Genomic DNA, 144,179 nt, shown 5'->3' on the forward strand with positions numbered 1-144,179 from the left:
TGCAGGGGGTGTGTCTGAGAGCAGAGCTCTTGGAATAAACACACCCCTGCAATGTAGAACAGCAGAAGCTGTTAAGAAATGACCGAGATCGCTCATAGGTGTCCTCATAACCCCACCAATGGACCCCCATGTGTACAACAGTAACAGGACATATAAATTAAAAGAAGAAACCCTTTCATTTCTTTTAAAAATCCGAGTAAAGCTAACCATAGGTGCGCGGGTGTGCCCATCACTTAGCTACAGTTAATGTAGCTGAAATAGCAAAAGGAGGATAAAAAGCAAGATATGTGCAAATGAAGCAGTACAGCAATATTGTAGTGGGCAGAGCGTTCGCCTCACGAGCGGTCAATCCCGGTTCGAGTCGCACTGCAGTACATTCTATTTCCATGTCAAATCACTGTTATGATTAATATATTTAGTTGTATAACCTAATAAGTAACATATATGTGTGAACTGGAGTATTAAGCTGTGTAATGAATGATAACCCACTATTACTGTCTAAAATATAGCAGTAGTAAAGATAAATAAGCATGAGTAAGCAGGTGCAAGTCTGTTTGCACAACGGTAAGCAGTGCTTACACAGAGTAAGCAATAGTGAGGCTAACCATGTGTAAGCGGATGTCACCAGAAGTTAGCAGTGCTTACCATCTCGCAAACCCGCTGGCAACCGTGTAAAAGTGCTTCAACCACTCCGTGTCCAATGGGCCTTGTTCTGGCCAGCAACAAATTAAACAGTCCCTGCAAGGCTCAAACCCAAGAGCCTGCACACCATAGCCAATGTGATTTACCACTAAGCCACCGCCGATATACATAACCCTGACGTTTCCACAAACATAGCATCCAGCAATACCAGTCAACATTACAGGACATGTAGCTAAATATGTAGATCTATGTGTGAGTGTATATATATATATATATATATATATATATATATATAAATAAACTAAACAGATATATACCTCTCCCACTCTGTATTATATATATATATATATATATATATATATATATATATATATATATATATATATATATATATATATATATATATACATATATATATATATACATATATATAAATATCCATATATAGATATATACATATGCAGACATCCATAAATCTATATGTTGTTTTATATATATATATATATATATACATATATATATATATATATATATATATATATATATATATATATATGTATATATATACAGCAATATATATATATATATGTATGCATACATATACATATATATATATATATATATATATATATATATATATATAACACACACACACACACACACACACGATATATATCCATGATATGATACAGCACATAAGAATGACATATATGACCACAGGCACCGCCAATGGGGTTGAGAGGTCCCGATCAACATATGTGTTACACGTACCAATATCCCCCCACAGCCAAACGGGTGGAACATACAAACAAAGTAAACAAACCACTGCTTCCCAAACCACAGGCAGGATACTACCAGTGGGAGAAATATTGTGGACCCGCTAAGTCTAATCTAGAAACAAAGACAGGAACATCCCTTGTGGGACAACCCAAAAATTATAGCATCTTCGGATTCCCATCATTACACCAATTCGTCAAGGCAGGGCACATATGTTCTCAGACTACAAGGTTGGGAAAGCCTGATGATCCATGGGGTGAGAGAATGTACATGATGGGTCCTGAGAAGTGGAGAGTGGGCAGTGTGTAGTGGTGTGGTTAGACCCGACCTGCACCCAGAGAAAGGATGATTGCTGTGGAGGCGGGGCAGGGGGGGACCGATGGGTATGAAATTATGGGTCGAGGCAGCCAGTGTTGGAAGGAGCGGTTCTAATCAGACCACTTTATGGATGTAGGCAGTAGTGTGAATTGGGCAGAGTATTCGCCTAACGAGCAGGCATTCCCAGTTCGAGTCCCACTGTAGCACAGTCAATTTTACATGGCAAAGCACGTTATAACCACTTTTGTTGTTGCGAAACCCACTAAATAACATAATTATGAACTAGAGTACTGCAGGAAATGCACATGTGAAGTGTCAGTGTCATAATGAATAAGGCACTACTAAGCAGGTTTAAGCACAAATAAGCAGTACTAAGCATATGTAAGCACTAGTAAGCGTGTTTAAGTGCGTCTGCATGGGGGTAAGCACTGCCTACACAGATTAAGCAATATGGAAGCTAACAGAGTAGAAGAAACTGTGACCAGAAGTATTAGTGCTTACCTCCATGCAAACATTCACACACCCGCTTACGACTGCTTTAAACTGCCTTAATCACTCAGTTTCCAAAGGCCCGTGTTTTGCCAAGCAACAAAATAAATAGCCTCTGCAAGGCACGAACCAAGGACCCTGCACACCATATACAAAGTGATTTACCACTAAGCCATGGCAAATATACATAACCTTAACGTTTTCACAAACATAGCATCCAGCAATACCATTCAGCATTACAGGACATGTAGCTATACATGTAGATGTGTGTGTGTGTGTGTGTGTGTGTGTGTGTGTGTGTGTGTGTGTGTGTGTGTGTGTGTGTGTGTGTGTGTGTGTGTGTGTGTGTGTATATATATATATATATATATATATATATAAAACTAAATAGATATATACCTCTCCCACTCTGTATTACATATGTGTGTGTATATATATATATATATATATATATATATATATATATATATATATATATATATATATATATATATATAGGGTCTATATTAGATCAGCGAACGCTTAAAAAAGCGAATGCTGATTGATGAACTTATGTAAGCGAAAGTTTAAAATATCGAAGCAACAGAAACCCAAATTTTTTCCTAGGGAAAGAATTCGGTTGTCCGTTTCTGTTGCTTCGGTATTTTCAGTGCTGTGGCGGAAAATTACGGGTCAGGTTCAGGTAAGTGTGCGATTGCGAGGATGTGAGTGTTAGGGCGGGTTAGGTGAGTTAGGGTTAGGGTGCGGGTTAGGTATGTGTGCGATTGTGTGGACGTGAGGGTTAGGGCGGGTTAGGAGAGTTAGGCTTAGGGAACGGGTGAGGTGAGTGTGCGATAGTGACGGACCTTAGGGTTAGGGTTTGAGTTAAGGTAAGTGGATAGTTAGTGGTGTGCGTATAGTTTAGTGTAGGGTTAGGTGTCAGATTTTAGGTGTATGTGTGTGGATTGCTGTTTGTTTGGTGTGCTTGTGTTGTGTGTATGTGTTTTGGATCAGCGATTTTTTTTCCCTAGGAAAAAAAAAATCGCTGTTCTGACAGTTCGAGATTGTAAGCTTTCGCTTACATAAGTTCGATCAATCAGCATTTGCTTTTTTAAGCATTCACTGATCTAATATAGACCCTATATATATATATATATATATATATATATATATATATATATACACACACACACACACACACACACACACACACACACACACACACACACATATATATATATATATATATATATATATATATATATATATAAATATACACATATAGATATATACACATGCAGACATCCATGCATCTATATCTCAGATATATATACAGCAATATATATATATATATATATATATATATATATATATATATATATATATATATATATATACACACACACACACACACACACACACACACACACACACATACATATATATATATATATATATATATATTTGTGTGTGTATATACACAGATATGTATCTATGATATGATACAGCACATAAGAATGACATATATGACCACAGGCACCACCAGTGGGGGTGAGGGGGCTCAATCAACATACATGTTACATGTACCGATATCCCCCCTCCAGTCAAACAGGTGAAACATACAAACAAACACACAAAAAAGTAAACACACTACTTCCCAAACCACAGGCAAGATACAGCCAGTGGGGGAAACATTGTGGACCTGCTAAGTCTAATCTAGAAACAAAGACAAGAACATCCCTTGCGGGACAACCCAAAAATTCTAGGGTATTTGGATTTCCGTCTTTACAAAGATTCGTCAAGGCAGGACACGTATGTTCTCAGACTACAAGGTTGGAAAAGCCTGATGATCCATGGGTCGAGACAATGTACATGATGGGTCCTGAGAGGTGGAGAGTGGGCAGTGTGTAGTGGTGTGGTTAGAACCGACCTGCACCCAGAGAAAAAATGATTGCTGCGGAGGAGGAGCAGGGGGGGAACGATGGGTATGAAATTCTGGGTTGAGGCGTGCAGGTGTTGGATGGAGCGGTTCTATGGATGTAAGCAATAGTGTGAATTGGGCAGAGCAGTCGCCTAACAAGCAGGCATTCCCGGTTTGAGTCCCACTGCAGTACAGTCTATTTTAGATGGCAAAGCCCGTTATAACCAATTTTGTTGTTGCAAAACCCACTAGATAACACCAAATAACACATGGTTGCAGCTCCCCTCCTGTAGGCATGTAATCCAGTCTAACTGGCATCACAACTTATTATTGTTGTCCTCACCCCCACCCAGGGGCTTGAGTGTCCAAATCTACCTCAAAATTCAGTTAATATGCACAGCCGTTGCTGTAGAAGAAATGGCCAGCTATGGACTTTCCCTTCAGCCTTCCTGCACATCCCTGGCTATTTCCCCTACTGTCTTTCCCTCTTTGTGCCCCTTTTATCACCACTTACCTATCAACCCCTTTTTTCTTTTCTTTTAAAATTTAAAGTTAAAATTAAGTGACACCCTCTTCCCCAACTATATTGGCAAAATCTGGAACTCCCTACCCACATCTATTACCTCAGCTGTCTCAAAGGACACATTTAAAAACACTTGAATGAACACCTCAAGCACTCTTGGATCTGCACATGCTCACCACCTGGCTAAATCCCCCCCCCCACCTTACACTCTATACCCCTACATCAACTTCTGAAACTAACATCTCTTTTTCCTGCCTTGCATACATATCCCAACATCCTTTAAACCTTCCCTATTGCTCCCCTACCAATTATTCCCACTACCTAATAGAAAGTTACAATTTCTCCCCCTCTACCTATCTACCTACCTACTCCTTCACTATTTTCTTCCACACAAGTATGGAATAATTAAATCTTAACCTGAATACTTGAGTGTATCCTATCCAGAACTGTTAAACTTGAATCTAACTTCACCTTAAACTGACCTTTGTCAACCTTCATAACTAACATATAAACTTGAACTAAGCATGAATAATACCTATATGTTAACTTAAACTAAGCATGAATAATATGTTCTTGGCTATGTTAAGTCTGTTACTCTCTATGAAAGTGAACACCTCTGTATTATTTGTAATGATTAGCTGATTTTTACTGTGGAGCTTTTCTCCCCAGGCCTCCGCTGAAAATGGACAAGCATCCAGTCAGATTTTCCCAGTCAACAAATGTAAAATAAATAAATAAATTAGCACAGGGGTAAGCAGGAATAAGCACATTTAAGTAGCAGTAAGTGGGTCTAAGCCAGTTTGCATGGTGGTAAGCAATGCCTACACTGGTTAAGCAATGCAGAAGCTAACTGAGTGTAAGAAGCTGTAACCGGAGGTTAGTATTGCTTACCCTCGCGCAAACCAGTCCAAACCCGCTTATAATTCCTTAAAAGTGCCTTAGTCACTCTGTATCCAACAGCTCTCATCCTGCCCAGCAACAAAATAATCTGCACTCCCAAGTAGCAAACCCTGGACCCTGCACACTATAGTAAAAGTGGGTTACCACTAAGCCATGGCAGATCCACATACAGCAGAATGTCAAACCTGGGATGTCGATTCCACAGAACCTGGAGATGAAGCTGGGAAGGTGTGTGAGCAAACCGCTGCTTCTCAAACCCCTGGCAGGATGCTACCAGTGGGAGAAACAGTGTAGACCAGCTAAGTCTAATCTTGACACAAAAACAGGTCAGTCCCTGGTGGGATGAACCAAAAATTGTAAGTCAATCCGATGAAGGCAAGGCTTGTACGTGGACTAAGCAGATGAAGAGCCTGAAGAAGCTTTGGTCGAGACAGTATACTGGATGAGTGCCGAGATGTAGAGAGAGGGCAATGTGTGGAGGTGTGGTATGGCTGGGCTAGCAACTGGAGAATGGATGGTTGCTGTGTACGTGGAGCTCGGGGGGCAGGGTAAGGAACCATGGGTATGAAATTATGGAAGATATAAGCAAATGGAACAGCACAGCAATAGTGTAGTGGGCAGAACATCTGACTAATAAGCAGGCATTCCTGGTTCGAGTCCCACTGCAGCACAGTCTATTTTACATGGCAAAGCATGTTATAACCAATAGTTTTGTTGCAAAACTCACTAAATAACATATTTTTATGAACTGGAGTACTGCAAGAAATGCACATGTGAAGTATCAGTGTCAGAATGAATAAGGCACTAGTAAGCAGGTTTAAGCACAAATAAGCAATAGAAAGCAAATGTAAGCACCATTAAGTGGGTGTAAGCCCGTTTGCATGGCGGTAAGCAATGCCTACACTGGTTAAGCAAATCTAAAGCTAACACCCTGTAAGCAGATGTAACGGCAGGATAGCAGTGCTTACCTCAGCACAAACCCGCTAACAACTGCTTAAAAGTGCCTTAACCACTCTGTATCCAACAGCCCCTGTTCTGCCTAGCAACAAAATAAACAGCCTGTGCTAGGCTCGAACACAGAACCCCACACATCATAGCCAAAGTGATTTACCACTAAGCCATGTCAGATATACATGACCCTGATGTATTCAAAACATATCAACCAGCCCAGTCATTCAACAGTACAGAGACTGTATTCCAACATGTAAATGTATGTGAGTGAGTAAATTTATTAATATCTAAACAGATACAATGTATCAATAGATGTAGCTATCTATCTATCTATCTATATATATATATATATATATATATATATATATATATATATATATATATATATATATATATATATATATAGATATATATATATAGATATATATATGGCCACACATCTGTAGATAGCAATGGTAGATTGACAAATACAAATATGTCCACATGCACCATTAATGGGGTTGAGAAGCCCCAAACAATATACGTCATGTATGAATAGGCATACCCCCCCACCACAGCCAAACTCGTCTGCCCTGCAATGTAATAAAATGCTACAGATCCCATATGCAAGACCTGATATGACATGTGCACAACATGTAAACAGTACTACAACCCACCTGTATGATGTCAGGCTGGTATAGGTAACATATCATGCAGTACAGTGTGGCTCCCATCAACATCCCCAGGATACATATACACAGACACATATATGCAGATACAGATATATATATATATATATATATATATATATATATATATATATACATATACATGTGACTACACAGACTCATGCAGAGATATGTACAGGAAGATACATATATAGAAGGTGCACACAATATGGAACAGCCGCTATGCCTACAGTTCACACCTGAACAACTGGACACTGTATGGGCCACCCATACAATTACAATTGTCGCCTGCAACATATACCCACAGAGAGGTCATAGGAAAAACACCACACACAGGTTTGCAGAAATGGAACGCCTTTATTTGTGTACTATTACAGTTCTATATGCCATGTCATATAGCTGTGCAGACACTGACCATCCATTTAAACAGAGTAATGCAACTGTGAAACAGTGATACTAAGACAGTAGTCTGGAAAGGTTCACAACTGTCGCTGTCCAGGCCAATGCCTTCATATTGTACAACAGTAAAGACAGACAGGGCCACAGGTTACCAAACAATCAACAGTATGCAATGCAGGTGTATAGCTCAGCAGCCTCCATCTACACTCTGTACAAATTCACTAGGTGTTGAAGACTTCAGTTGGCCAAATGGGATGTAACTGTTACATAACAGGGCATAATGGACACCATCACAAGCACACTGACAAACAGAACAGTCTTGTATGGCAGGAGGCAATAGGCCTGCATTAACCTAATATATGTCAGTAATGTAAATATAGGTGAAATATACGGTACTGTACATGCAGATACCTTAAGGCAGCTCACCCGTGATACCCCCACATTTGTCAGTTATGGTGCATCCCCCCCAGACTCAATACTACAGACCCATATGCCACTGTTACATACACTGGCCTCTGGAGTGCATAAGGGCACACATTTATTGTTTTGGTGTAGCCCACACATATATGGCCCCACCACCACTGTATGTGTGGGGGATACAACAGCAGTGGACTGATGACAGCAATGGCAGTGTGATATACACACAGCCCACTACAGAACAGCCCCTGACAGCATATCATATGTGCAAAGCTTGGTGTGTAGGTGGAAGACAGAGGCTGGAACACAGGCCCATATGTAGGAAACTGTTACCATACACTAAGCAAGTTGCTGGTGTTACAGGATAGTCTGCAACCTACCCTTAGCCAGGGAATTGAGGTTAGAAAAATAAATGGATGTAGCCATGTACTGACAGCACTTAACACACACACTGCCAGTGACATATCTGACACAGGACCTGTGTGGTGGACAGACAAAACATGACAGGCACACCTCTGGCCACCAACAGGATAGGCCCACAGTTGAGAGCTATGCAGACAGACTGCATTTCAAGGTAAACTAGTATGCACACACACACCCTGTAACACCAGTACTATACAAAGCATAACACAACTCTACTCACACTCTGTCTGTAGTTCTGGAACCTCCTACAAATATGTAGCTGGCCTAAGTGTGCCAGTTCCCCTGAAAGAGGTACTGCTACCTGTTGTCTGTAACACTGATGCCCACACACAGGAAGGATGTCCATCACACAGGAAAGGTAAAGGGATCACGCCTACATGATGTAGTGATTTATAGTAGTTGGTTGCCATGAAGTGGTAATTGGAAGTACTACACAGCAAGCTGCATGCAGTTAGCAAGTGTAGAACACTGATTGGTGCAGAGGCCATCACCTGATCAAGTGCATCACCTGCTAAAGCCAGGCTGCAATCTACGCCAAACAGCTCAATCCGGTCACAGGACAGAGAAAGCAAGCAGGAAAAAAATGGGAATAAAAAAACACAAAGAACATTTACAGCTGAAAACGCACCCAGGTACGCAACTGCCAGTCAGTAATACATACTACCCACAGCAGGTATGTGAAGTATATGTAAATGTATTAGAATGCAGTATCTGGTCCATAGTACTGTGACAGATGATGTGGAATGCGTTATATGTGCCAGCAGGTGTTGTTGTGATGATGGTCAACTGAACAACTGCTATGGACAAAAGTGTTTGTCCCTGTGGGTAGAGGGCCATAGCTGTTAACTGTGCAGGTCAGCACTGACAGACAGGATGTAAGCCATCATAGTGTGTGTTGTGTAATGGGGAATATGCATAGAATGTGGCCAATAGCCAGTGGTGGAAGTAATGCCAGTATGATGGACATGTGGGAACCACGGACCACTGCTGGCAGGATATCCAGGTGAATCTGTAATGTAGTATGGTGGAATGCCATAGGTGTGTAATAGAGTTACCTGCAAACAGGTCCCTCATATATCCAACCAATGTCAGGCAGTGTCCATATGTGGCACCTGTCTGTGTTGTAGCAAGGCAGAACAGTGCAGCTGTGCAGGGAGGTGTCATGAGATTGTGGAGCTGATGCCTGAATGTACCCCAGATATAGGTATGTGTATGTGTACATGTGTCACAGATTTAATATCTAAGGATAAATGTATATCAGCATGTATGTCCGGAAATATACATATACTCATTTATAGACATATATATATATATATATATATATATGTGTGTGTGTGTGAGTGTGTGTGTGTGTGTGTGTGTGTGTGTGTGTGTGTGTGCACATATATATGAAGTCACATATATCTACACACATATAGATAAATACTGATATGTAAATGTCTACATCTGTACAAACACACACAAAGACAGACATGTATGGAAAGACATGTTCCCTATATCACTACCACAGTGATGTGTGCTATGTGTGAGGCAGCAGCACACATAGCAATACAGACAGATATCTACAGCTGGCAGTGTGTGCACTATGGATGGGTATGTCACGTTAGTCCCATCCTAGCACCACAATGCCCCCGCCTGTGAAGTATGCAATGGGAATATGGGGAAGTATGGCAGATACACACGTGGAGGTGGTCAGGATTGGTAGATATAGAAGACAGCCTACAGGGGTGGTATGTGACACATGTGGTGGGTAAACACCATGGATGGTGTGTGTGGTCCGTGATGTGGATGCCCCATGGTCCCCAATATGGGGCACAATGGGAACAAGGCTCCCACCAACTGCCACTCACAAGAGCAGTCCACGTCCTGAAGGTGCCAGGTGTGGTGGCTGAGCAGGAGGAGCATGTTGGCCATGTGAATGTGTACTGGGTGCCTCAGACTGATGTAGCACATCCCTCATGTGTCTGTGGAGCCTGGTATGGAACAGACCCTAGACCTGAGCTCAGGGGAGAGGAACATGTTGGTGTGTGCCCTGAGGGGGGTGGCCCAACATCCCCTGGGTGGTTCCACCTGATGGTATTGCTGTATCAGTACATGAGGGGGCCTCAGGTTGGCACACACATGTGATCTGGCCAGGTATCCTGGTCAGATGGGTGTGGAGAGGTGGATCAGCTGGCCAATGGAACATATACATGTTATTGTGTCACTGTCATAGTACATATGTTGGTAGCAATAGTCTATACATCCCGGTACATATCCAACAGCATGCATAGAACCCTCCCCCCATAATGCAGACTTCCAGATGTGCAGCAGTCTCAGAGCAGCCATACCACTGGCATATATGTAACCATAGTGGCCCTGACAATGGCATGCAATTGAATAGTCTGTAACAGGCCAGCAATGTTAGTGTTCACACAGGGGACATGGCTACAATCACATAGCAGAAGGTGTGGTACACTACACAATCTGTCTAAACAGTAGTTAAGCTGTAGCCTATATCTAATGAGTTGTGTGTATAGTCTGTTGAAGCTGATATGGTGGGGGGGTGACAGAGATGTGTATTATGAGCTGTGGTAACCTTGCCATATGAGTTGCTCAGGCCTGTTCCCATCCTCATGTTTTAAAGGCAAGATGGCACACATCAGGCTGCCAGCTTATTCTACGGAGGAGAATGATGTCATCATAAGCCACCTGGTTCTGCACTACCAGGTCCTGTTTGGCAGGACAGTACAAGAACAGCAGGAGGAGACTGCCCTGTGGAACGATCTCGTCCACAGGGTCAATGATGTCAGCCTGCATAACCACAGTTATGAGCAGGTCCGGCATCATTGCAGTGACCTGCTCTACAATGCTGCCGCAGTCCAGGGGGATCACCTTGCCACAGGGGAGTGCCATGCCATCCACCCCCCGACACATGTGGAGGAGCTCCTGGCCAGCCTCGTGGCACCTGCCCGTCCAGAACACCATCAACCACTGGACCCCTTCATGGAGGTGGGTGTCACCCACACAACAGCCAAGGAGCGTGCAGATAAGGACACAGGGCACATCATTAGACCACTGTTGTGTAAATATCGGCAGTGGTACAGGTAGATCATGCATATCTGATATGTCATACAAATATTGTGTTGCTGTATTGTAGTGATAAACAGATGTCAAGATGTGGCAGTATTATGTGAATTTATGGTTGATGTATGGTAGTACTGCACACAGCCTGTAGCAGTGCCACAGGTGTGGCCACTGACATTGCATCTTTCACCCACTTATGTAGGTCCCTCCAGGGTAACAGCAAGGCAGCAACCTGAAGCAGGTGAGTATGTCTTATGTAGATGCATGCCAACATACCGGACATGTAATGGTGATGTTATATTCCATGCACACATCTAACACACCTACTCTGAATGCATGCTGTACATGTGCATGTATTGTTGCTGTAAAATGCATGGTCTCACAGGGGTGAACATGATGGGGTATTGAAAGGGTATGTCACACACCTGCATGACAACTAATGTCCTGTCAATGCGGAATATGTCCAGAGGGGGTAACATACTGTTGGTAGACATGGCCTACAGTAGCAACATGTTCTGGATAACACCCATATACAGTACAACACCAGTGTACATATCTGTAGGGCAATGCCAACTGCTGCTGAGATACACTATGGCATATGGCATTACAGTAGTCCACATTATCAGCTGTATCTAAGCTGCAGCATGTGGTGTGCAGTGTATGGGACACTGCAAGCTGACATATGTGTGTAGGGCTTACCTGTCATGCATCTGCATAAATGCTGAGGGGGGGGTCTCAGCATGAAACACCAGTGCACTGCAGCAGGGATCCTAAGGATGGTAGGAATGGCTCTATCTGCATATAGTCAGGTCCAGGACCTGTGGCAGCCATAACCCTACCCACACTGCAATAGTGATGGCATTGTGTGAACACCATGGGATGTGCACATGAGTAGACCTTGCAATCATGCAGAATAGGGAGAACATGTGCAGGGTAGGCTGAACATACACTGGCAATTGCAGAAGACCCATGCTGGTATACCCCTGCCATTAGCAGTGACTGCTGTAGTATACACAAGAGGTGTGATAAACCATCATGATAAGGGTGTGCACACATATCCCCACATGGTGTGTATGCATTGTGGTCAGCAGCCACACCTAACACAATCTGTAGACACTGCATGTGAATGTACAGAACATATGTTACATAGCGGGTGTGTGTACAGCTAAGATCTGCAGTGCTGTGGTCCCATGCCAGATCACAGATGTGTGTGTAAAAGCAGTAAAGGTGTGTACACCCCCCATAGCCATGGTATGCTCTGATGGTTGTCAATGTAAGCATTTCTGCAGTGGCCATACATGGTCTGTTGATGTTGACAGCTGTAAATCAGGCATCCGGGATTCACCAATGACAACAGTCCACATATCATCCCAGGTATGTGCTGCTGAAACACATAGGGGCTGTGAGAGTTACAGCTGGAATAACTGACATGGTACTACACATTCCACAATGGGTTGGACACCTGTGAGTTGTGGTGCACAGTACATGGCAGGGTGCAGAACAAGTGCACAGCAATAATGTGGTGCAGAGGTATCCAGGGGAAGGGTCATCACCTAGTCACAGCACATGCATCATACACATGTATATCACTGCTAGCATGGTGTGAGTATAGCTGAACTGCATGCTGTTCTGTACCATATGTTCTGCATGTTGGCAGATGGGTAATTGGAGGACTGTGTGTACAATCATTGTGCAACCTCACCTGTGTGTGTGTGTGTGTGTGTGTGTGTGTGTGTGTGTGTGTGTGTGTGTGTGTGTATCCTGGTGGTTAGTTAGCTTGCCTGCAGGGTCACTATGGTGAAGTGATGGGACGTAGCTGCATGTATGATGCATGTGTGCATGTGTGTGTTTGTGTTGAGGCCATGTATGCACATGTGTGATTGTGGGGTGTTCATATGGCTGTACCCCCCCCTTTGGGACCGTGCCGTACATGGACATGGAGTGCCACATTGCACACCAGGGATACCTGTCATGCACTCACAGGACAGCAAATAGTATAATATGGCCTGTAGCTTGGATCAGGCATCCAGAGGAAAGGTAGACCCCAGGTACACACTTAATATTGCTGTCAGAGTAGAGGTCACCTACAGCCCATGTATACAGTTCTACAGATGTATTGGGGAAGTAATAGTCAGCACCAGGGAGTGTATCCACATATTACAGCTGACACATGATGGGCCGACGGAGCAGCATATCTGGCATGTATTGAGCATTACATACACATGACACACCAGTGGGAGCTATTACGGGTACAACATAGTAGCCCACACATATAGGGGCCATGTACATCATTCTGGCCATATAGGGGTGCATACCGAATGGCAGCAGTGAGGCCATGTTACTCCACTACACACAGGTCAGGCAGGTAATGTAGCAACAGGCCTTGTGTTGTGGCCACTTGTGTGGGCATTTAGAGGACTGTGATGTTAATGAGTGGTAGCAATGTGTGTATGTTAACAAGTGTGATGCAGGATGGGGTAACACATGGACATATATTTGGGGTTGTCTGTAAAGCCATAGACAGGTAGGTAGTACAGAGTTGTGTGTGTGTGTGTGTGTGTGTGTGTGTGTGTGTGTGTGTTTGTGTGTGTGTGTACTGTTAAGCAATGCTGTACAGGTTATAAAGTGTGGTTATTGTTTCCCCCCACAGGTGGGTCCCACCTGCACCCAATCTGATGTAGGTGCCTATACAGACACCAATGATGATGATAATGGTGAGGCACAGGTGGGGTTGTCAGGGGCCAATACTGCACCAGCATTTGACATCCCCCTTTTAGTCACCCCACCCCCACACACAGTTACAGTGCCTATACACACCCCAGCACCAGTGGCCATAGTAGAGGGACAGCTGGCATTCAGTGGCAGTGCACGGAAAAGTGTGGTAACCATGTCTGCTGTGTCCAGTTGCAGCAGGCATAGCCGGATGCCCAGCAGGTTGCCACATAGGTGGATGTTCCAGGTGCTTGTGATAGTGCCGCTGGACATCATGCCCCTGGCATAGGCAACATAGCTGCAACCAGCAAAAGCATGTTCCAGGCTGTAATGGTGGCATGGGCATGTATTGAGCATTACACCAGACAGGGCCTTAGGCTGCAGAGGGCTGCACTCATGACTGTAGGCAACAACCTCCATGAAGTGGCGGCTGCCATCCGTGCTTCTAATGAACAAGCGGATAGATGGCATGATGAAATGATGGCCCTCATCGACTGTGGTGTGTCCGTGCTTTGACATGTGGTTGGGGTGCGGTGACGCCTGCATGGACATGGCCCAGCAACACCAACAGCTGGCACTCAACGTGGGCATGCTAGGACACCAAGAGGCTCTGGTAGTAGCAGTAGCGGTCCACACCACACCATAAAAGGCCATGTGCACATAGTTCTGGCCAGTCCCAGGAGGGATGTGGTACCAGCGGACAAATGTCATCAGCAGGTAAGAGTAGCACTTCAACGCCTTTACCTGCACTTGCCCACGGAACCCCTGGCAGGCACAGTCCACATGTCCATGGCTGGAGGCAGTGAACTGCACACCCTGCCAGGTATGGTCTGCAGCTGTCCATAAACACCTCTGTAGGGCAGCCACAAGGCAGAACTGTGTGCATGCATATCCACACACTATGCAAACACACCTAGGGCAACATCATACCTACACACACCACATCACCTCAGCCAGCTCCCCAGAGTACACCCCTCATCCACACACATGGTGTCAAATGTATGGCCCACTCTCAGCCTCTGGCAGACCAACACCACACCCTGTGCATATGATGATACCTGTGCCCCATCCCTGTCTTCCATACCATCCTTGCAGGGACAGGCTGATATGGTTCTGATGCACACAGTGACTGTACACCAGTGTACCACAGTCCTGCAGTGTAACGTGTTGTAGGGTGTAGAGTGTGAGGCATATTTGGCAGATAGTGTAGCCATCCAGCAATGATGCCATCTAGCTGTTAGTAACACTGCTTTGTTGTGGTCTCTAAACTATTATGCAGTTGTGTTGTGGGTGTACATGTGTCAGCACGAGGATGCCCTGTGCATATAATGATACCTGTGCCCCATCCCTGTCATCCATACCAACGATACAGGGACATGCTAATATGGTTCTGATGCACATGGTGACTGTACACCAGTGTACCACAGTCCTGCAGTGTAACATGTTGTAAGGTGTAGAGTGTGAGGCATATTTGGCAGGTAGTGTAGCCATCCAGCAATGATGCCATCTAGCTGTTAGTAACACTGCTTGGTTGTGGTCTCTAAACTGTTATGCAATTGTGTTGTGGGTGTACATGTGTCAGCACAAGGATGCCCTGTGCATATGATGATACCTGTGCCCCATCCCTGTCATCCATACCATCGATACAGGGACAGGCTAATATGGTTCTGATGCACATGGTGACTGTACACCAATGTACCACAGTCCTGCAGTGTAACATGTTGTAGGGTGTAGAGTGTGAGGCATATTTGGCAGGCAGTGTAGCCATCCAGCAATGATTCCATCTAGCTGTTAGTAACACTGCTTGGTTGTGGTCTCTAAACTGATATGCAATTGTGTTGTAGATGTACATGTGTCAGCACAAGGATGGTCTGTGGTCATATTGCACAACGGGGTATGTCACTGTGCTGACATATCTGGGGTACAGTCAAACACATTTTGCAGGTTACTATACCAAGTATTTCCTGTGCCACATGGACAGGTGGCCCACTGAGGCATGTATACCCTGCAACCTGATGTAGGCCCATCCACATACACGCCCACTGTTACTTACCAACACTGGGACTAGACCCCTACCTGGCAATGTTGTGATACTGAAGTTTGTGTCCTACATTGCACAAACACTGCCTTAACCACTCTGTATCCAAAAGACCTTGTCCTGCCCAGCAACAAAATGAGCAGCCCTTGCAGGTCATGAACTCAGGGCCCTTTACACTGACATCACAACACATGACCACTACGCTATGACCACTGTGGGGACAGCTGTTGTGTTACCACTATAGCTGTCATTACCCAAATTGAGTGGTATTGAACACTTGCCTTTACGTCCTAGATTGTGTAGTCCTTGTCATTAATTTGACTGTTGCATCACATATGTTGTTTTAGCATTATGTACACATAGCAGATACATACGGTGGGATACATGTGGGAGGATATACGCAACCGTGACGTTTACTCATGACAGGTATATGGTTGTATACATATAGGTGTATAGATGTCTACATGTACATACACAGGTATACACATACATATGTCTGCATACACATCTGTATAGTACTACATATATATGGCCATGTGTACACCTCTTCGTATGTACATATGTATACATATCTATACATATATGTATCTATATATGTGTGTATATATAGGTATACCTATATGTACATATAGATATATGTGTATATAGCTATATATGTATGCACATCCTATGTGTACAGATATGCCTAGTTATGTTGGTATATATATATATATATATATATATATATATATATATATATATATATATATATATATATATATACAGAGAGAGAGAGAGAGAGATGATTATATGTACAGATGTTGTCACCATATGTCCTGGACACAGAGTGTAGACCTATCCCAGCTCCTACAGTCCCAACGTTGTAGTGCAAGTGGATGCCAGGTATGTATAGCAGGTATATTGGTAGACTATTGCTGCTGTAATTGGGATTGTCTTCACAGACATGGTGTGTGTGGGAGGTCAAATCTGCTTTCCACATGTGTGCCATTGGCTACTGGCAGACATCCTAAGGATATCCTGGTAAAGTACCACTGCTAATATGTAATGCCCCCGTGGACTGCAGCACAGATATTGGCCAATATATGTGGACATTCTGAAACACTCTTTACAGTCCAGAGGTATACACAAAACCTCTTAATGCTAAACATGTGTACCATGCATGACATTATGGATGTTAACAGCCATGTAGATGGGTATAACACATAATGATTGGTATACACATGCCACCATAGGTTATGCATTCACACACCCCTGTCTGGCCTGACATATAATAACCGCTGGTACAGAGGTGCCATGGCCACATACTAACCACTAGATATTGACATACATCTGTACAGCATCCCACTGTTCTGTCTGACATACTTGACTGTTAAGGGAGTCCTGGCAGAAGTACATCCAGCAAGTATTTCCACATGACATTTCACTGGATAAGTACACTAAGCTGCTAGACATGTAACAATGCACAGTGGTCCCTCTCCACAAAGGTGGTGCCTCAACAATCCTGGAAACTATCGCCCCATAAGCCTGACTAGCTTGGTCTGCAAAGCTATGGAAAGGATCATCATGGACCTCATAAATAAAGATATTGGGGACCTACAGACACTGGATCCTACCCTGTTTGGCTTTGTTAAGGGCAGATCCTGCCTCTTAAACCTGGTTGATTTCTTTGAAACAGTCACCAAGGCCATTGACGAGGGGAAGGTGGTCCACACAGCCTACCTGGACCTCGCAAAAGCCTTCGATACAATACCCCACTCGGGCATTATAGATAAGCTCACCAGCTTAAATATAAACCCCTATGTCACTAGATGGGTTGCAAACTGGCTCAAGGACAGAACCTACATGGTTAGAATTGCTGGAGCCATGTCAGACTCCAAACCAGTTACAAGTGGCATCCCACAAGACTCAGTCCTGGGACCTCTCTTGTTCGGTATATATTTCTCGGAGGTACAGGCCAACACGGAAGGACTGTGGCTGACCAAGTTCGCAGATGACTGCAAACTGGGCACCATAATCGACTCTCCAGCCGACACAAGCACCCTCCAAAAGGGCCTCATAGAAACAGACAACTGGTGCCAGAGCCATGGCCTCAAGCTAAACGCCAAAAAGTGTATAGTCATCCCCTTTGGCAAAAACAAACTGCCCACAAATTACCACATAGGTGGTAATCCATTAAGTGCAGAAGAAGTAATTAGGGGCCTGGGGACCCAAGTTGATAGCAATCTCTCATTTGACAACCGTTAGAAAAACATTTTATATAGCCCACCTAATCATGAAGGGATTTACATCTAGATCAGGGGAGGTCATCGTGCCTCTTTACTCATCCCTCATCAGGCCCATAATTGAGTACAATGCCCCTTTTGGGATGTACCTTACCAGACACCTGCAGCAACTGGAAAGACCCCAAAAGTACCTCACCAAGAGGATCAAAGGGCTCAAACAGATGCCATATGCTGCCCGGTTAAAGAAACTCCAGCTCTACTCAGTGGCATACCGCCTGCTCAGAGGCGATCTGTGCCTGACGTATAAAGCCATGTCCAACCCGGAATTAATGGACATGCTGCACCTCAGAAAATCCAAATCCCATCGAGCTACGAGCTTGAGAGACTTGAACCTCAGCACTGAAATAAATAGGACATGCTGGAGGGACAGATTCATAACCCAGAGGCTCCCTTCACTCTGGAATAAAATCCCAGTCCAGGTTAGGCAGAGTCCCTCATTGACTCTCTTCAAGAGGAATCTTGATGAGTGGATGGGAGATCATAGGTTTACCCCGGGTATCACTTCTGTGTCACTGTTAGACAGAGGCACAATATACTAACCTCGAAAGAGGGCATAGCAAAATTAATTTAAAATGGGTGGCGAAAGCCAAACACACTCTGGCTAGGCTTATAAATGCCCTAGGGCAGATAGCCTAGTATGAACCTATGAACCTATGCAGGCTACAGGCAGACTGGCTCAACACTGGCCAACATCTCCTATGGGGGAATGCACATGTACCTGCATATATAGCAGGCTCTGCAGGCATGTCACACCACAGGGTAAGATACACCTGTGTGAAGATGCATAACCACATCCAATGTGAACACAGCCACAGCCACATATGGTAAGCTAGCATAAAAGTACAGTATATGGACTATCTGTTTAACACCATCCTCATATGTGCCACTCACAGACTAACCCTACATATACTGGGCTGCTATATGGTGTGGTCTGCTGTCTGTCTGTGGTATGGAACATGTGTGTGTATGGACCTACAAACATGTAAACCAATATGGTAACATACAGTGGAGCAGCATGTAACATCAGATAGGACGGGACCTATAACAATGACATCTACCACAGTCTGTACACAGGTTAAATAACACGTTAACAATACACACATTGTCAACATTCACCATAGTTACACAGACCTCAATACTGTACAAATGACCACGGAATGTCCTGGTAATGTCGTCAAATATTACCCATACTGACTGTACATAACATGTGTAGCAGTCTATCTCACTGGCTTGCTATCAGATATGATGATTCTAATGATGGTGTACAGCACATATGCACTTTTTAATGTACGACATATGTACAAAGGTTGACAGAGTTGTGGCTGGAAGCACATACACAGGGCCAATATTGACATGTTGCTGTGATAACCTCAAGGTTTGTCGCAACATGTGTCCTATGAGGGATATGAATTCAGTAACTGTCACGGCTTTCACCACCTACAGACTGCAATCCTCACACTACCTTCTGCAGTTCACAGATACATGCTCTGTGGGTAACACATGACACCAAGGGCACAACACACTGCCCAGTCTGCAGATGACCCTGCAGATGCGGATTCCTCATAAACATAGAACTGACATGGCAGGTATAACAACATGTACGACAGCCATATCCACACACACACTGTTAAACCAACATTACTCCACATGCAGTATAGCAGCACTTACAGTCTGTAGTCTGGTCAGGTACATCCCCCTCCTGTGTGTTGCCCTGTTTCCACAGTGTAAATTGTTAGAGGTAAATCCCCAGTCCATCTGAGATGCTGTCTGCCAAACAACATATCTAGTTCCTGTCCACAGTAGATGTAAAGGGCCAACACCAACATGATGTTCCTAGATATTGGAGTGTGTTTCCATGAAATTGGCTATGGGAATGTTACCACAGCTGTTCCACATGCACTCAGCTAGAGGAGGACTGCAACTGGTGCAGAGACAATCAGCTGATCATGACCATCACTTACAAAATGCAAGCTGCTGCCTAGCAAAGCAGGTGTACATCCTACATCTACCAGACAGGGTGTGAGAGGGACAGACAGAGGCAAAGTATGTCAGGGAAGGTGGGGGTGAGTAAAACATTAGCATGTTTGTGTCACACACCTACCAGTACGGGGTTTCAAACACCTGACTGACTATGCATAGCTATCACATGTGTATGCAGTTATTGCATGCGCCACATAGCTTACATATTGGTGAGCTGTCTAGATGTATATGCGCTGGTGAGTGACATCTGCAACACTATTGTGATACAGTAGGTGTAGCACACAAGCCTGTCCACATGAACAGGTGTCAGCATCAACACAACCACACTATCTAAGGGACTCATACACATTGCCACACTTGGCAGGGTAATGAATACACTTCCTAACCAGTTACTTTGCCATAATACAGTAATGCATAGGTATCAATTGGCCCACAGGGGTTATCCTGGGGTTCTATGGTCAAAGGGTATGTGATGGTGTCTGTCATTAGAGATCATGCATCAGTATGCCAATGGGGGTGGTACTGTGTGTGAATGTGGTCGGAAGAATCATCCACCACACACACAGACACAGGGTGCTAGTTCTGGTGTGCATGTGTGCATTGCTTCATGGGTGTGTAGTGGTTGATGGTGCCAGATGGCTGTACAAGGCTAGATGAGGGGTATACCTTGGCATCAGGCCACATGAGAATGGTCTGCATTATGGTTTAGGGGTGTAGTGTCCGGAATGGCCCACACAGGTGGGTATAGTATTCACCATCTAGTCAGCTGGGTTACGATTGTGCATGGCCAGTGCTGTGCAATGCTTGCTATGTTTGTGTTCTATACACCATGACATGGACGGTGTTTGGGATGTGCACATGTCCCACATTCATGTACAGTGGCATGTGGAAGTGTACCTGGTGTGTCTGGCCCATGTTGTGTACACAGAATGTTATCATCAGATGTGACAGTCCCGCCCTCATGTGGTGGGGCCAGGTAATGGACAGCAGGTTGACCCTGCACCTACATTGATAGCATGCTGCAGGTATTCCCTGGTGTCAGTGGCATATGTCCATAGAGGGCATGTGTGTAAGGCATGGTATGTCCTTTGTGGATCACAGTTGTTGCAGGCGTCCAGTGGGAAACATACTGAAGGCGCACTGTCTGCAATTATGTGCCTATCATACTGATGGACAGGGTGCCATAGCCTCTGTAGGCCACTGCATTTGCACCATAGTTACTATCAGTCACCAATATGCAGAGTACTACACACATATTGGCTGTTGCCTTGGCATGTGTGTGTGTATATGAGACATGGGTTGAGAGTGTGCTCTGGGTAATACTGGGGTGGCTAACTGTGATTGTCTGGCTTTGATGTCACATGTATGGGTATGGATATACACCCAGCCTCTCAGCTATTTCACAGCTGTTATCACTGCACAGTGGACATTGGGATATGTACTAGGGCCACCATATAAGAAATTTGCAAAACCCACTACACATTGGGCCCAGGTGTCACACACACACCCACACATGCACACACACACTTGTCATGTCCAGGAGTAGAACCTCTACCTAACTAGTTTATTACACTACAGCACTACGCAGTTATAGTATGTGTCATGGTGATTACTGCAGTACTCCTTCCCGAAAGGTTTATATCACATTGGCTGACATCAGCAGGATTGCCAAAGTAGGGCATTTGACATGTACTGAGTGTGACTAGCCTAAAATTCATTGCTCCCTACACAGACAGTGGAACACAAACAAAACTTCCACAACCGACATGTATGGCATAGAACCCCTAACAGACATCTATAACACACTACAGCATGGAGCTGTTATAGGACGCACCACGGGGATTACTGGAGAACTCCTTCCCCAAAGGTGTATAACACATTGGCTGACATCAGCGGGTTGCCAAAGTACGGCATTTGAAATGTACTGAGTGTGACTAGCCTCTAATACATAGCTCCCTACACAGACATTGAAATACACACAAAACATCCAGAACTGCCATGGGTGGGTATAGAACCCTACCAGAGTTCTGAATCACACTACAGCAGTACGCAGTTATGGCACGCGCTACAGAGATTACTGGGCTACAGCCTTTCCAGCAGTGTATTTCGGGGTGGATGACATCAGCAGCCTTACCAAGGTAGAGCATTTAAATTGTAGGGGGTGTGCCTACCATAAAAAGCATTGCCTTCTACACACACACACACACACACACACAGACACACACACACACACACACACACACACACACACACACACACACACACACACACACACACACACACACACACACACACACACACACACACACACACAGACACACACACAGACACACACACACACAGACACACACACAGACACACACACAGACACACACACACACACACACACACACACACACACACACACACACACACACACACACTTGCCAAGGCTGGGGTTAGAACTCCTACTTAACTAGTTTATCACACTACAGCAGTACACAGTTACAGAATGAGTCACAGAGATTACTGGCTTATCCCTTCCCCAAAGTGTATTTCACAGTTGATGATATCGGCACACTTGTCAAAGTAGACCATTGGAGGTTGTAGTGTCTGTGAATGGACTCAAAAGCATTGCTTTCTACACTGACAAAGGAACACACACACACACACACACACACACACATTTGCCATGTCTGGGAACAGAACTCCTACCTATATTTATTTATTTATATATTTATTGACATTTGTTAACCGGGTTTGTCCAACTGGGCTTGTGGCCCATTTTCAGTGGAGACCCGAGGAGAAAAGCTCCAGTAGTACATTTTTAAACAAGTACAATTTTAAACAATATTGATATAATAGCAGTTTTAGCAAAAAGATTCACATATGTTGGGTTATATGCATAAAGTTAAAGTTGCATTAAAAAGAAGCTTAGTAACATACATTGATATAGTTCAATAGGTCAACAATAAAAACATTTTGTTTGTATAAAATTATGTAAATGCATATTAGATACATTGGAGAGAGAGGTGTAATGAGGTACTAAGTATGGACCTTTTGAGGGTACATAAAGGGAAGGAAGACTAGGTGGGGTCATGGCAAGGGCAGGTCCTGGAATTGAGAAAATTAGCTTTTAGTTAATTTTTAAAATGTGAGGTATGGGAGATTGAACCTAAGTCAAGGGGAAGTTTGTTCCAAGCATGGCCAAGGGAGTCTTTGTAGAGTAGTTTGCCTACTGACCTTTTTGGGTGGTAGATATCAAGTAATTGTTAGTTAGAAGTATGAAGGGTCCGCGGTGGGATATAGATGGAGACTACGGAAGATAGAGATGGACAGAAGGAGGTTTTATAAAGAATAGAGTGTAGCATATGAAATTGATAAGATAGGAGAAATTGTGGAAGTTCAAGCCACTGAAGAGAGTTTAAAGAAATGCAGTGGTGTGAGTTGTATGGGGAGTTAGTAATGAAGCTATCTATTTTATGGTAAGTCTGTTGGAGTTTGTTTAGAGTGGAGGCCTGGATATTGGTAAGAACTGGGGCGGCGTATAAGAGGGAGGGGCGGAGGAGTGCCTGGCCCATGGTAAGTCTAGATTCAGGGGTTAGGAATTTTTTGTTCCAATATAGCACACCTAGTTTCTGGTTTGTTTTTTATACACTGGAGTATGTGTAGGTTGAACTTTAGTTCATCATCGATAATGACCCCTAGAAGTTTTGTGTAGGTGTCAGGCTGGATAGTTGTATTGTTAGAAGATGTAATAAAAAAGGAGATTTTGTGATGAGAAAGAGAACGGGGAAGGAAAATTAGGAGTTTGGTCTTTTTGGGATTTAGGATCAGTAGGTTTTGAGAGAGCCATTTTTCAGTGGATAGTAAGGCTTGTTGGGACAGGGAGTGTGGTTCAGGTATGTTATTTGAGATGGATATAAGTGAAGAGTCGTCGGCATACTGAATAAGGGAGGATTTTTTGCATGAGGTGTAAAGATCATTGGTGAAGATGTTAAACAAAAGGGGTCCCAAGATGGAGCCTTGGGGAACACCAGTGGAGATGGGAAGGAAAGGTGAGGAGGATGAGAGCCATTTGACAGATTGTTCCCTGCCAGATAGGTAACTATTAAACCAGGCAAGTGCAGAGGGGGATAGGTGGAGATTTGCAAGTTTGGATAGTAGTAGAGGATGAGAGACCATATCAAAGGCTTTGGAGAGATCTAGGAAGAGACAGGAAATGAGTTTATTGTTGTCTAGGGCCTCTGCAGTGATATGAGTGAAGGAGAGGAGGGCAGTGGTGGTGCTGTGGTGAGGACAAAATCCATGTTGGGTAGAGGTAAGTAAGTGGTGCGTGAGGAGGTGATTGAAAAGCTGTGAGTGAATACATTTTTCTAATATCTTGGAGAGGGGGACAGAATGGCAATGGGTCAGTAGTTTGAGGGGTCAGTAGAGTTTCCACCTTCATGAAAAGGGATTGTAAAAAATGATTTCCAAAGGGTGGGGACAGCTGATTCTAGAATAGATCGATTAATTAGTATAGATATAGGATAGGCAACTGAGTCAGCAGCAAGTTTGAGGAATGTAGGAGATAGATTGTCAGTGGAAGGAGAGCAAGGTTTTAGCTTGATTAGTAGAGATTTGATGTAAGTAATGGGAACTGGCTCAAATGAAAACAAAGTTGTGTTAGTGGGACTTGGAGGGGTGGGATTAGAGGTTACCAGATTTTGGATGGAAGAGATAAAGTGTTTATTCAGGAGGGTAGCTGTTTCCTGAGAGGAAGAGTTAAGGTATGGGGAGGGATTAGAGGGCTTTCCAGGATAGAGGATGTTGTTGAGAGATGACCAAAATTTTCAAGTACTGGATTTGTTGTTAAGCTGAGCAGAGCTATAGTATAACTTTTTGTCATTAGTTGTATGTTTTTTTGCAAGGTTCCTCAGTTGCCTGTATTTTTGAAGAAGAGGTGGTTGTTTAGTTTTAGTCCAGGTTTTCCAAGCACTATATCTTTGTTTCATAAGGGACCTAGTCTCCTTGTAGAGCCAGGGAGCATGATTTGATTTTACTCTGATCTTCCTGGAGGGAGCTAAGGAGTTTAGAGTACTCATGAGGATGCTATTGAAAGTGCTTACAGCATCGTTTAGGGGGAGGTGTTTTAGGATGGACCAATCTATGTTGTGGAGAACGGAGTTAAATTGGGATGAATTGAAAGTCAATAGTTTTCGACAGTCTTTGATAAGGTGGGGTTCAGGAATATGGGAGTAGTGTCTTAAGATGGTGGTAGGGAGATGATCACTGAGGAGTCAGGTAAGGTGGTGGGGTTGTGGTATTGGTAGGGGAAATTGGTAAGGATCCACTCTATGATGGAGCCGGAGGTGGAATTTTTATGGAAGTGAGTAGGAGATGTTATAAGTTGGTGGAAGCCATGTAGGTGGATACTGAGTTGGGGGGAGTCAGTTGTGAGTTTGGACCAATCAATGTTGACATCACCAAGGATAAGTGTCTCATATGGTATGTTGTGGGAGAACCAGGATAGGATGTTTTGAAGAATGGGCACATTGTTACCAGGAGGAAGGTAGATAGAGGCAATTGCAAGTTTTTTGTGGGGATTCAGCTGGCAGTTAAGGATGATGATTTCAGCTGGGGGGAAGTTAGGAATTGGGGAAGGGTAAGGTGAGAGGTTAAGGTTGTTTGAGTAAAGGATGGCCATGCCACCCCCTTTTTTACAGGTCTATCAGATCGGAAAATATTATAACCTGGTGGGAGTATTTCACTATTTGAGATTTGTGGCTTGAGCCAGGTTTCAAATAGGGAGAGGATGTGAGGGGTATTGAGAGCTATCCATGAGTGGATGGAGATGATTATTGTGAATGAGGTTGGTGACTGTTAGAGGAATAAGATGGGGGTAGAGTAGAGGTAGTTTTGGGGAGAGTGAGGGTGGGGAGAGAAGATGAGGGGCCAGGGTTGGGATGGATATCTCCAGAACAAAGTAAGTTTTTGGTGAGGAGAGAGTGTGCATTAGATGCTAGATGGAGTTTGTATAGTTTTGACTTAGCTTTGTGGGAAGGTTTAAAAACCTGTATTATGGATTGTTTATATAGACTTGAGGTAAAGGTAGTAATGAAATTAGGGGAGATAGTAAAAGAAGAAGTAGTTGGAAATATGTTGTATGAGTGAGAAGTTGGTGAACATAGGAGTGGGTCAGAGAGACAGGAGTGGTAAGAGGTGGAGATAGAGAGAATAAGGAGTAGTGTAGAAGATATTAGAAAATAATACATGGAATAAAATATGGTCAGATAGAGTAGGTAGAGACAGTGGTATAGAGGAAGTGGTGTTGACAAGACTGACATATTAGTAAAGTGGTTGTGACAATAGGCAGGAAGTGGAATTGTAGTGGCTAGTGGGACAGGAAGGGGAGGGATAGTTTGGTATAAAGGTAATTGTTATGGGGTGTGTGGGAATGAGGGTAGGGTAGGGGAGTGAAAGGGTGAACAGAGTGGGGCTAGCACCCTGGTCAAGATGAAGTCAGAGAAACAATCAGAAAAAGATAGTGAAAAACTAGCTTGAGAGACAAGGATATAAAGTTTCTAAAGGTATAGTCACCACAAATAAATAAAAAAGAAATAAAATATGAGCAGAAGTATGCTTGCAAAAGGACACTGGCCTCAAGCTACACAAGTAGATTTACCTGAAGCAGACCAAGTGCTGTGTAGTTAAAATAAGCTACAACAGAGAGGGACGTCGGAGGGGTGAGAGAGGTCTTACTAGCAGCTAAAAGCAGGGCAAAAAAAAACATTTATATGTAAGAGTCTGAAGACAGTAAAATAGGGCAGGTGCACTAACAAAGGTAGTCATGAGTGAGGCTAGAAATTAATTCAGGGAAGAGTAAAGTACAGAACAGGAGAATATACACAGAAACAGTATGAGGATAGTGGGTAACCAAAGAGAAAGGATAGGAGCTGCTGGTGTCTGTTTTTCATGGCAACTAGCAAAAAAAGACACTAAATTCCTGTTGTGCTTATAAATTTTAGCATTAATTAAAAGACTGGCTTATCATGTACTAGTTATTCACTGGGATACATACTTCAGTGGTATTATTTTAAGCTTAAAATGGTGGCTTCCAGACCGATGGTTAGAGTTGCAGGGTATCTGTTAAGGTCCTCAAACCTGTGTTGCCTGTGCTGTGGCCAGGAGAAAACTGCAGGGAAAAATCCACTAGGGCTATAAAAACAGAGAGGAGGGGGATTAGTTATGAGCAAGTAATTCAGGAAAAGAGCGAGAGACAAAAATACCATGGGTAGAGATAAAAAAAAGTAATACAGGTAGGCAGAGGCAGTATACCAAGCATTAATTTCCATTGTATGAGTGTCTTACACACATAGCTAGCTAAGAACACAACAGTGTTTACACCTATGCATAAAGTAATGCAGAACAACAGTAGTTAACAACAGCACAGTGTAGACACACACAAGGCAATAATTCAGAAAGCAGGAAAACAGAAATGCAGGATACTGAGAACAAGAACAACTGGTACACTTTCAGGCAATAGGTCTTCCTTTTACTTTAGTACTACACCAAGAAATTGCAGTGAAAATACTACAGATACATCTACATGTGAAGTTACAGTGCTAACCTAAACCTAACTAGTTTATCACACTACAGCGGTACGCAGTTACAGGATGCGCTACAGAGATTACTGGGCTACAGCTTCCCAGAGGTGTATTACTAGGTGGATGACATCAGCAGCCTTGCAAAGGTTGAGCATTTGAATTGTAGGGAGTGTGACTAGACTAAAAAGCATTGCTCTCTACACAGACAGACAGACACACACACACACACACACACACACACACACACACACACAAACACACACACAGTTGCCATATCTGGGAATAGTACTCCTACCTAACTAGTTTATCACACTACAGCAGTACTCAGTTACAGGATGCACTATGGAGATTACTGAGCTACAGCTTCCCAAAGGTGTATTTCTAGGTGGATGACATCAGCAGCCTTGCCAAAGTTGAGTATATGACTTGTAGGCAGTGTGAGTATCCTAAAAAGCATTGCTGTCTACACAGACAGAGTCAGACACACACACACACACACACACACACACACACTTGGCATGTCTGGGAATAGAACACCTACCTAACTACTTTATTGCACTACAGCAGTACGCAGTTAGAGGATGCGCTATGGAAATTACTGGGCTACAACCTTCCCAGAGGTGTATTTCTAGGTGGATGACATCAGCAGCCTTGCCAAAGTTGAGTATATGACTTGTAGGCAGTGTGAGTACCCTTAAAAGCATTGCTCTCTACACAGAATCAGAGAGAGACACACACACGCACGCACACACACACACACACACACACACACACACACACACACACACACACAAATAAACACATACACACTTAGCATGTCTGGGAATAAAACACCTACCTAACTACTTTATCACACTACAGCAGTACACAGTTACAGAACGCGCTACGAAGATTACTGGGCTACAATCTTCCCAGAGGTGTATTTCTAGGTGGATGACATCAGCAGCCTTGCCAAGGTTGAGTATTTAAATTGTTGGGAGTGTGACTACCCTAAAAAGCATTGCTCTCTACACAGTCAGACAGACAGACACACACAGTTGGCAAGTCTGGGATTCAAACTCCTACCTAACTAGCTTATCACACTACAGCAGTATGCAGTTATGGGACACGCCACAGGTATTACTAGGCTACAACTCTCCCAAAGGTGTAGTTCACATTGGATGACCCCGGCAGGCTTGTCATAGTAGGAATATGGGGAGGGCAGTGTGAGTGCATGGGCGATTACCCATTCATCAAGGGGTTGATACGCCACATGCTGGCACACACAGGGTCATATTTCACAGATATGTGTATACAGTTGCTAGATGACTACTTCCTTGTACAGTCATGTTGCACAGCTGACATGTGCACCACATAGTCTATTATGTTGACAGATACTGGTGGCTAGTATCTGCAGTGAGTGACATCTGCACATCATGTGTTTGGGTCTCTTTGGCTGTGTGCTGGGTGGGACAGGCCTGGAGGGCTCCTTGTCACAGTCACCCTCTTCCACACAAATCTGTCCATCTACCTTTGGCTTATTATAGTGTGTTGTCCTTACATATATGTCTGTATTCCTATCCACTGTGTGTGCAAGGCATGAGTGGTGCATACTGATGAGTGTCTGCACTAACAACTGTGACTGCCAGATATGTCTAGTCCACTGGTGTTTGCAGACATGGCCTTCATGTGTTTAAGTGTGTGAGCATGCCCAGTATGACCTTTCAGTATGCTGCTGACATACATTGCCTTCATTTCTCTAAGCGTATGAACATGCCCAGTATGGCCATCTGTATTGCATGTGTGGATCAAGTCCAGGTAGTTTGTACTGCAGTGCTGACCTTTTTGTTGTACACCAACATGTAGCATGCTGTCTCTGCAGGGTATCCATCGATCATTTGGCGCTGACTGTTACTACACTTCTGCATAGCACAGGGGGGGGCACACCTGACTGTTTCTACATTTCTATAAAGGATTGGGGGGGGCACACTTGAGTGTTGCTATATTTCTATGTAGGATGGGGGAGGGCGCACCTGAATATTTCTACATTTCAACACAGGATTGAGGGGCACACCTGACTGTTACTATATATATCTACATAGGATGGGGGGGGGAGCACACTTACACTTGTACACATTTGCTGGGACTGTACTGGTATGTCGGGTACTCCATTTCAGTCTGTAGTCTTCCCTATTGTGCTGGCTAGAGGCATACGAGTGTACTACAGATCTTAGCTTATAATTACCTACATATTAGTGTCTGACTTCCTAGCCTTCACAACTGACATTGAACTGCCTGGTCTGCTGCAGTCAGTCTGTGTAGGCCTGGGGGGAGGTTACCCATAGGCCTCATTCAGAGGCCATAGCACAGCATTTGTTTGTGTTTGTCTACACTTGTCCTGCTGGCTGTGACTGTTGTTGGATATGTGACCTCCCCTGACTGGCATGTGTGAGTCACTTACCTTGTGGTCGTCCCAGTATTGAGGGTGGTGGTGCAGGGCTGCCTATGTTGAATGCACATAGTACACTCCCTACACATGGTTAGGCACAGGTAGTGTAATGTCTGGCATCCCTTTTACTGTATGTGAGAGTCAGAGAGAGGTGCTATTGCTTGGGTCCTCCCTTGTCAGTGTATGTGCTATGCATTGCCTCTTTGCCAAGGCCAGGGCATACTGGGCACACCTCCTTCTGCCTACTGGGGCAGGCTCAGGTTGTCCTTCCTCCGAGTCACTCTGTGCTCATGCAGGCCTTGGCAATGGTGGGGGGTTGTGTGACCCCACCCCGTGCTGTTCCTGCTGCAGCTGTTTCCACAGGATCATATTGTGTAGCATGGCACATACAAGGACAATTTGGGTACATGTAGCTGGTGAGTACTGCAAGGCTGCACCGGATGTGTCCAGGCACCAGAACCATGACTTGAGCATCCCAAACACATGCTCTATTATGATTCTTGTTTGTGCGTGTGCCTCTTTATGGAGTACTTGTTCAGATGTGTGTGCATTTCTGATGGGTGTCATCAGCCATGGCTCCAGTGCGTATCCAGCATTCCCCCCCCTAGGTGACCGTGTGGGATGTCCCCATTGGCAAACCTCTGGTACAGTTGCATCAGATGCCAGATGTGGGAATCGTGATAGCTTCCAGGGCAGCCAGCACCACATTCATTATTATGCCCTGGGCATTGCATATGACCTGGCAGTTGATGGAGGGGAAGCCCTTGCGGTTGAAGTACACCCTACCCTGCTCACTGGGTGGTACTTTGATGTGTATGTGTATGCAGTCTATAGCACTCACTACCTCAGGGTATTCTGCTATTTGGTGGAACAGTTGCATATTGCTGGCCAAAGCCTCATGGGTGTTGGGGACATATACGTGCTCATCGACATGTGCTGACATGGCATCCAGGAACTGATGGAGTACCCTGGATGCTGATGTATGTGGGATCCCCATCATATCCCCAGTTGGCCTTTGGAAGGTACCTGTAGCTAGTATTCTTAGGCCTACACATACCTTGGTATCCACTGAGATGGGTTCCCCTCTGTTAGCTCTGTGTGTGAGTCATGGATGGCACAGCTCAACAATTTGCTGTAGGAGGTCCCTGTCCACCCTATAGCGCTCCACTATCTCCAGCTCATGTAGCCCTTGGTAGGTTACCCTGGGTCTGTACACTCTTCTCCGTCTCCTCACTGTGGGTTGCTCAGCAGCATTCACATCCTCACTACCCTCAGCCTCTTCCACAAGTTGTTGTATGATAGCTATTGTAGCCCCTAACATTTTTGTTATTGTGAGTGTTAAAAGTTCCCCACTTGTTTACACCAGTGGTGTAGAGTGTGGGAAAACCAGAGGGGTAGGTGTTTGCATAGTTTATAGTAGTGTTCTGGGCTGGATTGGTGTGCTGCCTGTGTAATTGGCTGGTTCTGATAAATTTCATCTGCCAGATAAGCCCATTGCCTTCCTGTTTCAGCCCGGGGGGAGCACCGCACAAACAGAGTGCTCAATTGTGCACACCACTGCTATTTCCTGGTTTAACCTCTTTTTTCTTCCTGTACAACCCGGTGAGCAGTGCACACACCCGCTTAGGCTTTGTAAAGAGTGCTGGACAGGTTTAGACACACCCCCTAGCTTACCTGTGCTAAGCTAGGTGCAATCCCGAGCCACAGGGCTCCAATCTGCTTACAGTATGCCTAACACACACCCCCATGATGTCACCTACCTCCAAGGCTTGCACCAAGCTTTCCCTACTCTTACACTGTTGGGACCTGGCTCACATCCTGGGAAAAACTGGGATTCACTATCCTTCCCCTCATTTGCATAGGATTGCCTACTAATACATAGTTACGTTTCACACTGAGCCTCCCCCTTAGCAACCACTACTCACTGGCCAGGTTGTCTTCTGGCTGCCATTAACTTGCATTGCAGAATACTAATTTTAGTTACAATGCTTAATTTAGGTTCATTTTGTTATTTTCCACCCGATCCTCTTTGCGCACCACTGCCCTTCGCTTAAACAGCCGAGATCGGCTAAAGAAAAATAAAAGTTGATTTTTTAAATGTTTGTATTGTTTGCAATGCCATTGGCCTTATACTTGGCCATTGGCACGCTTACTGCATGATATGCAGCCTTTAATTGGAGCTGTCATAGCTCCATTTTGGATTTTGCAGAAATGTACTCGGTTATTAACCAAGTACATTTCTGCTGATTGCACTAGTCCTGCACAGACAGTCGCATGCTTCCTGGATCGCAAAATCACCTCATTTGCATGGATTTCTCCTGTGAATGGGGTGATTTGCATACAAGGGCTTTGTCCATGCAGGATTAGTGCAGGAGCGCTCGTACACGCCCCTGCAAGCTGTTCCTGGATCGCACGGCAGACATATTGCCTGCTTGAGCTCCTGCACAGATCTTGCATGCCGTGCAAGCTTTTGAGAATCTGGGGGTATGTCTTACCTACCATACCTCTCAACCATCAAGATTTTCATAGAATGCTCAGATTTTTGGTTTCTATGTTTGGTCTGTTCCTAATAAAATTTGTGGTTTTCTGGAAAATCACTGAGAACTAAAGTTAATACATGAAGACAAACATCTGACTTTCAGAATTCATATTATTCAGAATATACATGAAGACACAAATTCTGTTATCTAACAACATTGTAAGTTTACAATAGCAACATTTGAACTCTGTCCCAGTTTCTGGGCCTTGTCTTCCATTATTTTACGCTTTGTTCAGATCTCTTGTGCTAAGAGGTTGACAGGTATAGCTATCACTGCAAATGCAAATGCAAAAGGACTTAAACTCACCATAAACCTAATCATCCAGATCTGAACACCACTATACACATCTTAAGAAATCAAACTGGCTTCCAATCCAGAAAAGATCCACTCTTCTTCTAGTCTCTTTCTATCCTTTTCAAGCTCTTTAAACAAAATGTATTTCTCTACTTCACTGTTAGGCTTATGATAATGGAAAGAACTTGCAGCCTTTGTTCACACTCTAGACAACACACCTTCTGTGCTTATGCCCTCACAAAGCGACAATATAGTAAGTCTTCTTTTCAATTGTTTGCCCAAAGATCTGGGAATCAATACCACTTAGCCTCAGCAATATTGTCAAATACCAAGAATTCAGATCCAAACATGATTTTAGTGTACTATGGTGATCAAAGAATCTGCAAACTGTCATAAGATGGATCTGAACATTATAATGATGCTCATTACTAACCTCAGCACAGTTTGCAGGATTGTGCTGGACCTGCAGCCTGCACTATACTTCATCATGAGGAACCTTCTTCATTTAGACTCTTAAAAAATTCCATGTTTAACATTGTAAAAGTCCATCACACATTCATTGTTAATATGTCAGATATTTACAATAAATAATACTAATCCATATAAATAAATCACAACAAATTATGCATCAGAGATACTTAATGTGCAGCTAACATTCGGTAAGACAGTGACTCAGGTTATAGCCTGTTATAGGTCTCCAACCATGTCCCAAAAAACTCACTCCACATTCCTAAGCACCCTGGAGAATATTAGGGTCCAACCTAATGCACTCGTACTGGGCGACTTCAACTACCCCCCCAGTAACTGGGAAAACTACTCATGTACCAATACACTTGCCCAACATTTCCTGGAATTCATTAATTCCAATGCCCTGGACCAGCTCATTCTTACCCCCACTAAAGATAGCAACATCCTTGACCTGGTCATTACTAACATGGGCGACCGTTGCTCTACACCAGTAGTCAATTCCTCCCTGGTTAGAGCCAACAATAAACTAATCACCTTGGAAATCCACATCCCTCCCACCCCACTCCACCCCACAAAGGTAACCACCATGAAAAACATCTCCAAAGCTAACTTTGGGCTCCTAAGAACAGAGGTGGCTAACTTCACGGCACTCATGCAAATGGAGAATAGTTGCATGACCGCCGAATCATACACCAATGCACTGTACGAACGTGTACACAAATGCATGGATCTCGCCATACCCAATAGAACCAAGATTCTCTCCTCCAAAAAAAGGAAGCCAATCTGATGGTCCCCTGCCATAAACAAACTCTGCAACAGAAGGAAGAAACTGATGTGGAATAAGGTGAAGTCCCAAGACTGGAAAAACTCCCTTATCAGCCTCAACAAAAAGTTGAGATCCCTCATCAAATCCTCTAAAGCTAGCTATGAAAACAGAATTGCAACCACAAGGCCTTCTATAGTTATGTAAAGAAGCTCCATGGCAATACCCAGATTTGCTCTGAGCAACTGCACTATGGTACCTCCTATATTGAGCCAACAGATATTGCCAATATACTGGCCGACAGATTCAGTGCCAACTCCCCCCCCCCCCAAAGGACCAATCACAATACCAGTAGATTGCCAGGCACCAAGTATTACTGCTGCACAGGTAAAACAGCACTGTCCAAGGCCAAGAATACAGCTTCTATGGGACCTGACAATATCCCTGGCTGTGTTCTACATGAACTACAGAGGGACCTGGCACCTCTCCTGTGTGCCTTGTTCAATCACAGCCTCACCTCAGGCTTTGTCCCTACCGAATGGCACACTGCTATAGTCATCCCTCTCCACAAAGGAGTAGAGACTACAGACCCTGGGAACTATCACCCCATTAGCCTGACAAGTCTGATATGCAAAACTATGGAACGCATCATCATGTACCTACTAAACAAGGATATAGGGAATCTCCAAACTCTGGATCCCACACAGTTTGGTTTTGTGAAGGGTAGATCATGCCTGCTCAACTTGGTCGACTTCTTTGAGTCAGTCACCAGAGGTGTGGATAAAGGCAAGGTGGTTCATACAGCCTACCTTGATCTGGTCAAGGCCTTTGATACCATTCCTCACTCAGGAATCATAGAAAAACTCACTAAGCTAGGCATCAACCCCTATATCACTAGGTGGGTTGCAAACTGGCTCACAGATAGAACCCATAGTGTGAAAGTAGCTGACTCCAAGTCAGACTGCCGACCAGTCATGAGTAGAGTCCCACAGGGATCAGTCCTGGGTCCTCTCCTGTTTGGTATCTACTTCTCAGAAGTCCAGCCCAACACGAAGGGACTCTGTCTGACAAAGTTCGCAGACGATTGCAAGTTGGGAGCCATTATTAACTCCCCAAGTTATGTTGACATCCTATTGAAAGGCCTCACTGAGACCAACGACTGGTGTCAGAACCATGGCCTTAAGCTCAATCCCAAAAAATGTGTCGTCATCCCCTTTGGAAAAAACACAATTCCCATGAACTATCACATCGATGGCAGTCCACTGAACACAAAAGGTGTTATAAGAAATCTGGCAACACAGGCTGACAGCAACCTCTCTTTTGACCACCACACGGCCACCGTGGTCAGAAAGCCCTTCTATGTGGCACATCTCATTCTAAGGGTTTTGCATCCAGGAAGAAAGAGGTCATTGTCTCCCTCTACTCTTCCCTCATTAGGCCAATCATTGAGTATGATGCCACATTTGGCATGTACCTCACTAGACACCTGCAACAACTGGAGAGGCCACAAAAGTACCTCACAAAGAGGATCCTAGGCCTTAAACACTTGTCCTATATTGATAGACTCATAAAGCTCCAACTATTCTGTCTCATATCGCCTACTTAGAGGCGATCTCTGCTTGACTTATAAAGCCATGCTTGACCCAGCTCTGTTAGAAATGCTACATCTAAAGAAATCCCAATCCCTCTGTACCACACACTCAAGAGACGTCAACCTCATTACCATAATCAACAGATCGTGCTGGAGGGATAGATTCATAACCCAGAGACTGCCCATGCTATGGAATAGACTTCTCATACATTTCAAACAGAGCACTTCACTGGCCCTCTTCAAAAGAAATCTTGATGAGTGGATGGGAAATAGAAAATTCACCCCGGGATCACTCCAGTGGCTCTACTCAACAGAGGCACTGGAAACCAAGGTTGGGTGGCACGATGCCAGGGTAATCCTATGGGCTAGGCTTGTAAAGGCTCCAGGGCCATTAGCCTAGTACACACCTATGAACCTATGTATGAAGAAGCAGTTATTAACCATGCTGCGAGCTTCCTAGGTGAAGTTTTAAAGATCATGGCTAAAGGTGCAAAATGACTTTAAGTTTTTGTATAAAAAAAGTGTTTGCATGCATCATTATGAATGTGCAAACACTTTTTTTATACAAAAAAGGTAATTTTGGACCTATTTATAAATAAAACCATTTTAAAATTTGCTTCAGAATGTGGAAGACAAAATGTACTGAGCCGTATTTAAGGCATGAATATTCATGGCTGGGCAGGTGGCTCTTAATTCATTTTGGTTTCCAATTGAAATTATACTGGGTTAGCATAAGCAAGTAATGTGATCTGCTGTGGCGACCCCTAACCAGGAAAAGCTGAAAGAAGAAGAAGAAGAAGCATAAGCAAGTAATTGTAAATGAGTTAACAGTCCGGCAGTTACATAACTAATTTACAATTACCGACTTATGCTAAGCCAGCATAATTAAGTGCTGCATGTCCTTGAATATTCATGCTGTAAACATGGCTTGGTACATTTTGTCTTCCTCATTCAGAAGCAATCTTTTAAACTTCATATTTTTTTAATGGTTGCAAAACACAATTTTCTTTTCTTACAAAAAAGTGTTTGCATGCCTTTAAACATGATCTTTGACTGTTCCAGAATTTGCCCACTTGGCTTACATTGTTAAAGTACGTGTTCCACATTTTGGAGATGTAAAGTTGAGAGCTATGGACCTGTGTGACAATATGCATGCACAATCACACACACACACACACACACACACACACACACACACACACACACACACACACACACACACACACACACACACACACACACACACACACACACACACCTCAGTCATGTATGCACCCCCAGTTAAGTGCAGATCCCATATTCTGACCGCACCCACTCTTTCCATGACGTAACACATGTATAACTTCGTCAGGTTACACTGCTGGTTCCTAGAGCACATTCTTTCATAATCTGTCCTATGAACTCTGATATTCTGAATGTTCCCAAATGTTAATGAAGGAGAGCTCTAGCTCTTCTTCCTTACCCTACTTGTCAAAAATGTGATGTATTAATATGCATGGTTTGTCCCTACTGAGAAAACTATTGTCAACTGCCCTTGTGAACATTGTTTTATATCTCCTTTGGGAACATTACTTCATATCTCCCTAGTTTCTGCCTTAAGTGTTTTTCTTTAATCTGTGATGCCCCCCATTTGAACATCATTCCGCATTCTCTATGTGCTGTACTTGCATTTGTCTTTTACTGTCTTTTGTATCTAGTTACCACAGACGTTTTTTTTTTTTACTGTTTACTTATTAATTGTTAACTGGATAGGTGGACTGGTCCAGAGACCAATTTTGGCTGTGTCCTTTTGACACAAAAACACACATATCCTCTACCAAATATGAAAGTTACAAGTGCATATGTTAATGACATCAGTCATTATACATGCTAGTTTTACAACATTCCCTTTCAAATGCAAAAAAAGAAAATGCACTGATGAAGCGACCTTTGAACTCTTTTATTGACTCATGCTGCCTTGCGTAACATTTAATACACCTTAAACTGTTAATCTCATTGGCCTGGCACTGCTGCTTTGCTTTTACAACCTCTTCCAAGTGTGCAGACCTGGTATCTTTTTAACACATCTACAGGTACTACTTTGCTTACTAAACATGCTGCAAGTTCATTAGATTGTTTTAACATTGTCAGCCTTTTCATCTACCTCAGGGTTCATTTGCATTAGTATATTGGCCAAGCTCCATGTAATCACCTCTTCATTTATTGAGTCATTTGGCTAGAAATTATTTTTACATTTGGAATCCTGCTCACAAACCGATCTTTTATATTCGGATTTGTTTTACTCTCCAGGATTATACCTACACATAGACATATTCATGTCTAGTGCACTTTAGTTCTTTAGCAAAATAAACACAAAGTCTTAAAGGTAGTTGAGTCACCACTTACTGGCAAATATGAATGAAATGCAAAAGAAAAAAGATAAAAAAACAAAATCACCAGAATGGCAATTTAATACAACGCAACCAGCTTCACTATCATAGAGGGATAAAGCCTTGGCTACAAACAAAGTGCCCCCAGTTCACTTACTAGCTTGGGCACCTACATGATGTGACCAGGAAGAAGAATAGTGATAAGGCATGGTTGCTTGTCTCTTCTGGATTTGAGGGTGTGGGGGGCATGCAGGGCTCACAGCTGTTTCAGCAGCACTGGTGGTGACACCAAAGCTGTGATGAGAGCTGCTGCTCACCGTATAGTTAAGGTGCTTCCCACTTAGCATCATTGCATGCCCACCTAGGTGACGTCAGCCTTGTAAATTAGTAGAAGGTAGGGCATAAATGGAGAAAAAAAATCGGCTGACTGCAGTATGGCAACCCCAGCTTTTCTGCTCTTCTCCCCAGTTATGGGAGCACCAATAGCTCAATGACCATGAAGTCTTCTTATCCTGTCCAGAGGAACAAGATCCATCTGGTGAATGGACACATCTAGGATACCCAGTGAGGTGTCCTGGGAAAAGAAGGTGTTATGGAAGAGGCCAGTGGCATGAAGTCACCAGTAGCCAGGAAAAAAAATTATTGTGAGCTAAATCAATGAGCAGTCACCAATAAAATCTGATACTACAACTAGGAGAGTACCATAAAACAGAAGAATAACACTTTATATCTAATTAAAAAAAAACATACACTTGCTTTGCAGGGGCAAGACCACATCTCTTCCTCAGCCTCCAGACTTTAATACAACTCTTAAGATCAGACATTTATGGGGAGTGGGATTCTGATAATCTTAATACCCTTCCCTGTCTTTGCACAGTCTGTTATTATAATAGAAAAGTTCAGGAGCTAAGGGGTTAAGCCTCCAACATGAGGTTGTAAGGAGACTTTTCTCTGAAAAAATGCTTAAGTAGAAAATAGATTTTCAGTGTTCAGTTGTAATTTGATCCATTTTTTACTAATTGCCTTTGTCATGATGTGCACTGTGATAGTCTGCCTTTCCAAACAGCTGGGTTTCATATGAGTGTTTTCATGAGTGGTGAGTCAGCCATATTACAGGGAACCAAATATTATTCTGAGTAGGAGGTGTACTTCATTTTTAAATCCTTTTATTGAATTCTCACTTGTGACACAGGCAAACTTACATTTAGAGAAACATATTCAAACCATATTAACAAGTTCACATTTACAAACATTATATATCACATATGTAGTTACATATTCTATAAACTAAGCAGCTTTATATAAATTATTCAATTCCTGCCTTCTCTTCAACCTCACTCCTCCTCCAAAACATATTTCTGGATGTATCTTTCCCCACAATTTCCATTTTTCCACATAGTTTACTCCTACCTTTTTTCTAAAGATCTCACTTCCTGTTTTGTTTTGTTTTTTTAATCTCTGTTACAGTATTCACCACTTCATGTTGATTTAGATTTTGATTTCCATTTTCTAGTACTTGCTTTTTTGGCAGCCACCAAAATTAAACCTTGCTTTATCTAGGCATTTCAGATCCTATATCCCAGCTCAAAACATCATTTCCTGAGTTACACTCATTTGCTTATCCAGTGTTCTTGACAGAGTACTCTGCAGTAACATTTTAAAGTCTGCCAACTAATTACACTCCAAAAACATAAGTTCCTAATTACCTCTTTCTTCTCCATCACACCTCCAACATTTGCCATCTACCTGAGGAAAAACTTCTTTAGAGTCTGCTTGGGGTATAAAAGTATCTATGCAAACACTTTCAGGCGAAAATTCTAAATATTCTAGAATTTGTTGCATATCTGGTAGTCATACATATGTCTTCCTTCCCTATCTCCATCATAATAAACAGGTCCATCCAAGAATCTTATGTTCCCTCACTTTGGAGACAAGGATTCATCATCCCACTCCATAAAAGCAGTAAAAACACTAACACCACTAACGTCTGTCCTATTGCCATACTTTCCTCACTCTCAAAAGTCCTGGAAAAATGTATTCACTCACAACGGATGCCTTATCCAACCCAAAACAACCTTCTAACCCCTACACAAAATGGATTCCGTCCTGGCCACAGTACCCTCACTGCACTCCTCTTCTTCCTTGAGTCCATTCACCATGCTCGTGACTCCAGCAAAATCTTATCAGCCCTGGCCTAGACCTTTCCAAAGCCTTCGACACTGTCTCCCACCCTATACTCCTATCACAACTCTCCTGCCTCAATCTCTCCCCTTCTACCATAGCTTGGCTCACCAGCTACCTCTCCAAAAGACAACAAGCTGTTAAATGGAAACATTACACCTCTTCCTTTCCATGTACCCCTACTGGGGTATCCCAAGGTTCTGTCCTTGGCCCCTTACTTTTCAATAAATTCTACACTAATGCAGTATGCAGATGATTCAACAATCATCTGCTCAGCTGACACCTCTTCCGACCTTTTGCAGATAACCAGGTTAGCTTTCTCAAATACTGAAACCAGAATGCAAAACAACCACCTAGCCCTTAACACCAATAAAACCAAATTAATGATTTTTCCCCATCTTAACACTCCCCTGTTGATAAAAACTCCTTCAAGATCATAAGCCAGAATAACACCCCCATTGAAATTGTCCATCACACCAAACTGCTCGGCGTCATTATTGATGAACATCTAAAATTCGATATCCACATCCAAACTAACATAAAAAACCCACCAAAAATTAGGACTTCTGTATAGGCATAACCGTTATCTCACCCTTTCCACCAGAAAGACCCTCACCTCCACATACCTTCTCCCCTCCCTAATGTATGGCACTCCTCTGTTCTTGAATCTTCAGCTCGGCCTTCAAACTAAATTAGAAGCCTGCTACAATAAAATCTGCAAATTTGCCACCAACCCTAGGAACTCATCCCATCACTGCATCTCCTTCCACTCACTGCAATTGCTCAAACTTCCCAACTATCTGAACCTCCTTAAACTCACCACTGCCCATAAGCTCATATTTAACCCATCCTCCTGTCCCTCTCTCTCCACCTCCTTAACCCCCTATATTCTTAATCAGTCACTTAGGTCAGAAAATCAGAACCTGCTCAAAATCTACAAAACGTTATGGCCACCTGGGCACTCTCTGCTATCCTGCTCCTTAGATGAACTAAGGAACTCTCTTCCTCCTTCCCTTAGAAGCATTCATAACCACTCTAACTTTAAATCCCTCCTCCATTCCTTCATATCTTCATAGTGCCAATGAACAATGGACTGGACCAAGAAGTTTAATTGCAAGTAACGTAAAATACACCACAATCGAAATAAGCGCTTTCGTTTGGCGCCTGCCAAACTTTTTCAAACAATTGTTATATCACTTCCTGTAACTTAAATAGTGTTTACTCGTGATGTAAACAATGATGGTTAACTTCCAAAAATATTACATTTAAAACTACAGCAGTTAAATGAAAATAAACATAAAAATCAATGAAAATAAGAATAAAAAATCAATCAGTACATATGTTGTAGTTAACACTTCCATTGTTCAATAAGTATATGTACTGTTGCACCAAGCATTTCATAACCACACGGACTCAAAACCTGAAGATCGTAAATGCAGTAATGAAAATAAAAATAAAAATAAAATATTTGATCAACATGTGTACAACATTTGTACCTGTCACATTGTGATTCACCGTTTGTACAACCTAATCAACCCAAATACCTAGATATCAAATAAAATAGAAATAATTTTTTTGGTAATAGTTTTTTTAAAATAGTTGTTTTAAAATAAGTAGTAATATCAACTTTGTAAGACCATTCTAAAAAGCTTTTAACGCATCTATTTGTAACATTCGTATCCATGATGCTGTAATTCACCATACACACAACCCTATTGTTAATGGTTAAATCCGCTATTCAACAAATATAGTTTTTGCCAACCTGTCAATTGCATTGACGCTTACTTGTATCGTTGTGTATATATACTGCGATTAATTTTGTAAAATGCTCACATATAATATATAATGTACTGTGTAACATAAATAAATACATAAATTTATTAAAATATTGTATGTAAAATATCACATTTAATCATAAATAACAATAGTAAGTAGATAATAATAAATAGGTTATATTAATATACATATATTTAAATAAATATAATTTTATAATAATTTATATTTAATGAAGTTAAATATAAAAAGTGTAAATGTTGAAACATACATGTGTGGTGTGTTGAAATTATGTTAGTTTACTTAATCAAATAACTACAACAATATTTGTTCTACTATTACTATCTCGTAAGTGATTTCAACTTCAGTATACTAGCGATTGATGTGGAATTGTTCAAACCTGGCCAATTGTGTGCATTCAATTTAAGTTGCCATTCCAGTTCAAGTTTTTCAAGTTTTAGTTGCCACGCACCACCCTTGATTAATGGTATTAAAATTCATTTGAAAGAAAAGGCTTGTTGCAACAGCGAAAAGGTCGTATATTGTGCCTTATGTTGCAATTGTACTACGTTTTACGTAGGAAAAACGGAAAGAAAATTTAAAGAACGCATTGGCGAACACATTAGAGCTATACGTGATCATAATGAATTAAATGCTTTAGCAAAGCATGTTAATACAGAAACTTCTCACAAGTTTAAATTTGTGATCCTTGATGTTCAAAAATTTGATATCAGGGGTGGTGCGTGGCAACTAAAACTTGAAAAACCTGAACTGGAATGGCAACTTAAATTGAATGCACACAATTGGCCAGGTTTGAACAATTCCACATCAATTGCTAGTATACTGAAGTTGAAATCACTTACGAGATAGTAATAGTAGAACAAATATTGTTGTAGTTATTTGATTAAGTAAACTAACATAATTTCAACACACCACACATGTATGTTTCAACATTTACACTTTTTATATTTAACTTCATTAAATATAAATTATTATAAAATTATATTTATTTAAATATAAGTATATTAATATAACCTATTTATTATTATCTACTTACTATTGTTATTGATGATTAAATGTGATATTTTACATACAATATTTTAATAAATGTGTGTATTTATTTATTTTACACAGTACATTATATATTATATGTGAGCATTTTACAAAATTAATTGCAGTATATATACACAATGATACAAGTAAGCGTCAATGCAATTGACAGGTTGGCAAAAACTATATTTGTTGAATAGCGGATTTAACCATTTACAATAACAATAACTTTTTGAATGAAACGAGCAATGACAACACGAGTATTTTAGTATTCCGTTTCTTTTCAAAGAATAGTGTAGTGGAATAATATACGAGTAAGGTTGAAAAAGTCAATCTATATATGTATACACGTTACATTTAATTTTAAATTTCACTTAATGTATTTTACATACACTCACTTTATGTAATATTGCATTGCTATTAACCGCTATTTAGTGACACACTGTGAGCGCATTTTACCTATGATCTTAATATATTAATTAATATGTGGAAGTCTAGGTTTTTAAAAAAAGTCGTTATGAAACAACAACAATATATATATATATATATATATATATATATATATATATATATATATATTTATGTTTAGAGTAAGTACTTTACAAACAAAAAAACCTTGTTGTTTCATTTGATGATTTTTAGGTAGTTGAGTTGATAGGGATGTGTGCATGGTGAATTACAACGTCATGGATACGAATGTTACAAATAGACGTGTTAAAAGCTTTTTAGAATGGTCTTACGAAGTTGATATTACTACTTATTTTAAAACAACTATTTTAAAAAACTATTACCAAAAAAATTATTTCTATTTTATTTGATATCTAGGTATTTGGGTTGATTAGGTTGTGCAAACGGTGAATCACAATGTGACAGGTACAAATGTTGTACACATGTTGATCAAATATTTTATTTTTATTTTCATTACTACAGTTACGATCTTCAGGTTTTGAGTCCGTGTGGTTATGAAATGCTTGGTGCAACAGTACATATACTTATTGAACAATGGAAGTGTTAACTACAAGATATGTGCTGATTGATTTTTTATTCTTATTTTCATTGATTTTTATGTTTATTTTCATTTAACTGCTGTAGTTTTAAATTTAATATTTTTTGAAGTTAACCATCATTGCTTACATCACGAGTAAACACTATTTAAGTTACAGGAAGTGATGTAACAATTGTTTGAAAAAGTTTGGCAGGCGCCAAACGAAAGCACTTATTTCCATTGTGGTGTATTTTACATTACTTGCAATTAAACTTCTTGGTCCAGTCCATTGTTCATTGGTTCTTGGATTGTTTGTTGTCGCTCTTAATATCTTCATAGTGGGAAAGCCCTCCCCACATTCCTTATATCAAAACCCACCTTCTAACTCTGTGCATCATCTCTGCACTCACATCATTTGCCCTCCTACTCCTCCTTAATCTCTAAATTTTGTTAATAGTCTATTTCCAACAATTTCTCGTCCTCAATTGTTATCCACTGTTAATGACCCTTAGACTGTTCTGTTGCTAGATTTTTACTATTATTATTGTGGAATGTAAAATTTCAATTATAATTCACTGTTAATGATGCTTAGACTGTACAGTTGCAAGATTCTATTATTATTGTAGAATGTAGAATTTTGTTTACTGTAGAATGCTGCATAAAGCTGTATGACTTCTTTGCTTTGTATGTGAATATGCTAATATGTTTGTCATTGTTACTGGAGCTTTTCTCCCCAGTCCTCCACTGAAAATGGGCTATTTTTAGACCCAGTGGATGTCTACGGTCATGAAACTGAAATAAATAAATAAATAAAATATGTCCTCCCATTGTTTATTTGTGACTTGCATATCTAATCTGTCTTTCCAATCTTTTTTGACTTCTGATTGATTCCTATAGTTATTGTGAAATATTTTATATGCCCTGCTAATTATCCTTTTTTAACAGCAACTTCTGTTCTATAGTCTACTAAAAACTCAACCAATGCAGGCCTTTCATTTAGGATTCCCCTATTCCTTGCTCTTTGTCTATACTCTGATATCAATCCTTGATAGGGAAGGCAACCATTAGCCTGTGGTCCAAATATCTTCTAGACCTCTTCCCAATCTATTATCTTTCCTTCTCTAATTATTTGTTTCCAATAACTTGTTACTTTGCCATCTTCCTCCAGGAAATTCCAGCCTCCTCATCTGTATTCTCTGCACCCACAATTGCAGTCATCCATATTGTCAAAATCTCCTTTCTCCATTCCCCTGTTGACTTAGTTCTCAATTAACTTTCTGATACTTTCTGAATATAATAGGACTGCTATTATATTCCTTAAGGAACTGCATTAAAAATCCCATTATTTCCTTATTTCTTGAATTACCCATCTGCTTCATCATCATCCCATTTCCACTTTGAATTGTAGCTTTCTGCAAGCCTTAACTGTGTAGCACTAAAATATCCCTTCAAATCAGGTAATCCTAAACCTCTTTCTTCTATTGGGAGGGTCATCTTATCCCACTTGATTCTTGCCCTCTTTCCTTCCAAATAAAATCCTTCAACTCATTATTAAATACTATCCACAACTTATCCCATGATTGATAAAAATATGCCTGTCCTGTTCATAAAACTAAAGTGACTAAAAACATTTTACTGCTTGTATCTTCCTATCCATATCCATAGACAAGAGCTTCCATTTTCTCAGTTTTTGTATCATCTTTTTAGTCTCTTCCCACATATCCTTAGCTGCCATAACCTAATCCTTTTTAATACATGCTTTTAAATACTTCATTTTATCATGTCTCAATAAATATGGGTATTGCTGGACCAATTCATGGTTGGGTACATAATTTATAGCTACAGCCTTTATCTTCATTAATTTTACATCCAAACAGAAAAAAAAAACAGAACGGTCTCAGAATATTCCACAACACTAAGATTTTTTTTTCTGGTTCCATCAGGTACAAAATAATATCATCTGCAAATAAAGTAAACTTTTCTTGAACACCATACCAATTATATCCTTCAATTTCTGAATCCCTTATTTTCTTTGCCAATGGTTCTAAATGTAACACCAATAACAAAAGCAATGATTCCACTGCCCTACTCATACAATCCTAGATTAAGCTGTCAGATGCTTTTTTCTGCATCAAGACCCAACAACAGTGCTGTTTCTTACATTCTGCTTCCCTCTGGATCATTATTGTTCTGTTAATGTTGCCAAATGTTTGCCACCCCTCCACAAAATCATGGTGATCCATATCTATCAATTTTGGGATCACCTTTGCCGTTCTTGTAGCCATTATAGACATAATCACTTTATAATCATGGTTTAAAATTGAAATGGGTTTATATAAAAATATAGATCTGATGTTTCTTTACTGTTAGATATTACAGCCTCCACATTTTTTTCCAGGATGTTGGAGCCTCCCCTCCTTTTAAAATACTGTTAAACAAAACCTTCCAGAGCTTCCAAACTTCCATCAGAATATTATCTGTTCACACTTTCCTGTAGATTGGTTATACATTACAATTTGTATCTTATCTCCTCCTATCTTAATTTTTTGCTTTTGAGCCTCATCTGCTTCTAAACTTGGCATAGTTAAGTCTTTCATAAATATTGATTTCCCCACTTCTCTGCGTTATACATATTTTTATAAAATGTGCAAAATATCTCCACTACCTCTACAGGATCTCTGGTTATTTTTTCTTGTTATAGGATTCCTAAGTTTAGCATCAACACTTTCTACTTTCTCTTGCCTAAGTTGTCATGCCAAAAGTTTTGGTGTTATGGAGTTATTATCAAAAAACAGCTGCTTGACAGCAATCTTTCTAAACTCATGCATAGTTTCCAGGTATTACATTATTTTCTGTTTAGCACTCTGCAATTGCTCCTCTTCTTATTCTGTAGCCTATCTAAATCATTCTTATAACTTCTTAACCAGATCTCTTTTTTCTTTTATTTCCACCCTGTTTTTAACCCCCACTTTAATGTTATCCCACTCACTAGCTATAACTTCTGAAGTACTTCCTATCTTCCCTAATAACACTTGGATAATTTTCACTACCCATTCCATAAATTAATCTCTTTTTAAGTAAGTGGGGCAAGCACCAGTGTTTCAGCTTTACTTCACTACCCTGCATTTTTATAACAGTAATTATTGGCACATGATCTGAAATAGTTATTGGATATGTATCAAAGTTTTCAATTAAATGGACATGTTCATGTAATATATATAATTTCTGTCAAGTCTAGCTCAGTTATTGTGCCTTGGGGAATAGTAAGTAAATTCTGTCATACCAACTATTTTCATAAATCTCTTCAAAAATATACCCTATTTTGTTATATTTTCCCTCTAGGCTCCCAGATACATCCTCATTGCTGCAAATAAAACTTCATTCTCCACCTGTAAGTAATATTTCCTGCTAAAACCTGATTATTTATTCCAAAATGTTTTGAAGCTCCAAAATAGCAGGTTTAGGTAGACTATAAATACATGCCAGCATAATCCTCATCCCTTGCTACTAGTTCCATACTACTACAAATCTACCATTATTAACTTTCCCCCCATCTTCTATCACTACTGGAGCTCCTCTAGCAATTAACTCCTCTTTTCCTTTGTATCTGATATTCTGCAGAATATCATTCCAGAAATCCTTTCTTTATCAAATTCACGTGCTCATTTCTTTCCAAATGTGTTTCCTGTACCATTGCTATTTGTACTCTGTGTTTCTTAATATAATTAAGTATTTTTTCCTTTTTGTCTTTATATTTGAGACCATTCACATTCCAAGATAATATGGAAACTGTTCTCATTATGGTAAGAAGTCATTATTCACAACTATTATATATGGCAGCTTTTTTTAAAATGTCTATTTCCAGCTTTTTTGAAACATGTAACCATTAATGTTTGGCAGCTTAATCCTCAAACAGAAAATGAAACACACACCAGAATACCCTCATAAACTCTTAACTTAATACAAACAGACACAGCTATGTACATCTTCAAATAATGAAGTTTAACCCACCTAATAGGAACATTCATGCCAAATAGACAGCTGCTAACACATATCCTAATTAACCAGAAATTCAGGTTATCCATGCAAACATGCATGCTATTCCAGGTGTTTCTAGTTAATTGGTATCAGTTCTCTTTTTATACCTGTGCATCTACATAATTGGTGTCTGTTCTTTTTTTATATCTTTACTACTTGCATACTTTCAGAAATAATTAACTTTTAGCCTTGAAGAAACCAGTGTTCTGTCTTTTACTGCCTGTTATTAGTGTGCCTCCATGGAAAGTAAGAGGAAAAAAAGACAAATGTAGTCCTCTGTTGCAGCCTCAAAGACAAGTTGAAACAATTATTGCTAAAGGTAAATGTCATTTAATTCAGTGTTCTCATAATTACTAGTCTCCAATTAAAATGTGTTATTAGATTAAGCCAGGGGTCTTAATCCAGATATTCACATATGCAAAAGTAAGAGTAAACATATCAGTTGTACATATGTATTATGATCTGTGCACTTTTGTAACCCATCTCCCACCTCAAAAACCCAAGATTACAATCTATTAACTTAAACAAGCTTTTGTCTAGCTTTTTCTTCTCATTTTGCACTATAGTAACTACATTGTAATACCAAAAAAAAATGAAAAAAAGAAGAAAAAAATGCATCTGTTTACTTTAATAACTTTATCACATATAAAAACAACTAAAATAGTTTACTATAAAATATGCAATTTGTATTGTGAAAAGTTTCACAGAAATACTGTTAAGAAAATAAATTGTTTTACTTAGTGAACTTTTCCTTCTTCTCCTCCTCCTCTCAGAGTCCTTCCAAACATTAATGACATGAAGTGAGGCAAATGCTTTTCAGTTCCTCACAAGTTTAACAAAATCAACAAAAGTCCATTATTTCCATTTATTCATATACAGCCATATATTCAAATGAAATTGATGCTTTGCATTCTCACATTTATTCACTAATTTCCATGTTGATGGCCTTCCTGATCATCTCAGTCTCCCAACTCCAGATTCTGGTTCAATTCCACAGTACTTCCAATTCTTCTGGTCAACTCCTGTGCTTTTTTTCTGTCTCTCAAGCATTTTCCTTTGAGACAGTGGAAAAGATTTCACTAACAAAGTCCCTCCATGTGCTTTAATATCAGAAGAATGAAAAGCCGAGTCCCCTTTTGCTTGATGGCTCATTTTTTGGACAAACTTTTGCATTTTCTCCTTAGCCTGTTCTGCTTCAAAAATTACTTTGATCCTTCAGGAAAAACTATTCTGAAGACAGCTGGATACACCACATCTCCGCATTACTGGAATAAATTTGTTTCTCTTTTGCATGGTGTAGAGTGAATAATCATTTTCCACAAGCCACAGTTTTATCAGGGTCAACTTTTTCTGTTGTTTGGTGTGCATATTTAGTAAGAAAGGTCTTAGCTGCTTTCTTGTTGCTATTTTTGGAGCACAGACATGGTTTGCCATTGCAATTAATAGTTCCTGCTGTGGAATACCTGTCCAGTTCCTAATTTGTGCCTTTATAAAATTAATGCAGATTTTTCCTTCTAGTTTTTCTAGTATAGCAGAAAATCTCAGATTTCCCCTACTTGTTCTGTCATATAATTCTATCATTTTTTGTGAGCACTCCCATACTCGGCCAGCCTTTTCTTCATTTCGACCACTGATTTTTGCAGTTTTATCATCTCATCTGAATATCTGTTTAAAGCTTCTTCAGTTTTTTCCAGCCTTTTTTTATTTGAGTTGCTATACTTTCAGTGTTTCATTTATATTAATCAGCTCTGAGCACATTTGATTTATTTTTTCACTAGATTATTAGAAGCCATACCTTGTACCAAAGCTGGAGTTGGACTGCTTTTTGTTGAACAGCTGCAGGATTAATCTTTTCTTGTTGATTTTCTTTCAGGCTCTCTTAGTTTCTTCTTTGCAGGCATCTAGACAGTGTACTTAATAGCCAGTAACTGAAGTTTACTCAACCTGACAATAGCAGTGGCTGTTGTTTCTCAGTTTCCATTTTCACATTGAGAAATCTGAAATTAAGCTGTTGATCAGTGTGCAGCCATCTTGGAAGAACCAGGTAGTGTACTTCCTTTAGTAAAGTCTTTAGTGTTCTACTAAATTGTAGACCTTATAATTTGCTTGCAGGAAATAATTCATTATCCTTCATAAAATGATCACTGCAGGAATCCTGAGTTATAAAATGTTGTGTTCTAGATCTGGTATGACTTTCCAGAAACTATACATTGCATTACCACTACTGATCCAGTACATTCAAAATGGTCCTCACCAACCCTTGTCTCTTTCTTGTTTCTCTTAGTGCCAGTCACAGTGTCTGTTTAATCCAATTAGCAATTTCTTATTGTTAATATCTTTTGCAGTATGTCAATGTCTTAACTTTTTGTAGTGACATCCATATCCTAACAACATTTTATTGAACTCCACCAGGTAAGACATGCCTTTTCCTCTGCAGGATAATAAAAATTGGTTTTGTTCCTAAGCCATCCATCCATCCATCCATCCATCCATCCAGCAACAACCCCTTATTCACATTTTTGTCACATGGGATTAGGGTGTCTCTTCAACACTGACAGTCATCTAGAGCTAAGGTTTGCACCACTAGGTGGCTAGTCCTGCCACAGTTATTCTTCCATACCACATACTTGCATGCACACTCATATCTATGGATAATTTAGTGTGTCCAATCCACTTACTCTATGTCTTTGGAACGTGGGAGGAAACCGTAACTCCCAGAGGGAAAACCACATGATCACAGAGAGGACATGCAGACTTTGCATAAGAAGGCACCCCAGCCAAGAATCAAATCCAGAAGCCTCTTGCTGTGAATGACAATGATATCCTCTGTGCCATTGTGCAAGATTAGTGGCATTATAAAGCCTACTTTTACTGGCTACTTTATTCCATTTTGATTGCTTCTAGACAACATTAAGTTTTTTTTGTTTTTTTTTTGCATTCAATAAGATTGGCAGTATATTTAAACATGAGCATTGGAGCTAGCTTAATAGTTAAGATGTTTACCTCACAGACACAAGGTACAGAGTTTGTGTCTCACCTTTAAAAGGGAAGTTGGCTAGGCTTAAAATAGCCCACAAAGGCAGCTAACTTAGTATTTGCCTGTGAACCTATTACTGGGTGGGTAATGAAGCACAGCCTTAAGGCTGTACTTTCCACAGCATTCACTGTTTTCAAACTGTGCCTTAATGATTGAGTATGGTTCTGCTTGCAATGTTCAAAATAAGGTTTCCCAGCCTCCAAAGCCAAAGCTGATTGTTTTTCAGGTCAAGATGACTATAATTGCTCTAAACCCCAGTGAACACTCTCAGAGACCCTACCAAAGCTTCCAATATCATTCTTCAGCTTCTAATGGGCACCGACTCCATTACAGTAAAAGTCGTACTCACTGTAGCTTCATGAATGAATGGAATCATAAATTGCTGACCCGAATTGTTCCAATTCCTGTAAAAGCACAAATGTCAGTTAGCTTCTTCAACTAGGAAGTCTGAAATCTTTCCCTCTGGTCATGAAAAGAATAAGTAATTAGGCTCTTCAGTGGTAAATGACTGTTGCATCTGTATGCACTAAAATTTTAAGGGGGGAGTAGTGTGCAGAAACATTCACTGTGCTGCAGTGCAGGATTAAAAAAAAAAAAGATGTCATAGTGAAACATATCCTGATGATGCATAGCTATAACAGCATAGCTCTGGTATGCAAGGAAAAGGGTGGCACACTAAATTAGTGTTGCTGCATTGTTGGGTACAGTTTCACATATGAACTGTTTGAAATGTTTCTGCTACAGGAGGTGATGTGACCAGCATGACAACAGCATTAAAGTGGCATGCCTAGGGTTATGTGCATTCACACACACATATCAAGGTCCCTCAAAGCTGTGACTTGGGCACTGTAAGGTTACAGAGGGCCAGAAAAGCAAAGTGTGACCTAATTTTATCACACTGATGGGGTTGAAAGGTGAAAACAGGAAAGGTGGATATGGGATAAGGCCAACGGAGGACAAATTCTCCTTCAAGGCATAATGCAATATTAATGATAATACCCAAAGAAAATAAAGACATAAAAGACCCAGGGGGTCATATAAACTCATCTCAATTTTAAATCATTGTTAAAATATTCTTATGCCAGTAATGGCAAGGAGGGTGACAATGTTATTGATGGAAATAATAGAAATGAAGGAAGACAAACACTCAGCAATAGAAATAACACATTATTAATCCAGCAAGATGTGAAGGAAAACAAGAAATGACTGATGTTTATAGGGCTGTATGCAGAAAATGTTTTTAACAGACAAAGTTTGGGGTTTATGACAGAAGTTTTAAGGGAGAGTGCAGTTGTGTTAGATCTTACCATAACGTTAGATGTCTTCTCTTCACTGTTGCAATATTCATTACAATAGGGATCCCCTGCCAAGGGTGGCCCGATGTCAAGCCAGTATACCAAAGCCTTTAGGTTGCTTTAGGGTATGCCGTACATTGCACATATGCTCTTTGTGTAATGTAGGGCATAAAGATGATGTCTGGATGTACCATCCTCAAAATGAGAGCTCAAGTAGGAACACCAGTCCTAGGAGAAGAGAGCTAATCACTACATCCAGAAGAGAGAAGGACCAGGGGGAAGAGGGAGGGTTGAATACTGCAACAGTGAGGAGAAGGACATCTACCACTATGATAATATCTTACACAACTGTACTATGTCTTTCCATTTCACTGTTGCAGTGTGCATTACAATAGGGAATCTGCCAAAGCACAGGAAGAAGAGAGGGAGGAGGAAGGACCAGCAGAACTCTCTAGGAACCCATGAAGGATGGCCCTAGCAAAATCAGTTCTAGCTGTGGAAATTCCATCTAACTTGTAGTGCTTGGTAACTGTATACACAGAAGGCCAGGTAGCTGCCTCAAGAATAGAGTTAGTATCCAAACCCTTGAAAAAAGCACTGGAAGAAGCCACAGCTCTAGTAGAATGAGCATTAACAGAAGGAGGAAGGCTCCTACCATGAAAGGAATAACAAAATAAAATGGCTTTAGAAATAGCAAAGGAATGGGCATTCAGACTGACGATCAAGAGAAGGCATGCAGACTGGTGACAAAGAAGTTCTAAGGATGGTACATCTAGGTGCCACCTTTATGCTCTACACTACATGAAGAACATACGTATGGCATACAGCGTACCTTAAAGCAACCTAAAAGCTTTGGTATACTGGCTGGACATCGGGCTGCCTTTGGCAGGGGATCTCTATTGTAATGAATATTGCAACAGTGAAATGGAAGGACATCTTGCATTCCCCAGAAATGGATGGAAGTAATTTTTGAAAGTTATAAAGATTAATGTGTGACCATAAAGTATACATGAGTGGTTATCAGACTGTATAAAACTGGTGTGAGATGCAAAGAGGGTTATTCATGGTACCACTCTTACTTGCATTTTATTAGGAGCAGCAAGCAAGGAAAATTAGGTGTTCAATGATAGACTTCTACATGTGGGAAAGTATGTAAGAAAAAGATTGCATTGTTTGCAGATTACATAATACTCTCTATAACAAACCTGGAAAAAGACCTTAAATATTGATTTGAAGAATTGCATATATTTTAGTAGAATATCAGTCTATAAGACAAACAAGAGAAAACCTAAGACACTAGTGACAAATGATATCCCTACTTCTGAGATGGTGCAGTCCTACCAATTTTGTTGGGGGTCATAAGAGACTGAAGTACTTCAGAATAAGGGTGAAATAAGCTGCTAAGGAAATGTGAGAGAAAACAACTTCACATATAATCAATATGTTAAAGAAATGGAGAATGATATTTATGGATGTGGCTAGTAAAAATAGCAATCAAAATGTTTGTGGTACCATTGATAGAAATTGCCCCAAAACGGCCAATAGACTACCAGATTCTTGTGCTGGGAACACTCCTCCAGGGATAGATAGGCTGCTCTAAGCTCCCCACTGCCATTGGTGAACAAAGAAACCTCCCTTTATCCAAGAAAGGAAATGGGCAACACAGGAACTTTCCAAAAGTCCAGAATACAGCAAAGCCTGTATTTGGACTACTCTAGGTCAGGAAAGACGGGAAACAAGGATAATTTTTTTGTTTTTTTTCTTGACATATAATTATTTACAAAATTCCAGATAGCTGGGCTGGCAATATCTCCTTTCATGACACTCAGACAGCAAATGTGGGAGGTGTGATGTGGAAGAAAGAGGTAACCGGGAACATATTATCTGGGAGTGCAATGAGTTGGTAGACTTTATAGATTCCGTGCAGACTGCTCTGTCAGAGATGCTAGGTCAGCAAACTGGTGTAACTAAGGAAATTATTTTTTGTGCTATGATACAGAATTGGAATTGCCTAGATATAGTAAAGCCTTGCTGATTCTAATTATGGTAGCCGCCAAAAAAGCAATTACTAGAAAGTCAAAGTCTAAACCAACTCTATTCAGAGTAATGAATACAGTAACAGAGAAAAACACCTGGTATGGGATATTTATAAAAGAGTAGGAGCAAATTACATAGAAAAAATGGGAATTATGGGAACAATATGTGCAGAAAAATGTTTTGGAGGAGAAATGAGGTTTAAAAGAAGGTAGGATTTGAATGAGCTATGTAATGGTTTGTCTGACAATGACTGGATAGATTATAAGTGATGTATAATATTTGCAACTATATATATATTTCAGTATGGTTTGCTTTTATTTATATAAATGTATGATTGCCCATGTCATAAGTGACAGCTTAATAAAGATATTTCTTGTTTAAAAAAAATATTTGCCTGGAAGTGTATCTACAATTATTTCCACACTACAGAAAGATTACCTTAAATGTCCCCACAAACCTCTTGGATATATCGGAGATGTGAAGGGGAGGAAAAAGGTACATGGAAGCACATTTTGGTTAGCAGAGAAAACTGTAAATTTCCATTCAAAATGGAAATGAAAAGGATAGTAGGAGAAATGAGACGAAGAGTGGAGTACTCCAATAAAGAATTATTATTCTAAGTTGGACTAGGACAAAAAAGGCTGGACTGTCACTAGTATTAACAGCTGAAAAAAGAGTTTCAGTAGGAGAACATGGAAACAGAGAGAAAAAAAAGTCATTGTGAGGTAAGAAAAAATAACAATAATAATGAATGACGTAAGAGACATGCAGCTATAAGACACTGAATAAGGTAAAAACAAAGTACAGATTACAAAATGGAAGCTATGGAAAATTATCAGTAGGCTAAAGCAATGTTGAGTAAATTTTCAGTGAATTGGTCTTGCTGATTTGGTTGTCAGTGAAATGAGCTGTCAATGAAATGAAGGTAACCCAAATAAATATAGTGCACCATGCACAAGAATTGCATAGTTCATGTAGGTTCAATAAATAAACATTAATAAACATTATATGTAAAGAAAGAATAAAAGAAATTCTGTCTTTTTTCTAAAAATCCACACTGATTATTTCCAACCATTGTGCTTGTCTTAACACCTTTTCATCATAATTGCCATTAACAACTGTAACTGGGACTAAACAAGGAAACAGGCTTATAAAAGGCAAACAAATGTAAATACCTCTCTTTTATCATTGCTACTACTGCTTCTTTCCATGACAAAGGAATCTACCTGGCTTCCAATATAGCACTACAAACTGAGACCAATTTTGAAATAAAAATGCAAGTTATGGATTGACCAGAATGTTACATTTCTCTGCTCTCGGACTAGACACTGGATAAACAGAACTGCTGCCTTTGAAGCTCTCCACACGACAACAAACTCACAAAATTGAGCTCCTTCCTACCCATAAGCTGCCTGCTGGTGAATCCTCAGACTGAGTATGCCCCCATTACAGACTAATAAAGTCTAGGAAAGAAAAATGGTTGAACATTACACACTCTCCAAATGATGCCCAACAGATCTCTCAGAAATGGACAATCTGGAGGGTGGTTGGTGGGTGGGTGGGTGGGATATTCCAATGTCTAGACAGAGACAAGATAAATCTAATGTTCTGTTAAGTACATAACTTACTTACTTCTCTGGTCCTGCTGAGATACTGAAATAGTAAGAAAGAATCTCCAGCTGGCACTGATGGCCTGCCCCAAAAAGCTTTTTAATATGGCGGTCCCAAAAGGAGACCCTGCTCTGGAAATAAAGTCAAGGCTGTAATGTTTAACAAAGGTGTACAAGAAATCCAAATAGTCGTGTCTGTAGTATTCTGGAGTGGAAGATTTCTGAGAAAGGATGTAGATGTGGTTTGAGCCCTGACAGAGTATGCCTTTGGAAGAACAGGCAATAGTTTGTCATAACAGAAGGCTATACAGTCATCCATTTTGCCAATGTAGTCTTGGAGATCTTTAGCTTTTGAAAAACTTATGCAAACTTTTTCAGTGAGACTTTTGTCATTGTGCAGTAGCCTGTGGTCATTACATTGGTCCCCATCCCTTAAATAGCAGGGGCTCTGCCTCAAGGCACACTTCTTCAAACTTTTTGAATGAGACTTTTGCCATTCTGCAATAGCCTGTGGATATTAAATCCACCCCGTCACTAAAATAGCTTAAAAAGGTAGCTTAAGTAAGCTTCAGTCAATAAAGCTGAGACAGGAAAACGGAAACAATCCAAAGAAATACAAACTTGCAGCTAAAAGGCAAGCTTTCAACATATAAAATAAACAAAAGTTCCTTTATGTATTACATTTAAAAAAGAGATCACATGTCACAGATAACCAATGACATGCTCGCTTATATTTAATAGGTCTCTACTTCAAAATCGATTTTATAGACACAGACTCATTTAAAACAGGGCACCTGTCTACCTTAAGTCTAGAGATTCACCTATACTCTGCATTAAAGTGGATGCTAGTATATCACCCCCTCCTACATTCCATTGAATAACGAGTAAAACAGCAAACTTAAACATATGTTGTTCTCTTTCTTTCCTGATATATTTACTTAATGCATTCTTCTCACTTCTAATATCATACTGATGCTGACATATTCTTTCCTTCAATTTCCTGTCTTGCCTATATAAAACTCTGGGCAGGCTTCACAAAAGACCATTATACACAACATTCTATCACAGTCAGCAAATACAGAAAAAAAAACTTTTGCCAATAGTGAATCTGTAAAGCATTCTTTTTTCAAAATATATTTACAATAACTACATTTGTGGTAGGGGTACATACCCTTTCTATGACTAAACCTTATATCACTTACATTTCTTTGCTCCTTGTAATGTAACATTTGTTTAAGAGATTTTTGTTTCCTATAACTAGAAGAAGGTCTTATAGGAATAATGTTATCTCTTGCTTTTATACTAGAAAGAACATGCATATTCTCCTGTATTATTCCTCTTACACCTCCTGAGAGTTTATTAAATGTTAAGACATATCTTATATATGTGTTGTCTACCTCAGCTAAATTATGCACATAGTACCCTAATAGAAAAAAGGGTCTCTCTCCATTACTTATTTTTGTCTATCACAGTTTGCCTTGCATCATCCACTTCTAGAGGAGAATAACCTCTATCCAAGAAGTCTCTAGCCATATAATTTCATTGTTGTTCAAACATATTATCTTGTGTAAAAGCACAGCAGGAAAACGATCAGCAACTGAAACAGGATTCTGTAGCCAAAAATAACACAAATGTAAAAAGACTCAATCAATGGCATAAACAGAATCCAAAGAAGGTGGTGCTGTAGTCGCTATAAAAAGAGTCACTTGCATCAATGTCCACTAAAAAATGCAATATATCGGTGTCAAGTAATGAAATCCAGCAACAGTCTATAGACCAAGTATATTTAATAAAAGAGTAGCGCTTTCACCCGTAGGCTTTATCAACTCACAATCACATCCATTTAATCATACTTATATATACATGAGAAAATACATTCATTGGTCAGCTCATTAAGTAATCAACATTAATTAAATAAAAAGCAATAAATACTTAAAAACACATTGTATATTTAAACTATATATACCTATTCTAATAATAACTATTTAATATTTTTATACATATATATACATAATGTAACATACTATAGTATATGTAAAAAATGTATATATATAGGCATATAAATATGTATACCAAAATATAAAAATATGTATATAAAACAATTAAAATTGTCTAATCATAAAATATCATATGTTAAGGTAATATAATTCATTTGGTGTTACACACTTTTTTAGTTCTCCTTTTTTTAAGGATAGGTTTTATTTGTATTTTATCATTCAGCCCTGGTGACTGATGTGCTCTCAGGCGAATGATCCATCTCAGTTCACATTCTAAGATGAAATTGTCAAAATCACCTCCCCTAGCACTAGGATATACCTGTTGTATAACACGAAAAAGAAAGTTATGTGTACTGCCCAGCATATCTTGATGTTTAGCAAGTGCATTATGTTCAGAGTGTTTACTCATATGGTAGACATGCTCCCTAACTCTTTCCCTGAGCTGTCTACTAGTTTTCCCTACATAAAACGATGTACATGCTGTGCATGTTGCTAAATAAACAAGTCCTCTACTCATACAGTCTGTGCCTGTATTAAACTTGAACTGCCTATGTGTCACCGGATGTTCATATATACTACTTTCTTCTATATATACACATTGATTACATCTTCTACAAGGCATGGTATTAACTTCCAAACCAATAGGATGAGAACTAAAATTATTACTAGAGAGTGAAGGGTAGCATAAAATCCTTTTAAGATTAGGCTTGTTACAAAAGGTAAAGGCTGGCTTCTCCCCCAACTAAGCTACCTAATTCATCTTCTAACAGGAGTGTGTCCCAATATTTCAACACGCTTGTCCTCAGAATCTCAAAATCTGTCGTATAGTTGGTTAGAAATCTTATTCCTGGATCATTATTCCTGGGAATAGTATTGATATTTATATCATATTCAGAGAAATAAGGCTGTGCTGTAGTCCCTCTCTGTTCATGTACTTTTTCAGATGTTGAATTAAAGACTTTCACATCATAGCCTCTATCAACGAAGTTCTTTTTAAGTAACTCTAATTCTAATATGAATCCTTCCATAGTGGGGTTCAACCTAGATGCTCTTACAATCTGCCCCTTTACCACATTATCAAAAATAAACCTAGGGTGCATACTACTTCTATGTAAGAGCGAGTTCTTATAACAAGCCTTCCTATGTATTGATGTATTTAAGAGGCGGTTGGCTAATCTCTCTATATTCACGTCAAGAAATGAAATCTTATTATATGAGTAGGCCAAGGTAAATTTCAAGTAATCAGTGAGTTCGTTCATTTGTGTAAAAAACTCTCTTAATAAGTGTTCATCCCCACGCCAAATAAAAAAGAGGTCATCCACGAACCTCCTGTAGAAGCCTACATACTTTTTGAAGTTGTCCAGTGTAAACATGGTTTCTTCCTCCCATCGTGCCATAACAAGGTTGGCGTAGCTATTGGCACAAGCTGTGCCCATAGCTACACCCTCCTTTTGCATATATAAATTATCCCCAAATAAAAAAATATTATTAGTAAGAACTGTCTCCAAAAATAAAGTCAATAATTCAATTCTCTCCTTGCTCATATCTGTGTGTGTCCACAAATATTCTTGTATTTTGTGAACACCATCATCATTGGGGATAACTGTAAATAGACTTACTACATCCATAGTAACTAGAATGAAATGTTCCTCTTCACTCAAAGTCTTAGTGTATGTGTATAACTCTATTAAAAACTGCTTGCTATCCACTAAAACATATTCACTAGCACGGACCAATGGTCCTAAATAATATTCTAAGTATACAGCAAGTGCCTCAGTAACCCACCCTTGACCTGACACAATAGGTCTCATGGGTGGGTTAATTAATGTTTTATGTATTTTAGGCAATCCATTAAGTATGGGAATTAGTGGATTGTCTATCTTCAAGTAATTATACAATCCAATTTCTATATCACCAGTTATTAGCAATTCATCAAACATAGCATATACTGTATGCACTTTATTCTGTACAATAGGCATATCTATACTTTCATAAAATCTATCATCACTCAACATATCAATCATACTCTTAACATAATCCACTCGATTCATAAGAACGATTGGTCCTCCCTTGTCTGCTGGTCTCACTATTAATGTCTCATCTCTCTTTAAAAGAATCATAGCATTACGCTGAGCCTTATTCAAATTATCCTTAAAATATCTTCTATTAGTACAATTATAATGTCTATATAAGTCATTTTCTACTAATTTAGAGAAGGTATCCAGTAATGGATGTAATATAGGCATATATGCACTATATGGTCGAAAGAGGGAAGATGTTGAACGAACACTATTAGTATTATTAAACTCTAACTTCAATTGTACATTACGTACAAATTTCTTTATGTCTATAATCATATCAGTAATATCACCTTTGCTGGCTGGAATAAAGCTAAGGCCTTTATTAAGAAGTTGTTCCTCTTCAGAGCTTAGTGTCCTGTCTGATAAATTTACTACTAGTGAGTTCACATTTTCTCCCACATCTTTTTCAAGGTGGGGCCCACATGTTCGTTTTCTTGTAATTTTCTTTTGTGTCTTCCCCTGCTTATAGATCTCTTTCTTTCCATGGATTGATGTACAGCTATGGGAAAAGGAGTATTAGATTTACTAGTATGTGTTCCAGAGTTATTTATCTGTGTCTTTCTCCTTACCACTACTTCTGGTGTTAAGGGTATATTCCTGTTAGTTGTTACATTCAAATTATCCACTGAAGTATCTCTCCTATCCACATCCTCTATATCATTTGTATTAGCTAAAATATTGTCATTAAACTTATTCACAATTGAGCCATTACCATCATGCTTAAAGGAAGATAGTACTTGATTAGTAATGGTAACATCAGAAACAACATTAGTATCATTCAACAAAATATTCTCTGTATTATTAATAACAGAGGCTGGCTCCTGTGCATTCCTTGCATTGAAACGCGGCCAAACAAAGACCTGATTATTTTTAAAGTCTTTGATGTCTCTGTAAAGTTTACTCTTTTTTTGTTCTAAAACACGTTTCTCATATAGAGAGACATTGTCCAAAAGTCTCTCTAAAAGGAGCTCAGTTTTACATGATTTATACTTCAGCAAAATGTTTTTATATCCATCCGTTACTTTATTCCTCAGCATATCCTCTTCCTGTTTATGGAAGTTGTTTAATAGTCTCATGTAATCAAAGCTTAGATTAATATTTAATTGCTGCCACTTATAGAGTAATTCGGGATAAAAAGTACCTGATGTCGGCATCTTAAGTACCCTTAGACCACGAGGCACCACCTTCCTCTGAATACACGCTTCGAAGTGCTGCCTTTGAAGTTGCAGTTTTTTAAGTTTAAGGAAATCCATTCCTAAAGTGTTTAAATCATCAGATAATCCAACCGCATCGTCGCTCTCCTTATACTCGTCGCCTTGTTCAGATTCATAGTCCCAGATTAGAAGCATATTATCAGATGCTTCAATACACTCCTGGAAACGGTTCTTCTTCCGGTTTCTAACACCCTCACCTTCCGGATTGTAAGGTAGCTCTATGGACACGTTTGCAGTCACCGCCATCCTCCGTTGTTGATCGAAAGAAAAATAAATGTAAAAGCACAGCAGGAAAACGATCAGCAACTGAAACAGGATTCTGTAGCCAAAAATAACACAAATGTAAAAAGACTCAATCAATGGCATAAACAGAATCCAAAGAAGGTGGTGCTGTAGTCGCTATAAAAAGAGTCACTTGCATCAATGTCCACTAAAAAATGCAATATATTGGTGTCAAGTAATGAAATCCAGCAACAGTCTATAGACCAAGTATATTTAATAAAAGAGTAGCGCTTTCACCCGTAGGCTTTATCAACTCACAATCACATCCATTTAATCATACTTATATATACAAGAGAAAATACATTCATTGGTCAGCTCATTAAGTAATCAACATTAATTAAATAAAAAGCAATAAATACTTAAAAACACATTGTATATTTGAACTATATATACCTATTCTAATAATAACTATTTAATATTTTATACATATATATACATAATGTAACATACTATAGTATATGTAAAAAATATATATATAGGCATATAAATATGTATACCAAAATATAAAAATATGTATATAAAACAATTAAAATTGTCTAATCATAAAATATCATATGTTAAGGTAATATAATTCATTTGGTGTTACACACTTTTTTAGTTCTCCTTTTTTTAAGGATAGGTTTTATTTGTATTTTATCATTCAGCCCTGGTGACTGATGTGCTCTCAGGCGAATGATCCATCTCAGTTCACATTCTAAGATGAAATTGTCAAAATCACCTCCCCTAGCACTAGGATATACCTGTTGTATAACACGAAAAAGAAAGTTATGTGTACTGCCCAGCATATCTTGATGTTTAGCAAGTGCATTATGTTCAGAGTGTTTACTCATATGGTAGACATGCTCCCTAACTCTTTCCCTGAGCTGTCTACTAGTTTTCCCTACATAAAACGATGTACATGCTGTGCATGTTGCTAAATAAACAAGTCCTCTACTCATACAGTCTGTGCCTGTATTAAACTGTTTTATATACATATTTTTATATTTTGGTATACATATTTATATGCCTATATATATATTTTTTTTACATATACTATAGTATGTTACATTATGTATATATATGTATAAAAATATTAAATAGTTATTATTAGAATAGGTATATATAGTTTAAATATACAATGTGTTTTTAAGTATTTATTGCTTTTTATTTAATTAATGTTGATTACTTAATGAGCTGACCAATAAATGTATTTTCTCTTGTATATATAAGCATGATTAAATGGATGTGATTGTGAGTTGATAAAGCCTACGGGTGAAAGCGCTACTCTTTTATTAAATATACTTGGTCTATAGACTGTTGGGGCGGCCACGGTGGTGCAGTGGTTAGCATTGCCGCCTCACAGCAAGAGGTTCTCTGGTTCGATCCTCGGCTGGGGTGCCTTCTGTGCGGAGTCTGCATGTCCTCCCTGTGGTCGCGTGGGTTTCCTCCGGGTGCTCCGGTTTCCTCCCACATCCCAAAGACATGCTGCAGGTGGATTGGACACTCTAAATTGGCCCTAGGTGTGCGTGTGAGTGTGCCTTCTGTGGAAGGTTGGGCGCCGGGCTGGCAACTCGACACCGTAAAACTCCACTGCCATTCAATGTGCGGACAAGGTGATCCGCTGTGGCGACCCCTAACTGGGAAAAAGCCGAAAGATGAAGAAGGTCTATAGACTGTTGCTGGATTTCATTACTTGACACCAATATATTGCATTTTTTAGTGGACATTGATGCAAGTGACTCTTTTTATAGCGACTACAGCACCACCTTCTTTGGATTCTGTTTATGCCATTGATTGAGTCTTTTTATATTATCTTGTGTATTCAAACAATTAACACACAGCATCTGACTCTTCAAAAGGAAGATGTTGGGAGTGGTAGAGACGTATGTAAGAGTGGTACAGGATATGCACCAGGGCAGTGTGACAGTGGTGAGGTCTGTGGTAGGAGTGACAGATGCATTTAAGGTGGATGTGGGATTACGTCAAGGATCAGCTCTGAGCCCTTTCTTATTTGCAATGGTGATGGGCAGGTTGACAGATGAGATCATACAGGAGTCCCATTGTCTAGTATGTTTACGGATGACATTGTGATTTGTAGTGTGAGTAGGGAACAGACTGAGGAGACCCTGGAGAGGTGGAGACATTCAACAGGGAGGAGAGGAATGAAAGTCAGCAGGACTAAGACAAAATATGTGTGTGTGAATGACAGGGAGGACAAAGGAATGGTGAGGATGCAGGAAGTAGATTTGGCGAAGGTGGATGAGTTTAAATACTTGAGATCAACAGTTCAGAGTAATGCTGAGTGTGGAAGAGAGGTGAAGAAGAAAGTGCAAGCAAGGTGCAGTGGGTAGAGAAGAGTGTCAGGAGTTATTTGTGACAGACGGGTACCAGTAAGAGTGAAAGGGAAGGTCTATAAGATGGTATTGAGGCCAGCTATGTTAATGGGTTGGAGATGGTGGCACTGATGAAAAGACAGGAGTCGGAGTTGGAGGTGACAAAGTTAAAGATGCTAAGATCTGCACTGGGTGTGATGAGGATGGACATGATTAGAAATGAGTATTTTAGAGGGTCAGATCAGGTTAGACGATTTGTAGACAAAGCCAGAGAGATGAGACTGCACTGGTTTGGACATATGCTGAGGAGGGATGCTGGGTATATTGGAAGATGGATGCTAAGGATGGAGCTGCCAGGTAAGAGGAAAAGAGGAAGGCCTAAGATAAGGTTTATGGATGTGGTGAGAGAGAACATGCAAGTAGTTGGTGTGACACAGCAAGATGCAGAGGACAGGAAGAAATGGAAATGGCAATCCCTAACAGGAGCTGCTAAAAGAAAAAAGTAGACTCTGACTCTTCAAAATATTTCTAAAAATAAAATTGGAGTAGTTACTATGCATATATAAGTATGTATTCTTTTTAACATCTTTTGTGAAAATGGACATATCCAGTCTTCCACTAACAGCTTTGGATACTTTAATGTGCAGAAACGTTATTATCTGTTCTGAGATTGTGGCCTTAAATCCTAGGAAACTCAACACCATTTGTCATATATTCCACAAGTCTAAGTAAATCCAACTCAATTCCCACTCCCAGTATAAAAATATCATTAATAAATCTCTTATGGAATAAAATTCAAGACCAAAAACAATTGTTATCACTAAATACGTATCCATCTTCTTATATATGTATAACCAAATTTGCATAGGTACTTGCTAAAGGAGTTCATACATTTATTCCATGTTTTTGTAAGTAATACTCACCTTGGAAGTGAAATACATTATTTGATATGTGATGCCCCTGCACTGGCCCAGTAATCAAGGAGCCTCAATCTTCACCACTAGCACCAGTGGGGGACGTGCACACTGGGAGGATGACAAGTACACGCACAGTAAAGTACAATTTCTCTTAAGAGCACACAGAGATCACAGTCAGTCTGGGGCTGGTTTCTACCACTTTCTCCAGATCCCGAGTAAGACTCCCCACTGGCACAGCTATAGGGTTAATATCTCAGCCAAGTGGTCAAGCCAAAGCCTCCAGCACTCTCTCAGTCCAACCAGTGCTTCATGTCCCTGCCCAAGTAGCTGATATACACTTTGAGACTGGATTTATATACAAACACACACACACACACACACACACACACACACACACACACTCCTGGGAAAGGCTGGCAGAGATTTACTAGTTATGCCCCCTTCTGCCCAGACTAAAATGTAGTTATCACTGCCACCAACCAGCTCTTTATCAGCTACCATAAGGCCCTTACAAAGGGTGAGCAATTCTACTGTGTAATGTTGCTATTATCCAAATGGTAAGTGTGACCAACAGCAAGGCTATTGGAGTGGCCTATACAGCATCACCAAATACATATGCAAGTACTCTAAGAGCTTAAATATCTCTAAACAATCCAGCCACAATTAAAATGTTTAAATATATTTAATAAATAATGAAAGAACAAGACAATACTCAATAACTCAACACAGTGACAACAGATTTCAGAATCACAGGAAATATTTTAAAGCAACATTGTAGGACAGTCTCAAATAAATACAGAAAACATCTAAACTAATCTTACTATATTCCTATATATCTCTAAGAGACATACTATGATCTAAGTCTTACTTACACAGCAACACTCAGGCAGAAGTGCTGGGTGAATGTTTCTAGGTCCAAAGACAAATACAAAATGCACAGAGTTTGAGAGGGTTTCTAACTTAATATCAAAGCATTACTGCTGTGTCAGCTGGATGACATCACTCTTTATCACCTCTGCCTTCAGTTCCAAGGTTAACAGAAAATTACAGAATTTAACATTTCTCTGTGAAAAATACTTAACTCTCAGACTTTTGTGTAGAACTGGAAGTCGTAAAATAGTTAAACACGTGTACATTTGAAACCTGTAATTATTTCTATTTCCAGACAATAGAAAGAAATTCTAGCTATAGACATCCTGTCTTCTTGCTGAGATAAACACAATCATAAAACTCTTTGCTTTTCTTGAGAGTTTGCAAGTTAACTCTGTATGTTCCAGTCTCTACCATCAAAACATACATTTGCATAGGCATATCATTTATATACATTTCTGTTCTTTTCCAGTAGGGTACACTGTGGTTACATTCTTGAAGCTCAGTACATAGCATACACTTCAACACACACTTCTACACCAGTTGCTTAATATCCACTTAACGTATAGTTTTCTTACATTTATAAGACAAGCAAATGAATTATATTAATATTCACAAATGACAGAATTATTTACGACATTCCAGCTAGCTGGGCTGGCAGCCTCACAACCCCCCCCCCAAAAAAAACTCAGTGACCCTTGAGAAATGTTGCTTGGAGGGTTGAGCCTATGGGAATACCTTACCCCATTACCTGTCTTGAGAGCCTATCTGCTTTGGCATTGTTAACCCCACTGTAGTGCTGCACTTTCATATCATATGCTTACAATCCTAGGCTCCACCTTAGTAATTTGGCATTTTGCTGGCTGGCTCGATGTAGCCATGTTAAGGGATTGTGGTCTGTAACTACAGTGAATTTCCTTCCATAAAGATAAGGCTGAAGTGCCTGCAGTGCCCACACTATGGCTAGACATTCCTTTTCTACAGCTGCATAGCATTCCTCCCTGGGTTGGAGCCTATGACCCAGATAAACCATTGGGTGATCTTCTTCCTCTAAAGAAATAGTACAGTTTTGTACCTACCATAAATGTAGATGTTCGAGGATTCCATTGCTGCAGTCCTAACAATTGGGTATAGTCCGCATCCAGTCGGCCCGAATACCAGAGTATAAGGCTTGCGTGGTCATGGCATTAGACTGACGGCAGTACGTCAGGGTACTAATGCGCATGACCGGCGTCCTATCCTCAGTCTTTTCTTGCCCCAGATGTCAGAAGACCCTAAAAAGACAAGGCCCAAAAAACCTGCACCAAAACATGAACAATATATACAAAAATATAAGCAGGTAAACTCACCTACACTACCACCCCTAAACACAGAGGGAAGGAGGGAGGTAAATTGGACTGCAGCAATGGAATCCTCGAACATCTACATTTATGGTAGGTACAAAACTGTACTATGTTCTTCGCCTTCCATTGCTGCAGTCCTAACAATTGGGTAGAATCCCAAAGCAGAGGTAAGGGAGGCTGGCAAATCATAAAGAAGCAGGAGCTGACAACATGCCTTGCAAAACAGCTGTGGCAAAACCAGCCCTAGACTTAGAGTAGATAGGAAGGTGATAATGCTTAGAGAAAGTATGCACTGAACTCCAAGTAGCTGCTTCCAAAATATCCTTAGTTGCCACCCCTTAGAAATGCTGTTGAAGTGGCAGTAGCCCTAGTGGAATGAGGCCTAATCCCAGCTGGAACCTCCTTGCCATGATGGGAATAACAAAATGCAATGCAAAAGCCAATCCACCTAGAAATAGTTTGTTTTGACACAGGCTTGCCCTGCGAACTCAAAGCAAAAAGAAACAAACAACTGCTGAGACTGTCTAAAATCCTTAGTCCTGCTTAAGTAATAACGCAATTGCCTGTGTACATCTAAAGTATGCAAAATCTTTTCCCCTTTATTTTGGGGGTCTGCATAAAAAGTAGGCAAATGAATAGTCTGGTTTAAAGCCACACTAGAAACCACCTTAGGCATAAAGGAAGGATTAGTACGTAATGATACCCTATCCTTATGGAAAATCAAAAGGGCTCGACTGCCATAAGGGCCTGCAACTCAGACACCCTTCTTGCAGAAGTAATAGCCAACAAAAAGCAGTCTTCCATGACAAATATTTCAATTCAGCAGTAGCCATGAGGCTCAAAAGGTTGTAGAGTAAGTTTTTCCAACACAAAATTGAGATCCCAAGCAGGAGTAGGAGCTCTACCTGGGGGTCTTATATTCTTTGCCCCTCTAAGAAACTGCTTGAACAAAGGATGTGAAAACAAAGGTGGGTCACAATCATAGTGAGCAGAAATTGCTGCAGCATGAATCTTAATAGAAGAGAAGGACAACCCTTTGTCCAATAACTCGGTAAGATATTGAAGAGCCACACTCAAATTAGGCTCAGAAATCTCCAAATTCCTTGCTGCACTCCAAAATAAAAATCTCTTCCATTTTGCTGCGTACACTCTCCTTGTACTAGGTCGTCTAGCTTCCATAATCACATTTAAAACTTGTTGAGGAAGTTGAGACCTGCTGTGTTTCAACACAGAATATGCCAGGCCGTTAGATGAAGAGAGTGAAGCTTGACATTGAGCAGATGACCGTCCTCTTGAGATAACAGATGAGGAATCAGAGGTAAAGGCCATGGATACTTCTTTACCAGACTCCGTAGTAGTGGGTACCAGTGTTGCCGAGGCCAATCTGGAGTTATCAAAATCATCCTTGGCCTGTCTTGTCTGACCTTTAATAGCACCTTTGGAAGAAGAGGCAGAGGTGGAAAGGCATACACATGAAGATTTTCCCAACGGAAAGACAGAGCATCCACTTTCCAAGCTGTGTGATGAAACCCCTTTGTGCAATACTTTGGCAGCTGGTGGTTTAGAGGAGAAGCGAACAGATCTATGTCTGGAGTTCCCCATGACACTGTCAATGTCTGAAATACATGAAGATCCAGTTTCCACTTGTGGGGATCCATGATTTGTCTGCTTAACACATCTGCTAAGGAGTTCTGTGCTCCTGGCAGAAACCTTGGCTGAAGAGTTAGGTGCAAGCGTGGCAGTCTCCCATAAAATCATTGCTTGCCTGCATAGAGGATAAGAATGTGTTCCCCTTGTTTGTTGAAGTACCACATGACAGTTGTGTTGTCTGTTAGAATCAACACCTGCCCTGGAAGAAGTAACTCCTTGAAAGCCATCAATGCGAACTGGACTGCCAACATCTCCTTCATGTTGATATGTAGATGCTGTATTATTATTAATAACAGAGGCTGGCTCCTGTGCATTCCTTTGCATTGAAACAGCGACCAAACAAAGACCTGATTATTTTTAAAGTCTTTGATGTCTCTGTAAAGTTTACTCTTTTTGTTCTAAAACACGTTTCTCATATAGAGAGACATTGTCCAAAAGTCTCTCTAAAAGGAGCTCAGTTTTACATGATTTATACTTCAGCAAAATGTTTTTATATCCATCCGTTACTTTATTCCTCAGCATATCCTCTTCCTGTTTATGAAAGTTGTTTAATAGTCTCATGTAATCAAAGCTTAGATTAATATTTAATTGCTGCCACTTATAGAGTAATTGGGATAAAAAGTACCTGATGTCGGCATCTTAGTACCCTTAGACCACGAGGCACCACCTTCCTCTGAATACCGCTTGAAGTGCTGCCTTTGAAGTTGCAGTTTTTAAGTTTAAGGAAATCCATTCCTAAAGTGTTTAAATCATCAGATAATCCAACCGCATCGCTCTCCTTATACTCGTCGCCTTGTTCAGATTCATAGTCCCAGATTAGAAGCATATTATCAGATGCTTCAATACACTCCTGAAGCGGTTCTTCTTCGGTTTCTAACACCCTCACCTTCAGTTGTAAGGTAGCTCTATGGACCGTTTGCAGTCACCGCCATCCTCCGTTGTTGATCGAAAGAAAAATAAATGTAAAAGCACAGCAGGAAAACGATCAGCAACTGAAACAGGATTCTGTAGCCAAAATAACACAAATGTAAAGACTCAATCAATGGCATAAACAGAATCCAAAGAAGGTGGTGCTGTAGTCGCTATAAAAAGAGTCACTTGCATCAATGTCCACTAAAAAATGCAATATATTGGTGTCAAGTAATGAAATCCAGCAACAGTCTATAGACCAAGTATATTTAATAAAAGAGTAGCGCTTTCACCCGTAGGCTTTATCAACTCACAATCACATCCATTTAATCATACTTATATATACAAGAGAAAATACATTCATTGGTCAGCTCATTAAGTAATCAACATTAATTAAATAAAAAGCAATAAATACTTAAAAACACATTGTATATTTGAACTATATATACCTATTCTAATAATAACTATTTAATATTTTATACATATATATACATAATGTAACATACTATAGTATATGTAAAAAATATATATATATAGGCATATAAATATGTATACCAAAATATAAAAATATGTATATAAAACAATTAAAATTGTCTAATCATAAAATATCATATGTTAAGGTAATATAATTCATTTGGTGTTACACACTTTTTTAGTTCTCCTTTTTTTAAGGATAGGTTTTATTTGTATTTTATCATTCAGCCCTGGTGACTGATGTGCTCTCAGGCGAATGATCCATCTCAGTTCACATTCTAAGATGAAATTGTCAAAATCACCTCCCCTAGCACTAGGATATACCTGTTGTATAACACGAAAAAGAAAGTTATGTGTACTGCCCAGCATATCTTGATGTTTAGCAAGTGCATTATGTTCAGAGTGTTTACTCATATGGTAGACATGCTCCCTAACTCTTTCCCTGAGCTGTCTACTAGTTTTCCCTACATAAAACGATGTACATGCTGTGCATGTTGCTAAATAAACAAGTCCTCTACTCATACAGTCTGTGCCTGTATTAAACTGTTTTATATACATATTTTTATATTTTGGTATACATATTTATATGCCTATATATATATTTTTTACATATACTATAGTATGTTACATTATGTATATATATGTATAAAAATATTAAATAGTTATTATTAGAATAGGTATATATAGTTTAAATATACAATGTGTTTTAAGTATTTGTGCTTTTATTTAATTAATGTTGATTACTTAATGAGCTGACCAATAAATGTATTTTCTCTTGTATATATAAGCATGATTAAATGGATGTGATTGTGAGTTGATAAAGCCTACGGGTGAAAGCTACTCTTTTATTAAATATACTTGGTCTATAGACTGTTGGGGCGGCCACGGTGGTGCAGTGGTTAGCATTGCCGCCTCACAGCAAGAGGTTCTCTGGTTCGATCCTCGGCTGGGGTGCCTTCTGTGCGGAGTCTGCATGTCCTCCCTGTGGTGGCGTGGGTTTCCTCCGGGTGCTCCGGTTTCCTCCCACATCCCAAAGACATGCTGCAGGTGGATTGGACACTCTAAATTGGCCCTAGGTGTGCGTGTGAGTGTGCCTTCTGTGGAAGGTTGGGCGGGCTGGCAACTCGACACCGTAAAACTCCACTGCCATTCAATGTGCGGACAAGGTGATCGCTGTGGCGACTAACTGGGAAAAAGCCGAAAGATGAAGAAGGTCTATAGACTGTTGCTGGATTTCATTACTTGACACCAATATATTGCATTTTTTAGTGGACATTGATGCAAGTGACTTTTATAGCGACTACAGCACCACCTCCTTTGGATTCTGTTTATGCCATTGATTGAGTCTTTTCATATTATCTTGTGTATTCAAACAATTAACACACAGCATCTGACTCTTCAAAAGGAAGATGTTGGGAGTAGAGACGTATGTAAGAGTGGTACAGGATATGCACCAGGGCAGTGTGACAGTGGTGAGGTCTGTGGTAGGAGTGACAGATGCATTTAAGGTGGATGTGGGATTACGTCAAGGATCAGCTCTGAGCCCTTTCTTATTTGCAATGGTGATGGGCAGGTTGACAGATGAGATCATACAGGAGTCCCATTGTCTAGTATGTTTACGGATGACATTGTGATTTGTAGTGTGAGTAGGGAACAGACTGAGGAGACCCTGGAGAGGTGGAGACATTCAACAGGGAGGAGAGGAATGAAAGTCAGCAGGACTAAGACAGAATATGTGTGTGTGAATGACAGGGAGGACAAAGGAATGGTGAGGATGCAGGAAGTAGATTTGGCGAAGGTGGATGAGTTTAAATACTTGAGATCAACAGTTCAGAGTAATGCTGAGTGTGGAAGAGGTGAAGAAGAAAGTGCAAGCAAGGTGCAGTGGGTAGAGAAGAGTGTCAGGAGTTATTTGTGACAGACGGGTACCAGTAAGAGTGAAAGGGAAGGTCTATAAGATGGTATTGAGGCCAGCTATGTTAATGGGTTGGAGATGGTGGCACTGATGAAAAGACAGGAGTCGGAGTTGGAGGTGACAAAGTTAAAGATGCTAAGATCTGCACTGGGTGTGATGAGGATGGACATGATTAGAAATGAGTATTTTAGAGGGTCAGATCAGGTTAGACGATTTGTAGACAAAGCCAGAGAGATGAGACTGCACTGGTTTGGACATATGCTGAGGAGGGATGCTGGGTATATTGGAAGATGGATGCTAAGGATGGAGCTGCCAGGTAAGAGGAAAAGAGGAAGGCCTAAGATAAGGTTTATGGATGTGGTGAGAGAGAACATGCAAGTAGTTGGTGTGACACAGCAAGATGCAGAGGACAGGAAGAAATGGAAATGGCAATCCCTAACAGGAGCTGCTAAAAGAAAAAAGTAGACTCTGACTCTTCAAAATATTTCTAAAAATAAAATTGGAGTAGTTACTATGCATATATAAGTATGTATTCTTTTTAACATCTTTTGTGAAAATGGACATATCCAGTCTTCCACTAACAGCTTTGGATACTTTAATGTGCAGAAACGTTATTATCTGTTCTGAGATTGTGGCCTTAAATCCTAGGAAACTCAACACCATTTGTCATATATTCCACAAGTCTAAGTAAATCCAACTCAATTCCCACTCCCAGTATAAAAATATCATTAATAAATCTCTTATGGAATAAAATTCAAGACCAAAAACAATTGTTATCACTAAATACGTATCCATCTTCTTATATATGTATAACCAAATTTGCATAGGTACTTGCTAAAGGAGTTCATACATTTATTCCATGTTTTTGTAAGTAATACTCACCTTGGAAGTGAAATACATTATTTGATATGTGATGCCCCTGCACTGGCCCAGTAATCAAGGAGCCTCAATCTTCACCACTAGCACCAGTGGGGACGTGCACACTGGGAGGATGACAAGTACACACAGTAAAGTACAATTTCTCTTAAGAGCACACAGAGATCACAGTCAGTCTGGGGCTGGTTTCTACCACTTTCTCCAGATCCCGAGTAAGACTCCCCACTGGCACAGCTATAGGGTTAATATCTCAGCCAAGTGGTCAAGCCAAAGCCTCCAGCACTCTCTCAGTCCAACCAGTGCTTCATGTCCCTGCCCAAGTAGCTGATATACACTTTGAGACTGGATTTATATACAAACACACACACACACACACACACACACACACACACACACACACTCCTGGGAAAGGCTGGCAGAGATTTACTAGTTATGCCCCCTTCTGCCCAGACTAAAATGTAGTTATCACTGCCACCAACCAGCTCTTTATCAGCTACCATAAGGCCCTTACAAAGGGTGAGCAATTCTACTGTGTAATGTTGCTATTATCCAAATGGTAAGTGTGACCAACAGCAAGGCTATTGGAGTGGCCTATACAGCATCACCAAATACATATGCAAGTACTCTAAGAGCTTAAATATCTCTAAACAATCCAGCCACAATTAAAATGTTTAAATATATTTAATAAATAATGAAAGAACAAGACAATACTCAATAACTCAACACAGTGACAACAGATTTCAGAATCACAGGAAATATTTTAAAGCAACATTGTAGGACAGTCTCAAATAAATACAGAAAACATCTAAACTAATCTTACTATATTCCTATATATCTCTAAGAGACATACTATGATCTAAGTCTTACTTACACAGCAACACTCAGGCAGAAGTGCTGGGTGAATGTTTCTAGGTCCAAAGACAAATACAAAAATGCACAGAGTTTGAGAGGGTTTCTAACTTAATATCAAAGCATTACTGCTGTGTCAGCTGGATGACATCACTCTTTATCACCTCTGCCTTCAGTTCCAAGGTTAACAGAAAATTACAGAATTTAACATTTCTCTGTGAAAAATACTTAACTCTCAGACTTTTGTGTAGAACTGGAAGTCGTAAAATAGTTAAACACGTGTACATTTGAAACCTGTAATTATTTCTATTTCCAGACAATAGAAAGAAATTCTAGCTATAGACATCCTGTCTTCTTGCTGAGATAAACACAATCATAAAACTCTTTGCTTTTCTTGAGAGTTTGCAAGTTAACTCTGTATGTTCCAGTCTCTACCATCAAAACATACATTTGCATAGGCATATCATTTATATACATTTCTGTTCTTTTCCAGTAGGGTACACTGTGGTTACATTCTTGAAGCTCAGTACATAGCATACACTTCAACACACACTTCTACACCAGTTGCTTAATATCCACTTAACGTATAGTTTTCTTACATTTATAAGACAAGCAAATGAATTATATTAATATTCACAAATGACAGAATTATTTACGACATTCCAGCTAGCTGGGCTGGCAGCCTCACAACCCCCCCCCCAAAAAAAACTCAGTGACCCTTGAGAAATGTTGCTTCGGAGGGTTGAGCCTATGTGGGAATACCTTACCCCATTACCTGTCTTGAGAGCCTATCTGCTTTGGCATTGTTAACCCCACTGTAGTGCTGCACTTTCATATCATATGCTTACAATCCTAGGCTCCACCTTAGTAATTTGGCATTTTGCTGGCTGGCTCGATGTAGCCATGTTAAGGGATTGTGGTCTGTAACTACAGTGAATTTCCTTCCATAAAGATAAGGCTGAAGTGCCTGCAGTGCCCACACTATGGCTAGACATTCCTTTTCTACAGCTGCATAGCATTCCTCCCTGGGTTGGAGCCTATGACCCAGATAAACCATTGGGTGATCTTCTTCCTCTAAAGAAATCTGGGTAAGTACAGCCCCCACCTCATGGTTTGAAGCATCCACCTACACAACAAATTATTTGCTGTAATCTGGACTGACTAACACAGGCAGTCCTCCCAAAGTCCCTTTAAGCTTCTAGAATACCTGCTCACATGCTGGGGTCCAGACTATCTTATCTGGCCTGTTTTTCCTTGTCTGTGAGGGGAGCAGCTATAGTACTCTAACTGGGGACAAACTTTCTGTAGTATCCTGCTGTCCCTGAAAATGCCCTCACCTGACTTTTGGTAACAGGTGCAGGCCATGCCTAAATGGCTTCTATTTTGGCAGGTTCTAGCCTGATCTTACCACTCCCAACTTTATGTCCCAGGTAGGAGACCACTGCCGTACTCACCTAACATTAGCTGGGCTTAATGGTCTATGTAGTCTACGCAGCACCTCCCTGACATGCTGAAGGTGCTCTTGCCAGGAATGGCTGTAGATGGCAATATCATCTAGGTAAGCATGGGTAAAATCTCCTGCTCCTGCTAGGATACAATCTACCAGTCTCTGGAAAGTCGCTGGCATTTTTCATCCCAAAGGGCATCTTTGTGAACTCATACAAGCCAAAAGAAGTCACAAAGGCTGACCTCTCTCTAGCACTGGGATTCAAGGGCACCTGCCAGTATCCCTTGGTAAGATCAATGGCAGTAAGATACTTAGCCCCACTCAGCTGCTCTAGGGCTTCATCTGTCCTAGCCATGGGGTAAGCATCTGACGCTGTGTGACCGTTTAATTTTCTATAGTCCACACAGAACCTGGAACTGCCATCCTTCTTTGGTACCAGCACCACTGGGGAGGTCCAGGGACTGCTGGACTCCTGAATTACCCCTAGTTCCAGCATTTCCTGTATCTCCTCCCTCAGAGTCTGTTTGACTCTCTTAGGCACCCTATAAGGGGCCTGCTTAATAGGCCTTTGGGGTCCTGTACTCACATGGTTCTGCACCAGGTGGGGTGCACCCTGGTTTCCCAGTGAACATGCCCCCAAACTCCTGTAACACTGCTCAGATTTCTTGAACCTGGGTAGGCGATAGCTTCTGGGACATTGCTACCCCTTCCACTGAGGTGTTAGTCTAAGCCTCACTGAGGAAATCAGTCACCAGATCCCCCTCAGACTCCTCCTACAATCCACTGCAAATACTCAGCACAACAGCCTCCATATCATGGTAAGGTTTCATCATGTTAACATGGTACAGTTTGTGCCCCTGCCGTCTGCCTAGCAGTTCTACCATGTAGTTAACATTACTGACCTTCCTTACCAACTCATAGGGTCCCTCCCAAGCTGCCTGCAGCTTGTTGTGTATAACAGGAATGAGAACCATTACCTGTTGCTCCACAGCATACTCTCCAGCTCGAGCATTCCTGTCATACCAAACCTTTTTCTGCTGTTGGGCTTCTGTCAGGTTCTCCTGGGCCAAGCCCATGTGTTCCTGGAGCCTTGTTCTGAGGTTTAGGACATATGCCACAACAGACCCCTTGTGGGATTCACACTCACCCTCACACTCATCTCGAATCAAATCTATAGGTCCCCTCACCCTATGCCCATACAGCAACTCAAAGGGTGAAAAATCTGTGGATTCCTGGGGAACCTCTCTATAAGCAAACAACAGATGGGGCAAATATTTGTCCCAATCCCTCTTAAACTGGTCTGCAAATGCATGTAGCATGGGCTTGAGTGTAGTGTTTAACCTCTCAACAAGATCATTAGTCTGGGGATGGTAGGGGGTGGTCTTTAGGTGCTTCACCCCACAGTACTTTCACAGAAAAGCCAACAGGTCTGACATGAAATTGGCACCTCTGTTAGTCAGTATTTCTTTTGGGAAACCTACCCTGTTGAAAATATCTAACAAAGCATTTGCCACCTTTTCTGCCTCAGTGGAGGACAGAGCCACTGCCTCAGGGTATCTGGTAGCATAATCTACTACCACTAGGATATACTTTTTCCCTGTGGAACTTGGGGTACTCAGAGGCCCCATAATATCCATAGCTACCCACTGAAAGGACTCCTCAATCACAGGCAGAGGTATCAAGGGAGAGTTCACATTGTCTCCTGCCTTGCCTACCTTTTGCACTGCTCACAGGGTCCTGCAGTACCCTGTTGCATCTCTGGAAATCCCAGGTGAATAAAAGTTCTGCATAATACGTCTCTTTGTATATTTTATGCCCATATGACCTGCAAATGGAATATCATGGGGTATGGCTAGAAGTGCCAGATGGTAGGTGCTGAGCACTACCAACTGCTGTATTCTCTCACCCTCTAGCCCTCCCTCAGGGGTCCACTCTCTATACAGTAACCATTTGTCCCAGTATACAGATTCCCCCTTCCCTTGAGAATCGGTACCTCACTGGATCACCTACAGAACACCGACAGCCCAAAACACCGTCACTCATATGGCCGATGCCATATGGTCGACACTCACAATATCAACAGCACCAATAAAATAAAATTTTCTTTTTTGTGCTAGCAGGGGGGCTCTGCCCCCCTGAGCCCCCCACACCCCCGTACCTTTAATATACCAACTCCGAGATCGCACTACAGTGCAAGAATGGAAATGTTTCCATTCCGCACTATTGGGAGATAGCGTTTCCCCATTGTTGATATTCTGAACTTCGACCATATGGCATCGGCCATATGGATGTCAGCATTCTGTATGGGACCCGCCTCACTAGCTACCTCTGTCAGGCCCTGTAATGTAGGGTGTGAGAGCTGAGCCTGTCTCAACTCCCTCTTTGTAACCCTTCCCAGCTCCTCTTCCACAGGACGTCTGGTGTTCTCTGACAGTGGTGCCTCACTGTCATCCTGGGTACTACTACTCACCTCTGCCCTTACAGTCACTCTGTCCAAGGGACTACCAGTACCCACGAGCAGCTGTGGCTCACCTTTAGTCTCACTGCTACAGGCTAGCTGCCTGTCGGAAGTAACCACCTCACCAGGCCTGGCTGCAAGTGTGCAGTCTGTCTGGGTCTCCCCAGGCTACTAGTCCCACATGCTTGTCTCCAAGCCTAACTGCGTGTAACTGCATGCACACATGGTACTGCATTATCAAAATAATTCACTATCAGGACATCTGCAGGGTGGTAGTTTGGTACCCTTGTTGTCTTGAGACAACTTACTGCTAGCATTTTGTTGTTCCCACTTACTGGCTTTCCCACCTTTTGTTCCCCATCTTGCCTCCATGGACATCTATATGCTACATGGCCACACTGTTTGCATTTAAAACATTAAACCCTAGGTCCTGGACATGTACCTCGACTAGTGGCTTCCCCTGCTACTGGTGGACTCTGTTGGGGCAGTCTGGGCTGCCCAACATGGGTTCCCTTAGACCCATTAGCAGCACTGGGTGTCCCTTTCCTGTGCAGTGATGCCCTGCTTGCTAAGTATAGATTTCCCTTCTTTCCCAACTCATCTGCAGTATTGCATTGTCTATCAGCCAATCAGATTCTCATGTCTCAGGCAAAGTTCTAAGGGAATGCTCCCTCACCACAAGGTTTACCATCCCTTCAAAAGTGGTGACCTGACATCCACTCACCCACCTATGAAAATAAGTGCTTAGCTCAGCAACATATTCACACATGCTTTCATCTGCCTTGCGTTTATGCTCATGAAACTTTTTCCTATAAGCTTCGGGTGTTAACTTAAAAAAAATCTAGCAAACACTTCTTTACAACATTATAATTTAAACAATCAGCATCAGATAATTTGGAAAGAACAGTTATAGCTTTACCATGGAGTAAGGGGGTCATGAACCGTACCCAGAGCCCTTGGTCAACATTATACTGTTTACATACCCTCTCAAATATATGAATGAAACTATCAAAATTATCCCCTCTGTAAATTGTGGAAGAAACTTACTGACCTTTGTTGCTTCTGGGGTTTGGTTACTCCCTTCCCCATTACCTCCATGACTATGATGAAGTGCCAGCATCTCCTTTTCCTTAGCCTCCAGATAAATCAGTCTCTCTGCTGCTTCTATTTCCAAATGATTGGCCTCCAACTCAAGTCTCTTTAGCTCCAGATGGATTTTTAAGTCCTCTGTGGAAAGGTTGAGCTCTCCATTCTCTGAGAGTTGTACATCTCCATGGCCAGTCTGATTGTCCTCCTCATTACTACTGTATGATGCAGCTGTGACTAGAGCTGAAATCATGTCTGCTTTAGTTAGGTTGGCATGCACTAGTTCTTTAGCCTGGCACATAGCCAACTGGCTTCTTGTCAGCTTGCCGTACTCCTCTGCTGACATGCTTGCCTGCTCTCCCTGACTAACTAAGCTAACAAAAAAAAAATAAAACAATTGTGATATTAACTCTGAATGTTCACTGCATGGCTGATTAAGAGTACAAGCACCTTCAGTGACCACTGTACACAAGCTGCAGGAATTCAATATCCACACCACTATAAGCCAATTAATATGTGATGTGGCTATCCCACCACTGCTACCAAATAATATGTGATGCCCTTGCACTGGTCCAGTAACCAAGGAGCCTCAATCCTCACCACTCACACTAGTAAGGGATGTGCACCTTGGGAGGATGACAAGTACACACACAGTATAGTACAATTTCCCTTAAGAGCACACAGAGATCACAGTCAGTCTGGGGCTGGTTTGTATCTCTTTCTCCAGATCCCCAGTAAGACTCCCCACTGGCACAGCTATAGGGATAAGATCTCAGCCAAGCAATCAAGCCAAAACCTCTAGCACCCTCTCTGTCGAGCCAGTGTTTCGTGTCCCTGCCCAAGTAGCTGGCACACACTTTGAGACTGTTTTTATATACAAACTGCTGGGAAAGTCTGGCACAGGTTTACTAGCTATGCCCCCTTCTGCCCAGACTAAAAGGTACTTATCACTGCCACTTACAAAGGGTGACCAATTCTACTGTGTAATGTTACTATTATCCAAATGGTAAGTGTGACCAACAGCAAGGCTATTGGAGTGACCTATACAGTGTCCCCAAATACATATGCAAGTACTCTAAGAGCTTAAATATCTCTAAACAAACCAGAGACAATTAAAAGGTTTAAATATAGTTAATAAAATAATGAAAGAACAAGACAATACTCAATAACTCAACACAGTGACAGAGTTCAGAATCACAGGAAATATTTTAAAACAACATTGCAGGACTGTCTCAAATAAATGCAGAAAACACCTAAACTAATCATACTATATTCCTATATATCTCTAAGAGACATACTATGATCTAAGTCTTACTTACAGAGCAACACTAGGGCAGAAGTGCTAGGTGAATGTTTCTGGGTCCAAAGACCAATACAAAATGTGCAGACTCCGAGAGGGTTTCCAAATTAATATCAAAACATTACTGCTGTGTCAGCTGAATGACATCACTCTTTGTCACCTCTGCCTTCAGTTCCCAGGCTAACAGAAACTTACAGAATTTAACATTTCTCTGTGAAAAAAATTCTCTCAGAAGTTTGCATAGAACTGGAAGTCGTAAAACAGTTAAACACTTTTACATTTGAAACCTGTATTTATTTCTGTTTCCAGACAATATAAAGAACTTCTAGCTGTAGTCATCCTGTCTTCTTTCTGAGATAAACACAATCATAAAACTCTTTGATTTTTTTGAGGGTTTGCAAGTTAACTCTGTATGTTCTAGCCTCTACCATCAAAACATACATTTGCATAGGCATATAGTTTATATACATTTTTGTTCTTTTCCAGTAGGGTAGACTGTGGTTACATTCTTGAAGCTCAGTACATAACATACAGTTCAACACACACTTCTGCACCAGTAGTTTAATATTCACTTGACATATAGTTTTCTTACATTTGTAAGACAAACATACGAATCATATTAATATTCACAAATGACATAGAATTTTTCTAGCTGGGCTGGCAGCCTCACATAATACTATATCTAATAAATATCATGTAGTCTTAGTTAACATTGCATTTTTACTAGTTTTAAGTGTCACATTTTTTTCTTATTGGTTTCTAGCCCATAATAATTAGCTATCACTGTGAATAGAGTTCACCTCCAGGGTCACCATTAAATACATAGATCTGGCTATATTTTCTTTATACCAAGCATACAGTTATTTCAAAAAATCACTACTTTTGATAAAGTTAGGCATAATATAGAACATATATTTCAAACTCACTTCTAAATAAACAAATAAAGGTTCAGTGAGCCAACCTCATGAGGAAAAATGAAGTTATGTACTTACCATAACTTTCCATCTGTGTTGTCCATTTTCATTCTTCCTCAAAGTATGGGTTGGTATCCAACTCAGCCGTTATTCTAGCTCATGCCCACCAACAAACTCTCAAGCTCCTTCCCTACCCATCATGCACCACCCCTAACATCCCTCAGATCTTGTTTGCAGCTTGACATGAAGACTATAAAGAATTGCCATAATTAGACTTCAATACATGGGACATGTGGTGCACCAAGAATTTCATTCCTCCAGAATTCACTTGTGATAAATGGAGGGGGACAAAGGGTAGGGAGTTGAGGAAGAATGAAAATGGACAACACAGATGGAATGTTATGGTAGGTACATAACTTCTTTATCTGATGTCAGTTTTCATTCTTCCTCAAAGTATGGGACAGAGTCCCCAGCTATGTAAATTCCTGGGTGGATTTTAATGAAGGATATTCCTGAGTACAGTTGAGGCAAAGGTCTCTCTCGAGACCAGCTCCAATTTGTAATGAATGATAAAGGTATTGGGATTTGACCAAGTAATTGTCCCATAACTAGACTCCATGTGTAGTATAGATGGGAATATAGTGGCAGTGGTCATAGGTATAGTTGAAAGAGCCTGTATTAGTTAGTTAGGGCTAAATTCAATTTAGTGGAGACAAACAAAATATAATCTGTCAATCACTTGGTTATAGTTATGTTTGTGACCAATTTGCCCATTTTGTGTGTGTCAAGGGAACCAGAATCGATCTGTCTTCCTAAGTTGTTAGTTCGGTGCAGGTAGAAATGCCATTACCTATAAATATCTAGTAAGTGCAGCAAATACTCGCCTTTATTTGGAAAATATGGGAAAAAATAATGGCAGGTTAATTTGGTTGGTTAATGCTGGATTCTGACGCCACCCTAAGTAGGGAGGAAGAATCTTTATGTGAAGTTTCCCTATCCATATGGAAAAACAAGATGGGGACTTGGAATATAATGCTTGAAGTTCTGACATTATCCAACAGAAGTAAATGCAACTAAAAGGATAGAAATCCAGGTAAAGAATTTTAGATTACATTTGGCTGTAGTTTGAAAAGAAGACTGTTTCAAAGTTCACCATACCAACTGTATCTCCCATGGTGGTATGTGATCTTTTAAGAAGGTCTAAGTAGAAGAAAACCATTAAAAATGCTTTGCAAAGTTTAGAGGAAGCCAGAGAAGAATTCTAAAAATCTACAAAAAAAATCAGAGAAAGGTTTTGAGTAGAAGTTAGACATTCAATAAGCTAGCACCCTCTTAAAATAAACTGACTAGAAATTCAAGGACAGAATGCATCAGAGCTGTGAAAGGTTCGACCTGATGCTGCCCTAGTCAACAAAGAAAAAATATTCTCCATAACTTTCTGTAGAGATTCATCGTATAGAGTTGTTATAGAAAGGTAACAAAATGGAACGGATGGGCGAAAAAGAAAGCATAGGTTGCCTGGCTATCAATATAATGAAAAAAAACACACAGTTTGTTTCAGGCTAGAAATGTGTAGCTGAATCATGCCAGTCAGGTGACACAAATGTTCTACAGACAGATCTAAAATCAAAGGTGAGTACAGAAAAAAAGATTACAAAGGATGGGGAATCATCTTATTCGAGGTCAGTAAGATACAGTGAGGATGGCTTGTTCTTCAATATGGCTATTTTCTTAAGTAATCTTTATTAAGATGCATTTTAAGTGCCTATTATGTTTTATATTCTTCTACCTTATTATTGTACATCTTTATTTTCCATAAACTGTTTCTTCCATTTAAATATGCAATTTCATTTGCCTCAAGTCTGTACTCCTGGGCACAGAATGAAAAATTGTCCTTATGAAAAGTGAATGAATAAACAAACAAACAAATAAATAAATAAATAAACCACATCCATCATTTTGTTGCTGAGACACAAGTCGTGAGGAAGTAAGATGGATACCTGCTCAAGTTGACAGCTATCACATAGAACCTCCTCAGAAAATGGGCTACAATTACAAAGCAGTTGGAAGAAAATCACCCATTGTCACACCTTCAGTATATGTAAGTTGGGCTCCTCAGGGTACCAAATGCCCTGGACTGTATTTCCCAGGAATTGTCCACTCCATACAATCTGGGAAGCATCTACAGTCACTGTGGCCTTGGGTGGAGAAAGAAGAAATGATGGGCTAGCAGAGTTTTTTTACTGCATCCACCAGGAAAAATAATCTTTGCTTAACTGAGTTATTGTTATCTTTATCGACACAGGTTGAGAGAGTTTATCATTGTGTTTGTAGCATCTTTTCTTGGTAAGAGAGTAGGAGTGTTGCTGTTGACAATGACCCCAGAACTTGTGTAATCAATCCTGCTGATATTCTGATGCTACCAAATATTTTCTGAACTATTGTTTGAACTCTGTAAAGGAATAGAGATGCTAGGATAGACACTGTGTTGAAAAATTATTCCTATAATCTCTAATGTGTAGATCAATTAGAATTGTGACTTGTTATTTATGGATAAACTAAATTGTGGACAAGCCTAATGCGCTTAATCTCAAATTTGCGGTAGTAAAAGCTTAGTCGGAGCAATAATGAGCCTGTTCCTCCAAAATGCAAATGCATGGGATCCTTGCAAAGTTTAGTGAAATGCCAGTACTGTAATACAGTTGGTGAACATCCTGGGGGCTGTGGTTAGGCCAAAAGACTGGACTCTGAACTGGCAATGACTGTCTCCTAGCCTAAATTGTAACTACTTCCTTGATCATCTATTCATTGTATGTGTTTAGTACTAATACTGAAGGTCATTCAATCTCATCCATATAGTGCCTTTTTTAGGCGGTGTTCCAAAGACCAAATTACCACCGTAACAGCTATAAACAAATGCAATCTGAGGGTCATGCTGCTCAACACTAGAAGTCTAAATCTCAAAATGCACTCGCTCAAAGCACTCCTTAAAATGGATAACATCGACTTTTGTGCTGTAACAGAGACCTGGTTCAAGGCAGCAGAAAGCATCCCTGCACTACCAGGCTATAACTCATTCCACACCTTTCAGACCCAGAAATTGGACCAAAGCTCCAAAGGTGGTGGTGTTCTCATATTCATAAAGGATGTGCACACCTCCAGACTGGTAGCCCAACATAACACATCGGAGATACTTCAGGTGCAGCTAACATTGGGTAAGACAGCGATTTAGGTCGTAGCCTGTTATAGCTCCCCAACCATGTCCCAAGACTCAAACTCCATGTTCCTAAGCACCCTGGAGAATATTAGGGTTCAACTTAACACTCTCATACTGGGTGACTTCAACTACCCCTCCATTAACTGGGAAAACTACTCATGTACCAATACACTTGCCCAATGTTTCCTGGAATTCATTAATTCCAATGCCCTGGACCAGCTCATTCGTACCCCCACTAGAGGTAGCAGCATCCTTGACCTGGTCATTACTAACATGAGCGACCGCTGCTGTACACCAATAGTCAACTCCTCCCTGGTTAAATCTGACTACAAACTAATCAAATTGGAAATCTACAATAATGCTCAGCCCCCCACCCCTGCAAAGGCAACCACCATGAAAAACTTGTCCAAAGCTAACTTTGGGCTCCTAAAACCAGAGGTGGCTAACTTCCCAGCACCCATGCAAATGTAGAATAGTTGCATAACCACTGAATCATACACCAGTGCAGTGTACAAACATGTACACAAATGCATGGATCTCACCATACCCAATAGAACCAAGATGCTCTTCTCCAAAAAAAGAGAGCCAATCTGGTTGTCCCTTGCCATAAACAAACTTTACAACAGAAGGAGGAAACTGATGTAGAATAAGGTAAAGTCCCAAGACTGGAAAAAACTCCCTTATCAGCCTCAACAAAAAGTTAAGATCCCTTATCAAATCCTCTAAAGCTAGCTATGAAAACAGAATTGCAGCAGATAGTAAAGACAACCACAAGGCCTCCTATAGTTATGTAAAGAATCTCCACGGCAATACCCAGATTTGCTCTGAGCTACTGCACAACGGTACCTCCTATACCAAGCCAACAGATATTACCAATATACTGGCGGACAGATTCAGTGCCAACTTTACCCCTCTACCCCCCAAAGGACCAATGCCAGGAAACCAGTATTACTGCTGCACAGGTTAAAACAGCACTGTCCAAGGCCAAGAATACAGCTTCTATGGGACCTAACAATATTCCTGGCTGTGTTCTACATGAACTACAGAGTGAACTGGCACCTCACCTGTGTGCCCTGTTCAATTACAGCCTCACCTCAGGCTTTGTCCCTACCAAATGGCGCACTGCTACAGTCATCCCTCTCAACAAAGGAGGAGAGACTACAGACCCTTTGAACTATCACCCCATTAGCCTGACGAGTCTGATATGCAAAACTATGGAACGGATCATCATGGACCTCATAAACAAGGAAACAGGGAATCTCGAAACTCCAGATCCCACACAGTTTGGTTTTGTGAAAGTTAGATCATGCCTGCTCAACTTGGTCAACTTCTTTGAGTCAGTCACTAGAGCTGTGGATGAAGGCAAGGTGATTCATACAGCCTACCTTGATCTGGCCAAGGGCTTTGATACCATACCCCACTCAGGAATCATAGAAAAACTCACTAAGCTGGGCATCAACCCCTGTATCACTAGATGGGTTGCAAACTGGCTCACAGATAGAACCCAGAGTGAGAAAGTAGCTGACTCCAAGTCAAACTGATGACTAGTCATGAGTGGAGTCTCACAGGGTTCGGTCCTGGGTTCTCTCCTGTTTGGTATCTACTTCCCTGAAGTCCAGGCCAACACGAAGGGACTCTGACAAAGTTTGCAGATGATTATAAGTTGGGAGCTATTATTAACTCCCCAAATGATGTTGACATCCTACAGAAAGGCCTTACTGAGAACAATGACTGGTGTCAGAACCATGGCCTTAAGCTCAATGCCAAAATATGTGTCATCATCCCCTTTGGGAAAAACCCGGTTCCCATGAATTACCACATCAATGGTAGTCCAATGAACACAAAAGGCATTATAAGAGATCTGGGAAGACAGGTTGACAGCAACCTCTCTTTTGATCAGCACATTGCCACTGTGGTCAGAAAGTACTTCTATGTGGCACATTTCATTACTAAGGGTTTTGCAACCAGGAAGAAAGAGGTCACTGTCTCCCTCTACTCTTCCCTCATTAGGCCAGTAATCGAGTACAATGCCCCATTTGGTATGTACCTCACTAGACACCTGCAACAACTGGAGAGGCCACAAAAGTACCTCACAAAGAGGATCCTAGGCCTTAGACACTTGTCCTATATGGACAGACTCAAAAAACTACAACTATTCTCTGTCTCATATCACCTACTTAGAGGCGATCTCTGCTTGACTTATAAAGCCATGTCTGACCCAGCTCTGTTAGAAATGCTACATCTAAAGAAATCCCAATCCTTCCACACCACATGCTCAAGAGACCTCAACCTCATTACCACTATCAACAGAACGTACTGGAGGGACAGGTTCATAACTGAGAGACTGCCCATGCTATGGAATAGATTTCCCATACATGTCAAGCAGAGCACCTCGCTGGCCTTCTTCAAGAGAAATCTCGATGAGTGGATGGGAAATAGAAAATTCACCCTGGGGATAACTCTAGTGGCTCTACTCGACAGAGACACTGGGAACTAAGGTCAGGTGGCATGATGCCAGGGTAATCCTATGGCTAGGCTTGTAAAGGCCCCAGGACCATTAGCCTAATACACATTTATTAACCTATGTCCTACTCAGAAGGGGGAGAATTGGACTGAGCCAAGACTGCTTAGGACTTTTTGTGCCAAACAAAATTGTTCAACACACTGAGACTTAAAATTGATCACCAGTATCCTATTTTATTTAGGCACTAGAAGAATCTTGAATCAGTTATGGATTCTATTGGTCTAGAGGAAACTATTGGATGACTCTAAGCTACGTCTTGGGTAATCTGAGTGGAAGGGGAAAAAGGGAATGATATAATCTCAGCAAAAAGTTTTCGGCAAGGAAACGTCCTTCATTATGAATAGCCATGCTTCCTGGTGTAGAGACAAAAGATTCCCAACTGTCTGTAAACAATGGCACTGAGGTCTCCTTTTAGGAGTACTGGCAGAGTCTAACAGAAGTCTAGATTCTTGGAACTGCAGGAGTCCTCTGCTACCAGAGGGTTTTCAGCTATTACCTCTCCCTCCAGTACCTCTGGGCAAACTATCCTCCCATGTGTCCTGTAAGAGACCTCCTGACTGATTATCAGGAAAAAAAATGTTGAAGGGATCGAAAAAGGGGCACCCATGGCAAAAGACTTGAAGGATAGCAGAAATCATTGAGGCTCATACAGGCATGTCTCCTGATGGAAATGCCTGAACCCACAGCCTTAGAGATGCCTTCTGCAGTATGCAAGATAAACCTCATGGACAAATAGGATATCATCCATAGGGTAGCCTGAGAGAGACTACTGAGAATGAGCATCAGAAATTTTGGTTCTAGAAAGTAGATTAGATAGTCCTTTAAAGAAATCTGTTTGTAGCCTCTTAAAAGGTACTTTAGGATTGAACAGCTGTGTAGGTGGTACAAGTGGATAGGATACTCTTACAGCAGGTGTTCTAGACCCACTCTGATCCGAGGGTATCTAAAAAGGAACAGTCAGGTTTATCTAAAGAGTGAATGACAGCACCTTTCTTTTATCCAATTCTGAACCTCTTGGGGGAGGTACCACTACTCGGGTAGGAAAAAGGGGGCAAATTAGACTTAGCAGCCACACTCACAAATCCATGAGAGGGCGGAATTGGTAAAATCTCCATCTTGATTTGAGCCACAGAAAATTTCACATCATCCTATCCACATCCTGAAAAAAAATTGAGTTGGAAGGAATGGAACTAAACACCACCGGAACTGAGCCTGTCAATTCAAATAGAACTTAGGATCCGAAGAAGGTTCTAAAGGTTTTGGATCAGAAGAGCTTGGATATGAAATCTTTCAAATTCTCTGGGATATGACTTGCCTGTTGGATTCAAGACTTAGGATCCGATGTAGGGCTAACAACCAAAACCTGTCAGATTCAATGAGAAATTATGATCCAAAGAGGACCCTAGGGGTCCACAGGAGGCTGAAAATGCTTTGGATCCAGAAAGCTTGGATCTAAAATCATTCTATGTCTCCATAATAAGACTCATGTCTGTCAGATCCAAAGGCTTAGGATCTAATACAGAAGTAACAGCAGACCTGTCAGATCCAAGGAGAACTTTGGATCTTAAGAGAGCCCTTTGGGACTTTGGATTCATAATTATTGTCTGAATATAAAAATTATGTCTGTCGGATCCAAAAATACTTAGGATCTGATGATAGAGATGGTAGAAGCCAAACCTGTTGGATCTGAGGAGGATTTAAGATCCGGAGGAGATCTTAGAGATGTCACATCTGGGGTAGGCTGGATTGATCTCTCTCCTTTTTTTTTTTTTTTTTTTTTTTTTTTTGTATATAATGAAGATGAAGCCAAAGAATTTGAATACCTGGACCTTTTGAAGGGTTCTTGAATATTGTACTCTAGCAATATTCTGAGAAAAAGGTAGTTAGCAGAACACCTTTCAATATTTATTTGTTCTTTTGTTCAAGTTCTGAAGAACTGTGTGGTCGGATCGGGCATAGCTTTGCATGTAGTTTTTGTTCTTTCTTTTCAGTTCTGAGGAAGCAGAGACTAGTGAAGCTGAAAAACTAGACATTTTGACAGATCTTTACATTTGCTATGGGGGGGGGGGGTTGAGCCCCAACAATGGCTTTGGAAAAAAAGAAGATGGCAATAAAGCCTTTAACATCATCTTATTCTTTCCTATCCCCTGAAACTCGCTACCAAAACTGCAGTCTTAAACAATATAACCAAGTTAGGAATGGAATTTAAAGAACTACAATAAATGTATATAAAAGAAATAAAAAAAAAAGAAGTCTTTCGGCTTTTAGGGGTTACCACAGCGGAACTCCAATCCGCTAATGATTGGCAGTAGATTTTTACATGCCGAGTTGCCGGCCTGATGTACAGCCTTCAGTGAAGGTATGCCCATTCACGCATGTCTCCACATAGAAGACGGTCTAGCTGAGAATCGAACAGGACAACGTCTTACTGTGAGGCGACAACGCTACCGCAGCACCACCACCGCATATCGATAGTAATAAAACACTGACACCAAAACGGAAAAATAAAGGTACAAAATAAACTGTCACAATAATGGTGAAAAACAGCTAGTAAAAAACAAAAAAGCTTTGTGATTTGACTCCATTTCAGATTTTCTGCATTAATAGTTAAAAAAACAGTTCAAAAGGTAAAGGGAAGGAGATTTTTCCTAGAAGTGAAGGAGAAAAGTCAATAAGCTTGACTTCAGATTAAAATTAAAGAAAGTAATTTGTTAATTAGAAAGAAAAAAAAAAAGAAATAACTTATCTTTTACAGAAAACTTGAGAGCTGAAGGCAACCACGTCTGAATTCTAAAGCAGCAAATGATATCTGAGGGATGTTAGGGGTGGTGCATTATGGGTAGGGAAGGAGCTCAAGAGTTTATTGGTGGCCACAATCTAGAATAATGGCAGAGTCGGATTCAAGTATTGGATCCAAACCTATACGTTGCGGAAAAATAAAAAATGACATCAGATCAACTGGTTTCATAGGGGGGTTTGAGATATCTTTGTGTATTTTAGGTAACCCATAGTATATAGGAACAATCAAACGAGACTCATAAAAATTCTGCAACAACTTGGAACTAATTTGGCCATCACATTGCACTACATAAATTTCCTTATTATGTTTTTTGCTAATTAAATAAAAATCTCTATTATAAATACACATTTATGTGCGCTGGAATCATTTAACAGCAAATTACTAGAGTCAGCATAGAGGTGATAATCCATCACCACTAATGCAACCCCCCCTCCCCCTTGTCAGCACATTTTATTATAATATCTTTATATCCAATCAATCAATCAACTTAATGCCTCTATCTTAATATAGGTTTGGTTTGAGGCATATGTTTGTCACAAAAAACAAATGATAAATGTCTCCTATATACAAAAGCTTCAGTGATAGGATTTGAAACAGGTATGGAAGCACTTGGTTTGCATAACATAGTAGTAGAACCCTTATCTGGAAATAACAGACTCAAATTCAATTGCCTGGTAAACATGTGAAATTCAATAATGGCATCTATTACTTCCCCTTTCTGTGTGGGTACAAAAGTCATAACTTTCTCCAGCATGGCTGTTTCATATGTATCAAGTTCTCACTGAAAGATATTGTAAACAATACAGTTTATGTCCTTTGCTGTCTTAATCTGCTGTGGGTTAACCAGTGTTCTTGTGTTCCTCTCCCTTCCACTTGTTCCTGGTCTTCCTTCGTTGTTTCTGAGTGGATGGGCAAAGGTGTATTTAATGGAAGGGGAGGATACTCTAAAGGGTCCAATGCCATTACATTATGTGCATCAATCCTAACAGGTATCTGTGTTGTTTGTTATCATTGCACTTACTGTAGTTCAGAAGTACAAACCATTCCCGTGGTTGCACTAACAGGTTAATAAAACGCTTACTCCAAGTTGAAACCTTTAATGTGACATCTCAGTTTCTACTGTTTGGTGAAAATCAATTTCCTGATCAAACAATGAACTTTTTTTAGTATATCATTAAACTTATTTTGATGCTGTGGGAATAAGTACGTTCACTAGTTTTGTGTTGAGTCTGCATGTCCTCCCCACGGTTGAGTGGCCTCCGAAACATATGCGTGAATGGGCATGCCTTCGCTGAAGGTTGGGCGTTGGGCTGGCAAGACGGCACCGTAAAAATCTACTGCCAGTAATTAGTGGACCCGAGTTCCACTGTGCGACCCCCTAACTGGGAAAAGCTGAAAAGACAAACAACTAGTTTTGTGTTGCAGAGAAGCAATGTCAGTTAGCAGTTGACTTTTGATTGATGAAAAAAATGAATTAATCAGTCATATATAATCTAGCCCTAGTATTAAATTTTGGGCTTGCCATTTTCTTAGAAGATCGGGATATTTAGTCTCATATATGGATATTCTAAATACCTGTAAACCTCTGGGAACAATGCATAGATTTAAATATGCTTGGAAACTTAACCTTTGCAATTGCAGGTTTTCATAATCATACAAAATATTTTCCAATTCATGGACACAAGTAGTAAATTATAGTATCATTTGAATCATTTACATCTGATGTCACTGGTATCTCTGGTATATCCACCTTCTCTGTCAACAGTAGGCTATTCTCAATTTGTAGAATATTCTGCAAACAAATGTTATGACCCTCTTGCGAGGCAGAAATAAAGTATCTGTGAGTGTGTATCCTCCATATATGGATAAAAATAGAGTAGACAATAAAAACGGGAGCTCTACAAGCACACCAACTGAATACAAACGTTGGTTCAAGTGGGTAAAGCTGAGCCAAGAAAACAGAAACAATCCAAAGAAATATAAAATTCTGGCCAAAAGACACCTCCACCAAGTTGTTTTAATATAAAAAATAGCAAGTGTCTATACATACAAGTGCTTCATTCAGGCTTAAAACATAAAATAAACCAAAATCCTCTTATATCTTAATTTTAAAAAAAGAGATCAAATCACAAATATCTATTTGCATAAGTGCTTATTTTTTAATAGGTCTCTGTTTTAAAACCAGTTTTAAAGGCACAGCATCGTTTAAACCAGGAAACCTATCAGCCCTAATTGTAGAGATCCACTCATACTATGCATTTTCATTGGATGTAGAATGATAAATAAATATATATATATATATATATATATATATATATATGGGTCCCCTTCACATGGTCAACATTTCAGAATGTCAAAGACCACATGTGGAATCGGCATCTCCGTACAGTGCGAAATGGAAAGAGTTCCATCTTCCGCACTGTAGTCTGATCTTGGAGTTGGTATATTTAAGATCCAGGAGGTGTGGGAGGGTGCAGGGGGGTGAAGCCCCCCTGCATAGCAGTGTGAAGGTAAGCTACTGTGTTTTTTTTTTTTTTATTACATGGTCGACATTTTGAATATTGATCATATGGTCTCGGCCATATGGTCTTCGACATTCTGAAATGTCGACCATGTGAAGTAGACCCATATATATATATATATATATATATATATATATATATATATATATATATATATATATATATATATATATATATATAAAACACACACACACACACACACACAGATATTGGGCCAGATTCAATAAAGCCTACAATAAGTGTACACGGTATGTATTCAATAAAATTCTTATCACATTATTTGTGCTTTCTAATCACTCAGAAAGATTACACTAAGTGTACATATAGTCTAAACTTTGTGGTAACCTTTATAAATCCCTGTCAATACTTAAAGCTGCAAGAATATTAGCAGGAAAACTAAAATTAGGAAGAAGAAGGTGTGAGTTATGTTTATATTGTTTGTTAAAACAAAAACTTGATTGAGAAAAAACACTTTATAAATAGCAAAGCTTTCAGGTAAAACCCTTCCTCAATACTAATACATAAAGTACAAAATCACATGATTTAAATACAGGTCGATGATCACATGACCAGCAGCCCAACAGTCATGTGACAAGATATTTAAAACACACAAACATGAGGAAATATATAAAAAAGTACAATATAAAAATATAATATATAAGAATACAATATATAAAATCAACAAAACATCAAAGTTTAGTGTGCTGTAGTCTAACCAACACAGGTTTAAGACTAACCATGTTATTTAAGCCTGGAGGATGATCAGAAGCGAGCCTAAGTATCCACTCATACTCCTTAAGCTCCAAAAGATTATTACTATCCCCACCCCTAAGCATAGGGTAAATGGCATCAATAACTCTAAAAACAAATTTATGTTCACTACCACAAATAACCATATGCTTATATAACGCATTTCTGTCACATCCCCTCCTAATTTCTGACTTATGTTCAGTAATACGCTCTTTGAGTTTGCGGGTGGTCTTACCTACATAAAAGGAGGAACACAGAACACAAGTATCTAAGTAGACCACAAAAGATGAACTACAAGTGGCAGATAGCTTAAAGCTATAGATTTTACTACTAACAGGATGCTTAAATACACTACTATTCTTACTAATAATGTCAGAACAACATACACAATTTAAACACTTATATGTGCCAGGATTAACAGAAAGATAAAGGCAAGGATCTATTAAAGTCTTTAAAGCATAAAGTGTTCTTTAGGGTCTTCATGTTCCTATATGCAAAAGAGGGTCTATCCCCTAAGATACCGTTAACCTCAACTGATGCCATGAGAATGACCCAGTTTTTTTGAATAATCTGTTTAGCATAACGTGTCTTAGCATTATATGAAGTAACATACCTGACTGCCGGATTTTGATGTCTATTGGTGGTCAAACTACATTTACCTTCTATAAAGATAGGTTTCAAAGTTGTCTTCCTATCGGTCATAACCTTAGCCTTCAGGGTTGATAATAAATGTGGATCATATCCACTAGATAAAAAATCTTCAGTCATCTCATCAAGCTGCAAAGTGAAAAGACCATCATCGGTATTTAATCTACTCACTCTACTAAACTGAAATGTCACAATGCCCCTAAAGACATGTGGAACGTGCATACTATTATAATGAATATATCTACCAGAATATACATCCTTCCTATATACACTAGTATGGATAGCACCTTCAATTAACTGCAACTTAACATCCAAAAATACAATTGTATTATCAGAAACTTCCATTTTGAACTTCAAAAAATTTGTGCTTAAATTCAAATAATTGATAAAATCATTTAGTTCATTCAAAGTGCCCTTCCACATCATAAAACAATCATCAACAAAACGTTGGTAAAAACATACCTTACTAAGAAAAGGATTCTTATCACTATAGATATTAATTTTCTCCCATTGATAAAGAACTAAATTAACGTAGGTGTTAGCTATGGAGGTACCCATAGCTACACCGGTGAGCTGAAGATATAACAGCTCTTTAAACAGAAAAATCTTATTTTTCAAAACCACATCTAAAAGACAACAGATATTCTCAACATATTTAATGTTAGGGGATGGTTGTGAAATCAAGAACTCCCTAATTGATTCAACACCAAAATCATTTGGAATAACAGTAAATAAGGATGCAATGTCAAGTGTTACAAAATAATATTCTCCCTGTTTTAAGTTACCATTCAAATTATAATACCACAAGCGTAATTTACAAAGCAAATCTGAGGTATCTCGCAAAACAGTAGTACATTGAAGTAAAAATGGTTGCAACTGTTTTTGCAAATACAAAGAAATTGGCTCGGTAATCCAGCCACCACCCGACACAATTGGTCTCATTGGTGGGTCCAGCATGGACTTATGGATTTTAGGGATACCATAAAGATGTGGAATATCTGTTATATCTTCAGCTCACCGGTGTAGCTATGGGTACCTCCGTAGCTAACACCTATGCTAATTTAGTTCTTTATCAATGGGAGAAAATTAATATCTATAGTGATAAGAATCCTTTTCTTAGTAAGGCATGTTTTTACCAACATTTTGTTGATGATTGTTTTATGATGTGGAAGGGCACTTTGAATGAACTAAATGATTTTATTAATTATTTGAATTTAAGCACAAATTTTTTGAAGTTCAAAATGGAAGTTTCTGATAATACAATTGTATTTTTGGATGTTAAGTTGCAGTTAATTGAAGGTGCTATCCATACTAGTGTATATAGGAAGGATGTATATTCTGGTAGATATATTCATTATAATAGTATGCACGTTCCACATGTCTTTAAGGGCATTGTGACATCTCATTTTCGTAGAGTGAGTAGATTAAATACCGATGATGGTCTTTTCACTTTGCAGCTTGATGAGATGACTGAAGATTTTTTATCTAGTGGATATGATCCACATTTATTATCAACCCTGAAGGCTAAGGTTATGACCGATAGGAAGACAACTTTGAAACCTATCTTTATAGAAGGTAAATGTAGTTTGACCACCAATATACATCAAAATCCAGCGGTCAGGTATGTTACTTCATATAATGCTAAGACACGTTATGTTAAACAGATTATTCAAAAAAACTGGGTCATTCTCATGGCATCAGTTGAGGTTAAGGGTATCTTAGGGGATAGACCCTCTTTTGCATATAGGAACATGAAGACCCTAAAGAATACTTTATGCTTTAAAGACTTTAGTAGATCCTTGCCTTTATCTGTTTCTGTTAATCCTGGCACATATAAGTGTTTAAATTGTGTATGTTGTTCTGACATTATTAGTAAGAATAGTAGTGTATTTAAGCATCCTGTTAGTAGTAAAATCTATAGCTTTAAGCTATCTGCCACTTGTAGTTCATCTTTTGTGGTCTACTTAGCTACTTGTGTTCTGTGTTCCTCCTTTTATGTAGGTAAGACCACCCGCAAACTCAAAGAGCGTATTATTGAACATAAGTCAGAAATTAGGAGGGGATGTGACAGAAATGTGTTATATAAGCATATGGTTATTTGTGGTAGTGAACATAAATTTGTTTTTAGAGTTATTGATGCCATTTACCCTATGCTTAGGGGTGGGGATAGTAATAATCTTTTGGAGCTTAAGGAGTATGAGTGGATACTTAGGCTCGCTTCTGATCATCCTCCAGGCTTAAATAACATGGTTAGTCTTAAACCTGTGTTGGTTAGACTACAGCACACTAAACTTTGATGTTTTGTTGATTTTATATATTGTATTCTTATATATTATATTTTTATATTGTACTTTTTTATATATTTCCTCATGTTTGTGTGTTTTAAATATCTTGTCACATGACTGTTGGGCTGCTGGTCATGTGATCATCGACCTGTATTTAAATCATGTGATTTTGTACTTTATGTATTAGTATTGAGGAAGGGTTTTACCCGAAAGCTTTGCTATTTATAAAGAGTTTTTTCTCAGTCAAGTTTTTGTTTTATTTGCGTTCTTTGCAGTTTGTTGTTTGTTCATTATATTGTTTGTTACTCAGAACAGTGTTCACTTAGTGTAGGCTGCATTGAATCCCGGGAATTATGCACAACATTTGCACTATGAAAATCAGGAAATACAGAGAGAACAAAGTCTTTTAACAACAGTCGATATGTAAAGCATTCTTTTCTATAAATTGACAAAAACTATGCACAGGCAAGACTAACAGGAAATTGAAGGAAAGAATATGTTAGGATCAATATGATATTAGAAGAAATGAGCAGAATGCATTTAGTAAGCATATCATGAAAGGAGGAGAGCAGCATAAGTTTGAGTTTCCTGTTTTACAGGTTATTAAACAGAATGTAAGACAGGGGGGGCTATACTAACATATATAGTGCTTATATGTGTAAGTTTACTATTTTTACTTTAAAACTAACTGTTGTGTTTCTTTGTCCATAATAGGCAGGAGCTCTGCCATAAAGCACACCTCTGTGAACTTTTTTCACTGATACTCTTGTCATTGTCACCTCACAGCAAGAGGTTCTTCGGTTCGATCCTTGGCTGGGGTGCTTTCTGTGCGGAGTCTGCATGTCCTCCCTGTGGTCGCGTGGGTTTCCTCCGGGTGCTCCGGATTCCTCCCACATTCCAAACACATGCAGTAGGTGGACTGGACACTCTAAATTAGCCCTAGGTGTGAGTGTGTGTGTGTGTGCCTTCTGTGGAAGGTTGGGCGCTGGGCTGGCAACTCGACACTGTAAAACTCCACTGCCAATCATGAGCGGACAGGTGATCTACTGTGGCGACCCCTAACCGGGAAAAGCCGAAAGGAGAAGAAGAAGACTCTTGTCATTGTACAATAGGCTGTGGACATTACATCTGTCCCGGTCCCTTAAATAACAGGAGCTCTGCCACAAGGCACACCTCTGTGAATTTTTTTCACTGATACTCTTGTCATTGTACAATAGGCTGTGGACATTACATCTGTCCCGGTCCCTTAAATAGCAGGAGCTCTGCCACAAGACACACCTTCACAAATGTTTTGACTGAAACTTTTGCCAGTGTGCAATGTGAGCAGGTTTAACATGGACAGCCTTATAATATATTATTGTATATTGCCTGCCCAGTGCTGGAAAGTTGCTGAGACATCCCCACCTCCAAAGTATGGTCCTTGCAATCTGTTCTCTCTCTTAACCATTAGATTACACTGTGTAAACCAGTTATTTTGTACCCCTGGCTTCTGGTGTCTACATTCACTAAATGAAAGTAAACCTGTTCAACTTTGTGCCTCCTTGTTAATTGTTCAACACCAGCTATAAAACTGATTGCTTTCTGTAATAATTGGCTTAAGGGTGGGTTGCAAAGCAGCCTAGGTTTCATGGCCCAAGAGCCAGGCAGTTTCTCAAGTCCATCTCCCTTTCTATCCTTGGTCACTGAGGTAGAACACACTCCTAATATATATATATACCATACCAGGTTATAAAGTATTTATAACAAACTCCCTGCAGTGCAAGCATGGCTAACACTACACACTCCAGACATGTTAGCTGCAACAGAAACCTGGCTCTGCCAGGGAAGAAAAAAATGAAGAAATTGCTCCACCAGTCTACAACATTATCAGATAAAACACAACCCAAAAAAGATGAAGGTGTTAGTGTTTTCTACAAAAACATACCAGATCTCCTCCTTTTTCCCCACATCCTGCCAACTTTCTCTAATTCAGCAATCCTCACAACCATGCAAAAACTACACATTCACAAAACAGTTGCAGTCATGGGACTATACTTACCCCCCAGTTAACAATGCTAAAACACTGGATGATATTTTTTTACTGGGCCTTCTCAAAAATCCTTCATGAAACAATAATGTCGGGTGATGTTAATATAAACTGGTAAACCACACAGTCTGAAAATGAAATCAATGATATACATCTGTACAAATACACCCGACTTATAACCATATCAACTAGATATAACAAAGTCACAGCCAGACAATTAACCTCCGGATCCTAATTTCCTCTCCAAATACAATATCATTCCATGGAATGCTGTCAGACAGCCCAAGTGAATCTTCTCTGAACCTGAATTATTCCCCACTTCTTGACTACAATATTAACATTTTCTGTCCTACCTAATTCCTTCCCTCACCTCCATTTCTTTAATTTTACAAGCACTAATCACATGATCCATTATGCATATGACACCCCCACTAATGCACCTCTTAAAATGCTCACTGTTCAACATCTACTAATGCACGAGTTATCTTTTATACTTTAACAGTTGCCTCTGTTTTCATGTATGTGTAATCTAATTATCAAACATATGTCTAATTGTCTAATGTGTATTACTTAACATCTGTCCCTATGTATTATTGAATGCCTGTTTAATAAGATTATCTTAATAAGCCCAGTAAACAAAAGCAAAATAAATTAATAAATTAAATAATGAAAAAAATGCTCATCTTTCCTGAATGTCTTAGTACAATCCAAGTAAAAATATAGTTGCCTATGAATATTGAGGCAGTCTAAAACAGGACTTCTCTCTTTTAAAAAGTATTTTGATGAAAAATACTGCTATGTGAAAATATTTGTTCAAGTTAATTTGGGAAGCCTCTTTGGGTAGGAAAGACATTTTGGTTCTCAGAAAGAGACTGTCTTTATGTAAAATTATATAAGGAAATCACGAGAACAGGGACTGAAGTTCTGACACCTGTCTTGCAGATGTAATGGCTACCAGGAAGGCTGTCTCCCATGAAAGAAACTTGATAGTTGCCAAATTTGTTGGGTCAAAGGAGGGGGGGGGTCCTGTTACAGATTCTAAAACAAAATTGAGATCCCAAGCTGACGATGTTCTTGCTAATGGGGGGGGGGGGTCTTGAATGAAAGACACTCTTACATGAAGGCTTCATGTGACCTACATTCTCCCAAGAAATGATTGGAGAAACATTCATTAAAGGATGAGATAGCTGCAAGGAGCACCTTAATAGGGAAAAGCTTCCCCCTTTGTTGTATAGTTGACAAAGAATCAGTAATACGTCTTCCAGTGATGCTGATATTGTGGAAATGTCCCTATTCTGGGATCACAGGGAAAACTCTTTTCATTTTTCTTTATAAATCTTTTTGGCAGAACTCATCTGGGAACCTTTAATGCAATTCCATTCATTGCTTTTTATCGGAACCATTTTAACTTTATTAGGCAATTGATTCTATTTTATGAAGGGTTATATTGTAAAGTATATGTGTTGGTGTTCTTGGTTGACCAGTGACTAAACATTTAAGTCATCTGTAGTCAGGCTCCTCGACTTTTCCAGCACACTTGTGTTTGCTTTGGTTTTACAGTGTGGGAAGTTTGCGCAACTGAGTTCTTGTGTTTTTTTTTTTTTTTTTAGTTTAGTCAACATTTCAGCCGTGGTCTTGGAGCGGAGCCACATTATATATGGATACTACCTTAAATTTTTCACCTTCCAGTGAAAATACTTTAGAGACGTTAGCTGCAGATGTTAACGTATTGCACTGAGACCTTACGCAGTTCATCGAGTTATTTTCATAACTGAGGATCAACACAAATGTTTTACGCACAGGGTTATTGAATATTCCTTCGGTTCCTGATACTCGGGATGTTAATATAGTTTCTATACAGTCCCATAGATGGGGAATCGAGATGACTGTACTGTGAATGCAGAGAAGGACAGAATGGCCACTGTAAATGAGAACATTTTGTCTTACACCTTAGTGAACAACCCTTCAGAAACAAGTACTGTTAATTTGGAAGCACCAACAAACAAATTGGGATATACTAACAATTTTAACAAATGGCTTTCTGGGTCCTAGTCTACAATTTTTAACAGGGCAGTTTCAAGAGACTTATTAAATCAAGACTATGTACTTGGTAATTTAGAAAATATGATCAATAGTTTTGAAAAATGTTTAACAAATGTTAAAAATCTTTAACAGTGTACAAATTCCTTAATGGCTTAGGGTTGGGTGACAAGTTTTATGGTGAATTCATTAATTTGTTTGACCTACATGGATTTGAACTTATGGAAATATTAATTAAATGGAATAATTCAATTATTTTGGATTTAATAGCCGAGACTAATACTATAAACAGTAATATCACTAAATAATTATTATTTGATAGTATGAAAGAGAAATATGAACAAGTCTTTAAGCATATTGACAAGCAGGTGCAAGCTATTATACACAGGAAAAGTAAAAAGATGGATAGGGACATTTTACAGTACAAGCAGAACAAAGCATATGCTTTTAAAGTTCAAAAAGGTTTCAACAGTGAGTATACAAAATCTTTTTGAGTAACAATGACTACCCGATCTATAATGTACATTCTAATGATCTGATAGGTCCTAGTGCATCTAGAGAAAATGAATGTGATTTGGATGTGAATGGCCTTTTAGAGTTTCCCTCACTGCACCGTTCACAAAGGATAACAGAGCAGAAAGAGAGACAGGGAAAAAGGGATCACTGGGGGATGACACCCGAGAAACAGGTGGGAAAAGGAAGGTCATTTCAAATAAACACCATTACCTGTAGTGACTGGATAGTGTGTACAAGAAATTATTGTAATATTTTAAATTATTCTGATATTGACATCAATGAACAGTTTTTTATTTTATTTGAAAAGGGGTTTTGCTTCCTTCCAAATTGTCAGTTTGACACTGTGGATGCCTTATGTGAACTGAAACTATTCACATGAAAATTAAATTTTGCTTTACAGTTTGGTTCTGGTCACACACACCCTGAAATAAATCCATACAAGAAAATAGTACATACACAGGTATTATCCATCCAGTGGTACAGATATTTGAAAAAGCATGTGAGCAGGATATATACAAATTTAGTAACGAGAGAAACAATATTAAAGGTAAGAACTATTTAAGCAAACATGAAAAGGCTTTATTGGACGATTTAATTAATAATCGAAACGTTAGGGTAATGAAACCGGACAAGGGAGGTGGTGTGGTTTTGTATGACAATATTTATTACACTGGTAAAATGTTCAAAATTTTGCAGGATGAAACTACTTCTATTAACCAGCTGAATATTGCATGCAAAAAGATTGATTTATTTTTAGAGGATGCTGTTTCAAAGGGTACTTTAATGATGTATTTATTTATTTTTTACATTCACCATCCCAGAGAATACTTGCTATGTTCAGAATACCGAAAGTTCACCAAGACAGTTTGGATCCACCTTTTAGGTCAATTGTCTTGGCCTGGGGGACAAAGACATACAAACTAGCCACATACATAGATAGGCGACTGAAGCCAATTTTTTCTACTTGTCCAAATGTATTAAAAGATTCATGGGATTTTTTAAGTTGTTTAAAGCATAATATGTAGAATAAGAACCTCACTTTTCTCACAACAGACATAATAGATTTATTTAGCTGCTTCTCAAGAAATTAATGTTTAGAACTATTTTACAAAAGTTTAGTAAATTGTGATTTTTTTTATCCAGTTTTGAAGTTAATATTTTTAACTGAGTTGATGGACTTAGTGTTATGTAATAATGTTATTCATTTTGAGGGCAAATTATACAATGCAAATTAAAGGTGTAGCTATGGGGCAGCATATGGTCTCAGCTAAGCTAATTTAGTTTTAAAGATGTGGGAGTATAATTATGTCTTCAAACTTGGACTTTTTAAACATGTGAAATTATACCTCAGATTTTTAAATGATATATTTTAGTTAAATTTTATTTAAACAAACTGTAAATAAATGTTATTGGATGGACCCCTGAAGAAATTAAAGATTTTATCCAGATTTTAGAAACATCTACTTCATCTTTAAGATTTACATACCCATTAAAACAATACAGAAATTATTTAGATGCTGCTATTTATAATGGGGGTGATGGATTCATTTCTAATATATACAGAAAACCAACATTTAGCAATATGTATTTACTTTTTAACAGTTGTCACCCCTTTTCATGTAAAAAGAGTATCTTTAGGGGTCAATGTATTAGAGTTCCTAGGATGGTCTCCGACAGGTGCCTTTTGACGTTAGAAAGTGACAAGCTTTGTAGTATGTTTAGATCTAGATGTTATCCAAAAAGTTTAGTAGAGATAATTTCTAAAGAGATACTGGAATGATGGGGCACTAAGTTCAAACCCTTGTTAGGTGCAGGTTTAGAAAAATACAACAATGATTTTGGTAAAGACATAAAAAATGAAACAAAGTTTTGAGAGATCAATGCTTTTAAAATATTCCAGTGATGCTAAAGAAATTAAAAATATTGTGAATAACAACTGGAGTATTTTTTAAGGTTAATGCATCTGTATTTTCAGCATTGGGTATTGAACCCTACACTTTGTATGCAAGACAGAAAATAATGTAAACTACCTTTTGGAAAAGAGACAAAACTCTGTTTTGTCTCAACAAAATACAAAAGGTATGAAGAAATGTGGTAGATGTAATTACTGTACAGATAGTTTAGGAGAAAACATAAGTTTGAATGGATCAAACAATGGACATATCAGATTAAAACAAGGTACCTGTGTTTCTAGTAAATACTGCGGTGGTGGTGCTGCGGTAGCATTGTCGCCTCACAGTAAGACGTTGTCCTGTTCGATTCTCAGCTAGAGCGTCTTCTGTGTGGAGACATGCGTGAATGGGCGTACCTTCGTTGAAGGTTGTGCATCAGAGCCGGCAACTCGGTACATAAAAATCTACTGCCAATCATTAGCGAACCGGAGTTCCGCTGTGGCGACCCCTAACCAGGAAAAGCCGAAAGACACAACAACAACCTGTTTTTCTAGTAAAGTAGTATATACTGCAAAATGTTCCATCTGTTCAGCATTTTACATAGGCAAGACAGAAAGAAAGCTTGATAGGAGAATCAACAAACATGAATATGATATAAAAATAAAAATATCAATAATGCCTATTTAAACATTGTTTCCTGTCCTGCTTTTGTAAATTCACCATTTTAGACCAGAGGATTGTGATTTTCAGGGGAAGCAGTTGGGAGACAAGACTGGAATATAGGGAATTATACTGGCAGTTGACACTTAATTCCACTACCTTTCTAGGAATAAATGAAAACATATTTATTGTACCATTATTAAAATGAAGGGCAGTGAAATTATAATGTTATACAGTTCCATTCACTGCTTTTATTGTAACCATTTTAATCCATCTTAATACGATTGTTTTAAAATACATAATTTATTCAGAATGTTTTTTAAAATAACTGTAACGTCACTTTAAGAGGTTTCTTCAGGAACTGTGTTATGAAAATTAACATTAAGTAGTTAATTTAAAAAAATGTTTATAAAAGGAATCATTTGTTCTGAAGGATTCATTTCTGATAAAGTCTGATGGTTGGACAAAACACTGACTTTAATTTTTAACTGTAAGGTGTATGTGTTGGTATTCTTGGTTTGACCAGTGAATGAACATTTAAACATTTAAGTCATCAGTGGTCTGACTCCTTGACTTTTCCAGCACACTTGTGTTCATTTAAGCTTTAATGAAGTCCACTAATTCTGGAGGGAAGGTACAGTTGTGTAAGAACTTAACATAACAGTAGATGTCCTTCCGGATCACTGTTGCAGTATTCCTAACACATGGGTTATCACTGCTGTTGTCTGGCCAGAGTACCAAAGCTTTACCATCCCAGGATCATACGTCCAATGTTTGACCTCAACATGAAAGCATAGAGGTATATAGGTGGATGTACAAGTGTAATTCCTCAGACTACCTCCAAACCAGCAGCCTGATGACCCCTGAGACAGAGAACTGGTCAGCTAGGTTGAGATTAGTATGAAGTGGCAAGAAAGGATCTTCAGTTTTAGGGTGTCTTCCATGAGATATGAACTGAGGGAGAAAGACTGAGTAAGGAGATGATAAAAGTGCAGGGGGGAAGGAGAGTGGTAAAGAATATTGAAACAGTGATCAGTAGGATATCTACTGTTATTGTAAGTTCTTACACAACTGTACTATGTCCTGACTGAAATCATTGTTGCAGTGTTCCTAACACATGGGTGATTCCCAAAGCTAAAGGGAGATAGGTGTCAGAAGAAAAAATTCAAACGAGTCACATCTGCCTCAGGTGATGAATTTTCCTTTATTAGCAGCTAACCAGATTACACAGCATGTTGGCCAAGATGTCCGGTCTGGACTGATCTGATCTCCTCTGATCTGATCAACTTGTTTACTGACATCAACTTTTATACTGCAAGCAAAACAACTTTTTGTTACATTTCTGACCGTTGACAGTTGGCTATGAAAAACATATAGGGTAAACATGTTTATCACAAATTACCTCAAACCCACAGCTAGCACAGAATGTTCAAGAAGTACAAAATGTTCAATTCAACAACGGTAGCTCAAATTTTCCGGGACACACAGCCTGCCCCAGTAAATTAACTCTTACTCGGCTGTGCATCCTTATCCCAGGCTTCACTGAGCTATAACCAAATCTCTTTATTCTGAAATTCAGAAAACAGATATCATTCAGGTTCATAAGCAATGCTGCATTTTGTTCACAGATGAGGCCCATCTTTGATAGGCATATCCCAACAAATAACATGTTCACTTTGCAAGAACAGGAAAAAGACAAATAACAGTATGTTTTTAAAACTTTTTCTCTTAACATTTCCCCCCTGAAAACACTTTTATTTGTCTTTTATTTCAGCAATATATGGTAAAAACTACGTTTTTCTTTGCATACATTACTTCATTGGCAAGACAAATTTTTAAACTTCAAAAACATTTGCAGAGAGCCACATTTCAATGTATTCACTTTCACCACTCTTTTGCAATTGCTGGTACATCGTCTTCATAACAGCAGTATCAACCAGTCTTTGTAGAAGACCTCTGATACAGGGTATACAACAACCACCACATACCACCACAATAGCCACAGCGAATCCAATGGACACCAGGAAACGGCTGATGAGATGACTCCATTTTCCAAACCACGCTTGTAGAAAATCTGTAAAGGGATTATTTACCCCAGAGTTCTCTGCCAATTCTTCGGATAACATCTCCAAACCTTTCAAAGCTCAAGTGATACTTCCATCAGGTGCAGTGTTGTTTGGAATATATGTGCAACAGAAAGTCCCAAACATCTTGCAAACTCCTCCTTCTTTGGCCAGGAGCATATCCAACTCAATTCAATTCTGCCATGCCACCTGCAAAGTGGCCTCCAGTTGTTCAGCAATTCCTTTCAATGCATCTTTGGTATAGTTCACAAAACGCTGCTGGTTATAGTAAATGTAGTTGATCCAGTCCACATTCTTATTAGGTTGAATCCAGACAAAGATGGATGTAAAACCAGCCGCTATTTGGTTTATTGCTTTGTATTCATCAGGTACGCCTCTTGGTACGCCAATGCTATCGATGCAGACACCGTTATCGAAAGATTGCTTCAATGCCTCTCTTTTTCTCCTACTCAACCACTTCAGCTTTATTTCAAGTTCTCTTACGAAATTGCTTGCTGGAACTGGGAAAATGTAGAATGGCAGAATTAACTTTACAAGTGCACAAGTTCCCTTCCATCCAGGGAATCGTAAGCCTTGATCTGAGTTTGTTGTCTCCACATAACCACTATACGTCTGCTAAACTATGAGTTTGGTTCTCCAGAAATGGATTCCCATTGGCATTCACAGTAACATTGCAATAGTTCTGTCCCATATTGCCATAATTTTCCCTGTGCCATCTCTGGAAATGCACATATACGAACCTGGATAGGAAATCGCTGCAGGCGGTTTCTCAACTTTGCTTATGACCAGAAAACGCTGAGTTTCATCTTTGCATTTATCTTCAGTTTTGTTGAAGAATAATTTCAACAGACACATTAGGTTACCTTCATCTTGCATCAATGGGACTGTTGCTAATTGCTGTTTACCTTCAGCACAAGAAATACAGTTATCACGATGTGCTTCTCGGGTACTATATCTAACCCAAGATAACCATTCATTATGGTGTACGAATCCTGTCTCGAGTAACAATTGTTCTTCTACCTTTGTGAAGGCAAAATCTGCTTTATTTGTAGCATTCTTAAGGCTTTGTACTTTAAGTTGGAGGGTCCCCAAAGGATCAGTTCTAGTTGGAAGAGACACTCCGATTCCATAAACTCCTGAATCACTTTCTTGTGGTGACACAATGGTTATAGTAACTACTCCGGTACCTTGGAAATGCGCAATTTTTATTCTTTGTTGCCTGCTTTTATCTTTCTCTGGTATCACTGCACCACTTGTTTCCCATCCATTCACATCTGTTGACCACCAAACACTTGACCAGGATGTACAGTCTCTATTGCACAAGTATTTTGCACGAGTCAAGAAATTATTATTGTTCCATTTAGAACAGTCCAAAATTCCTTCACAAAGTTTCACCTTAAACACAGTAGTAACACCAGTTTGTGCTTGCAGCACCACCATTCCTTTTTCTCTTGCAACTGTTCCTTCTCGTATGGACATATTTACTTTCGCCACCAAAATCATCATCATGTGACAGTTCAAGTATTTTTATTTATTTTTATTTATTTTACATTTGTTGACCGGGCTAGTCTAGCTGGACATATATCCCATATATCAGAGGGCCGGGGAGAAAAAAGCAGAAGTATAGTATAGATAAAATTATTATTATTTTTTTCTTTTTTTTAATATAGTTTAATACAAGGTACAGGATCTATAACAAATTGAAAAAAATATTAAGTCAAGTTATACAAATAATATAAGAACATACTAAGGTTAATAAGAAATATATATAGGCATTACTTAATTTCTCCTCGACTCCAGAAGAAGTACCAGTTGAACATGGCCATCCTCCCTAAGGACTACCTCGCTCCATTGGTTTCTTCACTGGGTTTGAGACAAACTAACCCCTATTGGGCTAATCCCCCTTTGTAGCCAGACTTTGCGCTCAGAGGTCCGGTGGAGTTTGACCAATATCAATGGCAGAAGGAAGAGCCTTGAGTTTTTTACAGTGGGTGATATGAATCCACGAAGTCCTCTCAGCGATCTTTACAGCCGTAGGTGTCGAGATAAGTACTTGGTATGGGCCTTCCCACCTGGGGGATGACCAATTCTTTCTCTTCACAATTCGGATCCACACCCAGTCCCCGGGTGCCACGCTTAACAAGGTTTCATTTCTGGAATCTGCAAAGGAGTCATTGGTTACAAGAGATTTGACATTTAGCAGCTTCTTCATATAATCCGCTAGATCCTCACCCCCCTCACGTTCTGCTGGCAACAATCCTTGCCACTGTGGTAATATGGTCTCCCAAACAAAAGTTCAAATGGTGTAAGTCCTTTGTAGGAAGGTGAGATTCGCATGTACAGGAGTGCCAACGGAAGGCACGCAGTCCATGACCTATGCGTTTCTGCCATTAGTTTGCGGAGCTTACTCTTCAAGACACCGTTGTGTCTTTCCACCAGTCCAGCTGATTGGGGATGGTAAGCACAATGATTTTTGAGATCAATTTGAAACACTTGACCCAATTTCTGAATAATCTGGTTAACAAAATGAGACCAATTATCACTGTAAATGCATCTTGGTACGCCAAATTGGGGAATTATTTCTGTAGTCAAAAGCTTTGCTACTGTTTGTGCATTCGGATGCTTCACTGGAAAAGCTTCTACCCATTTAGAAAAAGCATCAATAATGACTAAACAGAACCTTTTTCCCTCTGAGGGTGTCAATTCAATAAAGTCCATACAGAGTGTGTGGAATGGATACGGAGTGGTAGGGAATGCCTGCTGAGACTTCTTAACTCCCCCCTGAGCATGATACTTTGCACATAATAAACAAGATAAACAGAATTGCTTTGCATAAGTTGAAAACCCTTTACACCAAAACACCTTAGACACTATTTGAATCATCGTCTGTACTCCTACATGGGCAGGTCCCATGGCTAACGAATGCCGCATACCTAAAAAGGTTTGAGGGTAATACCATTTTGCCATCTGATGCCCTATACAACCCACTCTGTTGAGTGATACCATATTTTACCCAACAACATTTTTCCTTCTGCGTCGTCAATGTTTGCATTACTTTTAGTGTCTCTAAGTCTAAGAGGTGTCCAGGCTCCAAATCATAATCATGTAAAAGCAAATCATTTTCTTGAGCTGCCTTTTTTGCAGCCATATCAGCAAGGGCATTTCCCCTGGAGACAGGATCTTTTCTGTTGGTATGTGCGGAACATTTACATATCGCTATCTGAAGTGGTAGTTGCACTGCATCTAACTGTAAAATTAAATCTCTGTGATTTATTGGTTTGCCTGTTGCAGTAACCATTCCCCTATTCTTCCATAGTTGAGCGAAAACATGTACAGTGGAGAAAGCATATTGACTATCTGTATAAATTGTCACTTTTTTACCCTCCCCTAAGGTACAAGCTCGAGTCAAAGCCACCAACTCAGCTGCCTGTGCAAAATAAATGTTTGACAATCCTTTTGCCTCCAAAACCTCAGTTTCTGTGGTGACAGCATACCCTACTAGCGTTTTTCCTACAGTGTCTTTCTTTGCTGATCCGTCTACAAACAAAACGAGATCAGAATCTATCAACGGAATATCCGTTAAATCTGGTCGGGGAAGTACTTTGTCATGAATGCTCTCTAAACAAACGTGTGGAGTACCTTCTTCTGGAGTCGGCAAAAGTGTCGCCAGATTAAGAGTAGTACATCTTTCTATGGTCATATGAGGCTGTGTCAGCAGCACTGTCATACACGACAAATGTCGACTAGGAGATAAAAAGGTTATCTTATCTTGCAAAAGTATAGTAGCTACTGAATGTGGAACCCGCAATTGTAATGGGTGAAACAAAACTAATAATGCTGAGGCTTGTACTGCCATGGCGGCCGCCACTACAGCTTGAACACAATGCGGCAATGTCCTTGCAACAGGATCTAATCTGGAGGAGTAGAAAGCTATCGGCCTCTGTTTATCCCCATGTACTTGTACTAGAACCGAAGTCATATATCCTCCCTTACAATCAACCATTTGTACAAACGGCTTAGAATAGTTCGGAAAACCCAAAACAGAGGATCCTGCTATCAATTGCTTAATTCTAATAAATGCCTGTATTGCCTTATTTGTCCACGGTATATTATTCTTAGCCCCCATGGGAGTATCATAGATCAGTGCGGTCAATGGCCCTACTTCCTCAGCATAGTTAGGGATCCAACTTCTACAAAAATTAGTCACACCTAAAAAGGACATCATCTCCCGCTTAGTTGTGGGCATAGGTGCCTCAAGAATTGCTTGTTTTCTTTTGTTCTCCAATTGTCTACCTGCCTGCAAAATTAAATAACCCAAGTACTTTACTTGTGCTTCCCACAATTGTAACTTTTCTTTATTTACCTTATGTCCTTGTTCAGCTAAAAAACTAAGAAGGGCAAGGGTATCCTTTCTACAACTTTCCTGCGTGGGTGAGGCCAACAAAATATCATCTACATACAACAGAACCTGGCTTCCCTCTGGGGGAACAAACTGAGCTAAATTCGCAGCCATTTCTTGTGCGAATATTGTTGGACTCTCACAATAACCCTGTGGCAATCTGGTGTAGGTGTATCTTTTACCTTGATAAGTGAATGCAAACCAAAATCTATTCTCCTTATGTAGTGGTATGGAGAAAAAGGCATTGCTTATATCTATGACAGAAAAATATCTGTGCTGAGGTAATAAATCATTAAGTAATGTATAGGGGTCAGGGACCACCGGTGCTCTTGGGATCACAGCTGAATTAACTGCTTGTAAATCCTGAACCAACCTCCATGACCCATCCGGTTTCTTTACAGGAAACAATGGAGTATTGCAGGGTGAATCTGGGCATTCAACAAGAATTCCTACCTGTTTTAGCTGTTCAATGACTGGCTTAATTCCTTCCTCTGCTTGTTTACTTAGTGGGTATTGGTGCTTACGAGGTCTAAAACCTGACTTTGGAGTTATACAAACTTCACCTGCTGTTTTCATCAGTTCTACATCCCCTTTACCTTTTGACCATAAATCTACAGGTAAGGCACTTAACGCACTATCTTCCTCTTGAGTTAGGAGGATTTGTCATGCCATTTCTGTTTTGTCATCCTTGAGGTGCACACTTGGTTGTACCCAAGTCACCCAATTTAATCTTTGTACCTGGATCTGTTGATCCTTCAACTGACTTTCGGACATTGTGTCCCAATTTGTTACTTTTTTCACCAAATCTACCCAATGTGTCCCCACCACTTTAGTAATTGAAATATGTGGGCTATAACCTGAGTGATATAAAGAACTCATTTCCTTGGTCAAAGTACAGGTCACTACTGTATTACCTTGCTTATCCCAAAACATATCATTCAAAATTATCCTTGCACATTTGTGCCTAAAGAATTCTTTTTCAAATTCTTTATCCGGACCAGGGGCCTGTCTGTAGTACATAGTACAATGTAAGTGCGCCGCAACCTGCGGTGACCCGCTCCTAGATTTACTTAAAGCTAGGTTGATCAAATCTGTATCAAACCTCCCCGGCCCATTTGAAATCAAGTCCTGGCTATACCAGTAAAACAAGTCTTGTACTCCTTGTACCACCAAGCCATCTGCTAACCTTTTCGCCTCAATGCCTTTAGGTGTGGGAATTGCCGCTATTCCAAACAAATGCATCAAATCTCTTCCCAGCAAATTAACTGGACAAACTTTTGATATAATTACCCTACACCTAACAGTTTGGTTTGTTTGCGGATCTGTGAACAATAGAGGATGAGACGGTGGTTCCTTATAGATTTTCCAGTTTGCCGCTTTCACAAGGACAAACTCATCTGTTTCGCAGTTCGGGGGTAGAACTGCTGGACCCAAAAGTGTACGCGATGCACCTGAATCACATAAAAACTCCACTTTCTGTCCCTCAACCAAAAATTCTATCATGGGTTTTTGATCCAGATGCATAGCAATACCCAAATGCCAGGTTTATGACTTCACAGTCACAATCCCGCCCTTCCTTAATTTCCTGGGTGTCCTGACATTCATCGCAGAGAGTGTCTGCCTCATCATCATCACAATCATTCTCGCTTTCTTCTTCTCTACAATAATCACAATAATAAATTTGGCGCCTTCCTTTACTATCATATAGTCATGCGGAGCCCTTGTTCGTAAGCTGTGGGTGATGTTGCCACTCTTCGCAGTCGGCAGCAAAGTGCCCACGTCTACCGCATTTAAAACATTCTCCAAGTTTTAACCTCCCCTCATATTCCTCTGAATGTCCACCCTGTTTATATGACGTGTCCCACTTCGGGCCCCCACGTCTTTGTACGCCACCACGGCGCCCTTGCCCCCTTTGGTCCTGTACCAAAAATATACCACCATCATCCCCTACTGCTAACACTTGTACTTTCTTTTTCTTTTTTAAATTGAAATGTTGCTCAGCATGCCGTGCATATTCAAACAAAGGTTGCAGTCTACATGTTCAGTGATCAACCATATGCTTAGTTATAAAACTATTTATCGGAGCCTTACAACCTTTAAGAAAAGCGTTTTTCAATTGCTGTTCGTACGGACTATCAGTAGTCTGATCCTGCGGAATCATCATTCCACAATGGTTATTGAACACTTCTGTCAATCTTACAATATAGTGATCTACAGATTCATCATCATTTTGGATGCACTGATTTATTACTGTCCAATCTGCTCTTGGACACCACTTATCAGAAATTTTCTTCAACAGATCAGTGACTCGCGTGTCTAACACCCCAGAATTATGCTTTAATGTAGTGCCGTCATCTGCGTTACATGTCCAAGTACCACAAACTAAGTGCCAATCTGGACCCAGGATTTGTCTCACTACTTGTTCTACTTCTAAACCATTTAGATGATAACTTAAACGCATACCAACTATGTCCTCAGAAAACTTTTGAAAATTAACCTTGGGATGAGGAATACCATCCGTAGCTCGTTTTATATCCTTTCTAGCCCAGGGACGATAAACTAAAATAGTTGGCTCTTGTCCAACATCCCCTGCTTGTGGGTTTGCAACTTGTATTAAGGGAAGGGCTTCTGAGTGGTCAGAAAGTTTAATGGCCCAATGTCCTTGCCCTGCTGGTCCCGAGCTTAACTGCATAGGTTGGTCTACCTGTTGCAAAGCAACCTTAGGTACTACGGGAATTTGCGGGTAAATTGGAGGGATCACAATGTTTCCTTGAGCAGCCAATAACCCACCCTGCTGTACAGATCCCACATCTTCAGACTGATATTGAGGAGGTTCCGCCGGTACAGTAGCAGCAATTTCCCCATACGGTGGGGCAGTTGCCTGCCTTTGTACCGCACAAACTGTATGCTCATCCTCCTTATCTAAAAATAAAGCTACTTTTCCACTTGGCACCAGTAATCCCTTTTGATTTATTTTTTTCTTTTTCCTGGCACTGTTTTTCTTCTATAGCTTGTTTATTTGCCTCTTCTAACCATTTTTGTGCTTGGGGAAATCCCAATTGTCTTTGTTTTTTAGTTCTAGTTCCCGCATCTCTTTTCAAATCTCTAACCAATTTTGCACAGGCATTCTTACTCAGTGTACCATCAAAATCATATCTCAACTTCCACTTTTTCAAAAATTTAACATTATTTTTGTTTAAACCTTTCATATACTTAGCATCAACATTTAAACAGGCATCACTCTCACACTTGCAACTCAAACCCATGTTTCCCCTAGATTTCTTATTTTACCTCCCCCCCCCCCCTTTTTTTTCCCTCAGCTATTTAGGACTGTATCAAAATTATTTTACAGGGCTTATTATAAAATGGGACTATCTTAACGGGTGACCCTAACAAAATAATCTTAACAAGTAATCCTACCCATCCTTAACTAAAAATAAAACCTTGTCGACAAGATTAAATTAAATTAAAAGAAATTTATTTTTCATCCTACCTGAACCAGATGAGACTCCGTTTCCCCTTTTCGTTCAGAAACCGTCCCTCAGATAGGGATCAGAGAGCGGCCAGCCTCTTTTCAACGACAAATCAGTCGGAGGGTTTTCAGTCGAGGGAATCTTAAGATGAGAAACCCTCACCTGCACAGGTTTTTCGGTCTCTCTGTCGGTCTGATCCGTATCTTCGTAGAGGTTTCCGGCTCGAAGGACCAAAATGTCAGAAGAAAAAATTCAAACGAGTCACATCTGCCTCAGGTGATGAATTTTCCTTTATTAGCAGCTAACCAGATTACACAGCATGTTGGCCAAGATGTCCAGTCTGGACTGATCTGATCTCCTCTGATCTGATCAACTTGTTTACTGACATCAACTTTTATACTGCAAGCAAAACAACTTTTTGTTACATTTCTGACCGTTGACAGTTGGCTATGAAAAACATATAGGGTAAACATGTTTATCACAAATTACCTCAAACCCACAGCTAGTACAGAATGTTCAAGAAGTACAAAATGTTCAATTCAACAACGGTAGCTCAAATTTTCCAGGACACACAGCCTGCCCCAGTAAATTAACTCTTACTCGGCCATGCGTCCTTATCCCAGGCTTCACAGAGCTATAACCAAATCTCTTTATTCTGAAATGCAGAAAACAGATATCATTCAGGTTCATAAGCAATGCTGCATTTTGTTCACAGATGAGGCCCATCTTTGATAGGCATATCCCAACAAATAACATGTTCACTTTGCAAGAACAGGAAAAAGACAAATAACAGTATGTTTTTAAAACTTTTTCTCTTAACAATAGGTTAAAAGGCAGAACAACTGTCCAAGAGGCCAGATAGGACTGACCTAGCAAAAGCAGCTCTGGACCTTGAAAAGACATCTATTCAGTAGTGTTTAGTGAAAGTGTGTACAGATGACCAGGTGGCAGCCTCCACAATTGATCTGGCATCCACTCCTTTATAGAAAGCTCCATATACTGCTATTGCTCTGGTAGACTGAGCTTGAGGGCAAACATTTCCCTTGTAGAGAGTAACAAAATGAGATGCCCTTAGAGATCCAGCTTGCAATGGTTTGCTTGGATACCAGCTGGCTCAGTTTAGAGTCTTTTAAAGACGCAAACAGTTGATCAGAATTTTTTGAATAGATTTTGTTGTGTCCAAATAGAATCTTAGCTGACTGTGAATGTCCAGAGAATGCAGTATCCTTTCCTCCAGGATTCTGTGGGTTGGGAAAGAAGCTAGATTTATGGACTGATTGAGACACAGCTTGTTCACTACTTTAGGCATAAATGAAGGATTCGTCCTGAGGGTCACAGTATCTTTTTGAAAAATAAGAAAGGAAGGAATTACCATACCTGCCTGAAGCTCTGAATCTCTAAATCTCTCAGGTGAGGTCCAGAAGAAGTATAGAATTTGATATCTGTTGATGTTACAAGCAACCCAAAAAGTGGTGCAATGGTGCAAAAAGAACAAATAAACCAAAAAATGCACCATCAGGGTTTCCGGACTCCACACAGTTTTATTTAACACAAATTGTTAAGCACTTTCATCAATCCAAGTTGACTTCATCAGAACAATTACTACAAGGAGAGAAAAAGAATTTAAAAAGGTTAAAATCAACTACCATTGGCTAAAAATAAACCAATCAGTTTACACTATTAAAATTAAGTTGACGAGTCTAAAAAAATACATTTTCGTCACCGTTATAAAATGCATGAGAAAATACAAATAATTTATGCACTATAAATAAATTATTTCAACATATTTCCCTGCCTTTTCCTTCAATACTGGTATAATAGATATAAAATCATTTAAACCAGGGTGCAGGTTAGCAGCTAGCCTTAGTTGCCACATTAACTCTTTTTTACATAAAATGTTCTTCCAATCCCCATCTCTCATGTCTATTTGCACCATGTCCAAAATAGCAAATTTAAAACCAGAAAAATTCTCACATAACATGCTGTGCCTATACAAGCCATTTGTTTCTTTCTTGTTTTTTATGTCATATAAATGTTCCTAAATCCTAGATTTGAGGGCTCTCTCCATTTTATCAACATAAAATCCCATGCAGGTGTTACATTTTGCAAGATACACAATTCTGTTGATAAAACAATTTCCCTTTCTAAAAAACACTGTAGTTTCAGTTCTGTTAGATAAGGTAACAAAAGGTATCTGCAGAATAAAACTACACTGGGAGCACTGTCCATATGGTTTGGTACCCTCTTTATTGTTTTCATCTCCCATGCCACCTTTGTTTTCTAGGATTGATTTCAAATTGGCACCCACCTTAGTAGAAAATAGGCTTCTCACCCACCACTTTAGATATCTCATTGTTAGTTTTAAAAATGTTCCAGTTTTTATATAAATTATTTTTCACCCCACTATATAGGGGACTATATTGTACAACACATGCTTGTGCAAAATTGGTGGGGGGTTCTAAAATATATGCACAACCCACTTCCTGTGCTTTCAAGGGTCCTTTTCCTAAAAGTGGCTTATATCTCTTCCCCATTCTTCAAGGATTCCTTATAGAATAGTCTCAACCAAATTATTGGGGTACCCTCTGTCTACAAACATATTCCGCAAGTTAATGAATTCATTCTCTGCGTCCTCTTTTTGTGAGGTCATTCGTGCAATCCTTATAGCCTGCCCCTTGATAATACTTTTTTTCTGAGATAGAGGATGATGGCTGTTAATATGAAGGTATGCATTACAAAAGGTCTTCTTGTGATACACTCTAGATTTAAAACCTTCCACTTTTTTAGAAATAGTGGTATCCAGATAATGTATTTCCCTGTCATTGTACTCATAAGTAAATTTTAAAAAAGAGGTGGTACTGTTTAAATAGTGAATAAAACCAGGTATTCTCTTTTTATCACCTTTCCACAGAATAAAAATGTTGTCCAAAAATCTATCATATAACAAAATCTCAGAATTAAAACTACTCTTAAAAACGTATTCCGGTTCCCATCCTAGCAAGACAATATTAGCATAGACGGGGGCACAGGCTGCACCCATAGACACCCCTTTGGTCTGTTGATAATATTGCCCTTCAAAATAAATAAAATTATTATCCAATATAAGAGCCATGATCTCACATAAGAAACTGACCTCTTCATGTTGCAATTTAGAACATGCGAAAAGCATTTCTTCAAAATATTCCAACCCCTCCTTCCTAGGGATACAAGAAAACAAATCTTGAACATCAGTGGTCAAAAATGTCACTCCAGCAGACCATAGGTCCTGTTTCAACTGACCCAAAAAAATCCCATGAGTCTTTAACTAACTGTAGTACCCCTTCCACAATGTGTATAATCATCCTATCTACAAAAACTGCCAAATTATGGGTTTTGGAACCACCAGCCACTAAAATAGGTCTAAAGGGTGGTGCTGACATGTTTTTGTGGATCTTAGGGATACCAAACATCACAGGCACCTTGGGGTGGGAATTTGAAAGAAAATCATACATCTCCTGATTAATCCGCTGATCCAATATATATTCTTCTAGGTAACTATCAATACACTGGTATGAAATATTGATTTGATTTCTGGAGACTTCTAAATAGTTGTCCTTATTGAATAAAATATTCTGCATTATATTAATATAATTTTCAGTATTAAAAACCACAATGCCACCTTCCTTGTCCAGGTTCATAATATGAATCCCCGTATCTTCTCTCAGTTGTTTCATTAAAATTCTCTCATTTTGATTCAAATTATAATATACCTTCTTATTCTCTGCCAACAACTTATAAACATCCTCTTTTACTGCTTTCTTGAAAGTTCCAACCAAAAAATGCAAAGGGAGATTGAATGTACTTTTTTTTTAAATTGCATTTTGATTTAAACCCATATTTCCTTCATTGTTTTTGGAAAATAAGATTTTAAAGTTTAACTTTCTTGTATATAACTGTATATCCAATAAAACCGCAGCTACATAAGGAATTTTAGTGGGGACAAATTTAAATCCTTTGGAGAACAATGAAAAAAAATTCCTCAGTAATTAACCTGTTGGTATAGTTATAAATACTAAAACCTTGAGAGGTGTGATGAATCTGGTGGTCAACATCCTCTAATATTTGCCCCTGCCTCTCCCCCTGTCCCCATATCCTCTCTGGTATTGAACTACTTGGCTGTAAGACTATTGCCTTCCTTGATTCCTGTTCGCTATTCTTTCCAAGCACTTCAATGTAGGAAAACCCTGATGCTCAGGTTGATCCACTGTATGTTCATTACCAAAATATTCATCACATACACCATCATCCAATTCATGCGTTGTTTCACAATCATTGGGATAATAACTAAAACCCCTACTACGTGAACCCTGTCTATCAATATACAATTTATTGGTAGGGTAAACTGCTTTACACTGATATTGTTTAATATCTCTATCTAGTTTCCTTTTCTTCTTTTGAAATTGAATATTACATTTTTTCTCTACCAATAACCTTCTCATAAAGCTCTTTGTGTTGATTAAACAATAAATCATCCAAGATACAGACATTTAACTCCTCTCTTTTTGGAGTTTGACCTTCATTTGTTCCTGAAAAAAAAACAACCTTATTAAGCAGTTCAAGCCCCCATTTATCAAATAAAGTGACAAAATCATTGACCATGGAAGTGTCATAATACAATCTAAATGGAAATTTAAAAACCCTTAGCCCTTGTGGGACCACTTTTAGTCGAATGCATTCATTAAAATATACAATTTCCATTTGTAAGGTTTTAAGTTTATATAGCTTTTTTTCAAAACTAAAAATCGTGTCTTTTAAAGAGTTGTAATTACAAGGTTCATCTTTTTTTGCCCTCACTGGTTTCTCCAGGCCCAGCATACTGTTCTTAAAAATTGTAATTTTTATTAAGGAGAACACCAGACTTGGCATTTACTCCTCGTACTGGCCTAGGGGAACTAGAGGAATTATTTTTGCTCCCCGCCCTCGATAATAAGCCAGTCCCATTAGTTTGGGATCTCACATTCGAAAAAATATTATTAACAGTACTTTTTTGCTGTTAGGCAACGTCTGCTGTTGCTCCAACCCTTCCACATGAATGGAATTAATGTCTTTACCAAAATATACGACTCCATTACCTTTCTGTTAAAAACAGTTCTGTGACACTCAGGGGAGCCGAGAACGCTGCCATGATGAAATTCGGCTGCCACAATGATGTCATCACATCCTCTGGTATCACAGGAACTCACTTCACCTCTTTCTGACACACAGCCTTTACCATGGCAACAGGTAGCCAAAGAGCTACCCCCTTCCTGCTGTTAGGACTTAATTCGGAGCCACAAGAATCCACTCTTTTTTGTGATAAGTTGGGTTGATTCACCCTTGAGCTCAGCTACATCTTTTTTCAGTTCCATAATCTCCACAGATTGCCCTGGAATGACATCTGAGGGTAAACCAAAGGAATCCAAGGAGTCCATACCACCCAAATACACCACAAAATGTAATAAGTAACCCAAAAAGTGGTACAATGGTGCAAAAAGATGTAATTAGTTCAGAAGTTTTAATAGTGTAAACTGATCTGTTTATTTTTAGCCAATAGTAGTTGATTTTAACCTATTGAGATTATTATTCTCCTTGTAGTAATTGTTCTGATGAAGTCAACTTGGATTTATGAAAGCGCTTAACAATTTGTGTTAAAATGGTGTGGGGTCTGGAAACCCTTGTGGTGTGTTTTTTGGTATATTTGTTGATGTTGCCAGTTCAAAAGGAGGTAAGGTAAGCTTCTCCAGAACAAAGTTGAGGTCCCAAGTAGGGGTAATGGGATTTCTAGGTGGTATCAGATGCAGGACCTCTTTAAGGAATAACTTGACCTCAGATCTGGACATAAGTGGGGGAGTGACAGGTAAGCAAATGGAGATGGCTAATAGGTGGGCTTTAATAGGTCAGATGTGTATGAAATAGTTCACACAGACATTTCAGAATGGAAGGGTACCTCTGATTGGTCGGGGGTCCTGTTCATTTCTTGGGCAACAATAGGATAATTTCATCCATGTGGCTACATATGATTTTTGAGTGGTGGGTTTCCTAGCCTCCTCAAAAAAATGGTGCCTGTAAGGAATCAGTACCCTATCATCCATTTATGGATGACAGATTGTGATGTAGCAGTAACCCTTTCTGTTGTGTGGTGATGTCTGCATGTTGTGGCAGTTTTGCAGTACTTGACCCTGGCTAGAAGAAAGAGGGAGCCAATGCTGTCTTGACCAAAAGGGAATGAATCACTAACAAGAGTTTTTTTTTTTCCTTTTTGGGTCTTTAGAAGAATTCTTGGAATAAGGGGTAGTTGGCAAGGTGTAGAAGAACTTCTCTGTCAAATGAAAAGAAAAAGCATCTGTTGTCCTCCAAGGTGAGGGGAAGGCTCCATGGTGCAAAATACTAGAAGATGTTTGTTGATCTTTGAAGCAAACAGGTCTTTCTGAGGGGTCTCCCAATAAAGGATGCCCTGGAAACCTGTCTATTCAGGGTCCATTTAGGAGGGTCCTCTAAGGACCTACTTAAAGAATCCATCACATTGTCCTGAGATGGTATGTATGTGGCTGTGAGTGACATTTTTTTTTTTCTGAGTGGCCAGGTCTCATGCTTTCTGTTCCAATCTGCATAACTGTTAAGATCTGGTCCATCATTGCTTGTTTATGTACCACATTATTTTTGTGTTGTCTGTGAACATTTATGAGGTACCTGAATTCCAGAGATATGAAGAGACCTGAAGAGCTTGAATGAGGCCCTCATTTCTCTCATGTTGATGTGTTGTTTTAGTAACATTGACTGCCATCTGCTCTGCATTTGTTGGGTGACTGCCCAAGCCCCCCCCCCCCCCAGACCTCATCCACGGCATTTGTATGCATATCCTGAACTGGGACTGGAGGAGTGAAGGGGAGCCCTGGGTTGAAATTCACCTGCCTCTTCCACCACAATAGTTTCTGTCTGAGATACAGTAAAAGGGGGATCACTGTGCCCAGAGGGTATGAGTGCTGAGACCAAACTGTACCACTGGATTTTTCTGCTATGCAGTCTGGCTAGGGGTGCATTAGGATAGTAGTTGCCATGTATCTCAGAGCCCTTAGGATCTCCCTTGCTGAGCATTCTCTGAGGGAGGCAAGATTGTCATAGCAATTTGTAAGGCTCTACACCTTCTTTTGAGATAGGGTTGCCTGCATTCTTTTCGTGTCTAACCTGCAGTCCAGAAAAACTAGGTCCCTACTGAGACAAGAAGAGGAGAGTGAAATGGAGATGCTGTTGGAGAATTTGTGATGAAGTAGCTTGGATTAACAGGTCATCTAAGCAGGGAAAAATGTGAATTCCCAGGATTCAGCAGAAAGTAATCACTGGTGCCAGACACTTTGTGAAAACTCTTAGGGCTGTGGAAAGACCAAAAGCAATGCTATAAACTGATAGTGAGATAAGCCAGTACAAAACCTGATGATCAGCACTTGTTCAGAACTTGTAAGCACTAAATAACCTACTAATTACTACAGCACTCAATCTCCCTCATTACCTAGAATAAAACAGTTTTGGTACTTACTTTCCTCACTTGCTTAGAGAAAAACAGATCTTGTACTCACTTTCCTCACTTATCTAGAGGAAAATAGTTTTTTATTCAGGCATGTCCAAGGGTCAGCTCCCAGTGTTCTCTCCTGTCTATATGATGAATCTGGGCATCTTAGGGCAATGTAGAAATTGCCTCATGTACACAGACAACCATCTCCTCCTACCACCCAACACTACAACCTGTGAGAGATGCACTTACCTAGCCAAACTGGAAGTAAAGCTCTCTCCAATCAAGACTTAACTTGACAGTCAAGAGGAGAAGGTAAACACTTGCACCACACCACACTCATCACATAGTCTCACTAAATCTACACCACCAAAATCCACACATAGAAACACAAAAACATTCACGGAGGCTCTCAATAATAATCTGCTCAAGCAACAGAGACCTCCAAAGCAGAAATGCAAGCAACCTCCACCCCCCAACACAACCCAAATGACACACAGCCCGCAGACTCAGTGTGCCACTCAACCACAGCCAATAAGGCAAAACAATGTACCCAACACACTAGTCATAGGTGACTCTATAGTCAGGCACACTGATGTCCCACTCACCAGGCTAAACAAGGGGAAGGTTATTCTCAGCTGCCTGTCGGGTGCCAGGATCTGCCACATAACCCACGCACTCAGGTCACTCCACAGCAAGTACAAATATGACTCTGTCATTGTCCATGTTGGTGTGAACAACCTGAGATGTACCTCCCTGGACTACATGAAAAGAGACATGGAGGAGCTCTCCGATCTTGTAGCCCAGGCAGGTATGACCCTAGCCCTGTGTAGCATTCTGCCATCACCCAGAATGATGCCGCAGTAAAAGGACAAAATGATTGACTTCAACAATTGGCTAAGCTTCTGGTGCCATTCTAAAGGCATCCAGTATCTGTCTGCCTGGATGACATGGTCGACAGACCATGATGCTTTGCCAGAAATGGCCTGCACCTGTCACCTCTGGGATTCCGGATACTGGCTAAGGTTCTTGCATCCCCTATAGTGCGTTTTTTTAGGTAAGGTTCAAATGACAAATTCACCACCGTAACAGGAACAGGCAAGCAAAAACCGAGGGTGATGCTAATCAATGCTAGAAGTCTAAATCTCAAAATGCACTCACTCGAGGCACTCCTTAAAATGGAGAACATAGATATCTGTGCAGTGACTGAGACCTGGTTCAAGGCTCCAGAGAGCACCCCTGCACTACTAGGCTATAACTCATACCACACTTTTCGGCCATGTACCCTGGACCAGAACACCAAAGGCGGAGGTGTGTCCATATTCATTAAGGATATCCACACCTCCAGGCTAGTTGCTCAGCATAATGCAGCCGAGGTTATCCAAGTGCAACTAACTCTGGGCAAAACTGCAATCCAAATTGTAGCTTGCTACAGATCACCCTCCATGCCCCAGGATTCCCACTCCTCTTTTCTTGATGTACTGGAAAATATTAGGGTTCAACCAAACACCCTAATAATGGGCGATTTCTGGGAAATGGGAAAACTACTCATGTACCAACTCCTTCACTGAATGCTTTCTGGAATTCATAAACTCCAATGCCCTGGATCAGCTTATCCACACCCCCACCAGGGGCAACAATATCCTAGATCTAGTCATTACCAACATGCGTGACCGGTGTTCCACACCTGAAGTCAATGCCTTATTGGTCCAATCCGATCATAAGCTAATTACCCTAGATATCCACATTCTGCTCTCACCTCTCATTAAGGAAACCATTGTAAAAAAATTTCTCCAATGCCAGCTTCATGCTTCTTAAGACAGAAGTGGTGAACTTCATGACACCCATGCAGATGGACAATACAGTTACGACTACTGAATCCTACACAATTGCACTTTATAAGCACTTACATGAGTGCATGGATTGTGCTATCCCAAACAGAACCAAGACACTATCCTCCAAAAAAAGAAGCCAAGCTGGTGTTCCCCTGCCATAAACAAACTGTACAACAGAAGGAAGAAACTGTTGCAAAAGAGAGTAAAATCCCATGAGTGGAGGAGCTCCCTGGTCAGCCTCAGTAAGAAGCTGCGATCCCTGATAAAATCCTCCAAAGCTAGTTATGAAAACAAAATCGCCACTGATTCTAAAGACAACCACAAAGCATTCTATAGCTATGTCAAGAATCTTAATGGCAACACTCAGATCTGAGTTACACCACAATGGCACTAAATATACAGACCCAACTGATATTGCTAACATCCTGGCAGAAAAGTTCAGTGCTAACTTTACCCCCCTCTCATCCCCTAAAGAGCCCATCTCTATACTGGAAGAATGCAAAGTTCCTGTAATCATGGCTGCACAGGTAAAAACCACACTCTCCAAAGCCAAGAACACAGCATCCATGGGACCAGACAACATCCCAGGCTGCATTCTACATGAACTGCAGAACGTACTGGCACCCCACCTAAGTACCATGTTCAATCATAGCCTCACCTCAGGCTTTGTGCATGCTGAATGGTGCACAGCAACGGTTATCCCACTCCACAAGGGGGGAGCCATCATGGACCCTGGGAACTACCGCCCCATTAGCCTAATGAGCCTGGTTTGCAAGGCCATGGAACGTATCATCATGGAACTTATAAACAAAGACATTGGTAATCTCCAAACTCTGGATCCCACCCAGTTCGGGTTTGTAAAAGGCAGATCATGTCTCCTAAACCTGATAGACTTCTTTGAAGCAGTCACCAAAGCCGTAGACAAGGGTAAGGTGGTTCACACAGCCTATCTTGATCTTGCCAAGGCTTTAGACACCATCCCCCACTCTGGAATTATAGATAAACTCACTAAACTAGGTATAAATCCCTATGTCACAAGATGGGTTGCCAACTGGCTCACTGACAGAACCCACACTGTGAAAGTAGCAGACTCCAAATCTGACTTCAGACCAGTGACAATTGGAGTACCACAGGATTCAGTCCTGGGTCCTCTCCTGTTTGGTATCTACTTCTCTGAAGTACAGGCTAACACAGAAGGTCTTTGGCTAATGAAGTTCGCAGATGACTGCAAACTAGGAGCCATAATCGAAACTCCTAACGATGTGGACATCCTACAAAAGGGCCTCACTGAGACAGATGCCTAGTGTCAAAGTCATGGCCTCAAGCTCAATGCCAAAAAGTGCATTGTCATCCCCTTTGGTAAAAACTCTGTACCCGTGAACTACAGCATAGGCGGTAGTATACTTAACACCGAAAGTGTGATAAGAGACCTTGGGACACAGGTGGACAGTAGTCTCTCCATTGATAATCACATCACCACAGTAGTCAGGAAATCCTTCTACATGGCACACCTCATCACAAAAGGTTTCTCATCCAGAAAAAAAGAGGTCATTGTTCCCCTCTACTCATCACTCATTAGACCCATTATAGAGTACAATGCCCCTTTTGGTATGTACCTCACAAGACATCTACAACAACTGGAAAGGCCTCAGAAATAACTCACAAAGAGGATTATCAGCCTCAAACAGATGCCCTATGCAGACCGTCTCAAAAAACTCCAGATTTACTCCGTCGCATATCACCTACTCAGAGGTGATCTCTGCCTAACATACAAAGCTATGTCAAACCCAGAGCTGTTGGACATGCTCCATTTACAGAAATCCCTCCGAGCTACGCACTCTAGGGACCTAAACCTTGTCACCACAATAAACAGAACATGCCGGGGGATAGATTCCTGTCCCAGAGACTTCCCATACTCTGGAATAAACTACCTATCTATATCAAACAAAGCTCCTCATTAGCACTCTTCAAGAAAAATCTTGATGATTGGATGGGAAATAGGAAATTCACCCCGGGGATCATCTCTGTGGCTCTGCTCGACAGTGGCACAGGAAAATAATTTTCTTGGGTGGCAAAAGCCAGGGTACCTTTTTGGCTGGGCTTGTATAAGCCCCAGGGCCAATAGCCTAGGATTTACCTATGAACCTATGAAGCTATGAATCTCCTGCAAGGGGTCCAAATTGGTATATGAAGGCAAGCATATTTTAGATGTAGGGATACTAGAAAAGTCTGGGGCAGAATGAAAGGTAGTAGTAGTGTGTATGAGGAGACTTTTTTGAAAGTTGGTACTTTTAAGAAGGTATTTAGCATGAGTCTCCACTGTCATTCTTTCATTGGCACTAAGAGAAAACTGGTGTAAAACCCCTTTCCCACAAATTCTACTGGCACTGGCTCTGTAGTGCCTTGTGCCTGTTGTTCCTGTAAAATGCTTGGGAGTAGATGAATCTGATTGTGTGGAGTTGGAGAAAGCCATTTTAGAGGGGGAATCTATAACCATTTTTTATGATAGATAGCACCTGGGGAAGGGGGAAAGGAAGTTAAAGATAGTTACAGAGATTTATCTCTAAATGGAGGCATCCCAGATGAGGCATCCTTTTCCAATTTATCTAGGAATCTTTCTGGGAATCTTCTTGTGTTTCTGGCTTGGCCTAGGGTCCCTTCAGACAAAAGAAGTAGGTTTGGTTGGGTAGTTCCTCTAATACCCAAGTACAGAGGTTAACATAAGCTGCTTACAGTCCTTCATGGTTTTACTGTGCTCTTGAAGGGTTTTGAAAAGGTTGGCCTCTTGTGGGCCAAACAAAAGATCCATGTCTAAAAAGAAGTCCACTATTTTTGCTTTCAAGACCCAAGGATTAGGCAGGCTGGCTGTGTAACCATGCATACCTGTGGATTACAAAGCCTCTAGCAGGTGTTTTAGACAAGGTCTCTACAGCATCATAACTAAATGTAATGCTGTCTCTGACCACTTGTGTAGCCCAATTACATAAGGATAACATTTGCTGCTTAGAATCAGTATCATGCAAATCTGCCATTACCTTATGTAAAGAACTGAGAATGGATATCAAGTGTTTGGTCATCTGGGTTTGGCAATTAATAGCCCTGAATTACCCATACTATCCATAGCCCTGCTGTCCTTGTCTGAAGGGAGTGCATTGACACTGGTAAGATGTTTAGATAGTTTATCAGATGAGAGGGAAACTGCAGAAGGGTCGACCACAGGATTTTTAAACAGAAACTTAAAATCGTCAGGGAACTTTATAAAATTTGTCTGGTCTTTTGGTAGCTGAAAGCTGGTGGTTAGGGGCAAGAGAAGTGGCTTGGAGAGCATCCAAAAAAGCCTCAGGAATAGTAGGTACAGGGGAAGGTGCTGGGGTGCCCATTTCCAAGACTGTAGTATGACTTCTGCACCTCTGAAATCTGCCTAGAGTCTCACTCAAAATGCTTCATTATATTTAAGATTCTGTCTCCAGATAAGCTTCTTCTACTGGAGAATCAGATGAAATCATCTTAAGTGACTTAGATGGGAGAGTGCATTTGAGAAGAGTAGGCCAGAGAATGGTCAGAATCAGAAGCTTAATCATCTTTAGAGGAAGATGAACTCCACAGTAATCTTTTGAGTGGTGGGGGTGGGGGTGGGGGTGGGTTGAGAGGAAAGGAGGAGGTTACAGAGCCAAAATGGCCTTAAATAAACCTTGAGAGAAATCCACCCATTCCTTCTTCCTAGAAGAGGAAGGAGGTTGAGGAGAAGCAACATGTTTAGTTTTTTTGATACTTTTTTGGTGTGATGTCCTCCTGTACTAGACACGGTGGGTTATTACTTGATGTACTTTGATTAATTTGCCTGGGATGTCTTCACTAACCAGGATCTGAAGGATGCCCACTGGTCCCTGAGATATGATGATTTGCAGTTTATATTTATTTATTTGCCATTTGTTAACTGGGTTAGTCCAACTGAGCCATTTGGCCTGTTTTCAATGGACACCTGAGGAGAAAAGCTCCGGAATACTAAAAACTTTACAATAATGATTACAATACAGTAAAATGTAACAAATTAACAGTATTCATACAGCAGAAAAGAAAAAAAATGAAAATGAAATACATAAAAGATAACCAAGACATGTAGAGAATACAGTAGATGTATATATGACTCACGTATATGCAAAATAAAAGTTTAACAACCTACATTGTTTTTTTGTTTTTTTATGCTCAAGTTTCAAGTTCACTGTTAGTTATTACAGGATAGGTACAAATAAACCCATTGTGTATGCAGAAATAGAGTTTAACAACTTAATATGATTTCATTCATTATTCTCAATTCACTGTTAATTATTAAGTGAAGCAATAGATTTTTAGTGATTATTCTTTACATGGAGTAGATTCTTGTGCAACACTTTGACAGGTTGAAACATAGAACTGGAGAAGTTATGGCAAGAAACAGGTATTTAAGTTCATGGAAGATTATGGCATGAGCAGATTCTTGAGTTCAGGAGGTAGTTTTTGACTTCAGTTTTGGAGCAGGTGGTGCTAGAGATGTTACAAATGTTAGGGGGTAGCCTATTATAGGCTAGGGAGACAGAATGTATATAAAGGAGTTTACTAATGTTTTTGTGTGGTTTATAGATATCTAGAAGGTTCTGGTCTGAGCTACAAAATGGACGAGCTGGAGTGTAGTAGGATACTAGCGAAGAAAGTGAGGGACAAGCCGAGGATTTATTTAGTAGGGAGTGAGTGAGCTGCAGCTGACAGAGAAGTAGGAGCTGGAGGAATTCTAGCCATTGGAGATGGTTTAGGGCAAGGCAGTAATGAGATCTGTATGGTAGGTTACTGGCGAATCTGGCTAGCAGTTACAGGCTTGTTCAGGTTTGGATAGGATTGATGACTGGACATCAGTAAGAATAAGAGAGACAGAGAAGGGAAGGGAGGAGAAATGCTTCAGCAAGAGAGGGTCTAGTTTTGGGAGCTAGAATTTTTTTGTTCCTGTGGAGAAGGCCTGGTTTCTTTTTTTTTAATTTTTTTTATACACTGATGTATATGGATGTCACTTTTTAGCTGATTGTCAATTATAATTATGGGGATTTTATTGAGTGAGAATGGTAAAAGAGGATTTGTGGTATGAGAGGGATTTGGGGAGGAAAAGTAGGAGCTAAGTCTTCTTGGGGTTAAGTATAAACTGCTTTTCAGTTAGCCATTTTTCAACAGATGAGAAGGTATGTTGCGTTATGGAATGGAGGTTAGAGATGTTATCAGAGATGACAGTACAGTTGGCATATTGTATGAGGGAAGATGTGCAGGAGGAGTGTAGATTAGTGAAGATGTTGAAAAGGAGAGGGCCAAGAATTGACACTGGTTTGGGTAGGTAGGAAATGAGAACAGGCTGATTGCCATCTAACAGACTGGTGTCTGTTTGACAGATAGCTAGAGAACCAGAGAATAGTGGGGGGGTGAGTTCAGTTAGTTTGGCAATGAGCTTAAAATGAGACAGTGTCAAAAGCTTTGAAAGGTCAAGAAAGAGACAGGACACTAGATGGTTGTTGTCCATGGCTTCTGCAACAGTATTTGTGAAGGAGAGTAGGGCAGTGGAGGTACTATGATTAGGTCTAAAGCCATGCTGTGTAGAGGTTAGGAGATTACCACCAATTAGGTACTTGAGAAACTGCTTATGTGTACATTTTTCGAGGATTTTGGAGAGTGGACAGAAAACTGAAATGGGTCTGTAGTTGGAAGGATCTGTGGAGTTATCTCCTTTGTGTAGTGGTATGGTGTAAGAAGATTTCCAGTAATCAGGGACAGTGGATTCTTGTATGGAAAGGTTCATTAAGATAGAGACAGGATAGGCTATAGAGTGAGCTGCGATTTTAAGGAAGAGGGGTGGGAGGTTGTTGGTAGCAGGAGAGCAAGGTTTTAGTTTAAGAAGGAGGGATTTTATGTAGGTGGCGGAAACAGGTTTGAGAGAGAAAGGGGTGTTTGTTTTTTGTGTGGTATGAAAGGAATTGACAGATGGAAAATTTTGGGCAAGTTTTTGGATAGATTCAATGAAATGGGTATTGAGTAGGGTGATGGTTTCCTGTGGAGTATTGTTTGGGTAGGAGTTGGGGATGGTAGGATTACCTGGGTACCATATTTTGCTGATGGAGTGCCAGAAGGTGAGGGTATCTTTAGAGAGCCAAGGTGAGTAAGTTGTTTTAATCCTAATTTTTCTTAAAGGGGCTAAGGAGTTAAGGATATCCAGAAAGCTTCTTAGCCCCCCAAGCCTTTCTGTGTTGGAGGGAAACCTTCTAGCTTATCAGTGGGAGTTGTAAGCACTAGGTAGCCTATCTACTACAAAAGGAGTGGTTTCTGGCCCAGAAATTGTAGTTTATTGGCCAGTTGGGCAGCTTTTCCATCTCTTTCAACTTTCTGGTTTAAAAGCCCATATTTGCGCTTGTTTCCCATCTTTCCTATAATTAGTTTAATCCATTTACAGATTTGCTGTATCCATAACTATTTGTAAGCTTCTGAGCACCCCAAGCCTTTCTGTGTTGGAGGGAAGCCTTCTAGCTTACCAGTGGGAGTGGTAAGCACTAAGTAGCCTATCTACCACAAGGGGAGTGGTTTCTGGCCCAGAAATTGTAGTTTATTGGCTGTTTGGGCAGTTTTTCCGTCTCTTTCAAGTTTCTGGTCTAAAAGGCCGCATTTGTGCTTTTCCTGCCTTTCCTGTAACTAGTCTAGTCCAGATAAAGATTTGCTGTATCCACGACTGTATGTAAGCTTCTGAGCCCCCAGAGCCTTTCTGTGTAGGAGAGAAGCCTTCTAGCTTATCAGTGGGAGTGGTAAGCACTAGTTTATTGGCCGTTTGGGCAGTTTTTCCATCTCTTTCAACTTTCTGGTTTAAAAGCCTGTGTTTGTACCTGTGTCCCGCCTTTCCTGTAACTAGTCTAGTTCAGATACAGATTTGCTGTATCCCGGACTGTTTGTAAGCTTCTGAGTGGTGCCAAAGTCTGCTCTTCAATTTTTCCCTTAGATCTGCTAGTTCTCTCCTCTCCTGCACTTTTACTAGCTTATTAGTCTAGCACTTTACCAGACTTTTTGAGCAATTATTTTAGCACACAAAAGTGCTACCAGCACTAAACATTCTACAAGGAAACAGCTCCAGTACTTATTATTAATGCCTACCCCTCCAGGCATGTCTAAAGGTCAGTTCCCTGTAGTTTCTCCTATTAACCTGGTGAACTTGGGCATCCTGAGGCAATGTAGCAACTACCTCATGTACACCGACAATCCTCTCCTCTTACCTCTCAACACTCAGACTTGTGAGAGATGCATTTATATATCCAAATTGGAAGCCACACACTCTCCAGCCAAGACCGGAATAGTTGGTCATGAGGAGAAGGTCAACACTTGCACCACACCACATGGAACACATAGCGCTCCAGAACACACACCAGCACTGCCTTCACATAAAAACACAAACTACACACCCACCTTTGTGGTGGCTCTCAATAAAAATCTACCCAAACAGCAGAGACCTCCAAGGCAGAAACGCACTCGACTACCATAACACAACACTAATCACAAGACACATAACTCTCCTAAAGAGTGTGCCATTCAACCAAAGCCCCTAAGACAAAACAGCATGCCCAACACACTAGTCATAGGTGACTCGATAGTGAGGCACACTGATGTCCACTCACTAGGTTGAATAAGGAGAAAGTAACAGTCAGCTGCATGTCAGGTGCCAGGATCTACCACTTAACGCATGCACTCAGGTCCCTCAACAACAGGACTCTGTCATTGTACATGTGGGTGTGAATGACCTGAGATGTACCTCCCCAGACTACATGAAAAGAAACATGGAGGAACTCTCAGATTATGTAGCCCAGGTGGGTATGACCCTAGCCCTGAGCAGCATCCTACCATCACCCAGAATGATATCACAGTACAAGCAGAAGATGATTGATTTCAACAATTGGCTAAGTTTCTAGTGTCATTCTAAGGGGATCCAGCATCTGTCTGCCTGGGATAACATGATTGACAGACCTCTATGCTTTGCTAGAGATGGCCTGCATCTGTCACCCCTGGGCTTCCAGATACTGGCCAATGCTCTTACCACCCCTATAGTGCCATTTTTAGGCGGTGTTCCAAAGACCAAATTACCACCGTAACAGCTACAAACAAATGCAATCCGAGGGTTATGCTGCTCAATGCTAGAAGTCTAAATCTCAAAATGCACTCACTTGAAGCACTCCTTAAAATGGAGAACATCGACACTTGTGCTGTAACAGAGACCTGGGAACACAAAGAAAACCACAGTCACCTTGCTCCAGCGAAAAAATCGATAATTGAGTTCAGCTAAAGAAAAAAGCCCAGAAGTTGCTATAATCTTAACGCAAATTTATTAAGAACGTTTTCGCCTAGCTCATAGCTTGGCTTCTTCAGAGAAAATCACAAAAGAAGTGACAAACTGCCACATTTATTCAAATCAAAAGGAAGTGATGTCATAAAATATATTTAAAAAGGAAAACAAACTTGGATTCTACCAACAATATGACTTTATTACTAGCAGCCCTGTCAGAGAAGCTAGACAGGGTAAATGCTAGACTTGATGTAATCGAAAGGAGTGATGCGATTAGGTTGAACCCAAACCCGGAAGCGAGTGGTTCGCCTTTAACGCATTTTGGTTCTGCATTTCCAGCCGAGGATTATATTCCGGCAGCACAACCTCCACGTGTATTGTCTGCTGCAACGGACCAGAGTGGTAATAATACACGTTCTATTCCTTCTGTATGGCTTAGGGAAGTTAATTCTACTAACGTTGGAGCAACTACATCTGGCCTTAATGGGCGTCTGCCTAACCGGAGTTCTGTTCAAGAAAACAGATGTTTAAACAACACTGGCAGTGATGGCAATGTAAGTAGCTCGATCACATTAACAGCATGGATGTTAAATACAGAAGCATTTGCTTTCTCAAGTCAAGCCAATAATAATATTGGATTGGCTAATACTGAAGATAATATTGTTACACTTTCAGACAAGCTCAAGCTTTTTGACATTAAAGTTTTAAAATTAAAAAAGTTACAACTAGAGTCCGCATACTTTAAACAATGTATACATGAAGGGCTAATACCTAAAGGTTTACGGAACTCTTTCTCTCCTTCTGGCTTAATTAATAATGAGGCTTTTTTTAAGGAATTAAAGGAGCTTTTTCAGATGCAAGGTATACAACTATTACAATTAATCATTAAACATTATGAGCTGCAGGTGGGACAATTGTTAACAGAAATTGATTTGTTGGACAAACAACTGAAGGATGACTTGAGTTTTCCGATGTTTAAATTTGACTATGACCGCACTTTAACCAGCATAGAGGCAATGCTGGTAAAATTAAAACAAAACAAGGCTAAAAAATTAGTTAGAGACAGGCATGCATATCAAAATGACACTGCCTATCCTAAGCTCCAAGTAGTGATCAGCAAAACTGGTGTGGTGAATGGTCAGAACTCAGTTGCCAATCCTGTTGATACAGCTGATAATATATGTGATACCAATGATGATTTGTTGGATGATGATTTTTCCAACAACTCTAACATAGGTCCCAGGCGCAGCAACAGAATTAAAGGTTTGAATGCCAATAATAACACTAGCAACAATAATTTTAAACAAAATCAACATACGAACAATAATTTTTTAGGCCAACGAAATCCACGTCAGCGGTCCAGGAGGAGACAGAACTGGAACTGATGTCAAATGGTGAACTGAATATTGATGAGGAGACACCTGACCAAGTACCTAATGACACTAACACTCCTGAGGTTCACTTAGATCCAAAAATCATTGTGAACCGGAATGGCGATTTTAAAATTTACAACTTCACGGACCTCCAACTTACTGATGAACTGATTGAACTGTTGGCATATGGGTACACCTTTGTCCCAAGTAGATTTGCGGACATATCAAAAGAAATCATAAACTTAAAATGTTTTGTAAGAAAGTTAAATTTAAAATTGTTTTCTAACAGTGAACCTACGGGTTTAGAGGCATCTCACACTTTAAAACTTCCCAGTGTCTTTAATCCACCTTTACATACAACTTTATTTCTTTTTGAACAGGTTTGTGAAGTTGACCTGAGACACCTGTTTAATGATAGGTCTAGGAGGGGTATATCCCATGAATTTAACACCTCTAAAGATCAAATCCATTTTTTGGATACCCTTTGTAATACATCAGTTAGATTACTTAAACCTGATAAAGGGGGTGGTTTGGTCATTTTTGATGATCAAACTTACAAAGAGAAGATGCACTCCATTCTGGAGCCACCCGCTTATGTTGAATCATCTTACAACGAGGTACAAGGGGCTTACAATAGAATAAGAGGATACTTTCGGGATTTATTCCTTGAAAATAAAATTGATTTAGACACCTATAACTTTATAGATATGACATTACCAAAAATTCCGGTTATGTTCGGCATACCAAAAGTACATAAGGATCTGAGGAACCCGCCCATGAGGGCATTAATAGACGGGAGGTCATCTATGACGTATGCCAGTGCTAGGCTTGTTGACAAATTGTTGTCAAAGTATGCCGTACATTTACCTGGAATTTGCAAGGACTCCTGGTCCTTTTTGGAGGCCATCAACAGTCAACCCTTCAACAGTGATGTTAATTTTCTCACTGTTGATGTGGTTGACTTGTACACCTCAATTCCCCACCAGGAAGCTCTTGAATGGTTAGCCCTTCTACTCTTAGAAATAGGAGCCCCAAAAAATGAGATTGACACTATTACTGAAATTCTTGACATAGTGTTGACATCAAATTATTTCACCTTTGACAAGAAATACTATTTGCAGAAACAAGGAGTAGCAATGGGCTCCCCTTGTGGTGCATTGGTGGCTAATTTCTTTATGAGCTACTGGGAAAAGCACTTTGTTTTCTCCTCACCTGATCTTGTGAAACCAGTGAAGTTTTACACAAGATATCTAGACGACATCTTCATTTTATTTGAAGGTGATAATCCGATGGCTGACTCTTTTGTGTCTACCATCAATAACCTTTCAGAATTTCTGAAATTCACCTATAAATTCTCTGTCAGATATTGATTACTTGGATGTAAAGCTTATTAAGGATGTACATTCCCAATCACTTGCTTCAAAGATTTACCGAAAACCGACGTACTGCAATTCATTCTTGCACTTTTCTAGCCATCACCCCTATAGACAGAAGAGAGCCATCGTCAAGGGACAGTTTGTAAGAGCGGCAAGGATGTGCAGTACGTTGGAGTTCTTTCATGATGAATGTAATCTTCTTACAGATATGTTCCTCAAGAGAAACTATCCATCACAGTTGATTGAAGAACTCTTTTTTGAGGTAAACTCAAAAAGAGTTAATGTTTTTTTAAGGCTATTCTATCTAGGGAGAACGCAGTTGGTGATTTACACCTTAATGTTGCAACCACATCTATGTTGGAGTCACCCGCTGTCTCTGCAACTACAAGTAATAGTGGAATGCCCTTGTTTGACCCATCTTTGAGTTATGTGACTACATATAGTTTTGATTCTAAGGAAATAGTTACAATCATAAAGAAAAACTGGGACTTTATTTTAGGTAACCCCATTTTGTTAAAGAAATTTGGGCATTTTCCTAGATTTGTCTTTAAAAGAAATAGAAATTTAAAAGAGTTATTACAGAGGGACTTCTCTAACAGGTTTTTCAACAAGAAGTTGGGCATGTACCCTTGTGGTTTTTGTAACAGATGTTACAAAACCAGATCTGGCCAGTGTTTCACAGTGAGGGATAAGAAATGCACGATATGGGTTCCCCTCAACTGTGAAAGTAAATCTGTTGTGTATGTAGCTTTATGCGATTGCTGCCCGTCTTTCTACATTGGAAAGACTGACCGCCGATTACGCGATCGCATGTACGAACACTTATACGCAATTAACAATAGAAATGAGAATAATGCCTTAGCTAAACACATTATTGATCAACCAGGGCATAGTTTCTCATTCATGGCAATTGACCAAATATTAACATCTTTTAGGGGTGGTCCAACAACTTTATTGTTAGAGATTTTAGAGTTGGAATGGCAATTTAGAACAGATGCTTTCCACTTTCCTGGACTCAACGATAATTGTAACATCTTACCAGTTTTAAAAATGAGAAGTTACTTGCGTTGATCTTTTGACTACGATCTGTCCATTTTTTATGTTTTTTGTCAACACTGTAGTCCCTCTGTTGGTTACTATTGTTATTTATTTATATACTAGCAGTATCTCTTTGTTATTAATTTATTGTTTTTAAATTGTACCTTTTGGTGATTGTACCATACTCATTTTTGGCCTCTTTGATGCCCTCACCTACTTGAGACAAAGTGAGATTTACTACTTATGGTTTTTCTTGTTATAATCTTGTTATAATTTTGTTGTTAGACATTACCACATGCCTTCTATAAAAGTTAGGAGATCTTTTTATCGACATTTTTTATAGGTATTTAGGATGCCTTAACTACATTGAAGTCATTTTTGTATTATTGACTTAGTAGCACTTAACACGGTTTTCGTGTTATATAAGACTTTGACATGCACTAATAAATTTGAGTTCTTAAGAAGTACATATAATATTTTTACACTTATTATTTTTATTTTTATACTTATTATTTGTAAAATACATTATAGTTGTGTATAACCTGGAGTTACCACATAACATTTTATATTAATGATGCTAGGATGGTATTTGTTTTCCTTTTTAAATATATTTTATGACATCACTTTCTTTTGATTTGAATAAATGTGGCAGTTTGTCACTTCTTTTGTGATTTTCTCTGAAGAAGCCAAGCTATGAGCTAGGCGAAAACGTTCTTAATAAATTTGCGTTAAGATTATAGCAACTTCTGGGCTTTTTTCTTTAGCTGAACTCAATTATCGATTTTTTCGCTGGAGCAAGGTGACTGTGGTTTTCTTTGTGTTTCCTGGGTTTGTTCTGCTTTGTGTTTTATTGTAACAGAGACCTGGTTCAAGGCAGCAGAAAGCACCCCTGCACTACCAGGCTATAACTCATTCCACACCTTTCAGCCACATAACTTGGACCGAAGCTCCAAAAGTGGTGGTGTTTCCATATTCATGAAGGATGCACACACCTCCAGACTGGTAGCCCAACATAATGCATCAGAGATACTTCAGGTGCAGCTAACATTGGGTAAGACAGCGATTCAGATCGTAGCCTGCTATAGGTCCCCAACCATGTCCCAAGACTCACACTCCATGTTCTTAAGCACCCTGGAGAATATTAGGCTCCAACCTAACACTCTCATACTGGGCGACTTCAACTACCCCTCCAGTAACTGGGAAAACTACTCCTGTACAAATACACTTGCCAAACGTTTCCTGGAATTCATTAATTCCAATGCCCTGGACCAGTTTGTTCTTACCCCCACTAGAGGTAGCAACATCCTTGACCTGGTCATTACTAACATGGGCAACCATTGCTCTACATCAATAGTCAACTCCTCCCTGGTTAGATTCGACCACAAACTAATCACCTTGGAAATCCACATCCCTCCCACCCCTACCCCCTGCAAAGGTAACCACCATGAAAAACTTCTCCAAAGCTAACTTTGGGCTCCTAAAAACAGAGGTGGCTAACTTCACGGCACCCATGCAAATGAAGAATAGTTGCATGGCTGCCAAATCACACACCAATGCACTGTATGAACAGGTACACAAATGCATGGATCTCGCCATACCCACTAGAACCAAGACGCTCTCCTCCACAAAAAGGAAGCCAATCTGGCAGTCTCCTGCCATAAACAAACTCTACAACAGAAGGAGGAAACTGATGTGGAATAAGATGAAGTCCCAAGAGTGGAAAAACTCCCTTATCAGCCTCAACAAAAAGTTGAGATCCCTCATCAAATCCTCTAAAGCTAGCTATGAAAACAGAATTGCAGCAGATAGTAAAGACAACCTCAGGGCCTTCTATAGTTATGTAAAGAATCTCCACGACAATACCCAGATTTGCTCTGAGCTACTGCACAATGGTACCTCCTATACCAAGCCAAAAGATATTGCCAATATACTGGCTGACAGATTCAGTGCCAACTTTACCCCTCCCTCCCCCACAAGGACCAACCACAATACCAGTAGATTGCCAGGCACCCAGTATTACTGCTGCACAGGTTAAAAGAGCACTGTCCAAAGCCAAGAATACAGCTTCTATGGGACCTGACAATATCCCTAGCTGTGTTCTACATGAACTACAGAGTGAACTGGCACCTCACCTGTGTGCCTTGTAGAATCACAGCCTCACCTCAGACTTTGTCCCTATCAAATGACACACTGATACAGACATCCCTCTCCACAAATGAGGAGTGACTACAGACCCTGGGAACTATCGCCCCATTAGCCTGACAAGTCTGATATGCAAAGCTATGGAACGCATCATCATGGACCTGATAAACAAGGATATAGGGAATCTCCAAACTCTGGATCCCACACAGTTTGGTTTTGTGAAGGGTAGATCATGCCTGCTCAACTTGGTCGACTTCTTTGAGTCAGTCACCAGAGCTGTGGATGAAGGCAAGGTGGTTCATACAGCCTACCCTGATCTGGCCAAGGCCTTTGATACCATTCCCCACTCAGGAATCATAGAAAAACTCACTAAGCTAGGCATCAACCACTATATCACTAAGTGGGTTGCAAACTGGTTCACAGATAGAACCCACAGTGTGAAAGTAGCTGACTCCAAGTCAGACTGTTGACCAGTCACGAGTGGAGTCCCACAGGGTTTGATTCTAAGTCCTCTCCTGTTTGGTATCTACTTCTCTGAAGTCCAGGCCAACACGAAGGGACTCTGGCTGACAAAAATTTGCAGAGGATTGCAAGTTTGGAGTTATTATTAACTCCCCAAGTGATGTTGACATCCTACAGAAAGGACTTACTGAGACCAACGACTGGTGTCAGAACCATGGCCTTAAGCTCAATGCCAAAAAAATGTGTCGTCATCCCCTTTGGGAAAAACCTGGTTCCCATGAATTGCCACATCGATGGTAGTCCACTGAACACAGAAGACGTTATAAGACATCTGGGAAGACAGGTTGACAGCAACCTCTCTTTTGACCACCACATTGCCACTGTGGTTAGAAAGTCCTTCTATATGGCACATCTCATTACTAAGGGTTTTGCATTCAGGAAGAAAGAGGTCATTGTCTTCCTCTACTCTTCCCTCATTAGGCCAATCATTGAGTACAATGCCCCATTTGGCATGTACCTCACTGGACACCTGCAACAACTGGAGAGGCCGCAAAAGTACCTCACAAAGAGGATCCTAGGCCTTAAACACTTCTCCTATATGGACAGACTCAAAACACTCCAACTATTCTCTGTCTCATATCACCTACTTAGAGGCTATCTCTGCTTGTTTTACAAAGCCATGTCTGATCCAGCTCTGTTAGAAATGCTGTATCTAAAGAAATCCCAATCCCTCCGTACCACATGCTCCAGAGACCTCAACCTCATTACCACAATCAACAGAACATGCTGGAGGGACAGGTTCATAACCCAGAGACTGCCCATGCTATGGAATAGACTTCCCATACATGTCAAACAGAGCACCTCACTGGCCCTCTTCAAGAGAAATCTTGATGAGTGGATGGGAAATAGAAAACTCACCCTGGGGATCACTCCAGTGGATTACTCGACAGAGGCACTGGGAACGAAGGTCGGGTGGCACGATGCCAGGGTAATCCTATGGGCTAGGCTTGTAAAGCATCCAGGACCATTAGCCTAGTACACACCTATGAAATGTAGAACTGCTTCATTGAGGGGAAGGTATTTAAGGAGACACCAGTTAATAGAAGCTAACCTATTATTAAAGGTATTGGCATTGAAGGAAGTGAGGTTTTGCCATTCTTTGTAGAGGTGGGACTTGAGTACTTGGAGGGAGTGTTTAAGAACTTTGGTACGGAGGTGGTCACTTAGGGAGTCGGGTAGGGTGCTGGGGTTGTAGTACAGGGTAGTATCAGAGGTAAGAACCCAGTCTAAGGTGGAGCTGTTAATATTTTTGTTGTAGTAACGAGTAGGGGTAGTAATTATTTGATGGATGCCATGGAGGTTTATGTGTGTGAAGGAGGAGGAGGTGGATATCTTTTGCCAATCAATATTTACATCACTGAGAAAGATGGACTCATAAGTGATGTTTTGGGAGATCCAACATAGGACTGATTCCAGGATGAGATACATATATATATATCCATATATATACATATATATATAGAGAGAGAGAGAGAGAGCTGCAATGGCAAATTTTTTTGATGGATTGAGGTAGCAGTTAAGTATGAGAAGCTCAGCTAGATGAAAGTCAGGCTGATGTAAAGGCAAGGGGAGAGGGTCAGGTTTCAGTGTACATAATTGCAACACCACCACCTTTTTGTTAGCTCTGTCAAGGTGGTATATATTATAGTGAGGAGGAAGTATTTCAGTATCGGAGATGTGTGGTTTTAACCAGGTTTCTGATAATATTGGGATATCAGGGGAGTAGCGCGTGATCCAGGAATGCAGCTCAGTAAGTTTCTTAGGTAGGCTCTGAAAGTTAATGGCATAGATAGAGAGGTGTTTGGTTGGATAGGTGTTAGTTGTGGATGTTGGGGATGGGCCAGGGTTGGAGTGAATATCTCCCTGTAATAGTAGGGGTATAGGGGGTAGGGGTGGTTTAGTAGTATAAACATAGGAACTATGAGGATAGTGTTTTGGCTTATAGGAGTTTATTGAAAGTGGGAATACAGTTCACCTCTGTCTGCAGAATCGTCAGCCATCAAGGCCTCTGATGCCATACCGGCCTCCAGCAGGGTCTCTGTAGAGGGCATCTGAGTAGGAATTGGATGTACCATGAGATCTGAAACCTCAGATATGTCAGCATCAGAAAGGGCTGACTGAGTCTCTGGACTAGGCCTTTTAAACATTTTCTTAAGTGGTGGTGGAATGTCCAGGAAAGCAGAATCTTGGAGTGAACCAGGCATTTCAGACACTAGATGTCCAGGAAAGTGTTAAGAGAGGGCAAATGGGGGCACAAGGTCTTAGGAAGAAAGGATTGGCAGATGGAACAAGCTTTGTATTCATGTTCCATTCTTAAGCAAAAGAGACAGTGGCTGTGCAAGTCTTTGTATAGGATTTGCCTACCGTACTCGCACATACACCCTCCTTACTGCTAAGAGAAAACAGTTAAGAAATATAAATGAAGGTTCCCTAATGAGGTACTTGACAATCAGTCTGACAGATACACGATCTGCTTTTAGGCTGGCGGCAAAATAGTAATTATGCTTTTACTTTTGCTGAAATACCCCTAAGCGTGTGAGCTGAGGTCATACCTCAGGTGTACGATCCTGGGAAGGTACAGCTTTGGTACCCTGGCAAGATGACAGTGGTGATAACTCATGTGCTAGGAATACTACAACGGTGATTCAGTAAAGACATCTAGGAACTAGAAAAGTGGTTAGACTGAGGCACTGAACATTTGGGTGAGGCATCCCAGATGGATGCAAAAGCAGAACAGAGCAGAGCTCTGAGGAAGACAGAGAGGGGTATCTTTTCTAGATGAGGCCACAGGAAGAGAAACAAAGTATGACAAGGCCAGAATGGTACTGTGAGAATAAGTTTGCCCTTGCACTTTTTGGCTTTCTCTGGGAGCCAGTGGATCAGAAGAAATGGAGAAAAGGCATAAAGGGGACATACATGGGTGCCAACTGTGGGCGGCTGCATTCCTTGGTGAATGCCCTTCTGGAGGAACTAAGCTGAAAAAGAAGACACTTCATGTTGAATGGCAAAGCAAAAAGATCACAACAAGGTTGCCCCCATTTCTGGAATATACTGAGACACCATTCATGGGGGAGCAGAAACTGATCAATTTGTCCACAGTCATGTTGAACTTTCTTGGAGCATGCATTGCTGTTAGAAAGGGGTGGAAGAGTAACTTCCATTCCTATACTCTGATTGCTACTCTGTACAGAGGGTAAGATCAGGTCCCCCCCTTGCTTGTTGCTGTACAGTATCATTGACAATTTGTTGCACTATATTGCAATCTCAACCTGAAGGACATCCTGAGATGCCTGGAATGCTAGTGGCAATGGAGATGTTGCCAATATGTATGTCTGGTATCAGGGATATAGAAAATATGCAAGAGGGAGCTTGAATTTACTGGAACAAATAACTTGATAGGGAAAGGTAATAGAATTGGGATGACACTAAACAGAAACTGGACTGCAGGTTACATACTGCCTTGCCTGTCAGGAACTGGTAACAGTACAGACAGAGTCAGGAGTTGTAAGAGAAATATGATATCTGGCAGAGTTTTTAGTTGTGCCTAGAACAGAAGATATTAAGAAAGGGATGATTAGTAGGGCATATAATGTACTGCATGATAACTATAAGAAATAATTAAAGGAGGTTAGAATATAAATGGGAAAAGTGAATAAAGTCACTTTACCTTAGAAACAGATTTTCCCATCCTTGATTTGGAAAAGGAAACAAACAATTGGTTCGAATGCCGAAGGAGAGCCGCTCTCCCTAGGATCTGAGAGCAGACCCTCCCTCGGATCAGACAAGCAGATCGAGGCCGGAGCCGATGCGATCGGATCCGAAGGGCCAGTACGCTCCGACCTAGCCAGAGCTGAAGGCATAATCACCGCCTCAGATCCGAAGCTCAACTCTGAACTCTCAACTCCAAGAGCCTGGATCCGAAGAAAAGGGACCCGACAGGCTCAAGGGTGCTGTCGGCGCCGAAGTACCCGACTCCATCGGCGCCGAAATTCCCCCGGCTCCTACACTACTCGGCTCTGTAGACCCCGAACCCGGAAAGCAGGTCGGAGAAGGAGCAATCCGGGGTGAAAAAGGGGTCGAGCTCCCCTCCGGAGGGGGGGGGGGTCAGGAGCACTCCCATCTGCAGCTGGGCCTGGAGGAACCTTCTCATCATCCGGTCCAAGTCTGCATCTGTTAGGCTTCTCATGGACCTAGAAGAGGCCACTGAGGCGGGACAGGAGTGTCACCTCGATGACCTCGAGGGAGACCGGGCCTCATCCTCCTCCAGCCCCAGTGAAAAGCTGGGAGAACAGAGCCGGGAAGGAGAAGGCCCAGACGTCCTGGGGGGAGAAGCTCGCTTGGCTGGAGGGGCTGAAGCAGAGGCTTCGGCCCGCCGCTTGTGGTGTTTTTCTTGGGGCTTCCCTATCCTCCTGGCCCAAGGTGGGAGGTTGAGTCCTGGCCAGGGGAAGGGAAGTATCCATAGGCGCTGCCGCAGCCGCGGCAGGAGCCACGGAGGGACCGGAGGATGGAGCTGAGTCTGGGGGGGCAGACGTCCCGCCAGAATCAGCTTTGACCTCCGGTCCCTGATAGCCCTGGGGTTGAACGCTGCACAAATAGAGCAGCCAGAAGACAGGTGTTCAACCCCAAGGCATAGATCGAGTGTGGCCATCAGCCGGGGAAAGCTTATGGCCACACTCGGTACACTTGGAGAAAAAAGGTTTGGCGGCCTCAGACATAATAACCTAAAAACGCACACACTAGGCCCCAAACACCACACACACAACCTTAACGCTCTCATGAGAAACGGGGGAGGAAAGGCTAACAATTACTCTAAAACTAATGGAAAGGTAACGCACACACAAAACTCACTCAAAACCTTTAACTATAATCGAAAAAGAAAAGATTTTTCTCACAGAAAAACTCTTGAAGACCTGGAAGCTCGAGATCAAGCTGCTGGTCTAACCGGGGCAAACTAGATCTGGGGTCAGGAAGGGATGGCAGGGAGTTATGGGTAAGGGGGAGGAGCTTGGATCTTAGCTGTTGGAAACTGCCGGCTCAGATCCGATAACCCATAGGTTGATGCACAAATGAAGTTAACTACTTCAGATTTATTATTAACAATTTTACATATGATATTAATATCACTAGTATACTTGGTATTAAATGACACAAAAGGTCTGCATGTCATCTTCTTCTTTGAGTATTCAGTACAAGCCTATAAACTACCATAGTAATTGTTGGTTCTCTTAGATAGGACACCTTTCCTTATTTCCTCAATCATATGAGAGTCATATCCTCTATCATAAAATAAGCTAGGAGTAGATATTTCTTGCTTAAATATATCCTCATCCTTGCATATCCTAGATGCCCTCATAAATTGGCCTTTGGCAATGTTTGGAAAAACATGCCTGGGATGCATGCTTTCATTGTATAATAAACAATTTTTCCAACAGGTTTTACGATATAGGGATGTAGAAACCTTGTCATCTGTCTTCTTAAGCAAAACATCTAAAAATTCTATTTCTGCCTTAGAACAGTTGACCGTAAATCTAAGAAAGTCGGTTGTGGTCTCTAAACAGGCAATAAAATCATGAAGACAATCAACATCCCCTTCCCATATCAAAAAGGAGTCATCAACAAAATGTCTGTAGAATTTTACTTATTCCAATACAGCATTATTGAAAAGATGGCGAGTCTCCCAGAAATGCATAATCAATTTTGCATATGAATTTGCACATGGAGTGCCCATGGCGATACCCCATTTTTTGCAAATATACCTGTTCCTCAAACATGAAAACATAGTTTTCTAGTATCAGTTCTAGAAACATGCAAAGTAGGTGAATAACATCATTACTAAATATATGTTTAGTTGTTAAAATATCTCTTATGGCCTCGACACCATAGTTATTAGGTATACATGTAAATAACTAATAGGCAAGACTTAAGGCTATAACTCTGTGTATGGTTATCTAAATCATTCAAAAACTGCATAGTGTCTTTTAATATTGTTGGTTATATGTGAGAGTAATGGCTTCAGTTTCCCCTCTACATAAATGGATAAAAGCTCAGTGGCCCATCCAGCCCCAAACACTATGGGTCTCATGGGGGTTTACTCATTGATTTATGAATCTTTGGTAATCCTTTTATCATAGGTATAACAGGAGCTTCTACATTCAAAAAAGCATGCAATTGTTCATCAATAAGCCTACACACATCGGGGCGTGGCTAGGATGCTGAACTGATAGCTGCACTTCATTTCAGCTCTCTTACCTCAATACAATTCCTGACAGGAATTTTACAAAATAATATTTAATTTGAAGAAATTTTTATTACTAACTTATTTCTAATAACTCTGAGCATCTATAAGAAAAATTTTATTGTCAGAACTTGAATAATTCCTGTCAAATTAATTACTGGAAAATCAGCACCAATATCAGCTTTACAGCATGAGTCATCCAAGGAATACAGCATAAGACTCTTCTCTCAAAAAAGATCTGCAGTCTCTCATTACAAATATACAGGAACTTACAATAAAAATCGACAAGATGGACAATAAAATAGATACTTTTAAAGAAAAGTGCTCACAACAACTGGAACAGCTTCAAGAAATGTTTACACAACAGAAAGGACAGATATCACTTATTGAACAGTCATTAAGTGACATTGACACGAGTCCAAATAGAAGAACAACAAACTGAATTCTTACTTCAACAGAATACATATTTACTAGAAAAGCTTGATGATATGGAAAACCGAACAAGAAGAAATAATATTAGAATATATGGTCTACCAGAAAAATCTGAAGGGGACAATAT

This window comes from Protopterus annectens, chromosome 14.part0 (genome assembly GCF_019279795.1).
Source record: "Protopterus annectens isolate FY-2018-M chromosome 14.part0, PAN1.0, whole genome shotgun sequence".
NCBI lineage: Eukaryota > Metazoa > Chordata > Ceratodontiformes > Protopteridae > Protopterus > Protopterus annectens.